At 40.3% G+C, this 144,179-nt stretch overlaps 1 protein-coding gene across 1 annotated transcript; it reads left to right on the top strand.

Moving 5' to 3' along the window:
• The first annotated feature begins 42,966 nt into the window (after positions 1-42,966).
• GADL1 (glutamate decarboxylase like 1) lies at positions 42,967-125,863 on the top strand. The gene is made up of 15 exons (XM_075705002.1): positions 42,967-43,003; positions 53,445-53,620; positions 54,427-54,553; positions 56,281-56,371; positions 57,078-57,184; positions 58,636-58,751; positions 64,504-64,583; positions 64,699-64,753; positions 68,193-68,309; positions 75,012-75,076; positions 75,339-75,420; positions 82,548-82,747; positions 87,135-87,186; positions 90,286-90,375; positions 125,690-125,863. Exons 1-15 carry the CDS (start codon positions 42,967-42,969, stop codon positions 125,861-125,863), a joined length of 1,569 nt encoding a protein of 522 aa, XP_075561117.1.
• Positions 125,864-144,179: the final 18,316 nt, after the last annotated feature.

Below are 144,179 nucleotides of genomic sequence, written 5' to 3'. Positions count from 1 at the left end.
ATGTGACATTAGCAGATGTTGGATGTAGTTTTGCTCTGAATCCATTCACTGACTATGCTAGGTAAAGCTCTCCTTATTCTAAGCGATTAAATACGCTAATGCCCTGGATTTGACTTGCATCTGTGTTTTGTGTCTTTGAATTATTCTCCAAGTGCTGTTGCTGTAGTGATAGCCAGTTCTGTGATGAAATGAAGCACATTCCACGTTCAGCTGTTAAGGTCTGTATGGGGGCCCTTTGGCAGGATCAGGCAGGGCGCTTATTAAAAAGCACCTGATCCTTCTGTTTAATATTCAGTACCATAATTTCTTTCTCCACAAACTCACTGGTCATCACAAGGCATGTCTCTGGGCACTCCACTAGGTGCTGTCAATTGTTCACTGCCACTCTTCTCACCCCAGAACAGAGAAAGTACACTTTGTGCATCATGCTGTCCCCAGCAATTCTCTAAGTCCACATTTTCTGAGATGAAGGGAAGCTGCAAGCCATCTCCTTATTGCCATTGACAATGAACTAGTTAAAAAAATACATTCATTCACTCAAGCTCATAGGTTCTGATCCAGAATTTCATCTGCAGTGTGGATGCCCCTGAAAATTGAACTGTGGAGTAAGGGAGGGGATAGATGAATTATTAAACTGCAGTATTTCAAATACATATAATAAAAACTGACTATGATCAGAGTTCAGTTGGGGGCCGACTTTTTCTGCATGGTATAGTTCTGTTTCTTTTGCTATAAATACAGAAATTATACCTGGATTCCAGCATAGATGCTATGCAAATTTGCCTTAATACTGTAAAGTCCTAAAGTATTAGCAGAGCAGGATCCTATAAAAGCTGTGTCCAAAATGCCTGACTATGTGCAGTTAACACAGATATTAAATTGAATGCTCCTCTTACTATTATAAATGACTGCTTTGCTGTCTTTGTCAGCAGAGTTGTGGCATTCATCCTGTCACTAAGAATAAGAATAAGATGACCATCTGCATTTCTGCAGAGTGATGGCTACCCAGAGTGAGCTCAATAAAAGAAAATTATGGCTTTGTGCTTTGCTACAGCCAACAAATCATGACCAGGTCTTGCATGGAGGCAAAAAATGAAAAATAACGTTTTGTGGAAAGACTCCTTATAGGGTACCAGCTGAGCAGTCATTTGAATTGTAATACCCTCCAAATGAATATCATGCAAAGGTGATAAGTAATGACCTGTTCATGAGGAATTGAGCACAGTGGGTTTTTAGGGACACTGGTGGATGCATGCCATGGGAACACTAAAGGTATGTTGGTGATCTTTGTGTGAAATAATGACAGCACATGAACGCAAGCTATCAGGCCATTTTCTGACTGGCTTCCATTTTCTTCCTTCAAAATAAATCTCTTCAGTGCTAGTTCAGCATATCATTCGTCTCCTTTCTCTCTGACCTGGGGTCTTCTGCAGTAGCCTATTCCTTTAGCCTGAAAGACTATTCTCTATCTCCTGGAAATCAAAGCAGGTTAAAAGGTGGCCTCGGGGACCCCTTGGAGGTGGTATAGGCCTTCTTTTTAGGGTTTGAATATGCCATATTGAAGACTGGGTTCTCTGACCAGACACATCACTGTAAAACCTCCAGTTACCTTATTTGTCAAGTAATAAAAGCCTTTCTCAGTGGTGGGGACTCTAAAATCAGCTGAAACCTAAGCAGGAGTTTGTGGTCTCCTAAATCAGTTCTTCCTAAAGGCAGTTGATTTTCTGGTTTTGTTTCCTCTTTCAGTCTACTTTGAGTTGGAGACTAAAGCTCTAATGCTTTCTTCCCAATTTAGTTATCCTGAGCAGGGGGTGCATTGCATGCAGGACTTTGTAAATGGACAGAAATATGTGCTAAATGAAGATGGAGTAAATGCTGTGGAAAGTGGGTTTCTAAGTAGAGTTTTGACTGCCGTCTCATAAATATTCATTGGGGTCTATAATACAGTCAGATATTTTCAATACAGTAGTAAACTAAATTATTGTTTAAAGTCTGTTTGCAGCCATTTTCTCATGTTAATAGGTAAATAACTGTTTAAGGCCCAATTTTGATCTGAATTTAGTATGAACAACTTAAGGGCTCTCTGATGAAATCAGGTGTAATGCAGATCATAGTGTGGCTCCAGACATTCAGAACTGTACTCCCATCTATTTCTTTTTCAATTTTACAGTCTCTCCTTAAATGCCGTGGTGATTGTCAGTCAAGAAATGCCTCCAGGTGGCTTTTCCCAAAGGACTCAGCATGATGTCAATGAGAACAGTGCTTTAGAAAACCTCAACTTGAACAAATATCGAAAAAGACAATAATCACTAGAATTCGGTTATCTATAAACACTATTAAATGCACTGTGGGGGAAAAAGGGAGAGAAAGGGGCAAATACGTGTTTTGAATCTGAGGTTATTATTTATTGCTAATTAATATTTGGACTGTATTTATTCTCTAAAGGACCACTAGATGTCAGCACATATCCAGGCTACCGCAACGGGAGCAACAACCATCTGGTAGTAAAAAAACCCCTCTAACCTGGAATGATGTAGTTTAGATAGCGTGCAGTCACTGGCTAATATTATTTTGTTTGACTTTATAAAGATTTCAGGTACCCAAACTGTAACAGTGACTGTTTCGGCCATCAAAATAGGGGGACTTTTGTGTATGTTACTTCTTGCACTTGTTCTTGTTTTGCAAACTACATTCCTTGTCATCTGTATTCTGTCCATTGTCTTTCAGGAAGCACTTCTTTGTGTCAAAGTCTACCAAGTGCAGCTTTATAGTGAGGATGGCTATTGGCTTTTAATCTAAAGATTTCATGGCCAAACTTACTTTAAACATGAACATCACAGCTAATTCTGTTGAAAGTGGGGAAAACCAGAAATCTGAATAAACCTTCAAACATAATATTCATAGCATAATGTGATGTGCAACTGTTCTGTGAGATCAGGCAAAAAAACCTAGTGTATTCTGAATGTGCTCAACTCACCTGTATAGCATATAAGAAATAATGAAGAGAAATTACATTATTATGCATTCAGCCTACTTAAAATGCATAGACACACTTCACTGCTTGCATTATTTTTAAGTTAGATCAAAAGCGTTCTTGATCAATTTTGCTACATGGTAGTAAAGATTAGTATTCGGCCATATGTATATTCATATCTTCTGTATTCATTTACACATAGCTAGATCCGCCGTCAAAACAAAGAAGAGTTTGGGTGGTTTTGACAGGTAATCCATGTTTCCTAACCATCCATGTCTTCAGGACAATTGTGTTTTGGAAAACTAGACACATAAACTGGAAACTGTCATTTAAACAGTTTTTCTAATACAGTGGAATCCGGCGTCCTTAGCTATTCTAGCAATTCAGAGAGACACAGCTACAGCTGCTGCTAGCAGGAGTTAGGGGACATCGCGTCACCACTGAATCAGGCTGTAGCGAACTGTAGTGCAACCCCTGCAGTGCTATCAGTCGATTAGTTATGAATAAATGGCTCCATGCTCCCTATTTACCCCACTTCACCAGAGGCACTCAGTTGAAGCATGTGGGCTAGCAGCAGAAGAGCTTACTTCTCTTCAGAGACTATTGGAACTGCCCCCCAAAGGGCAGGTATGGAGGCAGCCTGGGGATTAGATGTTTCAGTGGAGCACCTGAAGTTAGCTGGGCCCATAATAGGAAATTACTATGAAATTACTTGTCTCTTGGTCCATGAGTAATTTACTAGCAGTGACCCCCCCTATTTCCCTGCTTCCACCATATCTCTGCTGTGGCAGTGGCACTGCACGTATTCCTTGCACTGAGTTACAGATTCCTGTGGTCCCATGCACCAGATACAAGGGGCTGAAGAAAAAGCAGAGAGACTTTGCAGGGGTGCTGGGTGGCTTTCTTCAGCCTGCTCTTGGATGTCACCTGGTGTGAGGGGTCAGGCTCTGTGGGGATCTATTTTGTCCTTGTAAAAGTCGCAGCCATCCTATTTGCACTTAGCATTTTGCCTGCCCTGTCCCAGCATCTGCCAAGTGTTTGCACCATATATTTTCAGTACACTGGATGCGGGGGTGGGTGTGTGGGGGGGTGGTGTAGAACATTCAGCAGGTTGCTTAAGTGCATTGCAATAATTAGCCTCTCCCATGATGGCTGTATTGGTCAGAACATCAGCCTGTGTAAAGAGGTGCTTCACCTTTGCAAGGTCTCCTTGTTGAGGATCTGTGAATTTTTACTTGATAGCACTGCCTTGGGACTCAAGTGCTGTGGTCAGCTTTGTCCTATTTTAGTGAATAATTGTTGGTTAAAAATAAAATCGAAACTGATTTTCTTTCAGTCATTCTGTTTTGCTGCTTAGGGCAGAAAAATATCTTCCTTCCTTCTTGAATGAAAAAGATTATAGTCACTGATTTCACATTTGCATCTCTAATATGATGGAAACCTTTACTCACCAGTTCAGCCATTGGGTATAAATAAAAGGTGTAAGCTGTGTGAGGATCAATTTTGTCCAGTTCCTGACATCAGTTGCTTTTCCTGCTATAGCTCTATATTTACACCTGGAAGGTCCCCAAAAAGATAATTTTGTAGCAGTTATCTGTGATGGTGGACACTGGGGATTCAGAGAGATAAGGTACGCCTTTCTAACAAAGAAGATAATTAATAATTGGAAACCATTTGTGTAGAATAGTGGTGGGTCCTTGAAAATTGCTGATTTTTTTTTAAATCAGGATTCAATGTTTTCTTTTGAAAGATTTGTTCTAGTTCAGTTGCACACAGTCACTGGACTTGCTGCAGGGATTAATAAAGGGAAATCTTATGGCTTTAAATATTTTAAAGTTCATTAACCATTAGTCCAAAATCATCAGTTCATTGCTAAGAGGAAATAGTCTAGTAACAGTGTCAATGTACAGTCCTTGCCTCTCCATGCCAAAACTTTACTAAAAGGGGAATTATAAGGTCAGAGATATATTGATTAATTATATATTATTCTTCTGAAATGAGAACATTTCTCCATGTAGATCATATTCTCTTTCTATTTATGGCATTTTAATGTTGTATGCATCTCACAGAAAGGCTTATTTGCTCAAGGTAAGGCTAGTTTCATCAAATACCCATCATGGTCACATCGTTTTGGACAGGTCTGTTTGGGGATGCAGTGTGCTGCCCTGTGTATCTATAAGCCCTGAATCTTTGTATGTCACGACAGTCATAGGCTTAGAGTGCTTTCATGTCCTAAACCAGCATAGGAACTCTGCAAGTTGAACGACTGCACCAGCGAATCCCTAGTTATTAATTCTGGAGCAGTACATGTAGCTTTAAATGATGAATCAGACAGAATGAAGCTGGCCATTAGAGTGCACTTGATGTTAATTGAAGCCATGACTCATTCATTTGCATTTTTCCTTCCACAAAGAATGTTTAAGTAAGACCCTTTGCTCCTTTTAAGGTCTTGAAAACTGTGTCTAGCTATATATCAGAGAAGCTACTGATCACAATGGTTGATCAGAAGGTGCTTTAATCTGGTATCAGGAGCATCTGTTGCAATTTGAGCTCCTTCAACTTGAAAACTGACTGGAATTTTTGGGCAGTCTGCCTTTCTGTGGCACAGCTGTGGGATACTGTGGGCAAGGGTGGGATACAGAGATTGTTCTGGGTCACTGGTTACACTGCATGTGAACAGTGTCTCCTTGCCCAAGATCTACTCGTCAGTCTAGTTACTCATCATGCACACACATTGCTGAAGTAAAAGGCAACCGAAGTAAATTTTCCCTATTTCTCCTATTTTATTTTTCGTGCTGAAGATCAAGTAAAGATCAAGTCGCAATGAGCACACCAGTAGACTGGTTACTGTAGATATGTGCAATAAGTGACAGTCCTGGGCTCAGGAAACTTTTAATTTAAATAGACTAGGTATCTGAAGAATAGGAAGGGAAACCATTGAAGAACAGTGACAGAATTAGTTGCACATTAGTTGCACATTACCCAGCACTAAGGGGCCAAATAGAGATCCTCTCTCCACCAGGCAGAAATGGACTGGCTGGAATTCCCTAAATATGAAAGCCTTGCAACAACAGAATGTCTTATAAAATGTATCCTTTTTTATACCCTACGAAAAAAAATCCTGTAGTATTGTGTAGTAAGGACATAATTTTCAGTCAAGTTCTGCAGCTTGCTCAAATGGTCTTCACAAGATTTTTTTTCAATTTTCTATTAGATTCTAACAGACTATATAAACCAGGGATTAATTTGGCCCATTAAATATTAGGAGATTAACACTTTTCTCATTTTTCTTACAATTCAGAAGTGAATTACATAGTTGCATTACAATCATTCTGCTTAATTTTACTTTTCATGTCATTTTTCTCCCAGCATTAATTTTGTCCATGTTGCAGCATTCAGCTCAGGACGTATCTCACTGCAGTCCATTATCTGACCAGTCGAGCCTGCAGCAACAGGGAATCTTACTTAATTGGAAAGATGCACTGATGCAGAAAAGGTACGTGTAACTTCTTGCACTAGCTATACCTTTTAAAAATGCATTGTTACAAAGACGACAAACTGTCGTCTATTCTTTGATCTGAAAGATTTTCAGAAGCTGCCAGAGTCAGAAAGCAGAAAGGCTGAAGCCTTAAAATTCCTTCCATGTCGTGTTATGGAATAGATGTGTAAAGAATGACTGTACGGGAAGCATCAGGTGAGAATTTTTAGAAGCTTTTCTAAGCAATCAGTGAAATCTGATTTAAGAGTACCACTTCATTTTGCACTTAATAGTGTTCTCCAGATAAACTGTATTCCAATGTGCTTCACAAAGTTAAATAATACAGCTACAGAGATAAATAACAGCAGAAAGAGACAGTCACAGCAAGTTAGAGGCTCAGGGAACAGCTGTTTTCAGCTGAGGTTTAAAATGAAATGGCAAAAAACCAGTGCACTATTCTATACCACAGTGGCCAGAGGTGTTCAGCAAACTCCACCATACCTGAAAGCTGTCAAATAATAAGCGAAATTAATCAGACAAGAGGAGTGGTTGGAAGAGTTCAATGATCTGAGCCCTACTGACACAACTGGATTTGAAACTGAACCTGACTGACACTGGACTGTACTTAGCAGGGAAGACCAAGTGTAATGTGACATTAATTGTCCTCTTTCTGACCTTGCTTGACTGAATGCACTGGAGCACTTAATTCTTTCTGCTCCCATCAGAAGGACCTAATGTGAGAGTCCAGTGGTAGCCAGTCCCTTCTGTGGCCTGTCCAGTAACGCAGTGTGAGCTCAGGCAGTTCATTCCTGGAATATGGTCCAAAATTTGACTGTCCTTGGGAGTTGGCAGTTGTGAACTCTGCCTAGTCTTATTTTCCTTGATCCCGATACCAGAGCAGGTTTCCAAGTCATCAACTGCAAGAGCAGCATTCTTCTGGAGATGGAAAGCAAACCTCAGCCTAAAAAATACAATAGAATTACCTCAATTTACACCTACTGAGAAGTGCACTAAAGCAGCTGTAGCTGATCAGCCTCTATATACTTAGCTCAGATTCAAATCATAATCAGAGTCAGTTTTAAAATTTTGAATAGTATGGGGAGAAAAAGATGGAGATATGTGCCATAATATTTCAGCTGAAAAGGTCTTGTAGGTATAGTCACCAACTGTTTAAAGATTTCACCATTCATATATCTTTTTCAACAGTTTCTTTCAAAACCTATACACTTTAGATCTGACACACTTCAGGCAGAGAGGTGATATTGCAACAATACCATATCCCAAGCCCGCAGAAACACAAATAATACTATAAAAGCTGCACACATTTTACCACTGTCTCAATTTTTTACTGCAGAAATGTTGATTTAGTTAGATCCTTATCTGTCTTTTCCCTGTAGTACCCTCAGCATCCCAGTAACAAAGAGCCAGCTGCTTTTCTGAGCCTCAATTTAACACATGAGCAGGAGGATTATGCTGTACCCAGCATTACTGGGGCTTGCAAGGAAGAAAGGGGAATATCTTCAGCCTACTTTTTAGGGTTTGCCTAGCAGCTTTGGAAATCAATGGCAAGATTCACCCTGATGTTAGGACCTTGTACATATAGGCATTGCTCATCTAAAAGACAGTTTTTGAGGTTTTCCCCATAGCTTTCTCCTTCTACTACAATAAAAACCACAAGATGCACTCCACAGAAATCTGGAGGGGGTGTGTGTGTGGGTGTGTGTGTGGAATTCCACCCCAGGTATGATCTGTGCTCATTTTAGAGCCTGTTAAATGTTGAGCAAGGCAAACTAATCTGCAGTTATTTTGTGGGACTGTGGTATTGTGTTAATACTGCTGACTCTGATGGGTGAAGGGTATAAACATTTGATGAGGATCTGACAAGAACACCTATCTTTGTTAAACTTAGTGAGTTGGTGTTGTTAATGGCATTCTGGGAATCAGAATTTGTGAAAAGGAAAACAATTATCTATATTTTTTGATCTTTTGTAAATGTTCACTCCTAAGCAACACACTCAATATTTGAGATGCTCTGCTTTGTCATTCCTGTAGTAGAGCCTTACTTACTTAGGCCTAATTCATTTTTGGTTTAATCTCCCTGTGGTTGAAAAGATGCATGGACTGAATTTGGCTTGCCATCTCTCCCACTTATGCCACTTACGTCAGGTTTGAATATGAACAAGAAATCAGAGTTGTACAAAAGGGATGCAGTATAATGACAAAAAACCCACTGTGTAGCAGAGGAATATTTTTTATTTTAATGTATTAGGGCTAAAAGGATGACTGTTTTCCAGAAACGTGTTTAAAATAATTATAAAATAAATGCCCTACTCAGGAAAATGATAGAATGCAATTGGAATCAAAAGGATAATTTCAAGGGGATAAAAATCACTGCAATGCTAAATGGAAATGTCAAATGTATTTACAAGGAAAGACATTAGCAGTATGCTCTCTGACATTGTTTCTCATTGCCCAGTATCTCAAAGTCTAACCTTGGAAAGGTATGAAGAAATGGAGAAGATTTGTAACCCATAAATTGTGAGGATCAGGTGTGTTTATCAGAGGAGAGAGAAAAACCTGATGTATTGTAAGTGTTCTGCAGAACCAGTAGATGAAAGTAAGCTTTTAATAAGCATCTGCCAGCAAGCACAATGTTGAAATACACGTGATGGTAAACATTTTGGAATCCGTAAGTCTTTCTGGGCTGCATTCCTATAAACTAATGAAAACAGTTTTGATGCACGTTTGGCTGGTGAGCATTTGGCCACCCACAAAGTCATCTGCTTGAAAGCATTGTCTTTGGCATTGCCAAGTGCCTATTCTCTAAACAAGCGCTTATTACAAGTGAATCCACATGGAAGAGAGATAAAGATTTGGGGTAAAATTTAAACAACATTTTTAAGACAGGCAAGTATAAAGCCTAAAGGATATCTGGCATTCCCCTGAACTGGCAAATTCTTTGACGTGAGTAATGAAATGTAGGTGAGATTGGCTTTTTCAAACTGTGAAGCTTGCAGGAGAGTGACCGTGAGGAGAATAAGACCCTTTTTTGTGTCTACGTTGGTGGCAACAGTGGGAGGATATATCTTCAGAGGGCTGTGATGCTGTAGGTGATGGAGCTGAACACAGTGCTCATTGAAGCCTAGCCAAAAGCCCTGTTTGTCAAAGACACCCTGTTTGCAAATATTAAATGGATACTGAAAGCATGGTTGTGAACAATTTGTATTTTTAGCAACAGGAAAGCAGGATAGAGAACTGTGGTGCAAGACATAATATATGTCATATATACTTCTTCTGGAACTAATTATTATTTTCTGAAACTACTGCAGAGTTGTATGCTACCATGACTGAAAAGAGAGGGCTTTGTATAATGTTAACATCAGGAGATATAGGTTCTAGTCCCAGCTTTCTCAAGAAATCAAAAATATTTTCATTCCAGTAGTGCTTAGCCTCCCCATCAACAGTGGATTGGCTTTTAGACTACTTTGCCCTCTTTTAAAATTGCTAGCCTAGAAAGATCATAGAATCATAGAATCGTTTAGGTTGGAAAAGACCTTTAAGATCATCAAGTCCAACCATTAACCTAACACTACCAAGTCCACCACTAAGCCAATTAAGGGTAGAGTAATAAATAATTACTTGAAGTGCTTTGCAGGAGTTCAGGAAGTAGACACCTACATTTATTTTTACTACTGTGAAAACTGAGGCAGATGAGTATGATAGTCTGATTTTCTAAGGACTCCAGTCACTTTATGTGTCTAGTAAGATGGATGTCAGCATATGAAGGAAACAAGAAGCAAAAGTTTTCTATGACACCAATAGGCTAAATTTCTGGATTCACAGCAGAATATCAAAGCTTGCTTTCCCCAAGTATTTTATTCTCCTCTGTATATTTTCCTCAGCAAGAAGATTGCATCCCTGTGATACATATGTAAACAACTAAAACAAAGATCTACTGTGGGTTGTTAAAAAGTGCCCAGATCTGCTTTCACAATTACAAGGTATGAATAATTTTGTGGCCTTCTGAAGGCCGAATATAGAATGTGCAATCTGGAAAAATGGGTACTGATGTACCGCAAATGTTAATTGGTGAATGTGTTGCCAACACAAGCTTGAGTTTTCATTATGTTGCTAAAAACCAGGCTCAGGGAGGGGAAACACTTGAGAAATCAAACTGACATGGTGTGAGATATCCTACATCATCAAGGAAAGCTGCTGAAGCAAAGTGAGTGCGGGTGATACAATTCCAGTTCCCGGTACTGCTTTCTGGTGTCCACTGGAATGTGTCAAATGACCGAATATGAATGGTCTCCGGTGGGAGGGATGGCCTTTTTCTTGCAAATATTTCTTCAGCTCTTATGTTGCCCCTCAGCAATAATGGTTGGCTTTTTATAGAACACTGTCTGATTCGTCGGCAACCTTTAGGTATTTTATTGATTTAACATTTCTTCAGAGACCCAGCGAAATATATGACCCATGGACAATGTGATTTTTTGAAAGCTGATGCTGATGTCAGGAGTATGTTGCCTGGTTCAAGCTCTGCTGTCTCTGGAGTTCATTAGAAGTTGTTTCAAATATGCTTTCTACTCTGTTTGAGAACTACATTTCTTTTTCCACACTTGGTAAGGGTGCTGTTTTACACTGCCTTCGGTGTATATTTGAAACCCACTTGCTGAATTGAGTCATTTCACGGTGAAGTAAGCTGAATATAAGAGAAATATGCCTTGGTTGGGACACTATGGTTTAGTATATCAAAGCAATAAAGAGCGAGGAATAGATTGGGAGAACTTTCAGAATCCATTTTATTTATTACTTAAAAGTAATGAACCAAAATGTAGTTATTTGTGCCCTCTGAATGTTAATCTGCCCAGCTGCTGAAATCACAGTGAAAGGTGACAGCAGGCTCTGAAAGAATTGTGTATATCTCATCTGAACATAAGGCTAGTCGGCAGGATATTGAATCAGAAGCTAATGAGCAGGCAGGGCTGGGATTTGGCCTGTGATGGCAGTGGGTTCACCACACAAGGGTTTCAGAAATAGGTGCGCAGATCTGAACAGCTACGTTTGTGTCGAGACACAGGTGGGCTAATGGTGAAAGCTTCTGAGCATTCAGCAGCCACCACTGACCATTTGATGCCAGTGTCTAAATGTAGCTCTACCTTTAGGTTTCTATTTCTGAAAACTCTGGCCCAGGTCTTCAGGGGGTTTTAAATTGTGCTGCAAAGGACAAAACTTGTAGCAGAATAGAGATAATGGTATTCGCTGTCCTTTGGCAGATATTTTGTAATGCCGACATGTCAGGCTGAACATCCTTCAGCTCCTGTTCCTGTACACCTGTATGCATCAAAAGAAGATGTGATTGAAGGAGCTCCTACTTTCTTCCTCCCCTTCCTCACACTTCCTTTATCTCTTCAGGCATGCCCACAAGTATTAGCATTGTAGCAGCTACTATTTAGCCAGTATTGCTACACAGTCCCCATTCTTCTTTTCCATTGTAGAGGTGGAGCAAGAAGACATTTGATAAGATTTCAGTGGACTAGGAGCAACATTGAGCTTGAGCCAAGAAGCTAGGAGAGCACGTAGTATGGCAGCATTCTTCCACACCATTCAGGGGATGGCTCAGTCATGGCACTGTATAAGCAGGCCAGAAGACTGGAATTGGTGGTTGCTGGATTTGGTGGTGGAGGCAGTAGCAGTTGTTGCTGGAAATGAACACATGATTAGCAACATGTGGAAATAGCTCCATGTAGAAACAGAGGGATTTCCAAAACTGATGGGGCAGTCTCATGCTAGAGCCAGCACTAGTGTAATACAGGCTGAAAGCAGCTGGCCAGCTGGCCTTTCCAAATTCTGGCATGAGCTGTAAATCACGAGGTCCCCCGCTTACATAAGCGGACCTACTGTAACACACACGGCTCATCTCTGAGGAGCTCTAAATAGCCAAGGCTGGAATAACTCCTGTGTCACTCCAGGTTTCTGCTGATGCATGATAAAGTTACACTGAGATGGAAATGCCATGGTGAATCAGATTGGAGCACAAACAGTAATGACTTTTGTGTGTTTGCTTAAAGCCAGGTGATAGCTGGTTCTACAGAAAAGCCGAGTGTAAGTGAAGTCTTCCTCATCCTTCTCTCTGCAGTGGCCAACTTTTGTAGCCAGTGAGGACTGCGTGCATTGAATAGTTGCTGGTGGTGGTCAGACTAGAATTCCCAAAAGAAAGTCTGATGAAAACAAAACCATGGTCTCTATCCATCCCTCCAGTGCAGGCAGCAAAACTAAGGCATGCGAAAGGCAGTGGATGTTACAGACCCTCTAAAGCGGCTCAGAATTTGTCTGAGGACTTCTGCTGCCACAAGCACCCTCCTCCCCCTTTCTAACAAACTTGGTGTCTTAGAATTGATTCTGATGTTTTAATCGTTAAAGCAGGAAGCAGTGAGAGCAATAAAATTTAATCAACAAAGTACTTCTTTTATCAAGTAAATGGATAATTGTGACATTTGACATTCTTATGAGACTCTGTTTCTTGAACATTTGCTTAATTAGCTCCCCCCTTTAAAAATTCTGTTCAGATTTTAGTTTAGCAGTTCACCACATAATCAGATTCAGCTTTTCTGAAACATTTTATTGCTATTATTATCATTGTTGTTATTGTTAGATAGTGCATTCTCTTAGAAATGTCAAGTATGTTGTCAAATATTTTACTAGTTTCAGTGTCCTTTGTCACAGCCCTGGACTTTATTAGGAAACTACATACTGTGAGTAGGTCATTCCAGTAACCAGCTCCATCCTAAAGGGCAATGGGATCATTTGGATCAGAGGCCAGAGAATCTCTGTGTAGTTAAAGGGGCTCTCTTAAGGTCCCTTTTAACTCTATTTTCTGGGTTTCTTGGATCAGCCATTTAAGGCAACAGTATTTTTGCATCCCAGAGACATGCTTTTGGCAATGAATCTGTGTCACCTAACTATAGCTGTCAGAAGCTAGGCATTCATCAGGCTCCCTCCTAAGTTAATGGAGGAAGAAACAGCATCTCCAGGAGGCAACTTATTCCCCACATCTGTAATACTTAATCTTAGGATGAGTGGAATTTTCCTCTGAAAAGCCTGCTTCTCCCAGCTGGTAGAGGAAATATAGAAAATGGCTTAAACTAGACATCCAGTATCTAGACGGCAGAAGTTAGGTAAAATTAGGCCTGCCTGAGGGAAGTGTCATTCTGTACCTGACAAGTTTGTGCAGGTTCCAAAAGTAACAGGACAAATTCATGGACTAAGGAATAAAAATACATCATCAATGTTTCAGGAAGCTGTAAATTGGTGATGGCTGGCATGGTACTTTGGGACAGCATCTCTACATGTTAACTCTGTTCTTATTCTCTTTCCTAACCCTCCTATTCTGGCCCCTGTCACAGAGAGGATTCTGGCAGGAAGGACATCTGGTCACACCTGCTGTGAGTGCTACTACATTCCTGAATTCCACCTACATCAAGTATTTCTTAGTATTCACTTGGGTGTAGTCACAAGGGATAGATTCTGTGGGTGTTTGGAGGATTAGTACAAGGACTGTGTATCATCTGAGTTTCCTTTCTGCTTCAAGTAGTCCATAGACCATGTGCCATCCCTCTGCATGAAGTTGGCATTGAGTCCACAGAGTGTGAGCTGGTTTTCTGAATGGATGAGAAGGCAGGTGGCAAGCCAAAAAAAGCCAGTTTTCAAAGCCTGTGACTGGAGAATGAGAGACACATATGTGTAAAGAAATATCCATATTATAGATCTAGGCAGACATTAACGAGTGTGTGTCCTAACTATCATACCAAGGTTATAAGCTCCTGCTTACACACAAGACACATCTAGTTTGTCTAGCTCAAACACTGGCAGTTCAAACTCCCTCTTAATTACAAGATTTATGCCTTTGCCTTTATCAAAAGGGCTGATCTAAAGGAATGAAAGAGTAGTTCAGCCTCTTAAGTCCCCTTGCTTCTTGTTCTCATTATCATAAAGGTAAAGGTGCCCGTTAGAGTTGGTCAGACATTTTTATAATTAAAGCTTTAAAATTTAATAATGAAGCACATGTCTTACCCTTTGGCAGCTTTGGTTGCTCCATCAAATATTGTTTGTGATCTTCATAATGAAGTTAATGTGGTGGGGTGCTGAAATACTTCAAATAATTTGTCCTCAGGGTTACTTCCTCTTGATCTCCATTTTTGTTTCAAAAAAGTTGCTTTCCCATGGTGCAATGTTTTATGAAGTTCTGGCAGTGTCAGCCAGTAGTTCAGAGATTAGTCCTGAGTCATCCAAAGGATAAGGAGTTGCAGGTGTATGTTATGCATCTCTGGAACTCCTCTGAATCTGCTAGCATCTCTGCCACTTGTCCCAGAGCCAGTGGAGAGTAAGGATGGCTCATTTAGTGTATTGGTGGCAGGGCACCTGGAGTTTTTCGTTCATTCAGAATCTGATTTTCCTCCTTTTAGAGTTTACTAGTCTATCAGAGTGATTTCATGTTGAGGCTTGTCTCACAGCTTCCAATTTATTCCAATTTATCTTTAAAAAGACCAGGAAACATTTTGGTTCCTACCACTGAATTCGGTAGGAAGAATCTCAAAGGAACTCCAAGTGGAGCTACAAACGTCTCTTCTCTTGCACCTCTGACCTCATAGATGATCTTGTCCTTTCCTCTCTTCCTCCTCCTGCCTCCTTTTCAAATGCACTCACATTTTCTTGCAGGTATTTTGCCGCCTCAGCAGTCCCACAAATGCTTTATGTGCTCTGCACTCTGCCAGTAAGTGCCCACTTGGTGGTGGTTTCTGCTGGAGTAGTTTGCTTGCCACCCAGCGTGTCCTGGCACGTGGGGTGTCCTTCTTCAGAGAGAGGTGAAGAAGCACGGCTGTCCTTGCACACAGAGATCAGTAATTTCCTTACCAGTGGAGCAGTGGCTTTAGTGCTCCCTCATTGCTTGCCTACTGAGACTAACAGTTCAGATTATTGTGTACATTCAGAGAGATCTAGGAAAAACGTAAGTTCCCTGTACCTCGGAAGTTACTCCTTTCACAACACTGATTCTGCTAGATAGGCATATACTGTTTATATGAAGAAAATGAATCAGTATATGTTTGTTTTGAGAATACAAAATCGTAGAATAGATTTAATTTCATTGCAACATTATCAACATTGATAGCAAATATCTTTAAGGCAGAACAGAAGGGTAATGTATTTCTTCTTTTTCTCTTATCATCTTCATTTTGTTTTCCTTTCTATTTGGTCCTGCTGCTATAGACTGAGAATCTTTGTGCAAAGCACAGAGACAACTTCAGCTCTCATCAGATTACTCATTGCCTAACAAAACTGCATTTTAGTGGGCGCTTTATGTCATGCTGGAAAAATATTATTTTCTGCTGCTCCATGGCAACATTATTTTCACATTCAAATCCTTGAAAAAAATGTGCTTGCATGCTGATTGGATCAAACACTGGATGTTACTTTTAGAAGATCTATGGATCTTTTAATAATGCCCTACTGAAAGCATTGATTATAGTTATATGTCCAGCAAAGTTAGCATGACTTTTTGAATTAAAACAAATTATGAATCTTGCTTGAACCACACTTGTTTGAAGTAGCACAGGTAACCCTGTGCACATGATACTTTTTGGATAGTATGTTCCTGCTCTGTTCCACCTAAGCAGTCAAATGGAATCAAAAGAAGAATCCTCTGGAGTAAATACAAAAAAATCCACATAGCTTTTATGGCTGTGCCTACCAAGCAGTGAAGAGGCACAGCATGAATACACTTACCAGAAAGCATCCTGTACACTAAGGGCACTTCTGCAAATGGGCAGGCTTCAGAGGAATGCATGATACCCCTCTGTTTCAAATTCTTCATTAAAACAAATATTTTTCTGCTTACCTGTGGCATTTCTGCAGTTTTTTCAGAAGAGTATTCATATTTATCCTAACCTCTTGGGAGGAAATTCAGCTCCATTGAAGAGCCAGGAAAAGGTATAGGCAACCATTTATGTCTCATTTAAAGCCTTGTTTTGAAGGTTTAACTGCAATTTTCTACACGGGGATGAATTTCATTCTCCAGCAGTTCTAAGTATGCTGTTAAAATTGGCTATATGTCACACTGAAGGGACAGCTCATCTCATGGTCCCTGTGATGTTCCTTAACCTTTTTTACGCATACAGTACCTATAAAATTCCTTTACCCAGAGCACAATTGCATCTTGCTTGCTTCCTATGATAAATAGGCCATATTTGGTTGGTCAGAACAATTCCCAAATTTGAAATTAATTCAGCGAATTATGTTGGCTGAAACGAACAAACAAAAAAACTAAAAAGAAGAGGTAGCAATATTGACAAGAATAGTTCTGATATTTTCCAAACATGCGTATTTCAGCATTAGAGATTTATTTCAGAAAGTAACTTAGATACCACTTGCAACAACAAAGGAGCGGGTGATGCCTTCCTTTTCTCCATTAATAGCCCATATTCCAGCAGTCCTTGCTTGGGATTTTGATGAGGAAGGTTTAAATCTAAAATGAACCTAAATCATGACAGTGATTCTCACATCTTGTAACAGCCCTTGTTGCTCATCTTTAGGACACTATGTGCTGACTTCTCCTGATGTAACATTTTCACTGCACAGTAACACAGAAGCATTTATTGCAGCAGAGAAAAGAGGCCAGATAGCTTCCTTTACAAGTAAGACTTGAAACCATCCCAAATGATTCTTTTTGTCCCTCTCTTGTCAAACAAATATTCGAATATGCTCTATATTAAAGATCATATTCAAATTGAAAAAGAAAAAATTAGTGTTGAGTCAAAATACTTTTTTCCATTTCTTGGTTTGGTGGCTGAACCAGAAAAATTGGCCATTTTTGCTTTTTATTCATGACTAGGAAGAGCTTCAGAAGAATATGCTTTTAGTAATGTACATATTAAGTATTATGCACCCTATTAAGTGCTAGAGCAGGAAGCTTTAAGCAGGTTAAACATTAGTTTAAATAGAGTATATTATGCAGACATAGCTATTTCAGCTGCAAACTCCCACCAAAGGTAAAATTGATGTAAAATCTTATAGACTTTTAATTAACAAGATATAGCTGAATCATCTTAATGGATTGTGGGGGTAATAGACCTGGCCTGTAAAAATCTTTTGTGAATCATTTTCCAGGAACCTGGACATAGTAAACAAAACAAGAAATGGGCCTGTTAAAATAATTAAGATAAACCAAGTACTGAATAGCCCTCAGCTCCAGGTTCAGTGAAAATTCTGTCATTAAACAACAGGCTGGAGGGAGAACCATTAATATGTAAATGGCTGGTCATCGTCTGCTGCAGCTGTAGCCCCTTTTGTGCCTGTGGCAAGAACAAGGTAGAATTCAGTGCCTGAGAAAGGGATCTGGTGATGATAATTATTGAAAACCAGCTCTGCTATTTCCTTTGTTAAAATCCTGCTACGTGGTAACTTTTTGCAGGTTCCCAGGAAGTATTCCTTTTCATACAGAACTTTATCTTTGGTGCAGAATCAATACATTTCATATTATGGCCATGGAATTTTGCTGAAACAGGAAAAATTGCATGGCTTTTGCAAATTTTTTTGTTGGGGAAAGCATCCTGGAAGATTCCCAAAATTATGTCCCTTAATATAGGCTAATTTTCCCCCTGTCCAGCCTCTAGCCCCAGCATTTACAGCTCCCCTCTGCCTAGCAAGTCCATTGTGTTTAAAATTAAACTTCTACTAGCATTTTGGGTAGCACATCACAGCTGTCTTACAAGACCTCGCTACATACAAGATATCCTCTTTTTAACAGTTGTATTGGCTATCTTAGATGAAGTTTGCTATATACCAGCTTCTCCTTCCCTGCCTGTCACCCTCAGGAAGCAACATTAAGGGCTTTTCCTTGAATTGTTACAATTTCCATTGGGTTGCTAAGCACATTTTAAATATAGGCTGTCATTTCTTTCTTCACTTTCTTTGTCCCTCCTCTCTTTTCCTCTCTTCGTCTCCAAGTCCATTTGTGATATGTTTGTGGAGTTGTTCTTCGGCTTCATTAGAGCATTGATTTTTTTTTGGTTAATTTATCTAATTCCCAGTCAAATGAGGACATGGTACTTGTAAATCATTTAGTTTCTCATCAATCTCTTCTAGTGCTGGCTCTATTTTTCATCTGTCTTCCTATTTACTATCTCTAGCGAAAAATACCCAGTGTTCCCATCACTTGTCACAAGTAATGTCACGGTTGCTGTGGATCCATTGGCCTGAATAATCAACATGATTTTTTTTTATTAGAAATCAAAATATTTGCTGCTGCTGTAGAAAGCTGCATCTTAAATCCCACGCAAGGAAGTTCACTAAATGAAATGCAATAAACAGAAGATCTAAAGCCTGCCCTGTTACTTTGTGCCAAATCTTATTCATTAGTTTTTCTTTAACAATAGCTGTAGAATTTTAAGATGCTGTTTAGAAGAGCGGAAATCCTGAGAGCTGCATCCTTATGCCTTGATACCTCTCTGGCAGAGATCCCATTGAGATGAGAGGAATAAGAACTTCAGCATTCACTTGAGAGATGCAAGTATGAGCTTAGTCAAAGCCACAGATAAAGAATTCTCTCCTGCTATCCTCTACTATAAAACACTGGTATCATGTCAGACTTACCAGCTGCTTACAGGTAGATTGGCAGGCCAGGCAGCGTGCCTGCTCATATAGCAAATTAGCAAGAAAATAATTTTCTCCTGAAATGCAGAAGTACTTTTCAGGAAAATAGGTGGTGCTCTCCCTTCCGGATCAGCAGCAAACAGTGCCCTAGCAGGGTAGGAAAGAGAATTAGGCTAAATTCCCTGTTGAAGGGAAGGGTTTCATTGCCCATAGCCATTACATTAGTTTTTCGTTGAGGTAGAATGGGCCTCACCTTTAATGTTCCTTGGCCAAATCTATCCTTCAGCTGCATGAGAAGAGGAGGCTGTTGTGTGCCCTAACATTGCTCTGTACTATATGACAGCGTTTCAAAGTGGCTTTCATTGCATTTCAGAGATGTTTGCAGCTTATTTCTGTAAAAGCATATATATGCTTTGTGATCTTTAGATCATTAATCTCAGCCACTGTTATTACCTTATTTTGAAAAGAGACAGATTTTGCCAATAGAGTCTTTCTTAGTGTCACTCATCCTGAGTTTTTCCATAGGCTTTGTCCAATAGTCACTGAAAAAAACCTCAATGCCATGGTTATTTTAGTTGCCACTCAGTGACTCATCTTCCTCTGACTGTAATGGGATTTAAGGAGCATTTAATGTTCTCTGCCATGTAAGGGGCAGTTACTTAGCCAATAGAATGATAAGCATCTTAGACTTACTATAGATAGAGACATTACGCTGATGGGAAGGATTAAAACATGTACACATTTTGTATTTGAGACAGCAAATAATAAATACTGCCTCTTCAAGAACAGAAGTCCTATGCAGGGAAGATCAGGCCACAGTGTTTCTTCATGTGGCAAAAATATCGGAGGACATGGAAGAAATTGGAGAAGCTTTGTTTGTAAAGTATGCATTGGTTAAATTGCTGCCCCTTGCTGATCAGTCTAATCCTTTTAATGAGGCTAGGTAAGCAAAAAGGAGGCAGTAATGATGCTGATGACTCAGAGATTTCTCTCTGTGAAAGAAAACAAGCAGAAGATGGTTGTCTAAACAGTACAGTACAGTGACTCTCCAGGTGTCCTTTTCACCTGTAAAATGGTTGCTGAATAGCAAGCTAACCAAACTCAGAGGCTCCCAGCATCCCTGGGTACAAGTGCTAGGATACAAATCAGCATATTGTAAGAGTGTGAGATTTGTTATGTTCCAGCCACCCTTCAGCTTGCAGTATGCATTTTTCCTAAGCTTGGATTTGTGTTGGTCCTTTTTGTTTAAAGAATGATGCAGCAGCATGACAGCTCAGAGGCTAGGACCAGCACACAGAGATGCTGGGGCACTTTGTTCTGCTCTGACGGATGGGATTTAACCCACCTTTCTTGAAGAAACTGCTCTGATGTGAGGATAAAGGACAGTACTTCTTTTACACCCCTTCATTCAGTTTTTTGTAAAATAATTTGGGGGGCTATGCTTTGTATTCAGTGATTCCTTCATGGGAAGTTCTGGGACACCATCCCTTCACCAATGCTGATTTCATGGTTTATTGTAATGTTTCATTGCAAAATTTGTAGTCACTTCTATTGACCTGGGACTGTAAACTCCCTGGGGAGAATCCTGACCACTAGGTGACAGAGTCAGGTTACTTTCCTTCACCCAATGAGCTTTTAATTTTTTATGCAAAGTGAAGCAGACTCAGCCAGAGAGATGATAAGGACTCCTGCCCATAAAATAGGCAGACACTTGTGGTAAGAGCAGGTTTTTTTGAGAGGTCAGTTGAAATCATCAGGCAGAAGGTGGCTTTGAATATGTGTTTTCTGCTGCTTCATTTGCTGAATTTACCGCTAGATCATGGTACAAAAGGTAGGAGCAGTAGTTCATCCATTAGCTGTGCTTCAAAAGGCAGGAGTAACACCCTTCCTTTAGACATGTTGATAGACCACCACCTGGATCACCGGCCAACTGGAACACCAACTGGTGGGACCCAACAGGGCTTGGCACTAGATTGCCAAGTGATGTTGAGTATCTGTGTGCGTGGCTAGAAGTACTTTAGATACTTGGGGAACACTCACATTTACACTTGAGTCCCTTGAGGGACTTGAGGATTTACATGCCAACTGGGGAAGGAGACAGCCAGCAGTTTTATGTATCTTAGCTTCAAGGTTGGGTGGTAAATACAGAGACAAGTGAAATGTAGATGCCCTAGCCTTTTTGTGCATCTGGTACTTAGTAGCTTTATCACTTGAACAGCGTGGCCTTCTGCCATTGCAATCTCATGCCAAGAAAACCACAGTAATGTATGTTTGGTGCCAGTTTTACAAGTTACGCAAAGAAAACTAGTTAGAGGAAAGTTTAGAAAATCTGAATGATTTCTGCAGGGGATTGGTTTTTTTCACCTGCAAGGCTTAATTAGTAGGACTCCAGCTTGTAACAGTGTAGTGCTTGAAAACATGTTGGTTTGCATTGAGACGTGCTTTTTATGGGATGCTTTCATATGCAAGTTTTGATGATATAGTGAAGTTGTTGAAAAATCCAGCAGCGCTTCCTCTAACAGCTCCAGCTCATGCACACTCCTTTGGATATCAGAACCCATTTTGTTGCAGGCCAGAAAGTTTCACATTTGACTTCTTTTTCTTCATACAGTTCTTACAACAGTTTTATTTTTTGATTTGTCACTATAGAAATCTACATGACCTTTACTATAATCTTGGATAGTTGTAGCAGGCTCAGTACAATGTATGTTCAAATGTACAAGGTAGGCGAGAATGTCACATGCAGTACAGAACAGAGATCTGTGCTTTGCCTGGGGAGCTGTTAGCCTACTATGCACAAGAAAGCAGAACAGAGCACAGTGCGTTTCACAGTGCATCAGGCTAGCTGAGCACTTGGTAATATTTTTCACTTTCTATCAATACACTGTAAAGCAAAAATGTTAGTATACATATTTCTAGGCAACAGTGCATTTTTGCACATTGGTAAATATCATAATTCTCTTCTGCTTGTCAAGATGTGCTACCTACGAGCATGGGGCTTCAAAGGAGGCCATTTAAAAACATAATTTTCCAATCTGGATTGGCACTTACATGCCCTTCTAAAAGCAAGTCATTGAGACTGCAATTTTGAAATCCTGCTAAAAAAGGCAGTATCTCTCTCTTGACGTGTCTGTGCACTTACTGCTGGAAACCAGTTAAACCAAGGGAATATTTATAGCACCAGTGAGAGAATAAAGTCGGTCCCTTAACTGTGACAGAGCCCATTTCAGTCCTGTCAGCTGGCTCCTTTCTTAGCTGAACATCAGAAAGCAAGTTCCATTCAATCGTGGCTTCATGCTGCTCTCCGCTGCTAGCTGAAGCTTCAGTCAATGTCAGTGTGAGTCAGTTATTAGACCCTTCTCTCTGTACTGGCTGCAGCTCCTCCTCTTGATCCCTGATCTCTTGCATCTAACATCCACTTGCCCTCCTGATTGTGTAAGGCTTCATGGAAGTTTTCTAGTCCATCTGTGTGTAGAGGATTTTAAGTATATGCTAATTTTATTGTAAATTATTGACAAGATGAATACGGAAAGATCTGTTTGTATAATGCTTTTGATACTGGAGAAATCTGATCAGATGTTTTCCATCAAGGAAGCCTCTTGTCCTGTTTTTCCCTCTTTGTATGCTTCATTGTGAGTGCCTCCTGCTTGGCAAGTGGTCTGAGAAACTGAGAACTAGCCCCCACAGTGTTCATAGCTGCAAATACTTGAGGTGTATAATCAAGTTTAGGCAGCTCACGCTAAGTCATCATGTTGGTGTCTGCCCGTTTGGCTCTATGGTGACTATTACTGATTCCTTCATTGCAAGTTAGGGTGGGGAGGCCCAGTGAACACCTTCTGAGACATGCTCAAGAGAGCCCAAAGAACAGTGTTTAAGGCAGATAGATATCCTTAATTAAAACCATAAGTGAATTTCCTCAGCTAAACCAAGTAGCAATCCTTCTTTGACCTTTCAGTTACTGTGGGTTGTTATTAGGATTATTTCTAGGATGTTATTAGGAAGATTGTCATTAGGATTAAGGGCCCCAAGCTCTTTTCCTCCTAAAATGATAACATGTTCTTTTTATTTTGGATTAAGGAAATCACAGAGCTGTCAAATGGCATGATTGCTCAAAGTGTCCTGCCATGACGTCACATCTCATTTTCCTCACCTGCCTGTCCTTTGTCTTAGCCATCCACTGTATAACACCCTGCCCTTTCTCCTGCTTCGTGGAAACTGATGATGGAGCATGTGTATGACCAATGTGATCTGTAATTTGCCTGTAGTGGCACCTGGTGCATGGCTTGGTGGAGAGGCAAAGCCACGGTGCTACCATGAAGCACAGATATGCCCTCTCTTGAGACCCAGTATTTGAAAGATATTTCAGAACTTCTTCACCAGGAGCCTTTTGCCAAGATCCCTCCCTGTCACAGGCTTACCAGATCCACTCCTCTATCACACAATGAAGGCACTGGGACTTGAACATTGGGAAAGAAGCGGCTTGCAAAGACTACAAAAAACCTAAACCAAAACAAACCAAGCTCATTCAGTGAAGGCTATGTGAATACCTTCCTTAACAGCTAGAAGTGACTCTGACATAAAATGGTTGCTAGGAATCTGAGGGCACAATGCACAGAAAACAGATACTTTGGCTGTATAAATCACATAATTTGAGAATATTAGCAGTGCTCCCTGTGCAGATCCCTGTCGATTATCTGTGTTGCAGAGAATGTAGTTTTTATTTCCCTCCTGCAAACTGATCTTGTACACACTCTTCTGACATACGAACTTTGAAAAAAAAATTTGATTTATTTTTTTCAGGTCCAGAGGCTGTCGCGCTGAGACCCTGAGTTCCTCCAGATAGCTGCCAGAAGTTAAATCCAGGCTCTTTGATTCATGACCATGTCTGTTTCCCATTATGCCTGAGCACTGATACCCTAAATACTGAATTCTGGGAATTTGATTCTGAACTTCAGAGTCTTGGCCTCTCCATCTGTGTGCACATACCCAATGGGTACTATGTCCTTATATGCTCTGAACTGATATCTCTGTTTAGGGATTCCTGTCTGATATTTCTGGGACTTGGAATTTGCTCTTTTGGATTCTCTTGGCAGAGAGACCTGAACTTGGTCCTCTGCCTGCTTCCTTTGGCCTTTAACCTTTGCAGTGCTATGTTCCTCTTTCCTGAGACCTGTCTTCATCTCAGCTGTTTGGGAGAACTCTGTGACTTTTCCCATCCTTTACCCTCTGGTTTTGCAGGGACTTTGACCTGATTGTGATCTGCGCAGGTCACTGATATTGCGGGGAATAGGATTTCTGAGAAGTCTTGCTCTTGATGTTCTTTTTTTTTTTTCCCATTTCCTTTCCCAAATACCCATCTTGGCACCTTTGCCTTTCATGTGGCCTCAATTTAATATCTCATGCAACTTCACACTTTTCCAACTTCACAGCATTTCATCTACTTGATGATGTTAAACCAATTCAAAATGTCTTCCAGGTCCTCCATTCGGTTGTAACATTATGAAAATATCAATATGGAGAACATTTCCTGAAGAAGAATCAAGACAAAAGATAGATACTCTCTTATTATTGTTTTAAAAAACACTAAATATTCACATCCATTGCACTTGGGCACAGATTGCTGGAGCTGAAAATGTCCTTTTTAGATTATACATTGTGGAAAAAGTTCACATGAGATCATTAATGACTCCAAAATACAACAGTTAATTTTCATTTCCCTTCCTCTTGAACAAAACGTAATTTGGTGATCTAGACTGTGACTATCTGAACTCTTTCAGTAAAAGCTTTACAGATTTCCTGAGCAGTGTCAAATGACTTTCATTGTGGGAAAATGTTCTAGTTTTATCACACCTAAATATATACCTATTCTCTTTCAGATAACTTTCTTAAAAATAACTTCTCTTGACCACATGTCAATTATTAAAATTGCTTCAGTCTCAGTGGGGAGACTCACCGAGCTCAGAGTGAGATCAGAGCCCTTCATCTGGTATATAAGTACACCTGTAAGTGTACTGTGAAGCCTAAGATGCACCCAAGGTCAGCTTCCCTCTCTGACTACCAATGGGTTCGACACAAAGCCATCTAAAGGGCTTTCCAGGTGGCAATTAGTGTGGCAATTCGGCCTTAAGATGGGCCTCTGCTGCACAGTACTGTAAAGGCTGTGTAGGGGCAGTGTCTCTAATGCTAGATAAAACAGGCCAGGGAGCATTCTCTGCCTTTAGGCCAGGTGGTGTAGCCTAGCTCATGTTCACATGGCTAAATTTTCTTTCCCTCTTCAAACATGATGACTGAGCCCAAATGGCTTAATAAGGACATGCCATTACTTTTCCACCCCAAAACTGAGCCCAGGTAGGATGTGGGAGAGTGGGAGTTAGCACAGGTGAGAACTGGGCTGGTAGCATGCTAACACCTATATGGCATTGATGATCACGGTCCAGAACTCAGGTCAGTACCCAGCCCTGCTTAGTTTACAGTATATAGTTGCTAAGATTGAACTTGAGTATTTTAAGTTCCATTGTAACGATGGTCACTGTGATGGCAGGGTCATAATGATGACAATTAGCAACAAGGCTGACCAGCAAGAAAAAGAACCTTTGCTATTAATGGCTAACAATTTCCAGCAATAGTAAAGAAACTTCGTGAAGAAAAGGTTTGAATACTTACTCCCCTTACTCCATTGGCTTTGAATTGGTTTCATATTCTGTGACTACGAATGTGTAAGTGGGGTAAGACTGGAAAACCTTTACTCCCTCAAGGGAAAAAACATGATGACCACATGGTGTCTTTGCCTTAGAAATGTTGCCCCAGTTTGAATTCCAAGTAGCTTCTTTTTGGACCAAAATGTTTTATTCCCATGGAAACTCTGCATTTGCACGTTGCTGCTCTGAGCCAAATCCTTTCAGGCTTTTGCCTTGAGGTACTCTGTCCTGTATAATTCTGGGCATGTAGCCATAATCCTGTGCTTCAGTACAAGCCTTCCTTTTCATTCTTAAAAATCCATGTTTTCTAGCTCAGTTATAAAATGACCTAACAAATATATCTCCTGTAACCTCATCTATTTGTTTAATGGTCAGTGCAGACCAGCAACAAATGTCAGAAATGTCACTCTTTCACTTTCAGTTGCAGAGGAAAGAAGCAGAAGTTCAACACATGGCATGTCAGGGATGGACAGAGAAGTATAGGCCTAATTAGCATTCCCTAGGTGATTTTCATCCAGTTCGGTTTTTTATATCTTGACAGAACAGTACTGTTTTCATAGGTCTCTGATCTGAAAGTCATAAGTGTCAAAATGGATCACTGTTCTCTTCCTCTGTGTCACGACTGTTATCTTAATTTATTTTTCTGCTTTTAGAAGCATAATGATCATCCACTCACTTGGGTTAAAATATAAAGACATCTGGGAATTTCAGCTTATATTTTTTGCTGGAAAATTCCAGTTAAAATGTTTTCTGATCAACAATGAAGTTGATAATAGCTTTGAAATATGTGGGGGTTTTTTTTAGTAATGTTCGATCATTTGGAGGTAAGTTTTATTTATCCAGGGAGAGCTATGAGGAAAGAGCTTATTATGGTACAGCTTTGTGTGTGATTGTCTTTGGCCCCAATCCTGCGACTTGATCTTTGTAGAGGGACTTCTCTGAATGCTGTATAGAGGCACTTGAGGTCATGGAGGATGTTTCTGTATCATGCAATCAAACTCAACACATAGACCTCTGGGGTACTATTGGCCTGCACTCACACATGCAGATCATGCAGAGATGCTAGCCTCGACCAAGCAATACTGCCAAAGAGCCACTGGCTATGATCAACTGCAAAAGGGTTCACTGAAGTGAGTCAGTGGTCTACAATGTGCCATACTGAAGACTTTTGTAACACTTCCGATTCCCAGCTGACTTGTTCACACGAATGGCCAAAGTGTTGTCAAATGCATGGGGATAATCCTGTGAAAGAGTTTGGCTTTGAAATGGACCTCCTCAGTCAGAAGACAAAGGTCCCTCCTCCGCTCTCCATCCATACACAGAGCCTGTAGTGTTTAGTAAGGGGTAATAAATAGTAATAAGTAGTAAGCAGCAAATAGTAAGTAATAATTCCTTCTGTCAAGGGGAAGGAAGGCTCCTGACAGGCTTGTTCAGAGACTGAAGAATTGGTCTATGCAGCCTGCCGCTGAAGGGAGAAGAGGACAGGAGGGCACCCCACTGGGAAACTGCAGAGCACTGTCCTGGTGGTGAACCTGAGCTGGATGCAGTGAGCAGTATAGTTGAAGGAGAAGAGAGAGGCAACCTTGCCCACAAGCTTTCTTCGTCTGGAGCTAGACTGCTAATTTCCTTTCATCACAGGTAGCTCTACTCTGACTATGGCCAAGCAAGGGAATGTGACAAGTGCTAACTTATCACCCATTTGGTGAAGCTGCTGGAAATGTATGTTTGCAGTTAAGGCTAAGTCAGTTGCTAAGAAAACAGCTGCACTGGTTTATGCTCTTATAGTCTCTTTGCTGTTTGCTACCCTCTCTCTGCCAGCAGTCACTATTCCTGTAGGACACCTGGCAGAAAGAAATGTGTACTTGTGCCTCCACCATTCCTATTCACAGTCTGTCACCTTAGTGAAAACCTGTGTTCTTTGGTATTGCAAGCTATCAGGTGCATTGGTAGATAATGTGATTTTGTTTTAAACCTGGTGAGCAGGGTTTAAACTAACACACTTCATGTTTAAATTAACTTAAATTTTAAATGACTTTAATTGAAAATCATGCTTTTGGTTAAACTAACGTTACTTCACTGTGAAGTTAAATCCTCAGATTCATATCTGAATACTCAGAAATGTGAGTTATTGTGGAGATTTTTTTTCTTTATCGTGGAATTAAGAATTTGTTGCAGACAGAAGTAACACGTTTTGGTACTGCGCCATCATAAAGGTATGTTACTTGAATCTTTATTGCACCAGATCAAATGCTTCTATGCAAACCGCGAAAATTAAATCCAAGAAAATTGCCTTCATTAAGGTATAAATAAAACCATTTATGGTACTTACGAAGACATTTCCAACCTGCTTTTGGCATAAAATGTGTCTTTTACAGCCTATCTTGGCGCACACATCTCCTGCCTCCCAATTACGAATGCCTTGGGGTGACCAAGTAAGCAATAATTCCAGCTGCTCCTGACAGAAGAAGACACTGCTGCACTGCATTATTTTTCTGATGAATGTATCTTCCCAATGAGCTGAAACAGTCTTTGCATCAGCAACATCTGCAACAACAGGGATTTAGAAAGTGGGTCAGGTATATTGATGGGTTGGAGAAGGAGACTGGATGAAGGAAGGTGTGTGTAAGCATGTATATAAATGTGGATCTACTTTTGTCTTCATATTTTCCTCCATATACCTAGCTAATTGATTCAGGTCCTCTGGTGGTAGTCACAGAGGGAGCTTTCAGTATAAAGTGTTTTACTTGGAGCTTTAGTCACCATGCCTGAAAAATCTGACTTTGTTACAGTTAATAGTAGTTCTTTTTCTTGACTTGTATGGGGACAGCATTTCTCCTTGTAATTCCTAAACTAGTTAAGGGCAGGATCTAGGTAACACATTGGTTATGCTATTTGTCCTCAGCACTGCTCTTTACTATTGGCTCTGGAATTGTGTATGTGGCAATGACAGTAGCTTGCTTGAGGTTAAAAAATGTCTAAAACAAGATGACAAATTTCAGGAGGGAAAGGACTAAAATCTGCAGACTGAGGATTAGAATCAGCTAGAGAAAGAGGTAGATGGAAAACCTGTGTTGTTTTGAGTCTGGTGTTAATATATCAGGCAGCCGGGTGGGAGGACGTATTGTGAAAACATCTGCAGTGCGAAGTTTGATTCCCCGGGGTGAGAAAGGAGATGGTGGAAGCAGCAGCAGCTGCAGTAAGACTGAGAAATCTCTGCTTTTGTTGTTTATTTTAACAGCAATATTGAGCTTATGTTGTGTTGGTGGCTCTGGAGACTGTCTAGTTTTCTTCTTGCTGGCCGGGCAGGGCAGATTGGAGCACGCTTCCAGGGAGCTGCCCATTAAGTTGGCTAATGCATAAATGGAAGGGCCACCTAGAGGGAGCAGGGATCTTGAAAGAAACACTTCAGCCATCAAATTTAGTCCTTCGCAGTAGCAAGAAGCCCTGTGATAAATGTTTAGTACAGATAAGTCAACAGAAATGCTACTCTGTGTATATCCCAGGAGCCACAGAACACTTCCCCTAAACTTGTAATAACATAAAAGTCCATAATACAAAAGGCAGAACCACAAAAGTACACCACACCACAGGAAAAAAGAATAGATTGGGGCATTACCAGTGTGTTCAGACTCTAAAGTATCAGGAGAATTTGTCCCCTAAAGAAGTCTAGAAGATCCTACAAGGTAAACAATCCTTCATGCTATTGATAGAGACAAACACCTTCCAAGCTTTCCCTGCCAATCTGCTCTGAAAGACTTTTTTTGGCCCCAAACCTGGCGACGAGCTTAACCCTCAATGCCTGAGCAAGATGCATCATGATTTGGACAGCTGTTTATCTTCCATGTCCATTCAGTTTTCTCACTGGCCTCTATCTTCTGAGACCGCTAACGAGGTTCTCTCCTAGTATCAGTTACGGATATAGTGATAGTGAGACACACGAGAAACTGACTGGACAGAGACTTTCAGACCCATCTTGTGTTGACCGTTCACCCACCATTACAGAGATCTTGTCAAATCTTGTAAAAAAAAAATTCTGAAAATAAGCTAACTTTCTTTTTACATTTGTTTGTTTGTTTTCCTGTTGGACCTTGCTGCAGGGTGAAGGAGAAGGGGCTCATTAGAGACTAGCACAGCAGTCTTGTTGGTTTGCTTTCCTATGTTGCCACCATATGTGTCTATCTTCTTTTTCACTGTTGTCTATAGCGGCAAGGATCAGACAGAAAATCTGCCCTTTTCTATGCATTTTTATAAATTAAACCCCTCCAGGTGGGACTGCTGTCAAACTAGATTAACTTTTAGACTCTTTATCATAGACAATGTCTCTTAAAATTACCCTATGGGGTTTCAAGGCCAGTAAGGGCCATATGCTTCTAGCCTTTAAACAAATCAGAAGAAAGCAGATGTGTAAACATTGTAAATGAGAAATCAAGTCAAAGCTTCAACCCATTCTTTACACCAAGAGGTTGTATGTAACATTCTGGAGGAGGGCACAGCAAAGAGAGGGCAGTGAAAGAGTCCTTTAGTAGTTATGTTGTCCTGGGGCAGAAACTAGCATTTCAGCACACAAATCACCAGGTACTTTCTAAACAGATGAACTGAACTCTGAGTTGCAAACCTTTGAAAGTCTCATGCATAGTTCGCAATAGGTGGGAAAGATTTGGTTTATAATGCCTTAATATACCAAAAGTTCCATATTCTTTTTAGTGCTGAGTAGATTCTGGAAAACCCCTGAATGCAGTCCTGCTATTTACCATTTTACTGTAACCTTTTTATTGAATTGAGTTTTTTGGACTGGTAAGGGAGAAATACTAATTAGCTCTCTCCATTTTTGATAGCTTGCTTTATTATAAAACTAATTAGTGTCTGGCTTTTATTGTTGTGAGAATTAGAACACTGAAAAAAGCCTCAGAGTAACAAAATTAAAAATATGAGATTTTCCTAATGATTTGTGCAGGGTCAGACACTTCTGTATTTCTTCCAACAAACTTTAATTTTCTTTGGAAAGGAAAAAGAAAAGAGAGTACTCTTTGGGATACTTGAAGTTCTGTTACTACACCGGTTCTTAAAACTAGCCTCCGAGAAAATGAGAGCAGTAAAGTGTAAAAGATACTCAGGGCTAGAATTGTTAAGCAGAAAATCCTGTTTGCTATCACCAGAGGTTTCTGCTTCAAAACTAATGGCATGATTATTACCGTCATTCTAGTACTGAGAATACTCATGAATTTGTTTGACATCTGAAAAGAAACCAAAGCATCCAGAATGAAACAAAAGCCCTTGTTGTCACTCTGCCACTGCAAATAAACTGAGTAACAAGGGACTAGGATTACAGAATATATTCATGGATTTACAGAGGAGGGTCAAAAATAGTAGCAGTGTTGTCTTTTGATGGCCAAATACTGTCATAAAAAGCAAATGGCCTTAAAGGGTCGTCTTTAAAAACTGGAAGTAATCTGAGATACCTAATTTTGTTACAGGGGGTCAATTTATATTAGGGGACTATATTATTGAAATTTTATTGAAAAGTTCTAAACTATAGGGATTGACCTTTGAAGAGGAATCAAATAGCTACACGATTAAGAAGAATTATCTATATCAATATAAGTAGCCCTATTTTAAAAGGCAATATGCTGATTTGAGCTACTGATTTAGCACTTCTAAATACTGGAGGTAAGAGAATCTGTTCAAGTGATTGTGTTAGTTTTTCTATGTCTGAACTGACACACTGACACTAAAACTGAGTCTAGACAAACCTTTAGAAATGGGTTGCTTATATGCAGGATGCAAGACAGATGATGCAAAATTACATATTTTGGTTTTATGTTGCTGTTGACATTAAATGTTTGAAGACGGCTATGATTCAGGAGGGAATGTAACTGGTTTTAATGGACCACAGTTGGTTGTGAAGTATAAAATTTAATGGCCTCTTTATCCCTAAATGTGTTATATACCACTCTGTATTGCTTTACATAAGTAGGCACTGAAGGAATATGTTAAAATATGCATTTTCTCTTTCTTTAATTTTTAACAGTATGTTTATACCTTTTAGGTTTATATACTTGTCAGATATTCCCTATAGTTTGGTTTAATTGTAAAATGGTACTGGCATGTTTCCTTAAACAAGGTGGAAGTTCATTTTGATTTCTTTCCATTGCACTGCTGGCCAGCCTTGCATTTTGTGACTCACTCGGCTCCATTCTTTCTGATATGCCTGTAGAGTAAGTCTTTGTATCTGTATTCTTCTGTGTTGTCAAGTACAGAAGACTATGCAGTCTTGTCATCTCTACTATTTTGAATACAACTGGTTGAGTGAGCAATCACAGTCTGCATTTCTTTACCTGTTAAATCCAAAGAGATCCCAAGAGAAAAGATGTCTTGGTAAAGAATGCCTTACAAATTTGAATGGAGGGTGTCTCACGAGAAAATCAGTTCTGAATGATTAAATTAAAAAATGTTCTTGGAAATCTATGATTCTATAATGAATCTTTCTTCCTGCCTGGGCAGCATGATGCCAGCACACCTCATGGAAGAGTCTACATAACTGAAAGATCCAGGACTTTGAACCATTTTCCTCAAGTTGCAACTTTTGTTTTGCAGCTGACCAAGTTTTTCTCTAATTTTCTTCCTTAAAAAATTCTCAAAAATCCCGTGTGAAGTGCTGTTTTCAAGAGACCAGTTCACGTAGTCCCAAGATCTAATAGTGCTCCCAAAATGTTTGATGGCAAAAGAAATAGCAGCGCACAGGCTCCAGTTCAGCTATTCAGTTGTGAATGTCTTTGCCAAAGTGAAAATGTGGCTGAAAATGGTCAAAAGGGTCTCTTGTTCAAAGCTCTCCTATTCTGTCATTCATTTACACACTGCCATTTCTACACTGGAAACTCTAGTTTCTTTTTTTTATTTATATACTGATCATATTGCAAAAGGTCTGTAGGTATCTGTGTCAAAACTCTACTCCAGAATAAAGGTTGTGCTATACTCATTAAGTACCACATCTTATGTTATCAGCACCTTCCTCGGGTAGATCTGTCCTAGCTTTGCCTCAGCTCTATCAGCAGAAATGGCTGGTGCTTTTCACGGGTGCCTTCTTTGGAGGAAGTGGTCTTTCTAGTCCTTACGGGGTTTCAGTGTTTCAGCAATAAGGATAGGCTTTTCTCCTACTTAGGGGCTGGGACTTCCATTTCTTTTTGCTGTGTAACAATTTAAAATCACTGGCTCATTCTCAGTCTCAAAACGTGTGCAGGGCACTATGCTGAATGCAGGAGATGGGAGTTCAGATCCTCGCTCTCTCAGGAGTGTAGTAGGTAACTTTCAGCAAGGCAATGACATTGACTTGACCTTTCTGTACACTATATTGTCTGTGTCCAAGCTGTTTTCTGTGACAATAGGGACTTTTGAAAAGTTATGTAAGAGCTGAGGATGCTAAGAGGAGTGAGCTGCTTAGCATAATTCTTGTCCTGAGAGGTGCTTATATTTCTTGTTTATCTCCTTTGATCTCAGAAAAGATGCTTTGTCACAAACTAACCTTTTTCCTCACTAGAAAATTTTTGCTGGAGAAATAACTGGAAAGAAAAAAAAGTTGCAGACATTACTGATACATGTTGTACTGTCCCCAACTTCTAATCATCTCTGCTTCTTGGTCTTATGTTTGAATTTGCAAGGCCAGCTTGTTGCATACGTTGCCTATTTGTGGCCAATGATGTAGTTCTGTGTTCTGAAAGCTGCATGAAAACCAGATGAATCGGGACAGCCTTGACTTGCAATTGAATGTGTGTCTGTTGGAAGTAACTGGTCTCTTTACTTTCTGGGGGGGGGGGGGGGGGGGGAGGGCGGGCTAAATATTAAAACCACTTCCAGTTACCAAAATAACAAGGTTTGGCATAGCTGTGCTTTTTCACCAACAGTGTACAGACAGACTGAACTACTTAATTTCTGCCTCTGCTCTCATGAGAGTGCTGATATAGGCCAGAAGTGCTTTCTGGTTTCATACAGCTAATACTGTCCTGAAAAAGTTAGTCCTCTCCCTATTGCTGCTTCATTTCTCCTGAAAGACAGAGGAGTAGTAAGCCACCTAACTGAAACTGGTTCTCTAATCTACATGCAGTATTTACATTACTTAAAACATGTTACCATTAAAAAAGTACTTTCTTCTGGGTGTGGGCTGGTGACACCTGTTTGCTTCTTGCCTGCGCGTAGTCTCTCTATCCCAGCCATGACATCAACTATTACAGTCCCTGCTTACAGCAATTTCATTTTACCTCAGACTTCTTTAGCCATAACAGGTCTTTGCACAAATACAAGAAACAGTGCTCATTGCAGTGAAATTGTATAAGGTCACATCAGATATGAAGGTGGCTCAAAGAAGCTTTTTTTTTTTTTCCTGAATGCAGTTTCATGCTTCTTGGTGTACAATGTACACAGAATTTTTCATTTGCCATGCAAGTCAGTGTTGGAGTCATTTCATTTGCAGAACCCACAGGCTCCTGTTTTGCTAAATAACATTGCTCAGTATGGTTCTGGAATTGCCTGCTGCTTTGCATCCTTCTGAATGTTATGTGGTCCATGACTCTTGTTTTGCAACAGGAAAGAATTCAGATAAAATCTGTCTTGAATTGATATAAACTTCAATCTTTTCCTGAAGTTTACAGAGACAGGAAGCTCATGCATTAGCCCTCCTTACCTAATATGGTTACACACTCTGGAAGACAATGTAGACATGTTCCACCTAACACTCTGCAGTACCTCTATCTGCCTCCAAATATTACCACACAATGCCCTGCACTGGTTGGAGTGTTAGACCTGTTCAAGTGCATTTCTTGGGCTCATGTTACCTTCTGCTGGCTGCAAGTTACAAAGAACAAAAATCCTGATTCTAGAAACAGTATTCATGCTTTTTATTTTACGGATTGCTACTGTGACAATTACAGCTTTTGCCACAAAGGTATTTCAGGATGGCATACACTTAGCCTGCTCAAAATTTCCTAGTTTTTAATCTTTTGGAAAATCACAAGAGATTTTTTTTTTTTTCCAGGTGGGGAACAAACATGCAAGCTACTTTATATGGAAAACCAGGTATATAGGGTTTTCTTGAGATTCCTGACACTACAAAATGTGAAAGTGGAGAGTATGCCCCTTCCCTGCTTCATTACCTCTGCTGTTGTGCTCTTCAGAGTTTATTGTCTCAAGAATATCTAGTGAAGACTGATTCAAAAGTATCTATAAAAGATTTTGGAAAAGAGACGTTGTGGGAGCGTCTAACTGATGCAGCTGACTGATGAACGAAACTCTGTCTTTTTACTAATTGCATCTTCAACTTTTGTAATCTTCATATATGGATTTTATCTCCTAACTTCCAAGATAAACCAAGGACTGATCTTTGATCTGTTCTGCCAGCGCATATGATCATCTGTTACAGCCCTGTGCATGATAGCACTCTGGCTGCAGCAGTGTATAGCTCTGTGTGGGCCACGTGCCAAATGCCCAGCCTTGAGGAAGAGTCTGCAGCTTGCCTTGAGCATTGTGTTACTTTTGCTACTTCTTTAGCAATATCCAAGCTTGCTAGTTTAAAGATAGCTCATACATGTCCACACTATCTGCAGTGACTGCAGTAGGGCAGTATCTGGTGTTTCTCTAATTTTTCTCTGTCCCTCCTCTGTGATACCCTTTCTCTCCTATGCTTAAAATAGAATGTTAAGATTCTTGCATTAAAAAAAAAAAGAAAATTAAAAAAATCTATGTGCACTTCTAGTATCTTTTTGTTTATTAAAAACATCAAGTACAGACACATAATAAGGATGAAAACACCTTGCTTTTATTAGCCATTTTTCCCTAGGCTTCTCTGTCTAGAACCCAATGAAACAGGCAACAGTGAATTATATAAAAAGATTTTGGTAATGTTATAAACCATAAGAATGAAGCTTGTATAATCTTTTTATTTGTAATCAATGAAATCTTGAGATAAAATAAGAGCCTGAGATTTGAAATATCCTCACTTGTTACAATTCTTGAACATGATTTCCTTATTGCTTCTGCTCCCTCTTTTGTCTGCCCGATTCAATAGCAAACAGAACTCCTGCTCTAATCAGTTGATCGTCCTATTTTTAATTTGCAGGAGTGATTTAATCCCTCTGAATTACAGAAGGGGTAAGTGACTTCATAAACCTGAATAATGAGATTTGTTAAGCATTGTGTTATCATGAGGATCTTTCTTAGAGCACATATCTACCCCAGGAAAATATTTGATTAAAACATAATGGGTGAAACAGTATGCTGATTCCCAAATCCTGCAAGGTTCCTCCTCATATGAGGTTTTAAATTCTTTCGCCTCCAACCAAAATCAGCATTAGAGAAGGGATATGACATGACTTTGTTTGCCAATATTGATTAAAGGAGAATGTACAAGATGTATCAGTTATTCAAAAATAGTATTACAATTTTGAGATCAGGCACCTCAGGTAGTCTGCCCTTCAATAATGTATGTTGCAAGGCTTCTTTTATTAAACACAGGAATAACAACAGTGAGATTTGTAATTATCATTATTGACTTGAATCAACAAAAGTCAGTCTTGAAAGGTTGCATATTCAAGGGTTGCAAATAGGCCTAATTGGATTCCCCTACCTATTTTTCAAGAAAATATAAATGTGATTTAATAGATTTAAATACACAACATGGGTATCTAAACTGGGTCTATGAAACCACAAAAGACGTGCCAGCAATTTGAGTGAGCTTCTGTTTGAGCAGCAAGTGGGGATAAAGCTAGTGACATGAGGTTGCCACAGGCCTGAGCGGGATGCCCAGCCCACTGCAGTGGAGTGGTGGATCATCTTTTCAGTCCCTCTGACTCTTTTAGGCTGCTGTTTTTCTCTCCTGCTCGTCCTGCCCCTGGCACCACCAGCAGGGACAGCAGTGGGTTCTGGTATTTGACAGCTCCTTGCCCTGCCTCCTAAGGGTGCAGAGGATTTTGCTGCTCTTTAACTGCTCCCCCTGCTTTCCTCCACCTAGACTCCTCATAGCGTGTGTGACCTTTGGACACCTGAATATGTGACATCCAAAAGAAGATATGGCCTATGTGTGTCTCAAGGGAATGATATTTGACCACTCTGATATGCAGAATGTAATCTCTGGAAGGTGTCCTGTAGCCATATTTTGCTGCTTAAATCCAGTATTCCTTCTGCCAGCTTTGTTGTCTTTGCTGATGCCTTTAGGGTCTGAGCCTCACCTACTGATGTTTTGTTGTTTTTAGCCTTGATGTTCTGAACAATGTGTTTTGCCAGCCACCTAATGTAATATTGTTCCTTTGAAGGCATCAGGTGCTGCAACTTGAGAGCCTAACTACTTCTTCACTTTACTGTATACAATGATCAGTCTTCAGCTTTGGTTGGCCTCCGGTAGCAACATTATTCCTCTAGGCATCAAAAAGGTAATGAATGCCTTTCACCCTCTTAATGCTTTTTCTTCCCTGTCTCAGTTACCTGCACCAGACTACTAATGTTTGAGTTCCATAGGTGATGTTGATACCAATAGAGGTAACCATGACACTTCAATTATTAATGCCCCAGGATGTGATTTGCACGAGTGCGGGGATCCTACACCTTTTGTTTACTCCATTTGGAGTTGGGAATTCTTTGTAATTCTAAAAATGAAGCCCACAGCTCCTGTGCAAAAGACAGAGAAAGAGCTAAGACCCTACTTTATGCACCTTCCAGGTTAGATTTGCAAAACTATCTGGTAATTTTGAAAGTTTCCATCTTTAAGACTAACTAAAGGGCCTGGCATTTTTAGAAATAATTTCTAGAAGTTAGAACCATTCACACGGTGTTAAGGTTTGCATACGAAAATTAGGCAGTTCAAAATGTTTGAGTCTATTTCAGATAAAATTGTTTTCTTGTTTGGAAAGCACCCTTGTTTTGAATGTTGGGGTAACAGAACTGAAAAATGTTTACATGCTAACTCCAGAATGAACTCTCCCTCTCTCACTTTATTCTTTCTTCCTTCAGTTAAGCAATGTATTATTATTCTACTGTTCTGTTTCAACTGTTTGTTAACGGCCATTGGTTTTCTGCAGAGTTTAGAGGAGGTTCCTTACTTGATGAAAAGGTTGTGTCTTCATAAAACAACCTTCAGGGAGGGGGACAGGTGATGAGAACAGAAAGGGTGCTGAGGTGAACATTGCCATACCAACTTTGTGAGCAGAAGAGAGAAGATGCAGGTTCACATCCTGGCAAATACAACAATTTAAGAAGAATGTTAGCTCATTAATGTTTAAATGTAGTTCTCAATAGTTTATGTGCAACACAATTCAGTTGTGTCATCCTGGCTGCTTTCAGAGAGGTAGGTATTACTTGTCAGTGTCAAACCTTTTAGTCTTCATTGCATACCACAGCTCATTATAGGGGATCATAGCTTCAGGTGAGGTAACTTGATTCATTTATACACAAGCTGGGCAAGAAATCCATAAATATTTAAAACTGATGTATATTTACTAGTGTAATATTGCATATAGAATTAGTTGTCTGGTTTGTCTGCCAGTGTTTCAAAGCTTGCAGTTTAATTATCATGTTACCTAACTCGGATGGCCAGTGTTTTTAATGGATTCATGCTTCTGCCCTTTCCTTCAGCTTCTCCTTAAGCTCTTCTGATCTCCTTTGTGACCCAGGTGAATTGAAATCTTGTCAACTTAGTGCACTGACAAATGAAAATAGGTGACTATTGTTGATTTTTGATATTTCATACTCCACTTGCCAAGAATGTCTCGTGTACTGTGATGATTTAAAATCCTACACACTCGGGATAGTCATGTTTTTCATAGAGACTGATTGCAGTCAGTTGACAAAGAATATCATCCTGAGCAGATGCTCATCAGTAGCCACCCCTTCTTATATTTACTTAGTACAACAAGAAATAATGAAGTAAGACCACAAAGGACCATTTAGTCATATCATCTGATCTCCTCTGTATCCTATGTCATTGAATTTCATGCATGTACAAGCACTGAGGGCAGTAAATTGGCTAAAACCCGCATTTGGCTAAAACCTGTCTTCCAGAAAGACATCTTGTCCTGGTTGGGGAACACAAAACCATTAAGAATTTCTTGGTGCCCTTGTTAGCTTGTTCCAGTGATGTATTGTCACCTTAAGAAGAAAAATTGTGTGCTTCATTTGAATTCATCTGACTTCAGTTTCTACCACAGCTTCTTGTTATGCCATTCTCCACTAGGTTAAAAAGCTCTTCAGAATTCAGTATTTTTTCTTCACAGAGCTACTTACATGCTGTAATCAAGTCAATCTTTTTGATACGATAAACAGATTGAGCTCTTTAAGTCTCGCTTAGCAGCATTTTTCTTCAATTCTCAAATCACATTTTCAGCTCTTAATCTGCCCCCTCTCCAATTTGTCAACATTTTTTTCAAAACATGGGCAGGAACACAGTGTAGAAGATTGGTCTCATCAGTGATATATCCAGAGATAAAACTATCTCCCCTACTTCCTACTCCCCTGATGCAGATTAATCCTTCCTGTTACCAGTGTCAGAGAGAGTGTTTATGATGAGGTGGTGACTACAACCCATAAATCTTTTTCAGCAAGTGCCATCTCCCTCTCAGTACACAGCACCTACAATCCTTCACACTTGTTACAGGGATTTGGTTATAGTAAATGTATTTTGTTTGACAAGGTCCAGTTTGCCACTGAATTCAGACTACTTCATGTGGTTGCTTGGTCCTTATTAACTTTACCATTTCTCTCTTCTTTGTGTCATTTTCAGATGTGCCCCCCTTTTCACAGAAACATACCCGTTTGATGAAGGTTCCTTACTGTCAGCTACTTTTTGCCATCAGCCATTTAGGCAAGTCTTAGTTTAGCATGTGCTTCAATGACATTATGGGGTACGGCATTTTCTTTCAGACTGTCTAAAGGTCTAAATCATCAATATGCACTTAACCAAATGAGCAATCTCATCAAAGAATTAATTTAGAGAAGTTGGATTAGTACTGGTCTTCATAAAAAAAAAGGCTGGAATTATTTCTATTCCTTTCTTTGAAATATTTTAAAATCACATCTGTTATTCCCATTATTATTTGGGGTTCTGATGTTGGCCCATATTTTCCTATCATTGCAATTGTCCTTTTTTGACTACTGGTATAACAACAGCATCCCTTTGGAATTTCACAAGTATTCCAAAGTTGACTAAAACAGCTGAAAGAGCCCAAGTATCTGTTCTGGAACTGGGAGTAAAAGTTATCTAAGTTTGCTTATAGGAGAACGGTCATGATTCTTATCTTTCTTAACTACTAGCAGGCTGGAGCAGTTCTTCATAGTCCCCTTGAGATCCATCTACTTGTTTATTTTGTAGCACAGAAGTACTTATTGAACATATTTACATTTTCCACATTGGGACAAGTCCACTTATGAACTGCATTTACTGATGGGCCAGAATCACCACTGGGTTTTCTTTTATTCCTAACACACTTAAAATGTCTAATTTGTCTAGCTCTTTCAAACACAGTTTTTTTCCTACCTATTAACTTTCCTTATCAATTTTTGATATTGTAACTTGTAATTTATGTCAGCTGTAATTTATATAGTTTCTGTTTGTTTCCTAGTTTATTTCTAACTGCCACCTTTGAGCTCTTATGGGAAAGTTACTGCCTTCTGTGATTGCAAAATCATAGTGGTTTGGCCATTTAATAGAGTCTTTAAGAGAGCCCCTTTTTTCAGTGTTCTCACCTTTTTGCCTTGTCAGTTCCCCTTACTGTTTTTCTCAGTTTGTGGAAATTGCCTCTATTGATGCAGCAGAAGTACATAGTTTTGATTGGGGCTGTCCTTTGTTTACCCATGATGAATGCAATCAGGCCACGATCGCTTGTTCCCAGGCACCTACAAACTTTTAATTTAGTGATATCTACCATTTTTATCTATGACAATGAGTTCAAATACTTATCTCTTGCAGTGTAGGATACCTATTGGGCTACAAAATTACCTTCTGCAAGGTATAGAAGTTATTAATGACTTAGTAGAGGCTGCAGTTGAAGCTAGAAAAGGGCTACATTTGTTTCCTCACAAACAAGGAAAATTAGGATACCACGTGTGAAGAAACGTTTGATTCTCGCCTGAATATTTCACCAGCTTCCAAAAATCTTTGCCAAACTTTAATCAGGCCTGAACTTTAATGGAAGACATGTGGTTTGGGGGGCTTTGGTAGTTAATTTTTGGACACTTTCAGACCTTCCTGTGACAACAGCGCTAATGCCTTTTGTCAGAAAGAAAGCTTGTTTTCGTGGGTTCGTTGGTTGGTTGGTTGGTTTTTAAAGGTAGCAATTACGAGGAAATCCGGGGGATGGGAATTAAGGCGGCCTGTGTTACTGCAGGGGGGTTGGGCTCGATGATCTCTCAAGGTCCCTTCCAACCCAAAAGCATTCTATGAATAAGTGTTGGATGGGGCTGGTGTCCTGGAATAAACTGGGATAAGGAGGTCAGCCACGAGTCATCCGGAGGCTTTAAAATAGCCTTGAGCGGCCGGCGGTGCCAGGGCGGGCTTTGCTGAGCGGCAGGGCGCAGGCAGGGCTGCGGGGGTCTGGCAGCCAGGCAGCTGCCTGCAGGGACCACCTGACGGCGCCTGCTGCCGCCCCCCACCACCACCCCGGGAAGGCTTTTAAGGCACCGGGTCAGGCTTTTTGAGGCACCGAAACAAAACCCTTCTCGCAAAGCAGCGACGGCCACGAACCCCTGACCTCGGGAAGGAGGGCTGCTCCCGGGCATTAAAAACCCTTCCTTCTTTCTTTATCGCAGGCTCCCCGCCGCTGGTCCCCGCACACGTAGGGGCAAGGAAAACCCGGCGGGCGGCTGCCCGCCCCCCCGGCCGTGCCCCAGCCCCCGTGCCCCCGGAGGAGGCGGCTGGCGGCGGGCCAGCGGCGCCCAGGGTATTAATAGGCGGCCCGGAGGCAGCGGCCGGGCAGCTGCGGGTGTGTGCGGGGCGAAGGCTGCGGGCTGGGCTGGGCTGGGCTGGGCTGGGCTGGGCTCGGCTCGGCTCGGCCCCGGCGCGGCACCGGACAGCTCGGCGCGGGAGCGGCCAGGGCCACGCCGGGGAGGTGCCTCTTCCCCTCCTCTCCGCTCCGCACCCGGCTCCCGGCGAGATGGAGGGTAAACGCTGCCGGGGCTTAGAGCCGCCTTCTCCCTCCTCTCCCCCCTCCAGCTTCAGCGGGGCTGCGGCCCCCGCCCGCCGCGCCTCAGGCTGCGGCTGCCGGGGCGGCGCGGTCTGGGGCGGGCGGAGGGGCTCGGCGGGGGCAGGGAGGAGGGGAGCGCCCCGCTCTTCTGCCCCGCTCGGGGCTTTTAACCCCGTCCCTGGCCGGCCGCCGGCGTGCGGGGGCTCCCGGAGCCTCCCCGCCGTGGCTATCACCGGGCCCGGGGAGGAGAGGGACCCCGGGGCTGAGGCGGGAGGCCGGGTCGGTTCGCAGCCAAGGTGCGGGAGGGGTTGGGCTGCCTTCGTGGAGGGCTCCCGCCGGTTCAGGAACTGCCCCGGTAACCTGTGGAGATGGGCAGAAGGGCTGCCCGCTGAGTATCTGTAACCTCCTTTTGCTAAAGTGCAGCAGTAACGTAGCCAGAACGGTTCAATAAGGTATGGAGTTTGCAACAATTATTATAAAAGCATTGCAGCACAGTATTTTTGTTGAAATAAATGATCTTTAAAGAGTGGTGCCTTTTTTTTTTTTTTTTTTTTTTTTTTTTTTTCCCCAGGCACCGGAACAAAACAGGCATGGCAATACAGTGATTTGCTTGGAGCAAAAGGTCTCAGGAAGGGAGAAGTTAATCCTGTTTTATAAATGTATTATCAAATTAACTTGTTTACCTGCATTAACAGGAAGGCCTTGCATCATTATGTAATGAAAAATAAAAGTTGACCGTATGTTTATGAAAGTTGGGTGCCTGGAAGACCTGTGGCTAATACAATAATGATACTTCTGTAGAAGCTTGGAAAATGGGAAGAGACTAAATTGTGGTATGCTTAGGCTTTAGATATGCCATTATTTGCAAGGTTAAGAAATGAGAAATTCCTTGATCTTGTGAGTAGAAATTGGTTGCTAAGTAAGAAAATAGTAAAAGTGTTTGCAGATGGCAGTCCTTCCTCCCACAAGATCAATATTCTTGTTAAGAGTTTCTCCACTTATCCCAAACTGGGAATGTCGTACAAAAACAGTCAGAAAGACTGGGAATCTGGTAGGTTTCTTTTAGTTTTACCCTAAGCATGGATGAGATGCTAGAAAAGTTTTTTCCTTCCAGGTTGAGAAAGTCTCCTAGCTTGTCTCCAAAAGTTCAGTGTCTTGCATTCATGGGTGACATAAGTCAATAGCACTCTATTGGTGGAAAATCTCCAAACAAAAATAATATGTTTGAAATTGAGAGAATGTAAGAAATCCAGGACTTAAATGTTAAGGACTTAATAAATAAGGCCTTAACCTGCTGTAAATTGAATGAGCTTTGTAAAGTTACATGACAGCTCTAGTATGCAGTAGATCTGTTCTAGAGTGCACAGTAGCTTAAGGCTGTACTGTGCGAGTAGCAGCAGAGGTACTGGATGAGTGGCAGCAGCTCTGAAAAGTGATACCCTTCAGATGCAGCTTATCTTAATATCCTCTGCCAAGACAACACCAAAGATAAACTTCCAGTGGTCACTAAGACTGAGACCCTGGTGTTCCCTTCAGCTGAGTGATAGTTTTCTTCTTCAAATACTGCCCAAAGTATGCTACCAAAAGTCTAATTTCCTTCCAAAACAGACAGAAGGAGTCTAGGGATAATACGATCCCCACCCTTGTTGCTGCAGGTTTTTCAGTCCTTCTGCCTTCCTCAGGAGTAGCATCTATAACTTCTGCCTGCTTTCCTCTCATTAGAAATTCTTTAGTCTCCCTGTCCCCTCTTCTTCCCTTTTCCTTTGGTGATTTGCTGTATTTTCTGTCTGGTGAATGAACTTCAGTGGGGTGGTGAAGCAAGTTGGGCTGCACTGTAGCCTTTGCTGGGAATGTTGATTGTAGCCTGATTATTTGTGGATTTAGGATCTGGGGAAAGATTTTGCTTGTTATTCGGAGCCATTGGAGAAATGAGGCTCATGTTCTTGAGGTGCTAAGGTCTTTGCTGCCTCCAGAAAGCTTTTTTTCCAGCAAGTGTGCATCCACACTTAAAACCAGATCTTTCTGGGCTGGTATATGCAGTCTTTGTCCTTTCGGTACTGATTTTATGTGCTCTTAGCTGGATCTTGTTAAAGTTGTATGGGAAAACATCTGGGAGACAAGGACCAAAGGGCATTTGCCTGTTGCCGCAGTAGTATTGTGTTTGCTTTGTGCAATGGGAGCAGCTGGCAAAGTGGACACAGTTGCAGTGGAGACTGGGATGCATTTCCTAGTGCATAGAGTTGCCCTTGCAGTGGCTGCTGTAGCTGTGAATGCAGTGGGAGCACTCTTGGGCAGTGACATTGATTTTTAACACCCTTAGTGTATCTGAAAGTGAGCGTCTGTGAGGTTCATCTTGCTTGTTGCTAATTGAGCCTAATTTCTCTCAGACATTATCACCACTGTCCACAAGGGCAGCCTTACTGACTGTGCAAGGATGGATAAGAGGATTCTTTAGGCTATGCCTCCACTAACACAAAAGATGGCAAAATCCCATGTGTGAGTGGGGACCAGGTTGTAGATTCCTACTCCTAGCTGCAGAAATGTGTCTGAACTGCATATATCCTTCAGTCATTTAGCATCAGAGTAGCTTTTCATGGTTGTTTTGGCAGGGAGAAAGCCTGCAGAGTTTTGTATTTGGAGAAGAAAAAATAGGTGAGATGTTCCCTTGTGGGGCATAAAGGCTGAGTCTATTAAGCAGAGTCTCAAGCAAGTTGTTACTAGCTCATCAAGTACAACAAATAGAGTTGGAGCTGGAAACCACAAGAGGAAGGGAGCAGCCAGCATTTATGCAATATGCTGCTTTTTAACTTTTGAATTGCTGGCTGCTCAATGTGTATGTGTTAAGTTTGGGGCGTTACGTGGTTTGTATTTGCCAGCAGACTGGGGAGATGAGTTAGCAAACATTTATTTCATGTAAGATGTTGCTGTGTTGCCATCTCAAACAGGTGTAATGTGAAGCATGGTAAAACATACTGGAAGTTAGAGTGACTTTAAGGCTCTGGTAATGTGACACTCGGGTTAGTATTTTGGTCAGAGCAGAGGGATAGGATCTCTCCTGTGTCTTAAAATCTGATAAAAAAGATACTAGGATCTTTGCTACTACTACTTCATCAGGGGAAGGGAAACATAGGTTTGCAAGAAATGAAGTTTGCATCAAATAAAGCCATTCTGTGTGAGTGCATTCATTGTGCTTTAAAATTAATAAGAATTTTCTTGGCAGTTAATGAACGCTTAGTGAAGAAGCTTAATTTGACATTTGAGAAGTTCAATAAATAATTTTCTTTCTTGATTAAGGCATCTTTTAAGCTGTCACTTATACAACCAAGAATTGTCACTTTTTAATGCATTGGGAGATCTTGTTGCATACTGATTCAGCTATCATTGCCTATTAAACAGTTTAGATTTCATGTGCCTTCATTTCCCTGCCCTCAATTATTTTAAGCAGCCTGCTTCTGTGAAACCATTTGTATTTCCATAAGCATTTATTACATGTTCAAGACACAAACAACGGACACATTGAAATACATGTCTTTGTATTTCTCTGACTTCGCCCCCCTACCATGGTCAGATCTGACATAGTCAGTCCTAATGCTCATCCCAAATATTTACAGAAACTACCTCTTCAGGCTTTGCAAAAATCAAAAGTTAAATTTCTTATGGCCTTTTTTGCTTTGTTTCGTGTCACAAACTGTAGAGGTTATTGGAGGTAGTTTTTTGTAAAGCAGTGATAGCTCAAGGATACTCAGCAGGACATGGCTAAATTTGGGCCATTTCCCCCCCCCTTTTTTTTTATTCTCCCATCTGTGCACATGAGTTATTTTAACATTAATGGGGTTTATACATGTGCAATGAGGGAATAATAAATTTAAAAGGCAAATGCTTGTTGTTTTGTGGCATGTCAGTGGAGGTTGTTTCTGTTGATTATTGTCAGGGCTAGTCTAAGGGTAATAAATGGTGACTTTGACCTGGTTCAAATGTATGTATGTCCATCTCTATTAACGGTTTCTTGAGTATATGTGATCTTGGGTTTGTTTTTTTTTTTTTAATGAAAAACTTGTCAAGTGTCAGCAAATGAGGTGTCTCTAAAGAAAAAGTCACTGGACCAGAGGTTTTTCAGTGCCATAAATATGGTGAGGAAAGTTGTTCTTAGTGACCAAGGTCTTTTGTCAGCAAAGTAGCAATAACTCTACAAAGTAGCCGGTTAAATCTAGATAATTTGGAAGAGCTTTTGGCTCTAAAGCTTGGATGTCCCTGCCCTTTGTCACATCTCACCTTATGTAAGCTGAAAAGCCTCATAAATATGATCTTATCCACCGGCAAATGTCAGGGTTTCAACAGGAAATGTTGTCTTGTAAGCAGCTTGATGTCCCTCTGCTAGTTACACTACAAGACAGCTTGTGTCTCACTGAATTTCTTAAACTCATTTTTCTCAAGCAGATCTACTCCATTGTTCAGGCATTATTGAGCCCCCTTTGGGGCCAATATATCATGTTGAAAAGCTGTTACACCTGCCTGAGGGGGAAAGAGCAAGCAACAAATGTGGTACGTACCTGGTATTTGTTTGCAGTGGTAATGCTGATCTCAAATGACTGATTAAAGTTTTGGCATGGTCAAAAAAAAAAAAAAACCCAAACCCAAAATAAGTTATCCGTGTTCTGTCTGCCTTAGAAGAAAAATGGAAGACTGGGATCAGGGGTGAAGTCAGACTGTAGGTGGTGTGGGGACTTGGTTTGGGCCTCTTTCAGGTGCCTTGCTGGGGCACACAGTCTCATTGGTGAGCCGTAGCATGTATAACACGGTCAGCTCTGTGCTTCTACCAGGCATCATCCAGGCTGTTGCCCTTAAAAAGAACTGCCAGTGTCTTCTGCTAGGACTTGCCATGGTGTATTGTCACCCAGCAGCTTGGCCTCTTGCAGTTCAGGAGTGATTTCCCAAACCACATAGGAAAATCAAGGCAGGCATGATCTGAAGTGATGGGTCCAGAGCGCTGCTGGGTCCCTCATCTGTGTGACAGGTCTCTGCTGATTTGACCAGCAGCGTTATAATAGTCTGCTTAATAGTTATAATGCAAGGCAGCTTGCTCCATTTTGAAAGTGGATTGAACTACTTTGCTATATATAATATGCTAATAAATTATGAATGTCTACATAGGAACTAGTTCAGAGGACCTAGTGGGCTGGAAAGTTACATCCTGATTTACCATGCACTAGCTTTCCTATGTTAATAACTAAGGGCATATCTCAGAGCAATGTTGTAGACATGAATTAGTGAGCAGTAATTGGAAATCCTTTGTAGGAAACAGAAAATACGGAAGTGTTTATTGTGTTAAGAAAAAGTGAGAGGAAAAAAGTTGTTTTGACTGTAACTTGAATGTAGAGGTAAAACTTCCTAAAATGAAATTTAGACTTTTCATCAATTTTTACATTTCAGCTTGTATTGAATCCCAGAAAACTCAGGTTTAGTGAATTACTGTTTCCTTAGTTGATTCTTGAAAGACTGGAGTTAAAAATTGTTTTTATGTTATGACTAAAAATATAGCTCTTGCATGAAATTACAGGCTGTCGTGGACTCTTTTAAATCAAGTTGCAGGACTTCCATTTGGAAAAGCGACCCAATTGTTTTTTCACTTCAATTTTTTTCCAGTGGGAAGCAGTGAAATCTCAGGGTTTCTTTATATTCTATGTGGGTCACACATATATTCGCCACTTCTGTCTGAACTCAGACTCCTGAAGTTGTTAACTGTGCTGTCCCATGCATAGTACCTGTCCCATGCACGGTGCCTGTGATTGACTTGGATGTTGCAAATATACTCACTTTTCCCCAGAAAAAGGAATGTTCATTAAATGTGTGTTATCAATGTGCAACTTCTAATTAAAATAAAAGCCATGTTGTTTCTCAGATGCTCCCTATGCTGTTTGCAGATGTTAAAAATTAGAACATGGGAACTGAGAGAGTGTCATTGGAGTCAGGGAGTTGGGATTTCCATTTCATAGTTGACATCTGACGTTCCTCAGTTTCTCATCAAGGTGAATTCCAATTCTCCACAACCTTTCTTCCTAATTGGAAATGTTACAGCATGAATCATTCCTGCAGTTAATTGGTTAGGGCATTGAGAAGTCATCATTAAATATTAACATCAATTCCTGAGGTTTGGCTGCATAAAAATTCCTGATTCTTGTTTCTTTATTTTTGTCTGCTTTTTTTTTTTTTAAGCATATCCTGCCTAGTACTGTTGTGTATAGCAAGCACTTGGCATGCAGTGAATGAGCACATGTCATGAGCATTCAACTAATAAGGGTGCCCCCTTGGGACTCTGGAAACATCTCTGAAAGCAAAACCACTCTCCTAGTGCAGATCTTGCATTCCCTGTCAGAAACTCATTGCTGAGGCTCCTCTCCAGGTTTCTCTCTCTCCTCCCAACCTTTCTGTTCAGAATGGGAAATTCAGGTGTGGGATGGAGAATAGGACCCATTAATTGTAGTGTTGCCATTTAGTGCTAGCAGTGTGCTCAAAGAGTCTATTGAGGGGCCTTTGAGCCTGGACACAAGCACTTCTGTTTTCGTCGAGTCCTGCTCTATAAAGGTCACGTTTGCATTTTCACAGTCAGAAGATTCCTGTGTGCGGGGGGCCTGTTGCAGACATTCTGAAGGGAAGCATCCAACTTGTTCCCTGTGTGCAGGCCTGGTCCCTAAGCCTGCAAAACAGGAACATGTAGTACAGGGGCAATTGCATGAGCCCTACTATACCTGTGCCTACTTTTTTTTTTTTATGTGGATGGCTTTGCCAGTACACCAAGTCAACTTAAATACTGGATTATAAGAAACCTGCGCCTCCTTTACTTGGCAAGAGGCCTGGGAAATCACTTTACTAAGAAACAATGTATTTTGCCTTAGAACTGGAGTGGCTTTACTTCAGTCATAGATATGCAGCAAGCAGTGATTAAAGAAACAGAAGTGGCTTTAACCATTATGTATGCCAAGGGACTCAAATAGCTGCATAGTACAGGACAGGCTTGTGTTTTAATTCTTTGATACATGATATGGCACCACAGTAATCCATTAAACATGGTGGTGTGGAGTCTTGACACTGAAGTTCACTTGTTTTCTTTTGCTGGACACACAGAAAGAAAATACTGAGGTCTTCTTAAAGAAGAACCACGACTAGATCATACAGAATGAGAAATTTAAATCCGTTTCTGATTAATGCTGGCAATTATTATCGCATTTATTACAAAGCAGAAATCAGCCTTTGGTCAAGGCCAGCCTTTTTCATTCACTTAAATAGCCAGTGGTGCTAGTACAGTGTAAACCGAACAGGATTTGGCTCTGGCATTCAAGCACAAGCTACTCTTTCACAACCACCCCCTTCTTTTTCTGCCTTTTCCTTGTGAGCAGTAAATCTTTCTGGGCATTTTATTCTATGCTCCCAAATGTTGTCAGAATCTGCCAAGTACAAGGCTCCAGTTTCTTTTTGTAGTGCAAGAATTTAGCAGTGGAAGTTTCTATATGTTTATGAAACACAGATGCAGGTTTTAAAATACTTGGTAGTGCTTACATAAAGTTGTAGAAAAATCTGAAAAAAAAAGTTTATTTTTCTGTACATTATTTCAGCTCCAATTAATTTATGTTTTCTGCTGGGAAAATAATATTGATCATAAAAATGAAATGCTGGTTGGAAATCCTTAGGCTTCTGTAATAGAATATTTCATTCAGGATGAAATGTGAGAATTACAGGCTTGATTCTGCCACTGCTGAAGCTAGTGGCTAAATGCCCAATTGCCTTCAATTGGAGCAGGATCGAGTCTTCTTTTTTGCAGAATGGTATCTTGAACAGTGAATAATCCTTAATCTCTGAAGCACTTCCATTTGGTAAAGTTTTAGTGCTGTTTCAAGCCTGGAGCCATTTGGCTGAAATTGCACTTGATCTACTTTCTGGAAGTCTGCTTTCTATGTCTGCTTAGGAGTCTGTTTCTGTATTCTTAAATAGAAAAGAATATATTTATTGCAGCCACATCTCTAGATTGTTTGCCTATCATGTTTGAAAACAAGAAAGGTATATGTGACAAGATGCTGTTTCTATGAAGTGGGCTCCATGTGGAACACATTCCCTTAGTGCAGTCAGGTGTGTTTGAGACAGATAGGTGAAAGGCCCCACATTCTTGAAAATAGTATTTTGAGCATTTGAGGTGTGATTCGTATTTATTTATTTATTTTAAAGAGACAACACAAATTATCAGCTCATAAAGATAGTGTGTATGTTTCTTAGCTTGGATGCTGAGCTCTGAGGTGTTAAAGGCATGCTATTTAACTTGGGTACTGTGACATAAAAAGTGAACCTTGAATCTTTCTGGAGGTTCACCCACCTAAAACATAATAAATGGGACATAGGATCTTTTAAAAATGTGATTTAAAAAGAAAAAAAATGTAATGGAAATTCAGACTTAGTTTCCTCTTCAAGGTTTTTACTGCAACCAAGAGAAAACAGACTTATTTTTCAGCAAAGAGGAGTTTGGGATTCTCATAAGAACTCCAGAAGTCAGACACTTATAAGTAGAAGATTAAGTGTCACAGGATTTGCAGTAAAATCATGAGGGATGAGAGTAGTGTATATATCCAACAGTGGTTTGCAAAAACTGAAGACCTTTACTTCAGAAACTGTGTATGTTTGGGGCTTGATTTAGCTGCTGATTATGAAGTAGTTGTTCCTATTAATTTCCAGTAATAGTCTTATGGTATGTTCCAGGAGAATTTAGCTCAGAAAGTTCAGATTGAAATAGTAAGTGATAACAAAAAAATTATTGAGAAAGTGGTAAATAATTGCAAGTTGTATTATTTGATGAAATATAATGTGGGCTAAGTTCTGAACTCTTTGCTGGACCCTTACACAGGTAAACTGCTGTTGAAATGAAGGCTCTTTTCCCTCCCTTCCTTCTGACCCCTCTGCTTTGCTTTTCTCTTTCATAGACGCTGCCTGAGGCCCAACACAGATGTATTGGGACTAGGGGTAGACTATCACCCATTTTTCAGAGGAAGTCTTCTTCCTCAGGCTCCACAAAATGTCCTGTGGAGACTGTAAAACCGCGTGTAGGGGTGAACAGACCAGCTTCAAATAGGGATCTGTTGTTAGACCCATGACCCAGCCCCCTAAAAACCTGATAGAAAAAGTGATGTAAAGTTCTGCTTTTCCTTTTCACAGAATCCCTAGAAGAGATTCTTGTAAAGTCATGGAAGTACTAGTATCACATTTCTGTGCAAAAGTGTCAGAAATAGGGCTGATGGAGATATAAACAGAAAGCTTTTGCACAGCTCTGGATCTAGCTAGTGAGTTCTTTTGCTCCACCGTCTATTCTTCCTGTAACCAAAGGAAGTATCAACATCTGTGCTCTGCGATAGATATTAATCTCCCATATAGTTTTTTTTAGATCCTGTCCTCTCTTCCATAGAAACAAACCACTTTTGACATACATGGAGATGGTAGCATCTCCAGGTGATGTCGAGGCTGAGATTCTCTTTTGTGTTTATGTTAAACTCTAGTTAGTGCTTAAGGCAGCTGTTTATGCATCAAATAACTAACTCTCAATCCAAAAATAGTCCCTGTTCTGTCTGCCCAAAGATCTGATGCCTTCCAATTCCTTTTTAATACCTGGTGCTTTAAGTCTTGTAAAGTTGACCTACTAGCTTGTGTTTTCAGAGAGAAACCTCTAAGACTTTTTCAAAGCTGCAGTTTCTGTACAGTGCCTCTGCTGTGGTGTGCTGGGAAGCGTGATGAGAGTTGTCATTTTTGAAGTCTGTGATTTTCCCTCTTTCCCTTTTGAAGATGTAATACTGTTTACCTGCTTGTTCTGTGTCTGTCCCACAAGAACGTTTATGCCTCTCCTATAACGATGTGTAGAAGGCTACTCTGTTCAGCAAAATTTAGTATATTGCCCCTTTGGATTGAAAATAGAAGTAATTTCAGAAACACAGAGGGTGGGGTCTCAGTTTTGTCATCAGTGTTATGGGAAGCCTGAAGTTCCATCTCATGTTAGAATTTTGTCTTGTTTGGCATATCTCTCCTGATAAATGAAAGTGAACTGAATAGCTTCTCTGAGTCATCAGTAAATAAAAGCTCATGGGATTGACAGGGTTTCTTTCAGTCAATGGACCTGGAAGGTAGCAATCCTTTCTAGGCAGCATTGTTGTTCTTCTATATCCTCCTGCGCATGAGGAACAGTAATTATGATAAGCATGATGAATGTGTCAGACTGCAGGGTCTGGCAGTCTTCTGGAAATCCGGTTGTTTGTTTAGACCTGTGAAAGAGCTACCCTTCTTCTGTACTTTGTAACCGGAGCAAAAAGTAAATCAGAAGATAAAGTTGTTTTGGGCGTAGATCTTTCTCCTTCATACATCTTTACCCTTCCACCATCCTCACTGTAGATGAAGAAGGCCCTTCAAGGCAGTGCTGCCTGGCTTCATAGATCTTAGCTATTCTAAGGCGAGATCAGTGGACAGATGCTGCCTGTGACCCAGATAATTTGGATATGGTAGTTACCATTTCTCCTTTCAGCGCTATACTGTTTCAAATGTCTGTTCCTTGATATCTCCAAATGTCTCACTTTCATCTTTATCCTCACGTTGATTAAAACTGGAGTCCTGATCTTGCCATATGAAATCAATACATGGAATAGATACATGGCTGCCGTTATTGGCCAGTGTCTTATAAGCATCTTGGATGTGCTTTCAGAAGTAATGTAAAGGAGGAAGTAGCAATGTGTTTATGGAACACATCAGGAGAATATGTCTCGTGGATAAAGGTGAGGGAGAGGAAAGAGATCATTGTTGGAGAAGTGAATAAACAAGATAATCTGCACAGCAAATTACTCTAATTAGTGACTGAGGGCACTTAATAGGATAAGGGCAGAAAGGAGAGAAGTACAGGTATGTGATATTGGCATCAATCTTGAAAGGTTTTACCTTCATGGAGTGTGGGTCAGTGAAACACTTTGCAAAGGATGCAGAAGACTCGGAGCAATAGGACTGGCAGGTGGGAAGGAGCAGCATAAAGATATGGGAAATGAAGTTGAAAATTATTTCATGAAAAAAGGGGAGTAGGAGGGATGATGTGGAGGGAAACATTTTCAGCTAAGAAAAATGCCTATTATCTTGCATACTTTGTTTCTGTTTATGCAGCTGTATCATGCTCTAGGCCAGAACTGTATTTTCCTCTGTGTTTGGAAGGTACCTTGCATGCTTTTGTATGCTACAGAAAGCAGTAGATGCCATACAGTAGGCTATTATTATCTACCTAATAACAATCTAGGTTTGAAGTAACATATCAGAGTTTTTTGTCTATGAAGATTCTTCCACCAAAATCTAGGGTTTTTGTACATGTGAAAAGTCCATGTGAATTTTTTCCTTAAGTTGACTGAATCTTCAGCAATGAAAGAATATTTGTTTAGTCTATAATTTTGTTGTCCAGACCTTGCTCTAATGGTGAGTTATTTATTTTACAGTTGGTATTTGCAAACGGGAGATGCTCCAGAAGAAGAAGAATAACGCTGTTTTGGTGGATGGGGTCATCCTAAATGGTCCAATAATGGACTCAAAAGCAGGAGAGAAGTTTGTGGAAGAGGCCTGTAAGATTATAATGGAAGAAGTCATCCAGAAAGCTGATGATGTAACAGGAAAGGTAAAGCCATAGCGTCTTGCTGAGAATTTGTAACAGAGATAATGAATAGTAAATCAATTTTTTTTTCTAAGCTGTATTTTATTGCACTTTAAGTAGCCTCAAAATTGCTTCTAGTCTGTGCCTGGCTCTGAAATAAAGAGACAGCCTTACAAATTAAGAAAGATCATATTATAAAACCTTTCAATAACATAATTAGCATACATATTTGCCAGAAAATAATGAGTTTTTTTATCTTGGAGTACAATGGTCACTTTCTTTGAGATGACAAATGGGTGTAGTGTTTTTCTTGTTTGAGGTGGGGGGAGTTATTTGTTTGCTCCTCAGGGGGACTGGTTTTGGAGAAGGAGGAACAGTGGATACAGTACCGGTGTGAAAGAGCAACATTATGAGATGGCTAAGGGTTTTGCAGAACCCCTGCTTAAGAGGCTGTATGGGAAGAGGAGTTGCAAATGAATCATGTTTGCCTTTGGGCGTGCACTGGTTGCTCCCACCCCTTGGCAGAACAGCATCTAAAAATGCTGTTATTACAAATCCTTAGTGAACGGCAGAATTTGACCTGCAGGCCTCTTGCTTTTCTGCCTTCCAGCATTCCCTACTCTAATTTTTATGGTCAAGCAATGCCCAAGACACAATAAAACCAAGATCCCGAGACCACTTTACCCGAAATACTTTCTGGTGGCATGCTGCCCTGCAGTGGGCAGTTTTGTGAAACCAGTGCTGAATGTGGTGCTTACCTTGTAACTTTATAACCTCTTCCTCTTGGCTAACCTGTTCATTGCTGGTGTCTTCCTCCTCCCCATCACTAGGTTTGTGAATGGCGAGCCCCCGAAACACTGAAACAGATTCTTGACCTGGAAATGAGGGACACTGGAGAATCTCATCAGAAACTCTTGCAGATCTGCCGGGATGTTATACAATACAGCGTCAAAACCAGTAGGAATGTGATTTCTAGTGAAGTTATTTTGTATGCTAACTTAGGAAGACAGGATAGTGTTTACAAAGTTCTGTCACCTTTCAGGAAATGGGGGGTGTGAATGTTTGTTTTCTGCCTGCCTATACAAGTATGCAAACGTTTGGCTGTGCTTCTGTTCTTTGACTGAATGCCGGTCACCATAGGTTTGACTAAGATGTGTAATCATGGCAAACTAATTGAAAACTAATTCCTGTAATGCCATTGACATTAATGGTAGATTCTGTCATTTTGAAGTCTTGTGAAAGTCACCTGTATGGTATAACAGTCTAGGAAAACAGGCAGGAGAAGGGCCTGCGTGTGTGATTTCCTGCTGTCTGAGTGGTGAGGAGTGGAGTTGCCATCATTGCCCTCATACATTCTTAGTGATGATTACCCTACATTTACTATTTATACTATAAGACTATTTCGGAGCAATAGTCTTATAGGGTGTTAATTTGCCAATAGGCAGTAACTCCTGTTCCAGACACTAAGAGAGTCTGCAGTGTTTCAGAGACAGTACACCACATCTCTGCAGGATTAGTTCTCTACAGCTAACCTTTCTGCAGCATGTATAGTATAATTCAATCTTAGCGAAAAGGGATGAACAACATCTGCTCAGGAAATAGCGCTGTGGATCAGTAGCTCAGAATTTCAGATGTGGCGTGGCTTAGGCTGTGTTTTGTAAAGTGCAAAGGACATTTGATATAGTTAGTTGTGCATTTCCAGGGCATGTTCCTTGCTACAGTCACTGTTGCTACAAAGTAAAACAGTAAAATAATTTTGAGAGTGAATGCATGCCTTTGAAAAACATAGAAAAGTAGCAGTACTGATCTACAGGGGGAGTGCACTAATAATATGCAGATATAATTACTGAGTTACTGGAAGCTGTTCTGTTTGTCTTTTGCAAATTGCCTTTAGATTTTCATTTGTTACACTATGTCACCTTAAAAAGGGTATTGTATATAAAAATATGCTGTACAAATGCTGTCTTTAATCTAAGTATAAACACTTATTGAAGCCCCAGATATAATATAAATGGAGCCATACACTTTACCTGGTTTTGCATGTAAAAGTACTATGCTGTGGATTAAAATTTAGGTGGTGATCCCACTGCTGAACTAACTTGTTTTTATGGTCAGCAATAGTATAGTATTTTCTCATAATTAGTTATATCTCAGTGTTTGAAGGCAGGTTAACAGATTCTCTTAAATTACCATTCTAAGTCTCCAGCAAGTTTTTCCAGGCTGTTATACTGCCTCTCCCTCTCTTTCTCTCTCAATACTGAGACTTTGGTGGGAGCACAGGCACAGCTGCCTGGGACCAGCAGGTTCCTGTATTCACACTGCTTAGCAAAATTTGGCTGAGCATCTGTTGTGGCCTCTCAAGACCACTGTTAAAAGCCACTGTGTCTACTCAATTGTCAGTATCTTTTCTTTTTTTTCTGATTTGTAAGCCTTGTGAACAACCCACATTCATTCTGTGCACTACTTACATTTCTCAAACCTTGTTTTGGGACCTGAAAGTGCTTATTAAATTTACTTTCAAAGGATTGTCTAACCTATGAAAAGGACAGTAAGTCCAGAAAATATGGAGAGAATGATGGAGTTAATTGGGGTTTGCAGTGATCAACGTTCAACTGAGAGGGCCTGTGATATATTCTCTTTTCATGTATATCCTGTCACTGCTTGCTTTTCATCTGTATTTTCAGGTCATCCAAGATTTTTCAATCAGCTGTATGCTGGAATAGATCATTACTCGTTAGTGGCTCGTTTCATTACAGAAGCACTGAACCCAAGTGTGTAAGTGTAGTTCCTTGTCTTCTTGATGATGAATTAGCATGCTTTTTGGAATAACAGCTTTTTTTGCTTCCCCCCACCCCCTTGAGATTTCTGTTTTCAGTGTTACAGAGGAGGTAGGAATTGTGCAGGAACTTGGGAGAGAAGACAGTCTGGATTGGCTGAATAGCTCACCAGAAGGTTGGCTAATATGATGTGGCCTTTTTTTCTAGTTTGTGAGGTGGGGCTTAAGAGGAGAGATCTTTGTTTTTTAATGCTTTTAAACATAGACTTTTATCTTACTTAGTGCATAAGAATGAATCAATCAGACTTACTCAGTTGTTCATTTCCTTTGAAGAATTCTGCACAGAGCTGAATACAAATGGTTACCTGTCTACTGTTTACTTGCAAATGTAAAGCCTAAACAAAAAGTAGTTGTTGCTTGCAATGGATCATTATAACTGAAACTTAAGTGTATGACCTACATTAAAAGCAAACTCTGATGTATGACTTCGAGAGTGGAAGTGTCAATGTGATGCTGTTGGGAACTAAGCAATTGCTCTACTGTGTCAGATCTGTAGTGTTTTTAGTTTAGAGTTTTACTGCTGGTGGTGATCAGCTTCTGATAGATGAGAGAAAGGTGCAAGAAACCTCTATCTAGTTTTAGCAATGTTCTGTGGCATGAGTTCTGTAGTCTTAATATCAATCATCATGCTTCTATTTTGTTCAGATATACATATGAAGTGTCCCCTGTGTTTCTGTTAGTGGAAGAAGCAGTCATCAAGAAAATGATTGAGTTCATAGGCTGGGAAGAAGGTGATGGTATATTTAATCCAGGTAAGAACAGTTCAGATTTCAAGCTGAGTCATTATAAACCAACTAATACCAGTAATTCCATGAACATTGGATTCATGTAGAATATTTGAAAATGCATGCAAAAATCCAGTGATGCATGCACACAACTATTTAATCCAGGCTTATCTTATGTGTTTCTAGTAATAATTCTATGAATCTGATCAGCAAATCAATGAAAACAGTTCTACATTAAATATAATTATATGGAAATTAATTATTTGTAACTGGTGCTCTTCCTGACCTTATTAACAACAATACCAACAGCCTCATTGGACTGAGTCAAACTGGTTGACAGATAGGGAGCTGTTTTACATGCTATACACCAACCAGTGGCGCCTGAGGGCACCGATCTGTGTATCCTGCCTATCAACTATGGGAGCTGGAGTTTATCTTAGTAGGAGTGTCATGAGCTTAACTCCTTTGGGTTTTGATAGGAGTATTTAAATGTTACAATAAGGCCAACCAAACAAGTATTTCTTAAGCTTCTTGATAAGCCATCGTTTTCAAATGTTCTGGAAAGCAGCGTTCCAGCTCACTGTATTGAAATAATGAAGCATAATGATATTATTCCACAGATTATTCGGATAACAAATTATTAGGCTAGATGTGAAGCTTTTCTATCTAATTTGGGGGTGAGAAGAGAAATTAAATGAGTAGATGGGTTTAAACCACCCCTCCAAAACCAAAACAAAGTCAGTAATTCTAGCCTACATGTGAGTAGTAAAAAAATAAACAAACTAAAATCCCCTAATTTTTTTTTTAATATATTAATGGTATGGATTTTTTTTTTCGTATCAGATTTGATGTGTATTTTCAGTAGAATCCTTGCTTTTACAGCAGAATTGCTTAATTAAAACTTACTGAGATACTGTCAAAAGATAAACGAATTGTACTTTTTTGTGCTAGTTTTATGTAAGGGTTTTTCTTATTATTTTGGTTTTGTTCTTTTACGTGAATAGAACCTGTCCAGATCTTACCTTGCAGATCTTCCAGTTCCCACTCACTGTGGTTTTTTTCTAATGGCTTTTTTTCTCCCCATAATACTCTGAGGCCTGGTTGCCCAAGAGATCTCCTGGGCTCTGTACGGTGCAGCCACAGCTGAGCTCAGTGCGGGCAGCTGAGCTGGCACTGCTTCCGTGTAAATGGGAAGGAGCTGTTGCAGGGTATTCTCTGTCAGGGAGGAGTGTTTGGGCACAGTTCTTATTCTTCAGGAAATATCCCCAAAGAGCATACAAACACGCTCTGTTTCCATGCATGCTGTGGAGGCCAAAGTTCGCTTTATGTCTGTAGGCTTTTTGGGGAGTAAATAAGCTATGATGCATCTATAGGCTATAACTGTATGGTTTAATTTTTCCCTAATAGGTCAAGCACTCAGACGCAGGAGAGGTGCTAGGACTGTGGCTAATATGATATTTGTATGTCTCTTTCTGCAGGTGGCTCTGTTTCTAATATGTATGCTATGAACTTAGCAAGATACAAATTCTGCCCTGAAATAAAGGAGAAAGGGCTTTCAGGTTTGCCAAGACTAGTCCTGTTCACTTCGGAAGAGGTAAAAACAAAACAAAAAAAGCTTTCTGAACTCTATTTTTCAATGGCTGCAGAATTATATCATTTGCATATCTGATGGGGCCTGGTACAATAAATTTGTCATCAGTGTATGAGGTGGAATATTGGAGCTAAGGGGAGAAGTCTGATGGTAAATTTCCCTGCAGAAGCTTCCTTGCTTGCAGAAAACAAACACAGATGTTCCTGCTCTTGGAAACTGCTGATACAAGAATAGGCTGTACGTGGGGCAAACCTGAAGCAGAATGCATGTGGTGTGTTGTGGAGGTCTGCAGCATTTCATTTCCCATAGTGTAAAGCCTAGCAGGAACTGTAGGTAGGTTTTGGATGTCAAAGGTTTTTTCTGCAGGTTTAATTTGTACTAAGCTGAGCACTTGCGGACCTGTGAGATGGCTCTCTGCAGCTCCCACTCTGCCCTGTGTCTGAATACAGATTGGTTGTGGTGCAGAACCAAACCCACCATAAAGCATTTTGGAAAAAACTGCTGGATCTTTAGACAGTTCTTCTTTAATAATTAAAAATATGTGGCAAGTTTTAAAGTTTTTGAATAATATCTGTCCAAACTGCCTGTGGGAAATTGCGTTGTATTCATACATTTATTCTGAAGCTAGTTTTTTTTAAGGCTTTTTTCTCTCACCTGTCCCTCCAATTTTAAGAGCTTATCATTTGATTAGTACAGTGTTGTTATTAATTCTGACTCTACTCTATAAAGGCCCCAGTGGAAGTGAGAACCTTGTTGTACTAGGAAGTATATAGTTACTAAAATAATCTTAGCTCTTAAGTTTATGCTCCAAACAGTTTGAAGTGTAAATAGACGAGAGGCTTATTTTGAAGAGGCTCGAGGGATGAAGGCATTGCATAAGTTGTCCAAGACAGCATGTATATTTTGGAACTGAATCCAAATGTCCTAAATAAAGGGATTTTTTCTTTTTTCCCCCCAGGCAAAATATATTTAAGTTTTTTTCTTTCTGAAAAGTGTGTATATGAAATGACATGCCAGTTCATACTTAATCCATCACATTACATCTTAAAAATTCCTAAAGAGGAAAAAATGAGGTTGAAACATGTTCCATTAACACTTTTGAAGTGAAGCACATAGAATTTTTATCATGAAGTAACATTTTATTTCATTGCAAGATTTAACTAAAATGTATACTCTCGTACTCTAAAACAAACAAGCATTAAATTTCATGACAAAAGAAATTTTAGAACATAGAACTGAGCAGGAAAAATAAATTGGTAAATTATTTGCAAGGCAATGCTCTTGATCTCTGATATCTTGATTCACAAAACCATGTTGTGTTTAGTACTCAATAATCACTTGCTGTAAAACTGCCACTTTTAGTAGTTAGATATTGTGGCTATTGTCTGAGATCTCTAGTGTTTATTCATGGTTATGAGGGAGGAGATGTGCATATTCATATGTACTTACTTTAGATCCACCTGTACCGAGTCCAAGTTACGTTACCTTTTGGAATTTTGTTTAGTTCAGACATGTCATACTGAGAATATATGTAATAAATGGCCTACACTGAACATAAGTATGTAAGTGCTCGTGTCTCTCAATCTTAATTTTTTATTATTTGTTTTTATTTTGACCCTTCTTCTATTTAGTATTTTGCACTTCTTTTTTTTTTTTAACTGAAGAGGTACCTGGAGAAGCAAATGATTAAAAAAAATGATCCTGGAGAAGTTAACAACCTGTGTTTATCTTTGATGTGAAGCAGGCAAACAGTGTTGGCATGAAGAAGCCATGAGGCTATAATGAACGGAGAGGATTGATAAGGAGTCTAAACACATGGCTGCTCAAGGCACTTGTGTCATTTTAGGGCTTGGCTTCAATACTGTGTTCAAATGAAATGATTTTTGCCTTGAGTTGCCAAATCCCAAAGTTTCAGTCTGGCACTTGGCAGACTGAAAGAGTTGCCTTGCTGTAGAGCAGGGGAATGCATGGACTTGTTAGTGACTTAATCTTAACGTGATCTGGGGCTATGTATCCTTTGTATGTTCTTGGATAACAGGAAGGTGTATGTTTAATGCATGGCTGACCCAAGATCCTCACATACTCTGGCCTTCAGGAATAAAAAGACTCCTTGTTCCTGCAAGCAAGATGTTTAGCTGCTTAAAATTATGGTGATACACAATGAACACTGTTTATGCTACTACTCCATAGTTCTCTTGCTGGACCATTACAGAGTGATTCCTCTTGAGATAGTAGCAGTAGTAGAGAAATTGTTATATCCCACTTTCTTGAGGCATGATTTGTGGCTCTGTAGGAGCTGAGTGCAGTTGTAGTTATAGATGTCAGCCCACCTTTTTATCACTTTTTGCTGTTTGAGTCCCATCTGAACTTTATTCTGACCCAAGAATGTATTGCATTGCTCTGAAGGTAGAAATCTGCTAAATTTGAGGTAACTGAGGGTAGAAGAGGATATGTAAACAGTTGAAATGTGCATGCTGATATGAGCAGTTTTTTAGATGCAATGAAACTAAATTCCTCCCCAGTGCAACTTGATCATGAAAGTAATAAAGTGAGAGAACACAACATTAACTCACCATGTTGTCCCCTGTTGAAATTACAACAGACAAAAATGAGTAATAAAACAATCTCATAATAATGTAATTGCTTTATGCAATCATGTTTCTAGGAAACTTTTCAAAATCAAGAAAATACAAATTTATCTTCTGTTTTAATGAGCACAGGGGAAAGTACCTTGTCTTTGCAAATGTTATTAGGAAACAAAAACTGTCTAGCTATAGCTAAAATAGTACAGCAGCACATCTTAAATGCATTGTTCCAATTTGGTCTTGTGCTCAGAGGCATTCATTTCTTACTACAAATGGCTACAGATTTAATAATGTGTCCAAACAAACAGAACTGCAAAAGACATGGCAAGAGTAATCTGAACTCACAGTATTTAAAATTATTATTTAAAATTACATATATAATCTAGATACAAGTAATACCTTTTATCTGGATTTTTTTTCCCTTTTTTTGGAAAGGGAACTATGAACAAGTGAAATAGTTGACACTGTTGTGACTGGAGCTGCTAAATGTTCTCTGGTATATTTTTTCTTAAAATGATTTGGTGTAATTTAGCATAATGGCTTCTAGAAATGATAGTGGGGGAAAAAAAAGAAATTCTTGTATGTTTTCAATATCACTGAAAGACTACTTTTTTCATCAGAGAAAGCATATTCCAAGTCTATGTAGTAGTATAAGTCTTGTCCCTTTTCTGTCCTGCTGAAGACCAGACAAAATTTTCCAAGAGGTGCAAAAGTACTTGTGGAGGCAAGAAATAATGTATCTTGCAGCCTATTCTTTTTGGTATTCCCTTTGTTCTTCTCTTTCCCTCTGCTTTTTGGTATAATCTCTCTGGTGCTCAAGCCTCTTTTATCTTTCTCCCAGTCTCCCATACCTTTTTTTATAATAAAATACATGATTTAGTGATTGCCTCTTTACTAGTATACTGAATTTGCAGGTCTACTGCTTTCTCAATTTGGAGCAATCTGATTATTCCTGGTGATTCATACCTTTCATTTGAACCTAATGGATAGAAATCAGTGATGGAGGCAAGGTGTATTTTAAGTGATTCACTAATCAGCTGAAAACATCTCCAAACTTCTACTGAACAACACATAGCCGCTCTACAATCATTATTACCATTATTGATGTAATTTGATGTAATGTAAGACTAATTATCCACCTATGTATGTTGTTATTCTTGTAACAGTCTAAATGAATGAGCCCTAAAGGCTTTGTGGATGTGTCATGTTACAAAATTAAGCTTTCTTAAAACTACCTGATAGTATCAGGTACTGTCTTTGTATGCCTTTATTTAAAAAGTGGATGATGGTGGGGGAAACCTTTTTGTCAAAAAGAAAAAGGGCCCTTTGAGATGATCTGTCTCATCAAAATAAACGTGACAGGCTTTAATACCCTTAATATATTCATGCCCACACATTAAAATGTTGTACATTTTTCATAATTATGTTCCACAGTAACTGCATTTGTGTGAACTCTCTGGAAGAAAATGGAATTAATTAACCACCTGGCTTCACCTCCTGTATGAAAAGTAACAATTCTAGACATCTTCATGGTTGCTGGAGTATGCGTTATTTTAACTCTTCAAGTAATAATGTGAAAAAGAGCCAATTTTATTTTTTGAGAAGAGCAGTGATGATCCAAGGCTTGGGTGATCTTGATTTTGAGCAGAACTGTGTAGTCCTATGAGATGCTGCATACTCTCAAAACTGACTCCATTGCTATGAGTGGGTAGGCATTTGGCATGCTGCAGGTTATTCAGAGTGGTTTTGATGTCTAAAAATATCTTCAGATTAAGAAGGTTACTGTATCTTGAGTTCCCAGGCTAGTCTTGAAGATGGATTAAACTGAGATCAGCATATGCTTATTCTGGAATAAGACAAAATGTTCTTATACTCAAATAACAGTATCCAGAGAAGAGCAGGTCCTTATAGAGGTGAATGTTGGAAATATGGTAAGATACACCTTGAATATTTGTTTAACAGAAGAAAAGCTTGTAAAAAGTACAGAGTGGACTGTGAGCTTGCGTATCCTCACCAGAGCCATTTTACCACATTCTGATTGAATAAACACCCATTTCTAACATTCTTTGAGCAGGTGACGGGGTCTCTTCTTTTACACTCACTTCACAGGCTTCATACACTAATGCCCTTTATTCAGTACAAAGTAAGAAGTGGGCTGCACGTATCTGTACTCATTCAAAGACATCTCTGTGATGAGACTTAGCTAAAATTCTTTGCTGAAATATTAACTTCATTTTCTGAAAAATGCGGACTGGTCCAGACTGGAGCCTTTTGCAAAGTCCATATTAACTTTTGAAGATGTGCTGAGTCCTGTCTAAAGTCTGCTTGCTTTCATAATGGCTTCTAAGATTCACGTTCATGTAAACAACCTTCACAGGACCATGATTTTCAGATCCTTTTGCAGAGAGAGGGCTTTGAAAGCCTTAGAAATCCCAATTGTACCACATGTAAAGGCTTTGGTAAGTCCTGGGACTTGAGCTCCTTGATCCTATGAACAGAATTGCTGGATCAGACCAAGGGTCAGTTTAGCATAGTATCCTGTCTCTGGCAGTGGCCAAAAGCTGATGTTTAGAGAAAGCATATAGAAAAATTACAAAAATTACAAGTAGAGGCTTTAGATATATCATAAGATACATCCTAATTAAGGGGTCAGTTTCCAAGGAGTGGTGCTTTTGGACTTTCAGACTTATCAGTTGCTTCTAGGCTGTTGAGTTAAATAGCCTTTGGACCTTTCTTCTCATGCATTTCCTAACTCTTGCACTCATTGATACCTTTGACTCAGTTCTATTAAAACATTTTGAAACAATTAATAATTCTTCCCTGATGATACTTCAAAATTTCTACTTTTCATTCAAATGCAGAACCAGCTTTAAAAAAAATTGTATGGAATAGAGCTTTTTTTTTTTTTTTAAGCCCACATTTTAAACATGGTGCACATCTTTCTTTGTCTTATTTTCCCCAGTCTTCAGTGTGTGTCATTGTTCAATACAAGATGGTCTTGGTGCTGTGTAGCTTTGTCAGTTTGCTTTTTGTGTTAGGATATACTGTTGTCATGACTCTTGGCTGCTATTAAATTAATCTCAGTGTCACTGTTCCCTATGCTAAGGAATTTCTTTCTTTCATTTTAATTGCATACTTACTTTTTTTTTCTATGGCTCTTTCATTTACAGTGTCATTACTCCATGAAGAAGGCAGCCTCCTTCCTGGGTATTGGTACAGAGAATGTTTACTTCATCAAAACAGATGAAAGGTAAGCAAGCAAAAACCATGGCTGTGGTCTCTGAGCCTTTTTAAAATGCAGTAGTGCTGTACATAACCAACCTATTTGAATGTAACTGAAAAAGTTTTAAATCTGTGTCCCTTAGAGGTAAGATGATACCTGAGGAACTGGAGAAACAAGTCCAACGGGCCAGGAAAGAGGTGAGAGGGGGAGAGAGAGCGTGAAGGAGAGGAGGAGTGTATGCAGACTGTGTGCTTGTGTCTGAGTGAAAGGAAGGAAAACTAGGAGTGAGTGAAATCTTAAAAATAGGGCAATTAATGTAACAGCGTCTTTCTTACAGGTGCAGTCTGTTTGCCACAACCTTGTGTTACAAGCCAAGACTTCTAGACGTTATGCTATTACGAGGGAGAAAAATTCCACAGGGTGTTTACTACTAATGAAAGTCCAGAGTACAACACTGCTCTGAAGTTTTTAGCACTTTTTTTCTAGGATTTCTTTTGCCCTTGATCCTTTTTTAAATGGATGCAGTATTCGTTTTCCTTAAATGGTAAATTAAAACTGAGGTTTTTCTGTTAATTACAGCAGCTATTGCTCTATCTTCTGCAGTGAGCAAGAGCTGTAACATGTGGCTTAGTCTTTAAAACTATCATACAAGCTACAAATGCTGAATTTGGTCCTTTTTAATATTGTAGCAAGAGTGCAGAGATTCTGTCCTGTGCCTCTTTTCCCCCAGGGACTTTGCCAAGTAGAAAGTCAAAGGCCAGCATTTGGAAATGTACTGATGTGTGTATTTGAACAACATTAGCATACATTCCCACAATCTGTAAGACCTCAGTTACTATAGTCAATGTAATTTATTTTAGAGAGCTTGGAGGACTGAATGTGAATTTTAAGGCACACAGCATCTTCTTTTGGCTTGGTTAGCTCACCTTATTTCTCACTTGCAGTTTGTGCATCAGCGCAGTAGGATTCAGAGCTCCGCCCTTAGTCCATGATCTGTGAAAACCAAGCAACTAGTGCAATGTCCATGGTGTGGACGATGCCTACCATGGAATCCTTCCTTGGGAAACCTACTTTTGTGGCTGATAGAAAAGCCAAGGCAGTGCTGTCCTGTCATGCACTGGCATGGCCACAGCAGCTTTCACTAAGATCTGATTTAGATACATCTGCCAAACAACCATTTCTTCTTTGAGTTTCATGCTAGATAGCATAACTGTTGATACATGGTGGCCCTAATGACCTAGCAAACTCTCTTGCTTGCCTCTTTATGTACTTTGCATTATCTGTGGAAGACAACCTGTACTTTACTCATTTGAGCAAGCTGGGGGAAAAAAGACTGAAATAAAATGGAGCAAGAGGAAGCAGGCTGACAGGAGAATGAGCTCCCTGCTCTTGAAAAACCAGAATTCTTGTTTGTTGATGTAATAATAAATTTAATGGTTATTTGAAAGAAATTTGCTTGCATTTATGATTTAAAAAAAAAAAAATGGTCAACCTCAGTATGGTGCTCTGCAATTTAAAAACAAATGTTCTGTATTAAAAAGCTCGGCTTACAGACGACTATTTCACTTGCATTTTAATAGAAGTTCCAGGTATATTGGAAGGTTTTCATTTCATCAGTGCTTCAGTGTCTGTCCTTGATAAAGTGCTACTTTACAACTTTTACAGAAGGACACTTCAGTGAATTACAGTAAATATTCTAATGACTCTAGGCAGCAGAGGATGTATTTGCTAGTGATAGGAGCACAAAGTGATCACTGACTATGAATAGCAAGAGTCTGAGGCCTCTTTTTAGATAATTTTTTCAGGAATATTTATTTAATGATATTGTGAAGAAGAATAAAAATTTAACTTCCTTCTTTGTGGGAAAAATTTAACAGTAACAATCTTTGGAATTTGTAGAGATCCTAGACTTGTTCCCATGTTCAGTCATGTTACCTACTGGCTGCTGGGGGACCTTTGACTTTGAAGTAGCTGTGGGAGAAAATTGGTGAGAACGCTTACAGAAACAAGTAGATACATCTTTGCCTCACTTGCAAGTGTTTTGTACTTGAGCTTCAGGCTGGTTTGTAAGTTTGATTGACTTTTGTGTTAGGTTGTAGTGGGAATGAATAACCAAGAAGTGAATTGTAGGCTGGTAATTCTTTGTGAATGTATGGGATTAATTTAAATTCATTCCAAGGTTACTTTTCACTGCTTTAGCAACTTGTAAAGAAATTTTAAAATACAAATACTTCATAATTATGTACCATTCTAACAGCCCTCTACACTGTTAAAGAAGTATAAAACTGTCAGAGTGTAAATGTGAATCAAGCCTGTCTACCTCTGTAGTGGATTTTTAAAAGGGGCAACCTCTTCTTTTTTTTTTTTTTTTAAAGAAAGATCAGATTTCAGCTGAATTGAAGATACATGAAAGACTCATGTGTAGAGTTTAATTTTTTTCAGCTGATGTCTGATTTCAGTAATGCTACATTGAGTCACGTCAGCAGAGAGACTTACATCATCTGAGAGATTTAATTCACTGCAGATGAACTCCAGGGATCACAGATTATACGACTTAATAACAACTTTAGTCCATCTTCAGTAGCTACACTGTCATGCTGTGGGCCAGGTGCTGAAACGTGCAGAGGAGTTCCTTTAGCATGTATTTACCAGCAAGTGAGACCACACAGTCATTGCTAGGGCTGATACCCTCAGTTTCATGCAGTTGTTTCAAACTCCACCAATTCTTTTAATTGTTTCAGTTTCTGCTCCTAAGTAGGCACTGGCACATACATCTGCAAGGGTAGGTGCCAGCTGGTATACATGGCCTAGTCTGCTATTGTAATTGCACCCCTGGTATTAGTTGCATGGGAAAGCAATGAGCAAAGCCACTGAAACCAAAATGGGTGGCTTGTGATGGTTGTCTGAGACTGCAGCCTGACAATAGTTTCCCTTATCCCACCTGTCTAACCTTAAAACTGTCTGAGGCATCTTTTTCCTAATGTTCAGTTACTATCTACAGCCCTTCCTGTTTTCTAGACAGGAGTAGGAGCAAGAGAAGAGGGCTTTGCTGTAAACCAGGCATTGGGGTCAGGTAGTGATGACTGTCCCAGTCACCGTATGTGCCGTGCCAGTGCTGCCTAAGGCAAATCATGTTCCCTAACTGGAGGTTCCTCTTCACCAGGCAGAGAATAGGGGCATTGTAGATACAATGCAGGTGAAACCCTAAGGGGGATGAGTTCTTTTTCTTGCATGGGTAGCCTGCTGGCTGAGCTAGTAGCTTTATTTTATTCAGCAGAATGGCAGCAAATATGGTAGTAAAATGTGGAAGACTGAAAAATTAAAATCAGTGTATAAAGAGAGATGTCAAATGTCTGGTATGTTTTGATCTTGACAAAACTAGCATCTGTCAAAACAGTCTGAAGCTGGTGAAGTCTGCCCTGGGATGGTGTTAACTGGAAATGGAAAATGCCTTTTTTTTTGTTTGTTTGTTTAAAAAAAAAAAAAAAGAGTCAGCACTTTTAAATGCAGTACCTTCTGCTGGGAAACTAAAATGTAGACTGTCGCATCTTTGTCCTACATTCCTAGACCTTTTTATACTTGAGGAAATGAGCAGTGCAAATTACGTTTGTTTGTTTGTTTTGAATCCTATTGCAGGGGTCAGCACCATTTCTTGTCTGTGCTACAGCAGGCACAACAGTGCTGGGAGCATTTGATCCTCTGGATAAAATTGCCGATATCTGTGAAAAGCATGGCCTCTGGCTTCATGTTGACGTGAGTTTGTATACTGTGTAGTTTTGTTCTGCATTGCTTTTTTATAATTGCTGTTTTTCTTTGACTGTTGATGTTTCTTTGTAGAAGCAAGTTGGGCTCTAATAACAACTTTTTTTTTTTTTTTTTGCATAGAGAACAGAAATACATTCTGATTTATCTCTGTTACATGTGCTGAAAACCAGCAAATAATCTGGTTGTGACAAGCAGTCAAAGCTACTTTGTCATTGTCAGGTTTTATTTCAAAATGATTTAAAAATCAATTTCTTCTTCTTTTACCTCCTAAAAACGCTTCAAGGGTGATTATATACAAATATAACTTCAGATTCTTTCCATGTTCTATTGGAGAATGGACGCATTAGAATTGTGGTGTATGGTTCATACAGGTTAAAAAAAAGGTATATTTCTGACTCAACCAGTTGTAAATTATTCTGTTTCATATTTACAGGTTTGAGTTTCCTGTAGATCTCCTTATGTTTTCCCAAATTGTTAGAAATTTTTCTTTTCTCATTTCTTTATAATTTTAGGTTTGGATACTAACTTTTTGGAATAATCATTGAGCCTTTTTATTACCTGAAAGAGTTAGTTGTAAATGTGTTTTTCTAAAACTAGGTCTCTTCATATTTTCTAAAATTGCATTCTCTTTATAATTGCAATGCCACAAATCCAGAATGGCTAGATTAAAAGCCATGGAGCAGTGAAAGCATCTGGAGCAACATTAATGGAGATTTTTTTAGACCTGCTTTAAATTTTTTAAGTGTTTGTTTCATGTTGAGTATCTAATGAAAAATCACGTAGGCAGCGGTGTGTGTTTCAAATAAATGCCTCACAGACATTAATAAATAAAGTTGCTGTATGTGTGAGTTAAAAGAATTTTCTTATTGACTTGGAGGCAAAGGTGAAGAATTTAGCCCTGGTATTTAAAGCATCTGCAACACCTCCTCATGGCTGTGTGCTGGCGAGAATGACCCAGATGATTTTCAGCAGAAGCGCAGCATTCACTTTAGGTGCTAGTCTCTTGTGTGTATGTGTATAGTCAGTGGAAAGAGCGATGTATTCAGAATCTGTGTTGGATCTGAGGTGAGTTGAATAGACATGGCTGGAGCCATCTCCAATGGCTGTAGGAGGACAACAAGTAGTCTCCTAACATACTCCCTGTAGCTGCATAACTAAAATTAGGTGGGATGAGCCTGGGCCATATTCTGAACTATATACTTCATAGGCAGTTGGTATTTTTTTTTTGTAAAGAATTAACTTTCTTCTTCCAATTTTGCCTCATGTTAAACTAAGGTAAAAATGCCAGTGAATATCTTAATTCTCTGTTTGAACAGTGACTGTAGTTGTCAGATGTTAATTGATTCCCAGTAGAAGGACAAATGTCCAGTAATAAATTGGGTTTATGGTCTGGAAGACCAATCATTCTGTTAAGAAGTGATTCATGTTATGAACCTCTCAGTGGTGCTCAGGAGTTATTTCTATCAGTATTTTTTCCATCTTTCCTTTTGCCTTCTATGAAGAGTCAAATAGTTGTCTGTTTCTTTATTTTTTTGTTTAAAGTTTCTAGCTGTATTTATATGAGAACAGGGTATGGGGAAAAGACTGAAAGCTTTCCACCTAAGTGACATCAGGCATACATGTATATACAAATGTGCTATGAGAAAATGAGCAGATTGTAATTCACAATGTGACCTTTTTCACTCACAGCACCGTTAGAAATAGGTTTACTAGAAAAATATGTGAAAAGGTACAGTGAGACCAGGCATCTGTCATTCAGAAATAGTGTCCAAGAAACATAGTGAAGAGTTGGATTCTTTCTTTGTTTTTAAGCAAGCCTACCTCCTTCTACCCTTATAGGCAAGAATACCATATTTTTGAAAGCTTTGAGGATCTACATTCCTCTGAAAGGCCTGGTTTCTTGTTGAATGATTTACACATTATGCAGTCTGAGTTATAGCAAGTGAGTACTACTGTTTGGGCCTGCTGTAACTTCGGAGGAAAAAAGGATACAGTACAATTAAAAGAAAGATTAAATCCAGCGGAAGTTCTGTCTAATTTAGGACTTTTTGTGTATTATTGATGGGAATCAGGATTACCTACTGCAAATGGTCTCAAGAGCTGTTTATAAGAATATCTTATATGAATGTCAGTGGTGTTATTTCCAGATTTACACTGATGTATCTCATTTTAGAATATTTTCTGATCCCAAAGATTGATATGTTTGCCTTGGGGAGACGCTTTTCATTATATATGAAATGATAAAGCTCACGATTCTTAGGAAAGGCAAAAGGGAGAACATCAACATAAAATCAGTTGGCTTCAGGAAGATAAATTTCAATAAAGTCAGAAATAGTAGATAAGCTCTCCCATGGAGACAAACCTGAAGAAGAAAAGGGAGTTAAGGAAAAAGTTGTTTTAAGGAGATGATACCAATAAGCCCAGACAGTCTCAGCAGTCAAGCCATTCAACAGCTTAAGTGCAGAGACTTTAACCAGGCTTATTTTGTGCACATTACTGTATTCACACACATATTCAAGTTGCTTAGTGCATTCTATCATACATCTATGATGCCTTTCTTAATGACTTGGTTTGCATCATCAATATGCACTCAAGTTCCAGTACATGTATGTCATGTATTGTGTTCATGTAGCTTTAAATACTGTGTATGAGTATTTCTTCACTGCTGGTCCTTACTTTGACCTTTTTCCTGCGGCTAGACCAGTACGGAAAATCAGGTTTGACCTATTAGCCTGTGCTGAGGTAGTTATTTTCATCACTCTGTGAACACTGTGATTCCCATCGTTCAGCTGTAAGTAGTTTGTTGCATATGAAACACAGTCATTTTCTCATACCTAGTTACCAATTATATTGCATGGGACACAGGTGATAATCTTTGTGTTTTGAGCTACCCTGCATTGCTCTCAGCTGGATTTGTTTTAAACAAAATGTATCAGTCTAGTTTGATCAATCTACCTTCCTTCTGTAGTCTCATGGATGGAGGGGAAGCAGTTAGCTTTATTGTGTCTTTGCAGTATCTCATCAGAAAGCCAGAGAAACGTGCCAAGCTGCAGCTGTGGTAGTGAGTGAAAACCTGGCTGGAAAATCATACCCAGAGAGCAGTTACCAGTGGTTCACTGCTGAAAGGGGAGAAAATTTTGAGCAGGATTCCACAAAGGTCCATCCTAGGTTAGAAGTTATCTGGTGTTTTCATTAATAACTTGGATGAAAAAGAATACGCTGACTAAATTTGAAAATGACATAAAACTGCTGCAAGAGGCAGTGGGAGGACAGGATTAGAAATCAAAGATCGACAGTTTGGAGAAAAAAGTGGAAAAACTAGGCTACAGTTCAATAGAGATAGAGCTCTAAGTTTAAGCTGTAATAATCAACTGCACAAACACAGGCTGGGGATTGTTGGCTAGACAGCAGATCTTTGGAAAAAGATCCGGGGTTTGCAGTACACCACAAATCGGTGACTGTAAGCATTTTCAAACAGGGTTAAATGTCTTTCAGAATCAAATAAAAAAGATACATAAAATAATTCTCTCTTTCTGCTTGGTGCTCCATCTGCTTTATCTAGATTTGTCCAAATAAAGAGCTGTGTTTCAAGAAGGTTAAGGACCTACAGGAGAAAGATTAGAAAATAGTAAAGCAGTGAGGATAAACAGAACCATATCTAGAAACTATGACCAATGAGGAAAGATTGAAAACACTGATGTTATTTAAACTAGAGAAGACAAAGAGACAATACATAATAGTCTACAGATGCTTCAAAAGCTGCTGCAAAAAGAAAAGGAATGATCTGTTCTCCTGATCACTGCAGGTATGACAAGAGGTAACACTGTTTAGGACTGACACTTAAAATCAGTAGGGTTCTTGCCGTTAAAAACAAATGGTTAACTTGTGCAGTGTCCATCATTATAGGTCTTTAAAACCAGACAAAGCCAGTGATTCTCAGTCTTAGGTGCCATCGCATTTGTTTTGGGTTTTTTTGACAGCTCTGGATCCCTAAGTGCTTGGTCTTTGAATTGGGTAAAGAAGCATGGAGCACAAATGCATCTTGTAATTCTGAGTCTCAAGGAGAGACTGAAAGGTGGTGGAGCGGCCTGGATCTCCAGTATTACCGTTCCTCTCTTTCAGATCAACAGCAGTGATTCTTAAAACAAAGGCAGAAAGCAGTGCCAATAGTGCTGTGGAGGCAGCAATTGCTGATGTCTCTCTGCACCTTATTTTTCACTTTGATGCTAATCACAAGCTAGGTGTGTTCATTAGTAATAGCTAGAAAAGACAAGTGTTTGACAGAAATGAGATGGATATGGCTCATCCTGCCTTTGGGGGTGGCACACTGTTGAGATGACCTCTTGAGGGCCTTTCGAGTCCTGTTTTTCAGAGACGGTGTGAAAATGTCAACATTTTCAAATACAGACACCTTTGGATACAAGTTTTTTAAAGACTTATTATATTTCAATGGGTTGCTTATGAATTATGAAAATCAGGGAATAACTTAGTGACTGTTTTGGCTTTATTGAATAACAGTGACTGTTTTGGCTTTATTGAATCATAGAATGAGAAGAGTAAAATCTGTCTATGAATAGGAAGATCAGTTTGATCGTCCTCCTGTAACATGGCTAATTTGCGCTAGCTGGAGAAACCTAGTTTCAAGTCATGGTTCTGTCACAGGATTACTGTGAAGTTTGAGGCAAGTAATTTCCTGCTTTAAGTCCCACCTGTAGATTCAGCAGCGGCCCTTTCCTCAGCAAGGGTGGTGCATTAATGTACTGCATTAATGAGAAAGACATGTGTTAAGACAAGTTATTAACCTTTCATTTCCCTTGTGAGCCTTTACCATTCCCGTATCCAGAGATAGCAGATCTGATTCCTAATGTATGGCCTATGAAGCAAATACTGATGCTAAATTCATAGATGAGCTATCACATCTGTTTCTTTCAAGGAAAAAAAGAACAAAAACCAAACAAGCACGTGTTCTCCATGCTTAGATTGGGAATCTTCACATCAGTGATTTCTTCTTCATTAGCCCCAAATTTATGACTTTTTTTTTTTTTAAATAAACTGAGTCCAGTTGTGTTCGGTGGACTGATGCCTCCTGTGTGTTTCTGAGGAGACTTGCTTTTATCACAGGGAATTTAAGTGGATTCTGCCTGCCTTAAAATTTTCATATTTAATAATAATTTCTCAAATGCACTGTATGACTTGTCTTCTGTTTGTTGCATGTTCTCCCCATCCCACCCCCATGGACAAATGTTGTTTGAGAACTGAAGATTCATAGCAGCTGGTGTGTGTAATCTGATCATTGCAGAATTCATGGATGAGAGTCACCTTCCCCGACTCCAGTTGCCCTGAAGTTAAACTTGGGTGATATAAGCTTGTTGCCTGGGTTCCTTCTATAGTCCATGGAGAGAGACATCTGCAAAAGGTGTCACCCAAAGACAGGTATCTAGAAGAGATAAGATGACACTCAATAAGGAGTTTCAGTGGAGAGCTCCTCACTACAGAGAAGGTCTAAATGAGTCTTAGACCACTGTCGTGGTTTAGCCCCAGCCAGCAACTAAGCACCACGCAGCTGCTCGCTCACTCCCCCTACCCCGATGGGATGGGGGAGAGAATTGGAGGAGAAGAGTGAGAAACACTCCTGGGTTGAGATAAGAACAGTTTAATAATTGAAATAAAATAAAGTAAAATAATAATAATAACAATCTAATAATAATAGTAGTAATAATATACAAAGCAAGTGATGCACAATGCAATTGCTCACCACCTGCTGACCGATACCCAGACAGTTCCCGAGCAGCAATCGCTGCTCCCCGGCCAACCCCCCCCAGTTTATATACTGAGCATGATGTCATATGGTATGCAATAGCCCTTTGGTCAGTTTGGATCAACTATTCTGGCTGTGCCCCCTCCCAGTTTCTTGTGTACCTGGCAGAGCATGGGAAGCTGAAAAGTCCTTGACTAGCATAAGCAGTACTCAGCAACAACTCAAAACATCAGCGTGTTACCAACATTCTTCTCCTGCTAAATCCAAAACACAGCACTATGCCTGCTACTAGGAAGAAAATTAACTCTATCCCAGCTGAAACCAGGACAACCACACACCTAGTTCTTAGATGACCTGAGGGAGATGTGGTGAGTCTTACTCCATTTTAATGTCAGTTGGATTGCTGGTAACAGAAATGCTGCTTTTGCCTACTCACTGACTTCGCTTTTCATATCCAAACTCTGTGGAAAATCTGAGCCTGGACTTTGCAATTGGCAGAGATTGTCATTCTGTCCTCAATTTGGTTTGTGAATGTCTTGCAAAGGAAACAGCTGTCAGGAGGAAGATATGCAAAATGGGGCTTTCTGCTCCCACTGCTTAGGTTTAGGCTGGGGGAAAGGAAGAACCTCTGACTCAGTATCAGGAATAGGTCTGGTTATGCAGGGACACTTCAGTTCATGCTCTTGCTTATGCAGAAGGGACAGTGTAGTTTGTGGCTCACATAGTGGCACAAACCATCAGCTCCTCTATTTTAGGCCCCAGGCTGCCATCTTTATTTCAGTGCATGCTACTAAGGCAACATTTAGCCCACTGACCATGTAGTAAACTAAATTTTAAGTGAGAAAAAACACCTGCAGAAATTATTAGTTGAAGTATTATCAAAAGAACTTTATACAAATAATATTGTCTTGGCTCTATAAATGTTCCAACAGGCTTCTTGGGGTGGCTCAGCTTTGATATCAAAGAAGCATTGCAGACTTCTTCATGGCATCCACAGGTAAGTCAGTTTAGTTCATGGGCACATTTACTAGGGACTGATATGACAGTTGTGTGGCCTATTGGTATCCATGAGAGTTGCATTTTCCAAAATACGTATTACTATTAATTGGAGAGATTTCTAAACCTATGGGTGTGTGGAGAAAAAAAAATGGGAAATCTGATTTGTCTGCTTAGATTGTGTTTGGCCATTTTTGATTCTCTAGTACCTACGATTATAGGTGCAATTTCCACCTCCCTTTCTCTGTTTATAAATTTTGCAGGGCTGATTCTGTCGCCTGGAATCCCCATAAAATGCTGTTGGCAGGAATCCAGTGCTGTGCTCTTCTAGTAAAAGACAACTCTGTAAGTCCTCGTGTCTTTTTCTTTTTTTTTAAATGCAGTAGGCTGTCATTGCTGTAATATGGAAATGGAAGTAATTAGAAAAGAACTACAAGTCAGTTTTACTACACTGCAGTGCAAAGGCTGAATGATATTATTTTGAATTTCACCACAAAATTAATAAAGGGTGAATAAGAGAGCAGGGTCAAACCGATCCGAGTCACTGTACTCACCAGTGGTCAAACTTTGCAGCTGGTGCCCTTGCTAGTTAACTTCTGTACATGACTGGCATTCAGAATTGAGTCTTTTGTCACCTGGGTCTGCAGCACTTAAACACTGAGCTCATCAAAGTCCTCAGAATAGCTGTCATCCATTGGGACTGCAGCAGTACTGCGTCTCTGTTTAAAGTAGGCAGAGCTCCTCTTCACATCCCCTTGCATGGGTGCACCAGAGTGGGAGAGGGAAGGAGTCGGAGCACATGCAGGTAAAGGTGCTGAGCCTTCTTTCCTCGCTCGACTAGTTCTTCCTCATCACCAGTGTGATTCAGGCTTTCCAAAAGCCATGACTAATTAAAAGGTCTAGCAAGCAAACAACAGAGCTCTGATCTCAAGCGGCACAAAACTGAGATAAATCTGCAATGTGGAAAAAGTCCCTGCTTATATCTTTGTGGAATTCTTCTATCGTAATAAAGAAACCAGTAAGAAGTTAATCAAGACCCATACCAAACTCAGCCCTGCTAAAACTTACGTCTGTTCTCCACCATCAGGGTTGAATTTTAGCTTGTAGTTCATAGGTTATGGATGACTGAACATGAGGATGATATGGAGCCCCTGAGGTTTATATCACTATTTTGTGGCCATGGTTTGTAAATCACTTTTATAGATCTCTGTCAAAACAGCTGATAGTTTCTATTCAGCTGCTAGTGGTTAGCTGTCCTTGTAATTGGTTACTAACTCCTAGTAGTAAGAACTGATGAAGACCAAAGAGCATAGATGCTAATCAGCACTCTCTTGGAGCTGATTGCCTCAAGTCAGGGGTGAGACATGGCAGGACAGCAAGGAGAAGTGTGCCTCCTCATTTCCTTAGAGTAGAGTCTGTGGGATTATAGAGCATTAGACTCCAGGACTACCTGTCCATCACTTTATCTTTATTCCAGGATGAAAAACAAGCAGAATGAAGTTATTGACTAAGATTAATGTGGTGTCTTAATTGCAGGCTTGGGAAGAATTCAGTGCTGTATTTTTACCTAATTAGGCCCAGCACATAGATATAGCCTCAGGTAATGATGAGACTACTTGGGCTGCATAGTGGAAATTTCTCAGGAAGAAAGAGGAAAGAAATGAAGAGGAATGAAATATTCTAGCCTCCCTGGCATTTAGAGTCACTTTACAAACACTGTTCCAACTTCAGGGCTCTGACAGCCTTTCTGTATTCTCCTTCCATGGAGTGTAACATCTGATAGAGCAATCCTATTCCACTTCTGAATCACAGCTAGGCAATGTTGTGCTGGAAATACTTGTAGAGCTGAACCCTAGGCCATTGAGGGGTGAAAAGTATTACTGATCATACAATCAGATCCTGTTGTACAGTGAGACATGTTCTGGAAAGTAGAAGACTTCTCTGCATGGGGAGGAGTGTTTTACTTTGTGTTTAATTCCTGGAAAATTGGCACTTGCATGTTTTGTGTATGCGCCAGTGCAGTCTTTATATGCAAAGAGATGTTTGCACATACAAATTTGAGTACTTTCTTATCAGGTTTTTTAAAGTGTTGGAATATAAATCTTTAAGAAAAAAAGATCAAATGCATATTTAAGATACTTTGGCAGAAAGGCCTCGCTTCACTTTGGTCCTTTCCATACCAGATCTGGAGCAGGCAGCTGGACCCAGTTTCCCATTAAAAATGCTATTTTCACACCAGTTAGAGTATGGAAGAGTACGTGTATCTGTTCCTCACTTTGGAACTTTTTCCACTGCTCTGAAATTACATAAATACCTATGGCAGCAGATGAAGCACACATTTATATGTGAACAGAATTCCTTCTCACTGTGGTTAGGATGCTTCAGTGGGAGCTGGATGCTGAGATGGGAGCTGGAAGTTCGGCACACATTGCTCTGCTAGTGAATGTTCAAGGAACCTCAGGTAGTTTCTGAAGTGGTGAATTCTGCAAAAAACCAGAGCAGCATAGATGTTAAGGCCTATTTATTTATAGGCATAGATGGTAAGTTCCATTTATGAATCAAGCCCTAGCTCCCTTTGAAGGTCTGATTAAGGAAGTTTTGTTAGCCTGTCTTCCCATTTGCTCTGAGGCCCATTTGGAAACTGTGGACTACCTCAGGATCAGGGTTAGGTGATTATAAGTGGACAAATAATCCCCTTCAGTCTCTCTCTCTCATATAGATTGTTTAACAAGCCCAAGCTTTGTATTTTACTTTATGTATGAGAAGATAATCTTTAGAAGGAATCATCACATTTCTGATGTAGCGGTAACACCCTGATTTCCCATTAGCAAAAGTAATAGTATGACTGGTTTTGGTTGGGTTTTTTTGCCACATAGCATCAGCAAAGCTGTGTGGTTTAGCAGTGTTAATAGGCTTAAGACATTGCAGCTAGGTTATTAGAATGAAACATGTATTTAAATATTTTCCTATACAGATTAAAAAAAGAGGAAAAACTGCAATGAAATGCTGATAAAATAGTATTTCCAGCCTTAGTGAAGCAAAATTGGAATGATTTCCAAAGAAGGTAGAGATAGAAAAGAGAAATACGTGTTTGACTTGATTAGAAGGGAGAAGCGTTTTCACCAAAGGGAAAGAGAGATTGGTTAATCCGCTGTAAAAGTGCAGATCAATGACAATAGTTCTTCAGTGCTTAAAGCACTCCAGAAATGCACAGCTATCCCTTTTTCACTGCTATACCCTGAGTAACTTTCATCACTTCTGTAAGAAGATAGACTTACTCAGAAAACACATAGAATTGCAATGACTATTTAAACACAAAGCTAAATGGACCGATATTCTCAAAACATTAATGAGTCAACTTTGTTCTTGTCTCTGGGTTATACATGCTCCCTTAAGACCACAGAGCTACTCCAATTTGTCCTTGCTATAATCCATATAAACGTGAATATTATCACCATGTAAACAGAGAACTAATGTTTGTCACCAGTGCCAAAGTTCTGTGACTCATTAGAGTGTAGCACTAGGTTAGGTAATTAGCAATCAATTCTAGGTAATGAGCAGTATTTTCACTTATTAGTTAAAAACAAAGTCTCAAAGAATGTAGCTAATAAAATCCCAGTTCAGCACAGAATATAATTGAGGTGATCACGGTAGCCATCTACAGAGTAATCTTTTCCTCATCATTAGCAGTATCACGAAGAAATCTACTTCTCTGATTCCTTTCTGGGGCAGCTGCAGGAAATACTCTATTCCCATTGCTTTCAGCTTGGGGTTAGTACAACTGAGAGCACCTTCTCACCTCTTGAAGTGAATTACAGGCCTTTTGCACTGCACTGCTTTTGAGAATTTAAGTATGCTATTCAAAGGATTGTTCTTATTGCTTCAGATGAGGCAAACCAGGAAGATGTTTGTCTTGGGGAAAAAGGTGTTTTGTTAATGAAATTGAAATTTGCTTTTAACTAGCAATGGAAATGGAAAAATACCAGAAGGTTTGCTCTGTTCAATGAGAAAAATATGTTGAAATATGAAACTGGAGCTCTTATATATTGATTTCAGTATCAATAATTATTCATTTATTTGCTACTAATTAGAACACACAGCAACTATCCATAGACTTTGTCAAAACCAAAGGCTGTTTGAAACTTCATAGTGGACTGGGGCCTCCATGAAAATGGTATTTCCGTTTTCTAAACTTTAACAGCCCCAGTATAAGGCAGAGAACTACCATTAGTCTCTGTACAAAGGGTAGAAAGATAAAAGATGCTGAAGAAAGAATCTCAAACTTGTCAAATGGGGAAGTTCTAAAGAAATTTTTGCAATTCTTCTGAACAGATAGAGCAGCTCAATTACTGTGTGGAAAACTGTTGGGGTCTTCTTGGGACTGAGAATGTTGAGTTAGAAAGCATACTTTTTTCCTTTTTTTTTTCCTTCTAGTTTTCCATCATTTTACAAGGAAAACTGAGATGACTTTTTATGTCTTCAGTATGTTCAAGCCTATTACTTTTGAGACAGCAGCGATCAAAGAGTAACTGCTTTCTTGAGCATAAAATTTATCTTGGATTTTTTTCATCTTCTGTTGTCCTCCCTGCCCAAACTCTGTTCTGCAACATTCCCTTTCTCTTCTCTTCTCTTTCTCCTCCATCTTGCTTCTTGCATATTTTTTTCTTTCTCACAAAGCATGATTTTTGTTTCTTCTCCTGTCTGTTCTAGTGACGTACTGGAGGTTGTCACTATAGTTGCCTCTGGAGATTGACAGTAGGCAATATCTTCAGCAGGATTTCTTGAGTGTGTTGCGTTATTAGTAAGATGAGCAGATAAAAAAGAATCATCAAGCCAGCATATCTTGTCAGCTTCAGATGCACCAGGAGAGTAGGACAGTAACTTTTTTTTTTTTAAAAAAAATGAAATATGTTCCCAGGAATTTGACTTCACTCTGAGATATTGAACTATTTGTTCTTGTTGCGTTTTCACTCTAGAGCATTTGTTTTTAAACTATGAAACTCTGCAGCTGTACTGTGATCTTAAGTGAACTTCTCAGTCTTTCTGTAATATTACCGAGTTTAGGTTTCTTGTGACAAACAAAAGTTATTACTTCTCAGATGGCAGGCATGAGGGGAACTAATATCCTGTGATGTCCTCTACTGTGCCGCTGTATTACTTTCTGATAAGGCAGAAGATAGTCTCACATTGATCAGTCCTGCTATACGCTCACTGCAGAAACACTGTGCAAAATTTTAAAGTCAGTAAGAGGCAAAGCAATTAACTGAAATTTGTGGATGTTGCTGCCTTTTTAACTTTTTTTTTTTTAAATACCATGTCTAGTAAACTTGTATTTCCCCTGAAAATCAAGGTATGGAGATCTAAATGAATAGCACACAATGGCTTGACAAACAGACTCCTGTACCTGTTGTGCAGCTGCTAGCCAGAGAACACAAACCTGTAGAAAAACTGTAAAGGATGGATGCTTCAGTGCTTGACTTTTCTTTGGTTTCTGATGTCACCTTCTTGCCTTTCTTTTTCTGAGAAAGTTGGAAAGTAGGTGTGAGTATCTTAGATACTGCTGTGTGCCACAGCAGCACATTATCACTGATGACTGCAGAGGGAGAGCAGCCGCTGCCCCTTTTTTTCCCAAGCTGCCACATAAACTGTCTTTTCACAAAGCTGAATGTGCTGGTCCTGTGGCTAAAGAGTTCAGACTGAATTTGCTGTCCTTTTTGCAAACCAGTGATATTATAATGTGATTGACAAACCCCTACAGAAGTTGTGGAGAAACCTTTGGTGTTCTCCTTTTGTGCTCTACAAATAGGTGCGCAGGTTGGTTTTTTGGTTTGTTTTTAGTATTGATGGAGGGAATTGAACAGGCTAGGAGAGAGGGACACTTATTCTGTGTATGCTAGTGGATTATTTCTCCTTTGGATTTTTTTTTGTCTTGACCTTTTTTCCTCTATTTTATTGCCAGTTCCAAAGTTACCGTGTGTGTGTGTGTATATATATATGTATATATATAGTGTATTGTAATGTAGATCAAGAATTGTACCTCTGGTATGGGAATATGACACTTTAAGAGTGATGTCAGACACCGTCTGCCATTTTAAAATCAGGCTTGCAGCAGATGTAGAGAAAAGGATGAAATGTGAAATGCTTTTTCAGTTGGTTCAAATTGAAGAGTGATGTTGAATTGGAAAATGAATTGTGCTCTTCAAGATACTGTTTAGCAACTTCTGTCATGCTGTCCGCTGCTGTTCCTTGGTCTGTTCTGCATGGAAGACTTCTGGTTCAACTGTGACTTAAATACATGTTTGCAGATCTGAATCAGATGCTGTAGCCATGTTTTTAACTTCATCTGAATTTCTATTCTAGTGTTATCTTATAGATTGTGGTTTATTTTTCTTACCCACTTTTCATATCACTGACAAATCTACAAACTTTTCTGTCTCCTGGGCTCCTTGTAGGGCCACCCTCATCTCTGCTTTTGTAACCTGCTTTCTGCCAGCACTTGTCTCTACTTTATTGTATTACAGAGTATACTTCAATATTTCATTCTGCAGCCAACAGCCTGTCCTATGCCTCTTCTCTTCCCCTGCACCTTTAAACCTGTAACAGCCTCTGTGCTTTCTGTTTCCCAGCTTTGTTCTTTGCTGGAACTTGCCACGTTACTCATTTATCTTTGTCTGTTTTCTGCTGCTCATCTCTGCCCAGGCAGCCTCTCTGAAGGTGGAGGCTGGAGATTGCTAAATAAAAATAATTTCATTAACAAACCATAATTAGGGTATGGTAAAGTACCTTTTCTGAGGTTTATTTTCAAATATTAAAATTGTCTGAACTATGAAAAGAGACAAAAATTGGGGTTGTACTAACCTCCTCGTAGTGTTTCCATTCAAACAGTCAGATAGTCTATGCTAAATCCTCAGTGACTTTATTTTCTGGTAAGGGCTAAACATTTATTTCTTGAGGCTAAAATCTTCCCTACCTGCAACTAACTGTGCTGTATATAAAGTTCTTTGTTTGACAAAGAAGAAATAGATTGAGCCATTTGTGAACATGTAGGAAGCTCCTCAGGGGCTGTTCGTCCAATCTCTAGACTGGAGCAGTCAACACAGGCTTCATCTTCTCCTCCCTCTTTCCCACCCATTTATGTCTTTGGGCAACTGTTTCTGTGGTAGCCACTCCCATGGTTTCTTGAGATTTGAGTCAGAATTCCTCTTCAACCTGCAACTCTTCAGTGACATAATAATAAAAAAATGTGAAAATAATAATAAAAAAAGTTACCTTGTTGTCAGTGCTGACTTCACCAGATTCAGGTTCATCCAGGGTTCTTAAACTGCACCATAAGCTTTGGATAATTTCCTGCACATGCAGTTCTGTTTTACTAAGCAGTTGGTACAGACAGGAAAAAAAGGCTTTGGCTTGTGAAGATAAAAACATTTGAAAATGCTTATCAGCAATCTGAGTCTCTGTTGTGTTTCTAATAGGGCCTCCTGAAGAAGTGTTACTCTGCCAAGGCTGCATACCTATTCCAGCAGGACAAGTTCTACGATGTCAGCTATGACACTGGTGACAAGTCCATTCAGTGCAGCAGGCGTCCAGATGCGTTCAAATTCTGGCTGATGTGGAAAGCATTGGGAACCACAGGCCTCGAGGAGAGAGTAAACAGGGCACTGGCTTTGGCTAGGTACTGCCTCACAATTTTGAATATGTCTAGTCTGTTTAATTGACTGAAATGTTGACACTGCTGATACTCCATATCCTGGAACAGACAACATTGTTACTTTTTTTTCCCCCTCTCCTTTTGTTTGTGTATAATAGCAATAATAATTAGTGTTAGTACATTTGCTACAATATTTAATAGTAATTATTACTTTTAGCGATAAGCTTGGTTGTTGGTAAAATAGAAGTACAAATCAGACTATCCATCTACATTAACATTTATGTTATCTGAACCAGACATAGGACGGGTTTACTAATGCACCCTCTTCTAACTCATAACTGTGTGTTCTGGTGTTAACGTAAAAGCAGCCCTATGTGCCAGGCTCTGAGCTGTGTCTAGCAAGAAGTGAATTAGCCATTCTTCTGTTCACTTCATTCCTCACGACTGACAAAACGCAGAAAGCTGATGATGTGAGGAAATTTGTATGAGGACACTGTTAATGTTAGGATGTAGTAGAGGTATATGAAGGCATATTGTTCTGAGATACTGCTTGTTTTTTCTCCACAAGTTTGCTGAAGTTCTCAATGCTTACATTGTGTTCTGTTAGGGACTGAAGCACCTTTTTCCTGCAATCTTCCCCTCGCTCACCCTGTTCAATTTTACTAAGTTTTTGGTCTTGCAGAACTGAGTTTCACAAGTGAATTCTGCAAAATTCTTGCTAGAACATGTTTCTAAAGTGATGGTGATGTCTCAGTTTCAGGGAAGAAACTTCCATACACAGGTTGTTTTGTCTTCTGATAAAAGATATACTATTGAAATAAGATAATGGCCCATTAAAAACAATTAATTTGAACTATCATATTTGTTCAGAATTTATGCAAGATAAACCACAATGAAATCTTCACCAATTTGTGGGCTAGCTACACACTACTATCAGTCAAATCATTAATACTGAAAAACAGTCATCCATATCATATTGGCATTTTATTTGTGATATGAACTACCAAGTTGAAAAGAATGGAATGTTTACTCCAGTGCAAATTAAAGGAATAGTCTCACTTTAACGAAGTCACTTAAAGAAGAGGTAAAAACACCCATGACCTAAACACAGAGTGGGTTAGAAAGGAATAAAAAGAAAGAAGCAAAACCAAAAAAAGCCCAAATGAGCTGTGGCTTTTTTCTCTATCTTATTTCTTCAAAGCCATTCATTGTTTGGCTGGTTATGTGTTCCTTAATATCGTCTGGTTAAATTGCACCTTGTTTTTGTTCCAAAGCATTGTGCTGTTCTGTGTCTGCACAGAGTAAGTAATTCATTCCACTATCAGCAGGAGAACTCAGCCTTATCAAGGTCACTGGCCAAGGTCGTTTGACTGAGAGTGTAGTGATTAATGACCTTTCTGGGATCGATATTTTCTTTGAATGTTAGGATTCAGCTGGTAGTGCTTCTAAGGAGTGACTGGCGTGTCTCTTTTTTTTTTTTTTTTTTCCTCCTTTAACAAGAAATTTAATTCTTAGTTTTTATCTGATGAAGTATATTCTTTATAGTAGCTGCATTGCTGTCTTGAGTTTGCATGGACATGGGCACTTTGCAGCTGAGGCATCAGGTTTTCTGGGCGCTATGCCAGGTTTCCTAACTACCCAACAGCTGTGCAGCCTTGCTCCTGATTTGTTACAGTAGGTTTTACTTTGATGTTGCAAAGATAGTATTTCAGTGTTCCTGAACACAGACCTGGATTAATTTTGGAACTAGTCTACTAGTCCATCACTATAGGACTTAAGAGCAAGATTATTGTTTTTTCCCCCCATGGCCAGACAGAGATGGAAAGGTTTTAGGGTAGTTGCAGGCATGTATTCCTGTTGCATCAAACTTTGTTTATTGGCTATTCCATTAAATTTTTCTTGGTCTGGAGATGAATTATGTTTTCAGTGTATTAGATATCCCAGGAATATTGTGATGCTACCTATTTGTAAAGGCTTATTTTAAAAATACCTTCAGTAGAGTATCCTGCTGATCACTTCAGAAATTTTTTTGCCCTTTCCCCGCCTCCCCACCCCCCTGCCCCAGTTATTTTTGAATGCAGGGATGTAGCTTTATGAAGTACACTAAAAAGAAAACAGAAGTAAACTGCTTTTAGAATACAACTGTAACCACCTCTGCATTTTATGCTTCAGCGTCTTTGCAGTTTTTCTGCCCAATTGTTCTTCTGACACCCACTCTTAGCAGGCATATGTCTACTTTCACTGCAGATCTCCACCCCTCATTTTCTTCAAGGCTTAATCATAGCAAATACCACTTCTCTGTGCACTCCAGTCCTCGCTTAGAGTCAAGCCCTTCTGAAGTTCTACAACTGTGACACGATAATAAAACTCCACTGTCAACTGTGGAAAGATGCACAGAGTAAATTGCTCCTCTGCCATCAAATGGTCCTGGCAAGATAAATCATCAGTGATGGATTTTCTAATGGCTGCCTTCTTAGGCTATTGGCAATGTAGTTAAAAACATGATTAACGGCATTGTGAGCTTGACCGACATCAGATATCCTATGTCAGATGGTGGTATAAAAAAAAAAAGGCACTTGTGGTAAGAGGGAGGGGTATTAAGCATCGTAAAATAGCTCTAACAATTGAAGACCTCAAAAAAAAATCATATATATATATTTCTTTTTCATGATTTATTTAAAAAAATAAATTGAGGGCCACTGTCTTGTGAATAGCCTGCTGATTTTGCTGATTGTTGGTTTTATGGCACAGACAAGTATCTTCTAATCAACAGGACAAAAGCACTGAGCTTGTTTAACTTACAATTCCCCTACAGAAACAGGTTCCCCCCAACACACTCACATGGTATCTAGCCTCCTGCTTACCTTTCAGCATGCCTCTCTTTCAACCTAAACAGTAGTGTGGGCATTGACAGCCAGGTAACAAACAAATGCACACAGTAGGATCTAAATGGTCATGGCAGAAAAGACCCAGAACCTTGACTTGTAGTGGGAGGACACATCTCAGCACTGCACAATGTGGCACAACTCATAGAGCTGCGTGTCGTGGGAACTGGCCCTCTACCACAGCAATCATTTTGCAGGGATGTGTGCTAAGAGGTAATCAGTCACACGCACAATACTTGTTAATGATAAACAGCGTGACAACTCCCCATGTGCTCTTCTGAAAAATGTATACCACCTAGGGTATTGTTTACTGCCTCCCTAGCCAACCTGTTTCTGCAGCACATAGCAGGCGTTGCGGAATACCACTGTGCTAGAGATGTCCCTGTGGGGCAGGTTTCAGGCATATGGATAGGGCCAAGGGAGGTTATTTTGACAATACTTTTCTTCCTCAAGTAGTAGATAAAAAAATTATTTGTGTGATGACCAGTAACGCAGCTGCAGGCAGGAAAATGCCAAATAAATGCAACAAAATAACAGATTTGTACAGAATCAGTAGTTTAACTGTCTCAGTTTTATTACTGTTAGACAGCAAAATCTTCATGTAGAAGACTAAAATTCTGTTGAAATAGAAAAGCTGTGTGAATTTGAGGTGATTTCTCTGGAGTTTTCCTTGGGAAGGCTTTGGCAGGGGGGGTGCGCAGATAAAGAGAGAAGTCTCAGCTATGTCAAAGCGTCCTCCTTGCTTCAGAATTCGTGTGTGATGTGTGCCATGGCAAAGTTGAGGTCATGTTTTAAAAAATTGCTATAAATTGAAGCTGTTTGGACCCGAAGTTTTGATTTAAACCCATCTTCCTATTGAAGGCTTCAGTGTTTTTCATACTGACAGGTGAAAGAGAAAAGAAGTACTGATTCCAATGCATTGTTAGCATAGGGTGCCCAGGGATTATTGTGTGTCAGCAGTGGCTCACTGAATGGAAACGTGCACTGTTGTGTACAGTGGGGAACAAGGACAGTACTGGGAAAATTGCAGGGCTTGAAGTATGTGGAAACTTTTAAATTCTGGGCTAAACTAAGAGGTCCTGGTGACAATAGTAGTGCAAGAGATGTCAGGGTGACCATGAAATAACATGGCAGCACAGCATCAGCACTTGAGAAAAAGAGATGGGGGAATTAATTTGTAGAGAGTAACATCAATGGAAATTTGCATTGGGAAAGTTCACAGCCTGATACAAATAGGATCAATTTGTGCCATGTGGCTCCACTGAATATCTGTGCCTGAGGACAGAATTTGGCCTCTCCTCAGTGCTCCTTGGCTGGCTGTAGCCTTCATTTGTTTCCAGGAACTGATAGCTACTGCATTTTCACAGCAGGTAGAAATGAGATTTAACTCTGTGGTTTCTTTAGGGGAAAAAAAAAAGAAAAAGAAAGAAGGAAAAAAAAGTGTATACATGTTCAAGACCTTTTTTGTTATTGTCTGTAGGTATTGTTTTGTTCTATGCTTTAAGACCATGCATTTTTTATTACAGATATCTAGTGGAAGAAATTAAGAAAAGAGAGGGGTTCCAACTTCTTTTGGAGGTAAGTGAAAATGGAACTGAACTATTGCTGTTGGGGAGGTGTCTGTTGTCTGATTTTGTTCTTTTTAGCCAATTGCCAATTTGTACTTGAAGTATATAATTTAATAAGTTTATGTGTTGGAGATACACAGAAATGATTGAACACACATAACGTGCTCTGAGAGATGGTAATCACTCTACCTATTTTCCTAGCTTCTGGGCCTGTATTACTTCAGGGGGTATAAATGGAGCACTTTTCTGTGAAAGTGAGGAGTCTGGCTGCAAAAAAGCAGTGCTTGCCAGACTTACGGATAAGACTGTGTGTTGGATGGAAGAATATTTTGATCCTAAAAATGGACTTTTTATCATTAAAGTCCATGTTCCTTTCCTTAATTCTGTTTCTACCACCATCTTCCTAAAAACTTCCCAAAAGTTTTGTTTTTCATCCATCTTTGCTAAACCTGTCAGCTTATTAGCTGTTGATGCTTAGAGGAGAGTGAGTAAAGGGGGCAAAGCCAAAGCACTGTTTTTCCACCAATCCTAAGCTCTTTGGTTAATAAGGTTAATATATCTGGGGATGTCACAAAGATCTGTTATTTTTAGAAAAACCTTCTGCGTTGTTGGAAGTGTATGTGTGTGAATGACAGCTGGGTATGTAGTGTGGTGAGGAAGAGAGCACATGGAGGAGGAAGGAAAACGGAGTAAGTGCCACACATGGAGACCGACAGACCATAACGATGCAGATTTGGTTTACCATTGCTGATGCCATGAGCATTCCGGATTAGGCTAGAAGAAATACGAAATACCAAAAATATTTTATACTATTCATACAACATGAACTTTTCCCTTTGACTTTGAAAGTGCATACTGGGAAATTTTACATGGAGTGAAGAATTCTGGGCCAGCAACACCTGATGGGGTTACTGAAGTGGCAAGTCTGTTAAAAAGCTCTCCATTATTGTACAGCTTAGCAGGGGCCCAGATCCACCGAAGATGTGAAAGCTGTTGGTGAGAGCAGAGACTGCTGTTTATTTCCTGCAGGAACAGGACACCTGGATTAAAAGTGGGATTGGAGGGAGTGCTATAGTATGAGCAATGAGAAGGAGGTTGAGCAAGGGTTAAGAACAGGTTTTCAGGAGTGCAGGAAGACAAGCAGGGAGAATTCAAAGAAAGACTGCTGGGAGGCAGGTAGCCCCGGTTATGCAGCCCTTTCTGAAAGGAAGTTGGACTTTGGACAAGAAGCTCAGGAAGATGATCCTCTGACACATGCAGTGAGGAAAGCCCTGCAATGAGAACCGCTCTGTGGCCTGGAAATGCCACTCGCGCTTCAGTCATCTTGAACTCTTCTGTGGTATAATCGCTTGCCTGCTTGGATAAGAGCTGTGACAAGATAACCAGAAATAGTGACGCATGGCTGGGGGTAGTTAAGTTTTTCTAGGATGAATGGTATTTTCAGAGGGGGATGATGTATTTCATGTGTGAAAGGAAACTGAGATAATAAAGAAGGCAATATAGGCAATGGCAATATGGTAATATATGCCATCTGTCTACTCCTGCCATCTGATTTTAAACAGTTTTAAATAAACCTTGTAACAGCAAGCCAGTGCTTGCGCTCATGAGGAAGTCGCTGCCTTTTCAGGGTCTGTGTTTATGTGTGTACTCAATGCATGCTCTTTGGGGAAAGAAATGGGACTTTAAGAGCTGAGCTTTATTTCATTCAGTGGCAGCAGGTGGCAGGTTTGCAGCTCTGTTCCTGCTGACAACGATATTCTTCTTGATGATTAAATTGTATTTAATGCATTCTTTGAAGCGAGGCAGAAAATGATATGAGCAGTTCCCAGTGCCCTTTCATGAAAGAACAGGTCTCAGCTGGTGGGCTCTCCTTGTTCAGGAGACTGCCTGGGATTGTAATAGCCGCATTCACAGTGGGGCAAAGAGATGGTGTGACCCAGCTACCAAGCTTCCTATTAACTTCTTTTTTTTCCTTTCAATCAGTACTAATGAGGATGGCGTGTGGGAGGGGAGAGGGGTGTGTGAGTTTATAATCCATGTTATAATCTATACTCCAGTTAAATACTGTGTTGCAAATAATGTAGGTCAAGATTGACTGAGTGGTTTTATGGGTAGTATTAGATGGGATTAGAAGGCACATCTATTCCTTGTGCTACTGCTACCTGTACAGGTGAAAAAAAACCAAACCCAAAAACCAAACCAACAACTAACCTAACTTCTGTCCCAAATTTGCAGGAAGTGTAGAGAGACCCTGGACTGGTCTGCTGGGAACATTTTCTCAATCATGTATGAAACAGAAACCTCATAAGCACAAAATGCCTTATTTTATAATGTGTGGTGAATGCATTCTTGGTGGGAGTCTTGCAGCTAACTCTCTGCTGAGTTTAAAGGCAAAATTTCTCTGGAGGGAAGCAGAGAGGCAGAGTCTCAGTCTTTGCTCGAAAGGCCTGCTTAGATATTGGATAAGATATATCCAGGATATGGCACATACCCTGCAAGGGGTCCTGAGATTCCTGTAAAATGTGGAAATTGAGAAAGCCAGCATTAAGTCCAGGACTGTGTAGTGTGCCGTATGATATATGATATAAAAGGAGATTGGCATTGTTCAGTAGAAAAATGTACAGGTGTGCAAGTGTTAAAATGGTGACAAAAATTGAGTTTGTGTGTTTTGTGTAAAATGCATCATAGGAAATTTCCATTTTAAAAAAAACCACTAAAAAGAAAAACTATTCTTCTCTTTAAAGTTGCTTCAATTTTGAAAACTGTAAGTTACCTCTCTATGCCTCTCTTATACTTTTTTCCTTACCAAAGTTTTTAGTGAGCAAAGCAGAGTTTAATGTGTATATAGGAAGAAGAAAGGAAAAAGGAACTCCAACAGGTTTCTTTTTTCTGGCAGCAGGAAGAGAAGTGGATGATACAAAAACTATTTTTAGTCTCAAAAAAGGGAAACAAAAGGTGAGTTGGAGAAGGAAGTTTTAATGAAAATGGTATAAACGCAAAGGCTTTTTTTTCCCCCAAAAAAATAAACCAGAACTTTTTGACAAGCTATAATATGTATTTCTGTCCCATTTGTTACATCTTGTAAGCAATCACTTGTTCTCTTGTTTAGCCAGAGTATGCAAACGTTTGCTTTTGGTACATTCCACCAAGCTTAAGAAAAATGGAGGACGGACCTGAATTTTGGCAGAAGCTACACCAGGTGAGTATCACATGAACAGTGTTATCTGTAGCTTACTGTTTTTTCTGTGTGCTAGATAAGAATGTGAAATAGCCACTGGCTTTGCTCACTATTAACCTATCAGTAGAATGGGGATTTAATCCTTAAATAGACGTTGGTAGGATTTAAGTTTGTCCTCTGTTTAGACAAGGCTAATTAAATTTTTTCTTAATGTAAGAGATGCAGGCATTTACAAATATTCAGCTTACTATCAAAGCTGTTAGCAGCTGGCAGAACTGAGAGAAGAGGAACAGTGTTGTTTTCATCTCCTGTCTAGACAGAGTATTCATTACCTGTTTCAGACACTTAATGCTGTCCTTGGAACTTGTCTTGCATTATCTATGATAATCTATGATAATGCAAGTGAGGAAGTGCTTAAGAATAAATTTCTGATGTTGAACGAACCATAAATGACAACAGGAATACAATGGGAAAAACTTCATTGGTGAGCATTTTGGTAACTCTTCTACCATCGTGGTAGAAAATCATGAACATCTCGAAAAAACCAGAAGTAAAATTTTGAAGTTACTAGTGGGCAATTGGTAGTTAAGACTTAATTAAGAAGCCAACAGACACTGTGGTATTATGTTTTACAGAATAAACTATTCTGTGAGGAATTGAATTTAATTCATTGTTTGCTCCTCTCTGTAGCAGCTTTGGTGTTCTGCATTTATTTTTTCCTAAAATTTGCTACTAGAAATTTAAACTAGAATGTAGATGGGTATACCATACACACGGTTGCACGTGGTTGCACATGGTATACATAGTATATATACATGCATACTTCCTGTAATGTCTGCTCTCCTTTCAGCAGCTTTCCTTTCACAGGAATTTCTTTCAATCTATGCTGAATTCTGGTGTCTTTAGGGGTGAGGTCTTCCTTAATCCTGTCTGTATTTTTTTGGAAAGTATATTTAACTTTTGCAGTACAAAGGCACACATAGCCACAGTGTGGATACAAGGGCTTTGCATTTACCGTGCTTTCACAAGGCATGGGTGGGTTATGATCCTTTCATATGGGGCTTCCCTTCCTCTTGTTAGCGGAAGGCCTATGTATACATATATACATACACACACTGATATAGATGGACTGACCCTGGAAATGCAGATTTCCTAGCAAGTGTTTTGTGGGAGAGGACTTGGAGGGAAAGGAGCTTGTGTGCAGTTTCTCCCAAGAACTGAGCTCCACTGCAGATATCGACCACTTTCTTCATGGTCAAGGTGACACTTTCTTGATGTGCTTTCTTGATTCTTCTTCTGCCTCCTCTGCTGAAGCACTAAGAAAACCAAAATCCTAAAACATAACCTATTTCTCTCTTCCCCACACAAGCGCGAAAGAAAATCTACCACAAAACAGACCAAAACTCCTTAGCAAAGCAAGGCACTGAATGGCACAAATTTCTCTCCTGAGGGATGGGGAGAGGAAACAACAAATGATGGTTGTTAGTTGCATTGCTTTAGGCACTGCAGAGTTCTTTGACATTACAGAAATGAGCCTGTTACACAGCTAAAACATGTTATTTCACCTCCCTGATCCTCTACGGGGACAGGTCTGGGGTCACTTTCCCTTTTGAGTGCTGAGGGCCAGTTTGGGGCACAACATGTATCAGTGAGCAGATGAGATGACAGCACTGGGTCACAAAAAATAAGGCTGACTTGACTTTTCCAGCTAATGTCAATTTGTTCTAACATTGCTGATGCAAACAGCATAGTCATTACATTAGCATAACATTAATCAGTACAAATATACGGCTGGGCAAGAAGGAATGCATCCTGATCGGTAAGGTGTAAGTGATAAGAAGATGAAGACTGGAGAGGTTGTTGCATTATGCCATCGACGGGCAGATGGGGATGTGTACAGTTTCTTGACAGCAAGTGCTTCCTGAATGTTCCCATCATTTCACTAAAATGAGCATTAAAATGTTTTAATTCACAATTTGTCTTTCCACAAAACATTTTAACATCACAGTTATTCTGTTTATCGAGAAATCAATCTTCCTTTTTGTTGACCTGCATATCTGACAATAATTAAGGAAATGTATGTATTAAAAATCCCTTGGGCAAGTAATTGATTTTATTCAACTGCTTGTTCAGCAATATTGTTCAGAATAACTTGCTGTCTTCTAAGGTTAGTTATGTGAGTTTTAGTGCTGGTGAAAGTTGATAAGCAAATAGCTCTGATCTCAAGCCCTCGGCTGCGTGCAGAATTTGCATAGTCCTATGCAAAATAACCCTGAAGGTCTTCTGCTGTACTGGCTCTTCTCCAGCTTCCATGGCCCACTTTATGTGGAAATGTGTCAGGGCTGACTGGATTGCAGCGTGATACCTGATTCTGATGTCAGTCTTCTAGCCCTCCTACATAAACTGTGTCTCTCAGAAGCTTTTTTTTTTTTTTTTTTTTTCCCCTTGGAATGCTATTTGTTTGTTTTAAATTATGGAGTCTTGGACTTTAGGTATAAAATTTGCACTCTTGAGAGTTGCCAACATGCAAAACAGAAAGGTGATAGGAATAGGAAAGAGTGGCCTGAAGGATTTGGGTCAGCCACTAATTGGTCATTGAGTCATCACCAGAACACTTTAGGGAACAAACAACACAGTGCTGGGGAAGTAATAACAGCATAAATGGTACATTACTCTGTTACCCAGTGAAACGGGGAATTCTGTGCACATCCAGGCTTACAACGATTTCATCTTTTGGATTACAGCAGGATTTGGCTGTGTAGTGAAACAGGTTCTATATACAGTACAGGAAGGCTTTGGATGCAATTGGGTGGTCCAAGATAGTCCATGCCCTGAACATTTTGCAGTACACTGAGTGCATAACAGATGGCGTAACCTGTAAAGGAACCTGCGATGTAAGGTATTCTTCAGTGACATTCTTCACAAGTAAGAGAAGAGGGATTTCTTCTTGTAGAAACCATACGAATGGGCACTCTGTAGTAATTGGGGAGCTGCTGTTACATTCAACTAGAAATATTTGTAAGTGGTGTTATTTTGTCGTCGCAAACTGGGGGCAGTTGTCTCTGACCTGGAACTGACATAGTTGAGGGGATGAAGGAACAATTGCTTTGCTAGTACTGTATGTGCCCCCTAGTGGTATTTTTGCTCCTCTTCCTCTTACGACACAGCGTAAGATTTACTTTGTTTACTGCTGACGATAGTCAGTGTGTCACAGAGTCACAGTGAGAAACATGTAACTGGAGATTACAAGCCAGAAATGGACATTAAAGGGAGAAGTAAAAGATTTAAATATTCCAACTTTAATATTTTTTCCATGACTACAAATATCCATGCATATTCTTGTAACAATCATCTTCTCTTTAGAAATTCAAAGGTCAGCTTTCTCAGCTCATGCTGGAGTGTCCCCAGATGATGCAGAATTAGCTGATTATCAGTAATACTGTCTCTGAAAAGCCTCCTGGCAGCACAGAGGGTGCTAGGGCACAAGGAAGGGTTTGAGGGGATGCATTTGGAACTGTTGCCATCCTGTTGCTAACCCAGTCAGTCAGCCATGCCTTGTGCATTCTGGATCCGCCTGTAGTCTGCTCAAACTCAGTGTGGTTTAGAGGACTAAGAAGGACACACAGAAGTAACCATCTTTAACTGAGCCCTCCTCCTGCGGGAGCCTGGCTTTGCCAAAGGATCCTGGAGCATAACTGTAGGCAGACTACTGAATATTGAATACTGCTCAGTAAAGAAGGCTAGTGGTATATTGCTAAGTACCACTTTAGACCTCAAAATTGGGGTTAAAAGAGTGTCAGTAGGTTCCTGGTAGGTCTTTTATGCTTTACTACGCTTTGCCTGTCTGTAGTTCTAAACAACATATGCCAAAGTATCAGATTTCCAATGGTTCAGTAAAGCTTTTATACACAGTTGATAGTTTCAATTACTTAAAATTCTAGCATCTCAGTCTCAGACTCTGCTTGTGTGGTGTGTTTGGGGTGTTTTGTTTTGTTTGCTTCCTGCCCTTTTGTGGATTTTTGGCCAAATAATACAAAATTTATTGGCTGTATTAGAAGGCTCAGGATACAATTTCATAATAAAGCCTATATAGCTTGGAATGTCATTTTTGCCCCTCCCCTCTCCCCCTTAGTAAAAGGTAACCTTATTCCTGCCTCTCCCCCACCCCCCCTTAAAAGAAGAATATAGCTGTCTGCTATCTGAAGTCATATTTGTAAAATAGCCTGTCATGCTGACTGGTGTTGTGATACATTTATATAATGAGAGGTTTCATATCAAAGCCGAAATGTAAGGAGGGTGAAGTGGTGTTGCCTTGGCAACCTCTGAATCTTGTGGTCTTTGTGGTATAAATCAAACGCTAATCAAGGACCCGATTCGGTATTCTTTATGTATTCAAAATACCTATTGACTACAGTATGAGGTTTGAATGGGAAGGGAAAACAAGAACACCAATTGGTTATATTAATAATGTTTGCCCTGTATGTTTTGGAAGAACAAGAGAAAAATGACATAGATTATAACCACAGTGCTAAATTCAGTGAGTCCAGGTTTATGCACAAGAAGGGTCCCCAACATGTCACTGCAAGTGCGTTTTCACTTGGGATTTGTGTGCAAAATGCTGTTACTTGAATGCCTGGCATCTTTGTGTACTATACTTTGAGGTTTTTCTTACACTTGATCAAGAAAACGGTTAAACAATAACGCATGTGTTTGAAGAGTAATGGTAGAGACCCATTTCTGTGAACTTTGCTTACATGAATAATTTTTATGGTAACAAGTAGCCTACTGACTGTACCTAGCTAGCTCTGTTTGACATGAGTTTCTGTGGAGGGCCACATCAAACGACAGGAAAATCAATGGTAAGATTTACACAGAAGTATATGAGAGTTAGATTGACTAAATCATTGTGACTGACAGATTTGGAGCTGTTCATCGGTCATTTGTGAATACTGTGTGTTGATCTAATTGTTTCTGATCCCATGTGCTTTCTTCTTGCATTGAAATAATGTAATTGTGTAGAAATGCGTTTGGAAAAGAACAGAAAGAAAAAGAGTGGTTCATGTTCTGGGGTTTTCTCCCAAATTGTGAGGATTGTTAAGAGATGGTGCCATCCCTTAACCTTTTTGCTTTCTCTTAAAGCAACCTACAAATCTGTTGTGGACTTCAAGAAACAAAAATCTACAAGTGGAAGAGATTGCTTTGTCAGGTCTAAAAGCAAGACCTTCCAGGAGGATGGATTGTCTTTTCAGTGAATCAGATGGGGACCTCCAGAGGGGTTGTCTGAAGAAATTTGGTTTGTCAGGGAAATCCTCAGGGTCAACAGAAGCTCCAGATTCATCCTATATAACTTAAGGCAGTTACCCAAGGAAGCTACTTGAGGAGCTGGCACAGTTTCTTTCCATCTTTAACATGGAGAAGGGGAATTCCCAGATCATGACTTATGCAACCTAAAGCCAGAAACACTCTTGGGAAAGACTTGTCAGTCTTTGTTATTTAGAAGGGGGCCTTTAGGGATGCCAGGATCCTACTTTGTCTGCTTTAGTTCATAAACACAAGTAAGAAGAACCCAACGCTAAATCCTCAGCATGCTGTGTTCTGTTTTGGGCCTCTATTTTACAGGCTCCTGGAGGGAAGAACTGCAAAATCTCCTCCTAATTCAATGGGCCCAGCTAAATTCTCAGTATTGTGTTCAAGAGGGGCAGAAATGCAGCATTCTTGGAGAGGTGATAGCAGGAGGCCTGGTGGAGGCAGGGCTCCAGGCAAGGACCTTAGGGGAGAGAGGCACAATAAGCCCTGAAACCACAAAATGAGTAATACAGTAATAACCAGGACTCACACTGTAGTGTGACCATTCTTCAGCAGAGGATGGTGCTCAGAAATTTAATAATAAAATAAGCAGTCACTTGTTAAAGTAACAACGTCTCTTATTTTGCAACTAATAAGCAGCAGATGAATAAAATCTTTGTAGTTTAGCTGCATATAAATGTCTGTTATTGTTAAGAAGCGAGATCTGAGCTCTGATAAATGAGAAGGAACAGTACAGTGGAATATAATAGCAGAGGAAAATTATAGCAGTGTTTTCAATACCTTGTTAATGAGGGATTTGCACACTTTCCCTTTTAATATATTTTTTCCTGCAGTTTTATATAACTCATCTGTACAAAACTGTCTGTAGCTGTTAATTAAAAAAGATATTTAGCATGACTTTGTTTTAAATGTCTCGCCTATAGATTTGAATTGTAAGAACACAAAAATAACATGCCTTTTTTAAAAAATTGTTAATTTAAAATAGAATACTTTGGGTTTTCACTACATATCTGCACATAACTGGAATTTATGGCTTTCTTCTCTGTTATATTTATTCTTGCATGAGTATTGAAGTAGTAGTGCTAGTCTAAGGGGCCAAATTCACTGTTAAAGTCTCCATCAGGAGAAGTAGGGATCAACGCATTTTTCATTGACAGTGTCCATCTCACCTTAGCATTAGATCCAGGTGCTAGCAACACTTCAGTATATATTTTACATTGGTGGGGTTGTACACCTGCTTAACTTTCAGACACATATAATGGTTTGTAAGACTGACCTGATCTCATGCTTGCTTTTTCATGGGATGACTGGCATATCAGACGTGTGTATGGGAATAGAAAGGATGTATATTTGTATGACTGTATTGTAGCCTACAGTAGATGTAATAAGACAAGGCAAAGATATGAACTGCTTCCAACCCATGCTTTCTGTAATAGTCCTAAGTCTTATTTTAGTAATTCATGACATGGTAATTGTAGAGATTTCTGTTCTAGCTCTCTGCTTTGCCCCTCTCTCGGACTGGCTTTTCAGGAGTGGGTAGTACCAGTTGGGCTCCAGTTAAAAGCAGTCCTATTCATGCAGACATCTTTACTTTTTTTTTTAAGTCGTTGGTACTGTTTCAATTGAGGCAAATAGGCAAGAATCAACATCACTAAACTACCTTCCACTTCATTTTAACCATCTAAGTTCTGTCCTTCAGATAGTTGGCTACTTCTATTCTACCCCTCAGTCCCTTCCCAGACTTGTAATATCAGGTGATATCTTGAACTGACGATTTTTACATCCCATCCAGCAATAACAACGCATCTGGCAGCAAAACATCTCTATTGTAAGAGCACTGTTAAACAGCTGCTAAAACTACTCCTCAATTCTCGGAACGAAGAGAAGAAACCCAAATTGCTTTGCTGCTGTATGGTTTACTAGATGAGAGTGCAGGGCAACTTTTGTGAGAGACTTAACATTGAGCTGTGCATGTTCAAGGCCCACTGGGGACTGAGGTCTATTGATCCCTAGTGCTCAGCCTACAGAAATGATCGAAGCTGTGGGGAGGGAGTCTGTTGCAGTGCCATATGTTGCGTTCAGACTGAACAAGGATTTCATCTTTCCCGAGCCACCTGCAGAGCAAGATTGCTCAGATCTCCAGAGGTGAAGTAGGTTTCACACTAGTTGTTTCTTGCTTGAAATCCTTTTAAGGATAATGGAGGGTCCAATCATTTCTCTGTGTGGTAATACGCATAATGGCATGAAATGAAGCTGGGGGGGGATAGACAAAGTGGAGAAAAATATTGTGAGGAAATAAAATCATGAGAGACTGACAGCTTCAAAGTAAAGGACCCAAACCTTCCAGGGAGGTCAATGCAAGAGGTATTTTCATCAGAGTATGTAATGCTCTGTGAAGGTACCTTAGCTAGCTCAGATACTAGGAGTGGTATGGCCACACATAAGTATGGTACTTAATTCAGGTTAAAAGCTATCTCACTAGGACTGGTTAGTTAACATGACTGTTCTTTCAGGACCCAAGTGAATCACCTACAATAGTGGGGTATTTTTGTGTAGATGTACTTCCTTCTTACAGGGGAAGCGTATGTTCCACTTGTCCAATGTCTTAAAAATTTTGTATGCTGCCTCACTAGAACCTGAGGGTCATTCTAGCTTTCAGTTCAGATACAGAAGACAAAAAAGCCAATTTTGAACCTTTGCATTGCTAAAAGCTTCACACATAATAAATCTTTCTGTTTACATATAGGAAGCATCTAAAAAGCCTTATTTTCCAACTGAAAGATCACAGAAACAAAGGCCGGGGCAGGGGGGGATTCAGTGAGACTGTATTCTCCACTTTATCGCCACAGATTCAATTGACTAAAGGGTGCTTAAGTACTGCGTAAGTGCTTCTTGCTATTTCTGTGTGAACAAAGACAGTACTATTTAATTTGTGTGGCTTTCAAATAGATACAGCATGTTACTCAGAGCAGTGGACATTTTGCATCCATTGTTACGAGTCTCACAGGTTGTAGAAGGACCAAGAGGGTAAAACTAAACCCCATTTCTTTTCCAGAAAAGTGAATTATTGGGGCGATTAAGTGGAAGTGGCACAGTTCATATAGATTAAGTAGGCAGTTGGTGACATACCTCAGAAAATAGTTCTCTCTGTGAAGACTTGAAAAGGTAAGATGTCTAAGTGCTCCTAATTTGGAGATAATGATCATCTTGATTAAAGGGTTATACTAGGGTAAAACTGAAGCATTGGAATGGTGTATCCTACTATAAATGACCTAGGTAGAAAAGAAAATAATGATCATTGCTATGAACACAGGAACAAAGAATAATTTAACATCTTGTGTTATTAGTAGCCTGTCCCTATGCTAATAGGCAAAACCAGCTAATCTGAAAACTAAGTCAACTCTATGACATTTCTTAAAAGCAAGCATTAAACTATTTTCAGAGTATAGGAAGCCAAAGGGAATTTACATTGAATCTGTCCCACTAGTTAACCCTTGTTACGTATTTGAAAGGCAGGTAAATTAATGATGAATTATCAATATTTTACAGATAAAGAAAATAAGGAAGAAAAGGCACGGATGTAAGAGCTTCTATCATCTGTTTTTTTGTATTAGGAGTACTTAAACATGTCATACATATTTGTACCTCATAATTTCCAAATAGCATAATAAAAATAAGCACTTTTTACTGGAGTCATGTTGCCACACAGAACAGTATTGCATTTTTGTTCATTGCTGCTATAGAAATGAAAAAATATGTATTTTGTAATGCAATACTGTGAGACTTTTCAGAATTGTTCATATGCACTTTTTGAGTATAAATGTGTGTGTGTGCTCATGCGTATACTTGTATATGATTATGTATTTACCTATTGGGATCATGGAAAAGAAAACTATTCTTGAAAAGGGGTAGGATGGAATAAGGCATAGTATTACTGAAGTAACTAGATTCTTAGACAAACTTGTTAACAGAATCACAGAGCAGTTGGGGCTGGAAGGGACCTCTGGAGGTCATCTTGTCCAAGCCCCCTGCTCAAGCAGGGACACCTAGAGTTCATTGCTCAGGACCATGTCCAGGTAGCTTTTGAATATCTCCAAGGATGGAGACTCCATAACCTCCCTGGGCAACCTGTGCCAGTGCTCAGTCACCCTCACAGTGAGAAAGTGTTTCCTGATGTTCAGAGGGAACCTCCTGTGTTTCAATTTGTGCCCATTGCCTCTTGTCCTGTCTCTGGGCACCACTGAAAATAGTCTGTCTTCTTTGCACCCTCCCTTCAGGTGTTTATATGCATTGATAAGATCAGCCTTCCCTTTTCTAGGCTGAACAGTCCCAGCTCTCTCAGCCTTTCCTCATAGGGAAGATGTTCCAGTCCCTTAATAGTTTTCATGGCCCTTCATTGGACTCTCTCCAGTAGCTCCATGTCTCTCTTGTACTGGGGAGCCCAGGACTGGACACAGTAGTCCAGGGGTGGCCTCCCCAGTGCCAAGTAGAGGGGAAGGATCACTTCCCTCGACCTGCTGGCAGTGCTTTGCCTAATGCAGCACAGGCTACACTAGCCTTCTTTGTGGCAAGGACACATTGCTGGCTCATGTTCAATTTGGTGTCCACCAGGCCCTCTATGTCCTTTTCTGCCAAGCTACTTTCCAGCTGGGTGGCCCCCAACATTTATTGGTGCAGGGGGTTGTTCCTCCCCAGCTGCAGGATTTGGCATTTCCCTTTGAACTTCATGAGGTTCTTGTCAGGCCATTTCTCTAGCCTCTATTGTGTGCATGTTCCAGTTTCTCTTAAACATGGTCAACATTTTTGCTATTTTAATAGTCTTTGGCTTCTTTTAGGGAAAAAAAACCCAAACCACCCTACAAAAGCAAACACAACCCTATCCCTTGCAAATATACACTTTCTAATATATGGTAACCTCTAAATCTGTGGTTTATTCTTTGACAAAAATACAGCATGCGATCTTAACTGATTTACAGTCAAATATTTTCCATTCTGAGCGATGGCAAATTGCTATACTCTTGATGTATTTTGTTGGTTTCAGCTAGTGCATCCAGATTCCTGGCTACATAGTACTTGTTTGCCCAAACAGCATATATTTCCCTCTGCTTAAATAGGACTAATTATTCTTCCTTTCCTTTGCTTCATTTTGGAGTTAGAACATATTGACTAATATTTTAAATGGCCTTTTGTGGCTGCCTGTGAAGAGAACTGCTTTTAATAAGAAAGCAGAGTTTGAAGACACTCAACACAGTTAATTTAGTTCTGGCTGACCCTATTGACTGTGTTCTTATAAAGCAGCACTGTGCTCCTGCATATCTGTGTACCTCTTCATTATGCTCTCTCAGTGCCATATGCACATTAATAACCAATGATGGAAGAAAAAAAAGTTTGAGTTACAGGCTGAACTCCAAACTACAGCTTTTCTGAAAGTGTCATAGATCATGTTTAATAGCCTGTGGATCAAAATGAAACCCAATATACATCACAGGGGAACTCAATAATTGAAGCATCCCGGGAATGTCTAAGTACTGGAGTCTTGAGGTCACTGGAAGCTTCATTCTGTGCTCAGTTTTTACCTGAATAAAAGCTGTCTCCTCCCCTCCATCATCTTTTCTTTTTGTAACAAATGGTAATCATATTTTAATGCACCAACTTAAATGATTTTATCTGGCATTTGGGGTTATAATGAACTCCCTTTTCTTCCCCTTGCACCTCGTAATTTTCTGTGAAATGAGAAAAACAGTCGTTCAGAGGTATTAGCATTTCAGAGTGTCTCCAGTACACATGGCTATCTCCTCTCTGTGCTGGGTGTCTGCAGAATGGTCCCAGAGGGGCACTGAGCATGCTCTCTGGGTCTGTGAAGCTGGTCTGCACACCAGCTCTGAATGTACTCCTTTCATATGAGAAGCCCCAGGGGCTCTCTGAAGGATCATAACTGGCCCCTTGGTGGTGAGTACGCAATAATTTGCAACCCTGGGGCTGCACAGGTGGTATTGTGTGGGTATGGGGAGGTTGTATAGTCTTTTCTCAGGAAAACAGCAGTCACTGAAGGGTTTTGTGGACTCAGTACTCTGTGGTTTGCATAGGGGACAAATTCTATTCCTATGTGAAGGAGGTGGAAAGAAGGTTGACTTTTGCAGCATCCTGCTGACAGAAAAAAAACTTGGAATGAAACTGTAGGAAGCCTGGCCAAATTGGGGCCCTTGGGCCTTTCTTGAGTGGTTATCATGGGGCTCCTGTGCCAGGGCTGCATCGTGTGATTGTAGCAGAACTGGGCTGGTGCCGGGCATGCTGGCTGATCCAGAGCCCTTGGGGTTAGAGACAGTGAGGCAGCCGTGCAGCCCGGGTCAGTCCCACCCACGGTGGGCGATGGTGCTCCTTGAGGACCATCATTGTTTCACCCCACTGTTTCACCTTGTGCCTGTAAGCTGCTCCTAGAGCTTTCCTTCCTGCAGCTGTCCACGCTGTGGCTCCCCATCCCTGTGAGGATTTTGGTATGCAGTTCAGAGGATCAGGAGTTTTGTCTCTTCTGATATACAGTGGGTGTTCGAACTGAACGAGGTTGATGACTGAGGAATGCAAATGAGGGAATAACAGATGATTTTTAGGTGAACACTTGCAGTGAATGTTTTAGGGTGCACTAGGGATTGATGAGGTGATTGCCCAGCAGAGCCTCTGGCTTGATATGTGGTGGTTATGTATGTTCCTTCACCTTGCTAATACTTGGTATTTCAGTGCTGAAGGATATATGTAGGATAAAAGTAATGTCTGCCTCTCCCGTTGGTCCTTTGCATAGGATGAATCTCATTGAGAGTGAAAACAAAGAATGTGGCTATACAAAAATTATTTTCAGCAGTTGTTTAATTACTAGTGCATGATTTTTCTTGCTTTTGCACACAGCAAAACTGCGGTGTGGAATGGAAACCACTGCTTCTTGGTTGGCACGTCTTTAATTGCAGCCTCTCCCTCTGCAAGGGTGTGGTAACAGGAGCTTCTCTGAATCCTTTAAATATTGTATGAAGGTACTTGAGTATAAGAAATTGCAGGTGGGCTAAATGACAACCTCATGAATGAATAATGAGTGCGAGTGTGGTCTGCTGGTAGTGAGTGGCCTTTTAAATGAACCTTTTCTATGCTACACAATAAAGTTTCCTTCTAGTTACAAATCCTTCTGGTGGCATCATGACCATTCTGCCCTGCCAGCTGGTACCTGCTGTGGTTTCTGAATGAACCAAGTGCTTTCTAGCTTTCTGTTGGTTTTGGCATGTTTAATAAATAACAGCAATGAATTGGCTGTAGTGCAATAGTAGTGATTACAAGATAAATAGCACAGTGATTTTTTTGGTCATTTTATAGGGAATTGGACAGAAGGAAAATAAAATCTTTGAATTTCACCCTTAATTAATGGACCCCTACAGCATGAGTTACTATGTATTTGATGAAAAACAAGATAAGATATCTTTCTGCCTTATCAGCCAGCAAACAGAAGCTGTTAACAGTATAAGCCTTTATTTTACCTCAGAGGAAAGGTAAACTTCTGCTGTAGTCTGAAACATGGGTGACAATTTCAACACTGGTTCAGCCTGTCTGAGGAAATATTTCACGGTATTTGTTGTATCAGGTATAAGTGGGGAACTCCCATGTCATGCGGAGTTGCAAAGGATATGGGCATTAGGGCACACGCAACATTTTTAGAAAAGAATAACAAACATACCTGGGTTACAAATATTTGATGAAAGAATTGTTTAGCATCTCTTTTAGGGTATGAATGAAACATTTATAGCTTTATTCTTCTGCTTATGCTGGACAGCTTATGTAGATTTTTGTGGAAGAGCGGTAGTGCATGGAAGTGTCCTTACTTTGTTCCTGGTAGTCTAAAAGATGCATTTTTTGGGGCACTGGAATAGCAGTGAAAGTACTACACAGGAAAGCACGCTCTCTGCCAAAGAGCAGCAATGAAGCTGTTGTACTTTCCCTGCCATTCCCCTCTTTCTCTGCCCTTCCCTGCTGCTTTCTGCAGCAGCAGCTCTTTACCAGTACAGTGTTTGTGCTCTCACTCTCTGAACAGACCGTGTGTGCTGGGAGAGATGTGTCCGGACAGGGGATACAATTCCTCTGCCCTTTCCCTCTTCTGGGCAGACCAGATGAGCCAGTTGCAGTCAGTCCAGAGATCTGTGGGAAGGCATCAGGTGGCTTTACCTTTTTCCCTTGAAAATACGCTTCAACTGAATTGTGCCTGCCAGACAGGAATGTATTAGCCATTGTTTAACAAGCTTTAGGTTGCTGCATTTGACTTATAAAAATAAATTAATAAACTAATTTACATGTTGGCAGCTGATTTGCATCTAGCCATAAAACTGAAGCCTATGATCAAAAAAAACTTAAGGACAGAAGGAATTACCTGGCCACCTCTGTATTTTGGGGACTTTTCTCTGTGTAGCCCGGTGACTTTTGTATAAACACATCTTCTAGAAAGGTATCTATTCTTGACTAGAAAATATCAAGGAATGGTAAAACTGCCATTTTCCTTGGCACCTTCTTTCAATGGCTAATTAGCCTTCCTGTATGAAAGGAGATTGATTGAGAAGGGAGAAAAAAAGGTGGTGAAAAAATACATTTCCACACTAAAATAGCCTTCTCTATTTTCCCCTTTTCACATGTCGTAAGCTATCATCAAGTCACCTCTCATTCTTTTATTTATAAACTAAATAGATGCACATCTTTAAGTCTTCATTAGCCTTTGAATCATTTCTGTGGCTGTCATCAGCATCCTTCCAGATTTTTGTTATTGTTTTAAAAAAAAAAAAGTGAACATCTGAACTATGCGTTGTTTCCAGCACCTGAGTTTCCACTACTGCATGTGGAGATAAAATTGCCTCCTTAATGTCTGGGCGCTTGTCTATAAAATCATGGATCATATTAACTTTTTTCTTCTACTGTATTTCTTTGGGAGTTCAAGCTGATGAGGCTTTGTAAAATATATGTATTGCAATGATGAATGCTGAAATGAAAACTTCTCTTGTGTGTATAAATGACTATTTCAAGAACAAAAGAAATTGTCAAGAAGTCTTGGGTTTTATTTTTTTTTTCCATTGGCCCATGGAAAACAGACTGACATCCCAGAGTAACCAGTGGGCCTAGGATCTGGGGATCTGTGTTTAAGAGCAGCCGTGACTGTTTTAAAGCATCCACATAAATGACCTAATTACAAAACTCTGTAGTCTGTCTCTTGATGGAACTTTTTAAAGCTGATTTTGGCTCTGATGTAGAGTGAAAAGAATTGCAGAGAACTCAGTTTCTTGCCAGGATGGGTTCTTGGTTTCTGACATGTGACCTGGAAGCTCATACGAATTTTGTTTTATTGTTGACTGCTACAGTCTTTTCAGAGTCACTGTTTTTAGGGTAGTCATCCATTCTGAGCTGTCTGTGTTTTTTTCCTACATGCACAACTTACATTTTGGCTGTATTAAAAAGCCATTGCTGGAGTGGATTTGAGCACACCAGATCTATCTTCCTCCATTTTCTCCCTTTGTGAGTCTCTCACTCGCAAATGGTATCAGCTGTCCTTTATTGAATTCCAGAAAACCAACAATGGGGATTAGCAGCAAGGCTAATTCTGATCTCTGTGGAGCCTCAGTAGCCGCAACATTTGATTGACGCACTATTTACTACATGTGGAGATATGCTAGTTATTCAAATATTGCTTAGTTTTACTTTATTGCTATTGCATGGTCCTAATTTTTTGTGCTGTTGCTGTGTGAATTGTTCCTGCTGTTTTTCTTCTAAATGGCTTGTGTAAGGCTTTCTTATTAATGCTCTAAGTGCAAATAAATCATCAAGAAAATTTGTAATATCAGCAAAATAACGAAGGCAGGCTGACCCAAAAAAAGGGTGTTTGGCAAAGATACAAATGTAACCAAACACGAAAGACTAAATTTTAGATCTGTTGCTATCAATTTTAAAATGGCTATATATTCTTACCCTTTAATTCATTATAAATTAAATCCAGAACAAGTGTTTCTTTTTTTTTAACTTTATGTTCATATTGCCTTAAGCATCCTTATTTCACTATGCCCATCTCCTTACCACTTCTAATACTGGTGCTCGTTTTCTGAAATTTCTATGGTATCCCCCAAATTATCCAAAGATTCAGTGAGCCTTTTTAAATCTTGGGTGTAAGCCATCCAGGCCTGTAGATATAAAAATTTGCCCTCAGTAGATCTTTAACATCCCAGTAGCTTCTGATGGCTCGGAAGGTTCATCAGGTTTGTGGCAGGAATCCCTCCATGCAGAAACCGAAGGCTTAGTGAACACTTCTCCCTTGCCTGCATTTTTAATGATTAATCATAGGTAGGGCTTCATTCTTCTGTAATGTACATACTAAAGTGTTTCTTCTTTCCTTAGTCCTGTCAATCAAGGATTTCTTTTCCTTCTGATAAATTTTCTCCATGTCACATTTGTATTGATTGCTATCTGATCCGTTTCCCCCTTTCAACTTGCTAAATACTGCTTTGCTATCTTCGTTTTGCCAATAAACCAGGATGGGCTTTTAGATAAAGCTTTCTTCTTTCTCGATTGAAAGATTGCAGCTTTTGGCCATCTAATCTCTTCTTAAAGAGCTTTAAGCCTTCATCTATATTTTCTACCTGAAGTTTTTTTGGAAATTAAGTCTTTTGAAACACCCTTTGTGAATGGGACCATCCCTTGGCTGCAGTGAGTATAGTCAGGTTGTGATCAGTTCGCAGGGGGAAGTGCTGATTTATAGACCAATGATTAATTTCTCTGTGCCACGATATGGTTGGAAATGAAGAAGTATCATACTGGGTTCGTGCCAGCCCTGCTGGTGAGTTGGGACAGGCTCCACTGCTGTGCAAAACCGATTGTTGTATGAGATGGGGACTGTCTGCACATGCTAGGTCAGCATGTGTGACAACGGGATGCGGCAACTGCGGAAGGGAGGGAAGGCATAGCCAGTGCTGGGTATCCGTGTGTCTTAGCTGCTTGAATGATGTCTCAGTTCAACTAATATAATGTAGTTTTCTATGGAGACCCTGGATGTAGCATCTGCGCTTGTGAATCAGCTTAATTTTCACAATCAACAGTAGCTATGAGGTAGTTGTGTTGACCCGGAGGGCTCACTGCTCAAGCTGCCGAAGCACTCTGGCTGGCAGTGGTTAGGGATGGTGGTTAGTACCTGGCTGTAGGACCTGCCCTGCGTGCCCAACTCTGGAAACCACGAATGGGAAATCTGCAGTGCCGGTAGCTGTGTCAGAGCTCAGAGCTGTGGTCCAGCTGGATGAAGAGCTACTCGTGCATTTGGGGATTACACCTGGAACATAGGTTTTTTTCCAAGAGGTTTTTAAGCCATAGCTAGTAGTAAAGGCAGGTGACCATTGGGGGGCACCAGAACAACGGTAATATGCTGGAACTGCTAATTGGTGCGCACGCCGTTAACGTCTATTTGGTGCAGTCAGGGAAAAAAACTATGTTTGAGGAGGGGAGGAAATTTCTTCCAGTTCTTAAACCAACATGATTTCCTCAGTAATAGTGCCAGCTCTGTTTTGAAGGCATGAGCTGTTAAAGAATAAACTATAGCAAGCATGAATGATCTCCTACTTTCCAGACAGCACTAGCTTTCCCTTTCTTTCCTTCCCTTTCTTTCCTTCCCTTTCTTTCCTTCCCTTTCTTTCCTTCCCTTTCTTTCCTTCCCTTTCTTTCCTTCCCTTTCTTTCCTTCCCTTTCTTTCCTTCCCTTTCTTTCCTTCCCTTTCTTTCCTTCCCTTTCTTTCCTTCCCTTTCTTTCCTTCCCTTTCTTTCCTTCCCTTTCTTCCCTTTCTTTCCTTCAATCCTTTGTATAAAATTATGTATTGCTTACAAGGTTTAGACTAGAAAGTTATTTTGAATAGGCAATTTTGAATAATTATCACTGAGAGGTGAGAATAATAAAATATGAAACTGCTTGTGAAGATTTTACAGTTCTCCTTCCTAGGTATTTGAATGTTCTGTATGGGATCTGAATCCAGTAATGTTTGAGGAGTTAGTATACAGTTTTAACAGCAGCTAAGTGTTGGGGGTTTTCTGTTTGTTTGTTTGTTTTCCCTGAGTGACAATTCAGCTGATGGTCTGAACTTCAGATGTGAAGGGATACCTAAAGACATCCCTTCTGGCTAGTTGCTCTATGTGGATTTTAGCATGTGTAGATATTGTATAAGAGTGGCTATAGGCTACTGGTAAGTCATGGTGTCAAAGTGTCTTTGCTTGCTCCTTGACCTGGCCTCACAAGGATTAGCAGGAGCATGCCTGCCTTTATTGTGGGGAAAAGTAGTGTTTTTCCATTTAAAAAGAAGACTCTTCTGCTGTCTACAGGAAAAAGCTTCTTCCAAGTGTGTCTTCTGCACTCTCCTGAAATTCCTGCTGCTAATCTTTTATGAAATTGTACACTGTTATTATTTAACACTGAAGGTATGTCCCTGTTTCAGTAAAGATGTGTTTTGTTTTGTTTTAGCCATTTTAAGTTCCTCAGTGTGAAGACATTGAGTTCCTGTGTGTTAAGTCATAACATGCTTTCTGAAGGGCAAGGCTACTTGCTTGGCCAGTGCTGTTGGAAAGCATTGTGCAAGTTACCTTGAGTCACCTGCAATGATCAAAACCTAAAGCTGCTAGGGAGTTTCATCCCCAATGGTATTGGTGGTCTTCCTTTGTCCAGTCATCTTACTGATTCACCAGCCTTGAAGTCCCCGTTGCATGTATCAATGTTGAAGCACAATCAGAATGTGAGTTTTTGTTATAAAAAAACACACAATCCATTTTTGTAAGTGAAAATTTTTGCAAATGGGATTTCTTACAATCATGACTAAAAATCAGACAGCAATGAAATTAGTGCAACATTTGGGCACCTGGAAAAGACACAGAGACTTGATGAAAGGACTCCTTGCCTGAAACCATGTTGCTTTTTCTCACTATGTAATTTGGCCTGAAAAAGATACTACTTCCCTATGCAGGTCTTGCCTTCCTTATATCCCTAGACCGTCACAGACACAGCACTAGCAGAAAACGGTGTCATTATGAAACATCTGGCTTTCATCAGGCAGCTAGGGACATCTGGAAACTCCCACTTTTTCAAGTTCACTAAGCCTATCTGAAGTCTTCTAAAAATGATGAAAAGAACTGTTAATCCTGCTGCTGCTTAACTCTAAATCCGGAAGTCACTCCCTAAATTTGTGTAGTTCCTAAATTCATGCACTAGATGGTGATCAAAAGCAGCCCAAGGTGTATGCTTTCTTCTGCTTGCCAAAGTCACCGTTGACAGTAGAAAATGAAAGCACGTGAGACTGACCATTTTTCCTGCCAAGCTTTTAAACTTTTTTCTCTGTCCCTGAATGATTAATCTATTTAGCAGAATCCTCTTAAAGATTAAGGTAGAAACGAACGTGTTTAGCAGTGCTGCTAAATTCATATGCCTGTTGGAATTGGTTGTTTGATAAACACATAGTTAGTACCTTTGTCTGTGTGATCACCAAATACTCATAAAGTATCCCGTAACTTCAAGATGGGATTAGAAATTCAAATATACCAGTTCTTGAAGTAGTTGTTATAGACTGAAACCCAGTCTCTGAATGTAGAAATTGATTACGGGTGGTTAGTACAAGGTAGTAATGGAGAAGGGGGAGCACTACTCTGAAAACATGACCACAGATTTTTATAAGATTTAAAAACAATCCAAGGAGAAATCATTTCCCTACAGCCCACCCTGAAATTATAAAAGCTGCTCTAATCCTGTACTTTAGGAATACTACTGGCTTCAAAGGGAAAGATTGCAACATGTATTTTGGATTCTATAACTGGAAAAAATGAATTCCACTGAAAAGAATCAGTCAAAAATATTCCTTTTATTAAAAAATCAAAGTATAATTTTCAGGAATGGAGGCTGATAGATGGATTTAGGCAGATTAGGGACATGGGGAAATCTAGTAGAATACTGTGGAGAGCAGTGGTAGGTAGAAAATATTAAAGGTGCAGTGTTTAGATAGTAGAAGGGGAATGTACAACACATGGGACAATAGCCATTATGGGCTAATAGCATAGTTCAAATGAACAGTTGAAAGGAGGGTGTCACGTAAATAGTAAATCTTGAAAGCTAGGAGCCTTTTTTTGTCCTCTGTGTATGTCTGTTAAGTAAGGCAGAAGAAGCCTGTCTTGGCACTACTGCTCTGAGCCAACTCTCGTGCACACATCCTTCCTCTGGCAGGGTTAAAAGCTGCTGGAACCAGCCCTTTGCTGCTCCAGTGGTCCCACAGAAGATGGCTATGGCAAAAGATACCATGCTGTGGAGCCACCTTCACATGTGGAAAGATGGAGGAGATCGGATGGTGCATGGAGCAATGGTATGGCTTAAATTAGTCTTAAACTGAGAGTCCTCTTTTTTTTCTTCCTGAGCAGAACATAGACAGTCAGTTCTGAGGCCTTATCCCAGAAGCTGGATAAAGAGAACCCCCTTGGGCAGTAACCTCAAGTTCAATATTTGTAACTCTTTGCGACTTCTGTGAGGCAGGCAGTGGAGGCATAGATCATCAGTGTTTAGGAAGCTGGATAACAGTAAATAAGTATCTTCTCACAGGCAATTGTAGGGTTAAAAATAGCAAAAGGAAATTTGATGCAGCCGCAACATGTTTTACACTGGTGATCCATGTAGCAATGAGGAAATGCATGGAAAAGCAAGATTCCAGACAACTGAGTTGATGATATGATTCATACACTGACTTTTTAACTCAGCACTCAGCCCGGTTATAATGAGAATCATCTGAGGGAAGTAAAATAACAACAGTTTGAAGCTTGTAGGAGGGCAGCAGCCTGTAGCCATGCTAGATGTGGAGAGTCAATTGCTCTGTAGCAGTTGGAGAGATGGAGGTTGTGCCACGTACTAGATGGAGTTTTTCCTTTGGCTTGTTTTTTGTGTTTGTGTTTTTTGGAGGAGTCTGCTGCAAGTCTGACTTTTGTTCTAAATTGGTCCTACACAGCTGCATGTATATACTTTCTTGCATGTAATATATGCATGCAAATAATCTGTGCATACATGAAAAATGGATCTGTGCATGAACACATAGCCAGCTTGGCAGCAGTTCACCAAAGGGATTTGTATGCACTAAATTTATAAAAACTGGCTCTGAATGTATGAAAGGAAGTAGCATCAAGAAAGCAAAGGCACGCCCTTATTATGGTGTTAGCACGTATTCTCACAAATGTTCTTACTTAAAGACGGCTCTTCCTCAAACAGAATCAGAACTGCAAACCTCACAGTCTCATTCTGTGCATTTTAAGTTTTTGAGCTCAGAGAACTTAACATACAATAGGATAATGAGGTAAAAGCATCTGTGGATTTAATCCTAGTCTGAAGTTCCATTTCAAGTTCATGCCAGATGAATCTCCACCCTGAAGGCAGAGTTTTCTAATGATCAGTTTGCATGTGTGCTACCAATGGGATGCTCCTGGGATCAAATGCAAATGAGTTCTTATGTATAGAAAATTATTCAAAGCACATCTCCCCACAATTTCAGTGAAAATTATCAACCACAGAAAAGACTTCAAAGCAGTGGCAATTCAATACGATGTCAGAAGGTGGCTGAATTCAGGTGTCCTCGGGACCTGGGGGGCTTTCCCCTTTTCCAGCCCAATAGATATGAGGCCACTGGGGTTTCCTGTCCCGAGGTCCAGTGACTACACACAATAGGTGCACACGTGCGTGCACACATGCACACAAAAGACACAATATACACACAGCTGGCCGCACAGATCAACACAGAGAGCAGTGTCTTTACTGGCACCCCCATAAACACATACAATGGTCATACAGAAGTGAACGGTATGAACCACCTAATTCTCTTCAGCTAAAAAGGACTGAAATCTTGTGGGGTAAATATACGCACGTTATGGTCTCTCTGGTAGCTAGTCTTAGATGTTGAGTCTATCCAGCCACTGGCACCATGGTCTGCAAACCTCTCAGGTTGCAGGTACTCAGACTTCTTATCCTGACTCATCTGCCTTGAAGTTCACTAGTGTTCACACATCCATGAAGAAGAAAGAAATAGGATTTAATAAGAATATAGGATAATTTGCTTGATCAAGTGCAGGGTTCAGCTAGGTGAGTGTACTGACCAGCAGTCTGTTTGTATCTGACTGCCCTGTTTATCTTCTTTTCCCTCTATTTTCCCCATACTTGTTCGTCCCCAATCCACCTTGACCTCTCTCTGTCCATAATTTTCGTCCTTCACCTAAGCAACCCATAATATATTTTCTACAGTCCCAGAATTTTCTTCCTTCTGTATCCCATAGTAAGTAGTTTACCCATCGCCTGGCATTCCTGTGAGAGTTTTTTGTTTATTTCTCTTTGTGGGTTTCACAATAGGGGCAAGTGTCCTCCTTTGATAGTCAGAGGAGTAGTCCATGTGATGTGCTCCATTTTCACTGATCAGGTTACTAGGGTTCCTCTGCCTGTTGTTGTTTATCTGATCCTTGCTGGGTCCTTGTGTTCTCTGTGGTTAGCCTTTAATCACGTCACCTAATGCACAGCTACCATGTTAGTCACTGGAGGAACGCTTGGTTTCCCTTGATTGTGGTTGTACTCTGGATATCCTCCCTCTGCACTGTGACCAGTGCTGCTCTTGGGCCTATTGAGCAGTTCCATAGCCTAGAAACAGCAGAGGAATGTGGATTTCAGATATCTTTGATTTGAGATAAACTGTCTGCATAGACTTCATCTTACCTTGATTTAGCCATCTAAAACTTAGGCAGAGGTCTTCCACTGAAGCCCATGGAGGAGGAGAGAAGCTTTTCCAAATTGAGCCCATCTATCTTAGATGCCTACTCTAGGATGAGGTGAATCACTGCCTGGAGGTGCCTCATTTTCTCTGTTAATTAAAGGCAAAGCCTAGATGACTAGCTTAGGCTAGATGTCCAACTCTTAGACTGCCAGAATGATGGCAGTTGAATCCTACTTTCCACATTTTACCTTCAGTGCTGGAGGCCATGTCTCTGGGTAATACATGATGTACAGTTCAATGCACTTAACACTTCCTCTCAAGCTATTAGTCCCCTTATGTGTGAGACTCTTACTACCATCTGTAAACAGTGCAGGTCCTGATGGAAAAATACTGTCAAAGATCAATATAAGTCAATATATGGAGCTGAAACTTGGGAACTGTAGTCTATATTACTGATGTGTGTGGCATAACAAAGATGGAATGACCAGGATTTGATTTTCTTTGATCCCTCATGTCCTCACTAAGTCTTCACCTACAGTAAAGTTCACACCAGTCACCAGCCCTAGGTGTGTGCTGTGAGTGCACGGAGTGCTAACCACTGGAGGACCTGTCATCTGCACTGCAAGTGGGGCACTCTGCATTGCACCCTGATGCCTGAGTTCAACTGTGGTTCCTTCAGGAAGGAAATCACTTTGACCCAAGTGGTGGCGAGTTTGTGTGTATTCTGCAAGAGTATTTGCAAGACAAATTTTCACTAAAAATACCCTGTCCTGCTCACTAATGCACCTGAGTGATGTCTAGCTTTTGCATAGAGTTGTGGTTAAGATCTTGGTCATTATTTCCTTTCTGTGTGCCTTGGTTCCTTCCAGAGATTAAGATGGAGATGATAGTATTTCCTCTTGTCTATGAAGTACATTGAAATGTGGGGATGGAAAGCACTGTAAAACTCAAAAATAGAAGGAATTTTTCACTTATACTTAGGAGTATGACTCCTTTTTCTTTTCCCTTTATTTTTTTTCCTGCCAGCAGCTACTTATTGATTTGTGTCCCTGCTCCTTACCCGCCTGGTGCATGAATAGTAGATGGGTGTGGCTTTAGGAGTGTCAGGTTTTTAAGACAAATGAGAAAGTTTAAAAAATGGTGTAGCTCAAACAGAGCTTTTGATTCCTTAGCTGAGCTGGTCCTGGCAGAAGAATGGAAGGAAGGTCTACAGCAGCATGAAGGAAGAACCCAATGAAATGTACAATAATATAGTCGTGGTAGAGAAAAATAAGTATTTCAATCCCTAGATATTTAATTCTATTGGAAATGATATGATTTCATTATCAAAGCACAGTAATTATGACCCATGCAATACTAATGACTATTGGCAACAAGGCTCACGAGGACACACAATCTAATTAGCTTTAATGGGATGGATTTAATAATACATTGGATTAACATCTGTTAGAACCAAGTATCAAGATTTATTGTTCTCTGAATAAATATTGACCTTGTGCTCTTAGGTCAATAAATCTTAAGGTTGCCTCCACTTAAATGAGTATCTACTTATTACGTTAGCACTCCTCTGTTTCCTATCATCAACTTCAGTAGGAGGAGAGGGGAGCTGCATTTCCCTCCTGCTGCACCAAATGCTTCTTTAAGAAACTGCAAGAAAGTATTGAATTTGCAAATAGAGGAAAAAGGGTTGGGGCCTAAACTCTTTGTCCTTTCTTCACATAAAACTGCCCTTTCTTACTGTTGCTTGAGAAGTAGAAATTTCAGAAATGTTCAGAAAAAATCGATTAATAGTAATGCCACAGAAAAAGTGTGTAGCTTGCATCATCTGCTCAATTAAGCAGTCTTTATATTTTGTGTAATGTTGTGAGTGGTGTCAGAAATATTTGTGGGGGTGAGTGGGAGGAAATCCTGCTCCTTCATGAGTACTGAGATACAGAGTTTTCTCTAGGACTTCAGATTTCATTTTGTGCTGCACATATTTAAGCACAGATTCCTTTCTAACTGTAGGCGTCTCAAGAGGATTGAGATGGAATATGTTTCTTTTTCATGTCTACAAGGGAGGAATTTCTTCTCTCCAAAGGGGTCAGTATGGTCAGAAATATCTACAAGTCTTGCAAAATTTCTTATAACCGAGAAGAGTTCCTCTAAAAGCAGTAGAAAATGCTTGAGATTGATACCATTCAGCAGATATTTAGACCTTCTTTTCAAATTTAATAGAGTTATAAGGAAACATGTGTTAGTCTACCTCTACTGGAGGTGAATTCAGCTATAAAATTCCTAGTGACTTCCATGGCATATTTCTGTAGGTGAACGTTGATTAATGTAGAGAATTTTTTCCTGTGCCACTGATCAATCGGAGACTTTATAAAGTTTGTAGGAAGATTATTTGTATTTATTGAATTCTGCGGAACCTTTTTAATAAAGGAAATAAAATCTAGCAGACTTTAATGGATGAGTTTTATATAGTAGATCATAACTGCTTTCAAAGATCAAAAGATTGTTTTTTGTGTGCGCTCTCATAAAAATATATATACTGGTGCGGAAGCTTGACAAAAATGTGCAAGTTTTTCACTCTGCTATTCTTTTGCTTCTAATTGTACAATTTTTACCTTTTTGATGTGATTTATAGGTAGCTGTGGTACTAAGGGAAATTGTGGCATTTGCTGTAGTCCAGAGTGAATACCTGGTCAGACTGGTGAAAGAATAAGCTTCTCAAAGCAGTTTAGTGTACAGGATTAGAGGATTTAATCTGTGCCTCTGAATGCTAAGCCATATCTATAGGGGTGTAGGGTAGGCCCGAAGTTAGCAATTTTTTTATTCTATGTATTCCTTCTGAAGTAAGTATATTGTTACAATTCTCTGCAAGAGGGATGCTAAATTTTGAGCCCTGTGTGCCTTTCCCCCTCCAGATGCCCCTAAATTGTCTAGGGATTGACTGCAGTCTAGTTCCATTTAGCAAAGACTTTTATGAGTCATAATTACCTATATTTTGGTTCTTTAGTTTGCAAATACTTGTAGGTGCAAATCATTATTTTTCTTTCACTTTCCACCCTTTCAGACTGCAAGAAAATTTATGAATTTTGAAACCCTAGGGTTCCTGCTTTGTTCTTTCAGTTTCCTGATTGTCCATGCATTTAAACACAGAGGTTTGTAATCTGTGTTGCATTTCAGTTGTGGATTAAAAAAAAACAGAAGGAAAACATGCTCACTGGGGATGAGGAGAGGAGGGAGGCTGAGCTGGAATGAACGTTGTCCTGGGACAAGATGTACATGAGGAAAGTGGTGTTGATTTTGGTAGGGCTCCATGTGGAAGGGTTTGGTGGCCTTTATTTCATGTCCAGATTGGGCTTTAAATAAATGAGTCTCAGGTGAGCAAAACAATTTTAATAACTGACAGTTATTGGTCATATAATTCACTGGGTGGAGGGGGAAAGGGGATAATTTTCTTTGTTAAATTGGGTGATCAGATCAGACAGCAGCCTTACTTCAGTGGTAACAGTGTGGGCCATGGTAGACACCATCCTCTCATCCACCCTAAGAGATTTTAAGCAGCCTCTGAGAAGGTCATTATGATGGTTTAAAAAAAAAAAAGACACAAAAGATATCTAGTTTTGTTGTAATACTAATTTTTATTTAGATCTGGTTAAAGAATATGAACAAAGGCGCGTTACTGTTCTTTAATCCTTACTGTAATGCAAATACAGAAGGTGCTGCTACCTTAGACCAGAAGCTGACTTGTGCAAGTAGTAAATAAGATCTTAACAGCTGGGAATCATTCCAAGTTTCTGAAGTGACATTCTTTTTTCTACACCAGCAGTGTGTTGAGTTTTTGAACTTGTGTCACAGTATAATGTAATATTCCTATTGTAAAGTGCTCCTCCCAGCCCCAGACATTCACATTGCACTGTGATTTCTTTTTTCCCCCCAATGGAGTAGAACAGAAGCTCATCCCTATGCATACAAACTAAAAAGGATATTTTTTTTTGTTAGTTACTCTTGCTTTCAAGATGACAAGCTATCCTTTCATCTTGGAAGGAGAAGGGGAGCTTGTCTTTGGCAGGGTTGAAAGGCTGGAAAACCTAGTCACTAAAATGGGAACTTAACAAAATGTTGCACAGAAGAACCTCGTGTATGCTAAGAAAGCTTTGAAAATAATTATTTTTATAAAACTAGTAGTGCTCAGCTCTCAGCTCTTGTTTAAACAGATCAGAGTGATGAATTCATAGCATTGTGTGCTAGCCTTTGGAGTTTTCTTAATGCCTACGCTTTCCATGTGGTTTGTTGATAAGACCTTGGTAAAGCAACACAGAAATGACAGAAAAATAATAAGAAATCCAGATGAATTGTCTTGAAAAGCCACATGTGCTCAGACAGAAGACAACATGGGACTGTGCACCTGGAAAACCATGTTGCTCACCAATCTACATTTTAGCTGTAAGTAAAAACATACACAAACATCTTTAAGTGCTGATTCTGTTCCGGGTGCTGTCTGTTCTGGCTCCTCCTTTTCAGAGGCAAATGCCATTAGTGTAAAAGCCTTTGTGTGAAGGCTATTTTTTGTTGCGTAGATGACTGGCTAAAGAAGTCATTTAAGGCAATCAAAATCTGAAGCCAGCCCACCATCTCCTATTAGTCAGGTCATTTTCAGTGATTTGTGGGGTTCATTAATGTGTCTTCTGGCAAAAAGCAATGGGTGAGAAGATGACGTGCAAAATACGAGAGCACAGACACACTGCACAGCCCTGAGTTGAAGGTGCACAGAGAATGTCGGTATCAGGACAAAAATACAGCAGCATCTGTTCTCCTTTGATATGTTAGTTGCTCCAAAGAATGTGGAAGTGGTTACTGCTATTTTGACAAATGCACTTATTTCTTCTTTTGTTGCCTGGTGTGGCACAAGGGGAACACTGGCGCAATAGTGTACGGCAATAATTTATTAGTGGTTTAGGGATGTGGGCCCAGAACAAATTCTAGACAAAAGAAAAATATGTTTGGGTTTTACAGAGCGCCTTGGCTACAGGAACAAAGCTGTGATTGGGTGTGCAAATATTTGGTATTTCGATTGTCCCGGTTGGGGTGACAGCTGACAAATGATCTGAGTTTGTTTTTAATTATCACCAAAAGGGAAAAAGCCTGTTGTTTTAAAGCCAGCAACTGATGTTGCAGCACAAGGCAAGAAAAGATATTTAACAGTGGAGGATATACTTTCTCAGTGTTATATGTTGAAAGCACTATTACTTCCAAATATTCATAGTATTTAGCTAGTTTTGTGATTACAACCAACCAAGGAAAGTGTTTTGTTCACTTATATTGCATCCAATGATAGATATTAAAATGCCAGATACTGTTCTTACTTAATACTGACTGGTATCATTGATATCAAAGTTAACTTCTGCAGTCATACTGGGAAATGCAGCAGATATGCTGTGAAAGATGTTTGAGAGACCTATTTGGCACAGAAATTATTTAATATATATCACACTAGTGTACAAAGCACCCACGAGGCATCAGGGCTGATTACAATAGATGTATGAACACATAGAGGCTTCACTGCCCTGAAGGGTTATATGCCTCCTGGGAAGGGAAAAAGAAACCTGTTACCCAAAAGAGATGGAGTGATTTGTCCGAACAGCCTCTGGCAGGGTTGGGGACCTGTCCTATTTGTTGAGTCTGTATCCAGTACTTCAACCACTGTGCTATCATTTAAGCAAGATTTGAAACAATATTGTGAGGAGCCGCTGGAATTAATAGCCCGTATGTAAATTTTAAAATTGTGTCCAAATACTTCACTGAATTGCTGTTGTGTTTTTTTTTTTTTTTTTAAAAATTTGGTGGCAATTGCTTTACAATAGTTGTTTTCTTACGAATATACATTAATCCAAACTGATCATTTCTTGCAGGAAGCATAACTTCTCAGACTTTGAACAGACAATAAGTTGCCTTTTAAGTAACAATCATGAACTTCCAAATGAAAATTTGCCTCTTCTGAGTAGCCAAAATAGATTTTTGTGGTCAGATGAGAGAGACTGTTCTGTATAAACTTGTCTTCCATTGCAAGGAATAATTGAAGCAAGAACACAAAATGTGTTTTCCATTTTTGTGAAATCATGAGAATGTGATCTTTCCATTTTGTCAAAAGGGTGACTTTTTGCTACAAATCTTCAGGCAATTTCTAGTGCAGTATTTGGTACCTCGGAAAGTTTCATCAAGGCTGTGTTTGAGGAAGAGAAATAGTTTGAGCTGCTAATATGCTCCTGTCCTTCCAACACTGTCTAGCCTGCTTTTGTGGATCCCTAGAAAGGTTATTGATTTACTGCAAGTGTGGCTTTCTCTAGTAAAAGCTGAAGGCTGTTTGCAGACTGCCACCTGACGCAGACACATAAGGAGGAAATTTAGATAATTGCATTCTGCTTCCATTGCAGTCCCTGGCAATTTTGAAACGAATTTCAGGAGAGCAGAATGGGGTCCAGAGACTGGGAGTTGCTGCTGTCAGCAGCTGGAACACCTCTTCAGCTTCATGTTGCATAGATGCTCAGTGACCTGGGAACTGTCCAAAAGATTTGGAAAAAATGTTTCTGATAGCAGTTGCCAGTATTAACACCAGTTTTTATAGGCATTCTGATTTTGTAGCACTTGCTGGGCTAGCACGTTTAGTCATCCACAGTACTCGAAGCTGTTCACAGGAGATTTCCAGCCAAATTTTGCTGACAGAACAGGCAGTCCCATGAATTTTCTCATACTTTCTGTCTTTTCTGGGGGCCAAAAATTCTACAGATGTTTCAGTTAAGCAGTGTCAGCACTTTTGATCCCATGTATTTATGGTTGTACAAATAATTGATTTTTTTGTTTGGCCATTGAATTAAGAAACTGGAAGCAGTTCTTGGTTTTAGTTGACTAGAAAGAATTTTTGGTTTCAGACAAGCTGAAATGTAGCAATTTTCTTAGTTTTGGTTTCCTCAGTCCTTTTCTACTTGCTGCAATAAAAATGGGTCAATTTCCAATTGAATTTAAGTTTTAATAGAAACCAGTCTAATTTGAAACAAATACTAAAAATATTTTTCTTTTAAAAATTTAGAAAAACTTTAGGCTTTTCTGGTTTCTTTATTTTTCTGGCTAATGCTATCTTTTCACTTGGGCTGTTTGGCAAATTCACAGTTTTTTTTTCCCGAAGCAAAATATTTTTGTAAATTCATTGCTTAGCAGAATATTTTTACCCAGCACTGTTGTCAATTTACAACTCATTCCTGTTGCCTTAGTGTTTAAATACAAAATTTACAGAATGTTGCTATTAAAGAGTATAGCCTCTAGCCTACAGTTTGTAAAAGCTGTTGTAATATGTCAACATCTGGTATGACTAGACTAATATGACCAGAGTCTGTGAGAATGGCAGCAGTACAAATGGCATTCACATAACAGAGGTACAGTCTTGGAGGCATAGAAAATAATTTGTGATGGGACAGTTTGAAAATACTGGGTTAGGTCTAAAATGAGATCCCTTACAGATTATGGGACGGCATGGAGAAAGAAATTCATAACCAAGGTTGGACATAGTCTTCCATTATGAGCAAGGTATTCTGCAGTTGTTCAACCTGAGCTTACTTGCACTTTCAGCATATCTGTTAATTGCAAATGTTAGAGGCAACATTAGAATAGAAAAATAAGGGGCTAATTAAAACCAGTAGGTGCTTATTTCTTTATTTAAGCAAGAAGACCAAGGTAGCATATTTGTTGGGAAATTCTGCTTCTTCTTAGGACAACTTATTTGGCTATCCATACCCAGCAGCATTAGTGCAGTTGGGGTTGAGGGCTCAGTGGATTTACCTCATATGAACAAAAGAGCTACGTTACTCTTTTCTGTCCCTTGTCATCAGAAAGCACCAGCTATTTTGGACTAAGTATAGGACTTGAACTATAAGTAATAGTGGGGTGAGTATTTTAGAAGTTAATGGGATTGTGTGATTTGAAAAAGCTAGGCACCCAGTTATCTTATTGTGATTTTTTTTTTTTTGTAGTTAGAATAAGCTTTAACGAACCAATTCTCATTACAAATGTCCATACTGTTGAACAGGAGGCAGCTTATAGTGAATGAATTCCAAAGCATAATACTGTGCCATGACTAATGGGGTGGGAACATCACCTATTTAACAAAGCTGCTCTGGAGATTTCACTTTATACAACAAACCCATGTGCTAGGAAATTGTTCTTAGCTTAAGAACCAGGCTTATGTAGCTTGACTACTGTGAGAATGGTTTTGGAGGCCTTGCTAGCTGAGAGTAGAAGAAATTATCTCAAACAGGTGTTTCATCAAGTCCTCTGAAAGGATAAGTGTCCAATCTTGCGAACTAGCTCTTGGAGACACTGGGTACATGCTTCTCCTGCTGAGAATGTGATCAACTCTACTGATAAGTCAGTCTTTAATGGTGGTTACTGAAATGTGTTATGCGGTCACGGCCCGAGCTTGGTGGAAATTCTTGAAGTGTTGGAGAAACTTGCATTGAATGCCATTGACAAGTCAATTAGGGGGAACACAGTGGTTTTTAAGGTATTGCCCTGTGGTATGATTGTGCAGAACCACTCTTCTCAAGGATACTTGAGATATGGAGAGGGAGACATATTGCTTTCCTGATCCTCCTGGTGCACTAGATACTTCAGCTGTGGTGTCCAAGCTGGTCCTGGCTACTTATCACACTGCTCTGTGTGTGTGTACATGCTGGGAAAGAATATTGGCATCTTCCATGTGAATATTATGAGGGTCAGCTGTGGTCCGGGCTCTTGATTGGAACAGCATAAACTTTAGGGATAAAACTTTCTGTTGTTTGTGGTATAGAATAGAATCATAGAATCATAGAATTGTTTAGGTTGGAAAAGACCTTTAAGATCATCCAGTCCAACCATTAACCTACACTACCAAGTCTACTCTAAGCCAATCAAGGGTAGACTAGACTAAACCATGTCCCCAAGTGCCACATCTACCCGTTTTTTGAACACTTCCAGGGATGGTGACTCCACCACTTCTCTGGGCAGCCTGTTCCAATGCTTGACCACCCTTTCCGTAAAGAAATTTTTCCTAATTTCCAACCTAAATCTCCCCTGGCGCAGCTTAAGCCCATTTCCTCTCGTCCTATCACTAACTACTTGGGAGAAGAGACCAACACCCACCTCACTACAACCTCTTTCCGGCCCTTCTTGTAGATGGGCGTCACGTTGGCAAGCCTCCAGTCATCAGGGACCTCCCCTGTTAACCAGGACTGCTGATAGAGGATGGAAAGTGGCTTGGCAAGCTCCTCTGCCAGCTCCCTCAGTATGGCTGAGTGCTGGCTGAGAGTTGGAGAAGAGATTATCCTGTCAGTCAGGTAGATGGAGAAGGAGCCAATCTACTATGTCATTTTTGCTCTAGTTTAAAAAACTCTGCTATTAATAGTAAGGGAAGCATGAGATGTTACAGCCTCTGTGTAGGTCTGCATGGGGAGACTGTGATGCACCGACAGTCCTCAGGAAAAACAGTTTCCTGGGCCTCTGGTTGCACAGTGCAGTGTGAGCAGCTATGCTGCAGCATGGCCTTCCATGCACAGCACCTCCTCCCCACCTTCCTAGGTGGAAGAAGGGCATGTCTGATAGCTAATACGCTGCTGTAGTGAGTGTTTGAAATAATAATCTCCAGGATGGATTGGCAGGGGAGGCTGGCAGTGGAAGGAAGAGGTGAAGGGAGCAAAGGAGAGGACTTCGGTTTTAGGATACATTACACTTAAAATTCTGAGACTGCTCCACTGACGGGCCACATAAAGAATTAGATTTACAATTTGAAGTAAGTTCCGTAGTAAAATAATTGGAGTGGTGAAGCAATCTCACTCTCACTAAATTGCTTTCCGAGGACCCTATCCTGAATGGGGCTGTGCAGCTCTTTCTGATATATGAACATCCTCAGGTCTCATTGACTTTGGTGGCATTTAAACTCATTGAACTCCTCACTAGGCAATTAGTTCCTTATAGGTCTAATTTTTCTCCTGCAAAGTGGTAACTGCCTTTACTTTCAGTTAGCAGTCATACCCTGTGCTCCTCAAGTCCAAGCCTTAGCATGCATATATCATTTAACAGTTCTTTTGTGAGGCATGTACTTAAGCATTTGTGCATATGTTCTGTTCCTTACTGCTTTCTGTGGGTAGGATCCATGATAGTTTTGTTGCGCTGACTGCATCACATTAGCAAACAGCACGTGCAAAATACTTGATGGAAAATCTTTCCAAAAATAATCCTCTCAAATGCCCATAAGACAGTTTTATGTTTTGTTTTGTTTCTTTTAAGTAGGAAGTGTTTATTTTGCCTTCAAAAAGGGACGGATGCACTTCAAATTAAGAGGACAATTTTATTAGCATGGAGGATGAATGAGACAATAAATGAGATAATGAAAGTGAGATTTTTCTACCTTTCCTTTCCACGAGAGAAGACCTGCTGAAATGCAGTATGTTTACAGTCCTCAAATTACTGAAGCTCTAAATGTTTTTGCTTTCATGGTCTCCATTTGTGCTACTGCACATTTTGGGATGATGGATTGTGGAGCACTGAGTGTTGAGATGAAGAGAATCAATAGTGTGATACAAAAGATGAAATAACTCTGATGGAACATCAATAAAGGCTAAAAGTTGCCATAGGGATTTGAATCTTAAAAAAGAGCTTGAGAAAGTATATTAAGAAGAATTCGCTTCTCCCCTTGCACTTGTAGTGTCTTTATTCCATGAGCAGAGGTCGCTTGGGGGTTCTTGTCAAGTACAGGGGTGGAGGAATTTTTTTCTTTTCTGTATGTATATGATGACCAGCACAGTGCCTCCTGGGCGCGATGTCTTCCAAGCATTGTCACAGTGTCGTTGCTATCTCAGCCTATAGCTGGCATGAATAAAAATGGAAAAGTAGAGCTCTAAATAGCCTCGTGTGCTGTTAAAGGGTTCAACACATGCAAAGTGTAGGAGAAGTAGGAGAGTTTTTATCATGCCAAAGTTATTCACTGTTTAAGGGAACGTGTGTTACAGGTCTATCCACTAGTGTGCATAACCAGGAGTGTTCCCAACCAAGTGTCTTCCCACTTGACTCCACCACTGGCAAATTGTGCAAGAACAATTATGAGGCCCAGATTTTGCCCTAGTGTTAGCACTGCACAGTACTGCATTCAGCGATTTGTTAGGATGCAGTTTGGAATATTTGGTCTGAAGCAGAGAGGATTGTTTGCCGGGTAACATAGTTTTCAGGGTGAAGAAGGCTGTGTCATGCAAAATAGCTACCATCTCTATCCAAGCAGAACTCCAGTGTTTTTTGGGTTTTTTGGGTTTTTTTTTGTTTTTTTTTTTTTTTTTTTCCCCTTGAGTATGGGCTAAATGAGGTTAGTCGGATATAATTCTGAGCTATAAAACAAGAAAACTGAGGAATCCTTGAATCATTTGGTAGGCAGACAGAAACCCAGGTGGATGAGGGTATAGGGATAGATTTGATTACTTCTGTTTCTAAATGATGTACGCATTGCAGATACACAGCAGAATTGTGTTTTCATTGGTAGCTTTCATTAAGAATCTTTACACAGGAGGCACACCTGGAGCTCCACATTAGATTTTATGGATTTTATGGGAAAAGGTGCTATTGAATGTGACTGAAGGTATCACAGTATGCCTCTTAACATTTCTGTTGTAATTCTGAGTGTTCCTGTCCTCATCGTTATCTTCTTGTTTCCCAAATGTTTACCAGACCTACTTTCATGACTTATTTCTCATTTTTTGCTTGCAGCAATACGCAAAACCCCACAATTCTGATTGCACATTGCATTCTGAAAGGATATTCATTGCTTTTATGTACATAATTCATACTGATGTTGCATTCTGGACTTTAATTAGAATTCTGACTCTATCGCTCTCGTAGTTTAAAAAACAAACACTAAATAAAACACATAGCTTTGTCACAAAGATAAACCAGCATCAGAGAGGCAAATTAAGTTTGAACCATAAACACTCCTCCTCTGAATTCAATATACATCTTGAAACAATGGTAATTTACACATGTACCACTAAACAAATAAGGGAAGGCTAGGCTGTTAGTGTTGAAAACCTTAGCTGTTTCTATCTAAGCAAACTGTATGGGACTTGCCTACTAAAATGTGCCATGCAAAAATAAAGCTATTAAGGCAAGGTTGGCATCATCATTTTTCTTTTGCAGATCAGGTGGTAGTTTCTGGCAGTAACTTTTAGAGCTGAAATAAATTAATGCAGAAACCAAGGTTAGGTCATACACCTATTTGCTTAGTTCAAAGTCAAACCATCACAAAAGAAAGAAAAGGAATGCACTGTTCTAAAATACATTAGTGTTATTAGTAATATATTAAAATGCAACACATTTTTAAAAATACTGCTTCTGTCAAAATACTTATTTATGTTGAATTCTGTCTTCAAAGGAATAGAGTACTTAATCCAGCAATGCATTTGGGCTTATGACTGATTTCAAACATGAGAACACAGAACTACTCACATGCTTAAAGTTAAGCACAAGATTAACTGGACAAGGTTAATAGCTCTTCTGGGATGAGATCAAGTGTTCAGCTATAAGGACCTGACTCTGCCAGTCTTACTTGTGTTTTTTTTTCCCTGCAGTGAGACACCTATGAGATTCCGTCCCATTCAACACGAGTGGTGTAGCCAAATGCTACTTACGACTTAAATCTAAGAGATGAAATCTTAAGCTCCAGGATGAGGCCTTCTCCCTTAATATTGCATCACAATGAATTCTTTGTCAGCTTAAGTTTCACAAGGATTCAACAGAGAGTGTCCTCTAGGGAGAGCTACTTTGCAGATGTGGAGAAGATGTGGAGAAGGGCCACCAAGGGCAAGTAGTCAGGTTTAGCCTAGTTAGCACAAGGAGAGAAACGCTGCCTTTTACCAGCTGCAGCTGATGTTCTTCCTGAGTTCAAACCTTTGATCTAAATCAGGAAGACTAGGGACCTTAACCCAAGCTTTTCCATGTCACAGATGAATGCCCCAAGCAGCAGGCTTTTGAGGGTTTTAGATCTTGCTCTGGTTCTGCCAGGAGTCCCAGAACCTGAGGGTCTTAGTGCACAGTCTGCCTCTAAACCTGCAGGTCTGAGCTTTAATGTTTCTTGGGGCGGGCAGTGGGAAGGCAGGCAAGGGGTGCAAAACTCAGACACTTCAAAAAAGCTTCACAGGTCACAAAATACAGTTCCTGCCCTAAACTGCTGTATTTCTGAGTGTGACATCAACCCTTTTTTGTCTCTGCTTTCAGGTTGCTCCTATCATTAAAGAAAGGATGATGAAGAAGGGCAGCATGATGCTTGGGTACCAGCCTCACCAGGGCAAGGTCAACTTCTTCCGCCAGGTGGTGATCAGCCCGCAAGTTCATCGAGAGGACATGGACTTCTTGTTGGATGAAATTGAACTGCTTGCTAAAGACTTGTAGCTGTAGCTCCACAGCACCAGGTGCTGCTTGCATGTGATACTTATGGAGAGAGAATGGCAGCAGCATTCTGGTGCTATTTTATGAAAGGTAGTAAAAAGCTTGACATATAGTTTGGAAACTGTCATTTACACGGTGATGTTGAGAGCTTTGCAGGTAGAACACCCCTTCACAGGAAAGTATTTGCTGATGGGGGCTGAGAGTGGCCGGGAGCAGGCCAATGCTTGCCGCCATTCTGGGAAGGGTTTCCTTGAGAAGGGAGCACTTCTGAAAATGGTGTCTAGGTCCCAGGGAGGGCAGCTATTTATGGGGTGCCTGTGCACAGTGTAGCTCAAACTGGTCACTTACGTATGCAGGCAATACTCCTCTGAAGTTACTGTTAGGAGTGAATTTAGCTCAGTGAGCTTTAAAATGCTAGTTAATACTCTGTCTACTCTGTCAATATTTTAGTTTGGTATGTGTTTAAGGGTAGAGGCCTGGTTGGTAATTACACTGATAAGACTGAACATTGTGGACTTGTATGAAGCGTTCCTCAAGGCCCCCAACTGGGTGGACTGCCCAAGTTTTCTGCCATGAGCACAGTCAACATGGGGTTGTGCAGTCATCATCCTGGGAAGTTTGCAGGACCCCAGGCAACTGATATTGACCCTGCTTTAAGCAGGTGGAAGTAGATGACCTACTAAGGTCCCCTTAGTAGGGGAGACACCCTTCCAACCTAACTGATTTTGTGATTCTATGAAACACAATGATTGGGTCCAGTCAGTGTTTGCCAATGTTGCCCACCCAAAATATCACCACAACTTTAGCAGAGCTGAGAATATTGGAATAGCACTTAAAACTTCTTACCTCTTTCTTAAATGGAGTTACCTGTAATTTCTGAACTGCTGTTCACCTTCCTCTGTTTTTAAAGCATAAAGAATTATTTAGCAGCTTTTAGATGCACTTTATAATTTTAACAGAGAAAAAATAAATGTATTTACCTGGAAGATACATATTTTTTATGCATGGTGACTATATATTAAGAGTATAGCAAAATGACATATTTGTCATTGTATTTTCCTACAGATTTGAGATGACTCAATCTTATGTTATCAGTATATAATTTATATTTTGGCACTTAGATCAAGGTGGTGGTGATCAGTGAAAGCCTGCCTGTGATTTTAGGATATGAACAGTCTGAGTATTTTTGGTCACGCTTAAATTACAAAATTAAATTCTAAACTTTATGTTTGTGTTAAGAATTACAGTTTACTTTTGATCTGTTTTTATTCTATAAAATGATCCATTTTATAAAGATAGAAATTCATTTCTTGGGGTAAAGTTCTTGCAGCAAACTAATGCAAATAACCATGTCTTTCACCTTGTAATCAACACCTACTTAACTTTAATGTTTTCATGTTTGTTCCTTATTCTGTATTTGAGGTGGCACTGACCAATATGAGCATTTCTGCTATAATGTTTTCTGTCCTGCTGAAAGCTGTCTTTGAACACAATGCTTTCTTGTTTTCATTTCCTACATTGTACTAGGATCCAACATTGCATGACATTCCTAATTCCAATCTCCAGGATTATGGTATGGAAAATTTAACAAGTCATGATACCCAAGGAGGTCACACTATCAGAGAGTAGATAGGAGCAATAGTTACCCTGCAGCACTTGACAGATGCCCTTAACAGTGTCCTGGAAGTGGATATTCTTGTGCTATTATAGTGAGCCACTGGACTTTAAGCCAAAACCCACATTGATATTAACATAAAAATAACTATAATGATGTGGTCCTTGGATTCTGCCCTGTAATACCTGCAGTTTACTTTATCATTTATTATCTTGTGCTTCTGGCTATACCAGCTTGGAAAGCGCTTAACTAAATTCAGGGCCCATAAGGCTTATTTAGCCTCCCAGCCGCTCCGGGAGGAGCATAGAGTACACAAGGGGTGCTGGATGGATGGGATGACTTTGGTGTTGCTTCTTCAGTTAGATAAGACTGTTACCCCTTCTCCTCTTTTTTGACCTTGAAGGGAAAGAGAATGCAGCGTCAGGATGTTTTGATTATGGTCCAGATTCTTGGTGAGTACTTGATTTTTTGATGCAGAGGTCACCTTCTGTCGGCTAAGAATTTGGTCCATGGTGTTCCGTGACATCGCTACTATCAAACAAGTGTTACTGTCTTGTTTCTCATTGCATTGTTAGTGCAGTTCTGTTTCCAGCTACTGTGACGCTTACGGCACATGTCAGACTGAAGTAACCAGTTCCTTTCTGTAGCAGTAGTGGTTTGAGCAAAATGGAACTTTTTTAATATTAGCAGAAAATAGGTCTCTGATCAACATGTGCGCTGATTTCTTCAAAGGTATAGGTTAACCTTCCAGTGTGATGCAAGTACCTTATCTCATCTCCATATCTTTTCTATTATTGCTGACCCCTTATCACGTCCCAGGTGCGCAATATGATGGTCTCATTTCAGGACTAATGTCATTTTCTCATAGTTGTCTATTTAGGACTAGTATGTACAAAATGTCTGTTTTGTAGCTGGTGATTTTAATAAAAAGTGAAGTAAATGACACCCTTATAAATACAGGTTGTGTTTGTCATTTGTCAATCTAAAACTGCAGAGATATATATAAAGAAGGTATGCATGAGCTCTCCAGATAGAGAAGCAACAAACTGCCAGCACAGCTTTAAAATGTGAAACCTAGTCTAACCCTGCTTCAGGATGTGGTTTATCTGCGTGCTGTGCCCATATCATCTTTAATAAACATCTTGGATGAAAATGTGTCACAATCTATCTTACTCCTCCTTTCAAATGCAGAAGTTAAATTGTTTTTGAAGAAATGGCCATTTTATGTATTTATTTACTATTCTAGCTAGATGGGATTGGCCCATGAGCTCCCTCTCCTAGTTACTGAGAAGTGCCATCTCTCAGGATGCTAAGCCAGGTTCTGGAAGTAATGAGGTACAGCTATAAATCAGTGTAGAAGCTGATTAATGGCCGTTTCAATCTTTGTAAGTTCTGTTGTCTACTTTTAGTAATCTTTTTTTCAATATGAAGCATTAGGAAAGGAAGGAAATATTTAGACAGAAGGGATGCTGAGGCAGTTTTTGCTCTAAGTTGTGTGGATGCATCTTGTGAGAACTTTGGGCATTTTGTGCTGGGTCCATGTGCAAAATCACTCACAGAAATCATTGTGCCTGGAACAAGCAGTCCTGGTCTCAGGACTTCGAATATGATTTTCTGTGATAGATTAGTAAAAATCAATAGAGTCTGGTTATGTATGATTTTAGTGATTCTAAGTCTCACTGAGTTAAGTGGAAGCTCTTGCTGGATTGGGCCCTGAGTTTTATCGCTGGGATCTTTCATTTCAGCACCAGCAGTCTGGCACTCAGAACATCTCAGTTATCTATTCAAGGTTCATGCCTAGAGATTTAGATTTATCTTTATATCTGTGAGACTGAATAGAAATGTATTTTCATTTGTACCCTTCAATGATGCATTAAGATGCTTTTCAATTATCATTTGACTCTTAAAGGACAGGTAATGTCCTTTAAGAGAAGCCTGGTAGAACTGGTAGAGTTGCATTCCTAGAATGCCAGGTAAGAGCGTGTAAAAATCTGTTATATGCATGAGGTTTCCTCATACACATAGATCACAGCATTAGTTCATGCTCAAATAATTTTTATTTTTAAATCCTTGGGTAGCATGACTGGGCTTACAAACTGATACGAAATGTTGAAGGCAGAGAAGAATAATTCAGAAATACTAAATGCTAAGTCTGCTTTCTCCTATTATGTCACAGATGAGCTCTATGACAAGCTAATGGTAAGCTGAAAGTATTTGAGTCCCCTGTTTTCAACAGCGCCAAATCTGTGCAGCCTGTCTTCCCTGCTGCCTGCTTTCAATGGGAGAGTGAAGTGTGTTCATCCTGGAAATCACTTGTAGGTAAGGCCCACTCACACGCCTGCCCTCCTTCCTGTGGCATAATTGGTAAATGCTGATAAATTGTTTGAGCTTATAGGCACTGTGTGTAGTACAGTAACTGCTAAATATTGCTACTGTTACATCCTGAAATAATGCAATTGCACACATTCATTATGTCTTAATTGCACATGCTAATTGCAGGTTAGATGCAATCAAAGCAGCACTGCCTGGCAAATGCACTGTGCAAACCATGAGAAAACCTGGTGGAGGGGTTTTCTTTCTTTAAATTGAATCTACTCTCCCACAATTACATGTTTTTGCTTCAGATGTACAATTAGATGTTATTACTCTAATTCTGTAACTACACAATAATCAACCAAAAATTACTTCGAGAAGCAAAACAAAACAAGGAAATTTGCACAGCAAGAGGTACAATAAAAAGAACGTCAAAGGTTTCAAGGCAAACCCACATAAGGAAACAATGGTTGTGTGAACAATTAACCTCTGCTAAATCTAATGTACGTGAATGTGCTGCGCAGCTGTGCTACAGGAGTGGAGCAGTGAAGCAGCACCCATCCTGGAGTCATCAAAGAACTTGCATATACCCTGACACTGCAGCAATCTGCCCCAACATAGCATGGTCTATCCACCGATCCTAGACAAGCCCTTTCAGAAGGCAGGACAATTTGTAGTACGGTAACAATTTTTGTATATATCAGGGTAAAGTTTGCTTTAAAGCATTCTCAATAGTAAAAGTGATACTGAAAAGGTAATCTTGAAAAAGTCCAACAGAGATGACAATTTTTAAGAAGCCCATGTACAATTGAAGTACAATGGATTACGTTTTTAAAATTCATCTTTAAAAAATCAGTAAAATCTTTATTTTATGAAAGATAAAGGCAAATAATAGAAAGTGAAGGACATGGATCCTTAATAGTTCTGTCAAACACAGATGTTCTGTTTTGATGAAATAATTTCTTTCTTGTAAGTAGTTTGGAGAGCATTAATTTCTACAGAGCTATTTAAAAATGGAAAATATGATGAAAGCGCTTGCCATGAAATAGCAGAGGCCCATGGAAAATAACATCTGCCTTTGAGACTGTGCGGTCTACATTGTCCTCTGCACAACACTGTTCTTCCAAGAAACTTTCACCCAGCTTGTCATTCTGGGAAGTGACTCCTTAAATCTGGCAGGCGCTGGCACAAGCAGCTGCAGCTTTATACATCCTGCCCCTGTTGTGCCAGGTGATATGGATTTTTACTCTTGCTCTGTTTCTGGACATTTTTTTCAGAGGGAGATTTTCAGTATTTGGCACCATAGGAAAAATGTTAGAGTAGCAGAAGGGGGAAGATTGAAAGCTGAAGCAAAAGCAGTGCTCAGGTTGGTATCTTGAAGTGACATTTTGCCTTCTCTTTCTCAGCAATGGATTTGTCTAGATGCTCAGATGATGATCACTTACTGCCTCTGTCAGAACTATGGTAACACCAAGATCAGAACTTCACAGTACAATGTGGGACATCAATTTGGCCTTGCGAAACTAAATAAGACAAAAGGTGGGAGAAAGAAAAGTTAGTTGTCCTGTTTTACAGAAGAATGATGCACAAGGAACTTAAAACTTCTATTTTTGTGAAAACTTGTGCTGTGGCTTTAGAAAAATTGTTGAAGGAGTCACTACCAGGAGACAGCAGTGAGTGAAAAATGGGACATAGTGTGATATGGGCTTAGCAGAGGGAGATGGTGCTAGGCTAACCAGAGAGCTTTCTGGGAGAAAAAATTGATTTTCTAGACTGGACTCTTACAGTATTTGATGTGGTATCATTTGGGAAAACCTACATAAGATGGGAAGCAGGATAGAAAATGTAAGGTGGGTAGGACTATCTAGTGAAAGATGACAATGAGTGATGGAGAAAGGAAGATACTACTCAAGTACTGGTATTGATCCTGGGCTAATCTAGCTTCATACTGTCATCACTAATCATTTCAGAAAGATCAGACATAAGTTCATGAAATTTGATGATGAAGCTATGTTGGAAGTTTTAGGGTTTGACATGCATGAAGAACTAGGTGATTTTAAGAGTTGTGGCAGGGGAGACTCAGTCAAACAAAGTGCAAAATTTTTTGGGACTTGCAAAAAGCTGCAAGAACTTTTTGGTTAGAGGTAGGATGTACTAAACACTTGGGAAACAGAAAATTGTGAGGATAAGTATAATGATGGCATAAATAGCAGTGTATGAGCTAAGCCTAAATGCCATATACATGAAGTCAACCAGCCAAAGAAATTCAGTGGTAAACATCAAAGCAGATCTAGCCTCTCATCTGGACCATGGCAGCTAGGAAACCCTGGCTGGGCAGCAGACTTGGTGCCTGGTCCAGGCCTCTATCCCCCAGCTTTGTTGTCTCAAGGTGCAAGCAGCAAACAGTGAGAATATTAATTGGTTTTACAGAGCCAAAGGGCAGCGCTGCCTGGTTGTGTGCTCCATCTACTGGTGTGCTCCATCTACTGGTGTGTCCTCTGGTAACCAACTTGTGCCACACACTGGATGTCTCTTCCAAAGAGCGCTCTTGGACATCTCTTATGTGACAGAGGAGTGAATTGGAACTAAAACTTCTTGGGATTTTTCAGACAAAAATTATTTGTCAGAAAATGTTGCTTTGTTTTAGACGGTCCGCTGTGAAAACACTGGATTTCAATGGGCTTTAGGGAAATACATGCAGACCTATGATCAGTTCTTGTCATCCTTTCTAAAAAGCAATGGGAATGTGTTTCCATTCTGTGTAACCCATGATGACACTGGTGTGTGCAAGCCACTTTTAAGCTTTATGGCCTCAGCACTGGCCTCAGAGTGCTGAGTTTCCAGGCTTGATTTTATTCTGAAGCAATCCAAATGTCTGGGGATTTTTTATATTTTCCTTTCCACGAGAAATATCAGTGTTCTGTGGTGAGTTACAAAAGAGGATGTCCTGCTCCCGTGCCCCAGCACATTTTGGAATTTCCCATAAAACAAAATTTCCAGCTTCTTGACCACCCTGAACTCAGACCTTTGGAGACACAGACCTAGCACAGAACTGCAACCCCTGTGGCAGCAAATGATCTCAAGATGTCATCCAGACAATATGACCTCCATCCTGAGATAGGATCAGTGATACCACTGTCTAACCTTTGCCCAGTCTATAATTCATGACCAAAATTGCTGAACATCCTGCAGCCTTCCCATGAGGTTTTCTTAATGGATGGTCTAGATTTTCCCTGCTTTGCTTGATCCATCCACCATAATTAGGGCCAACACATACTTTTCCTCTTTGCTTCTACATGTTCAAAGATTATTACTTTATTGCCCCTTAATAACCTTCTTTTTTAGTTCTGAATTAAATCTCTCCCCTGTTTCCTCAGAGGCCATGTTTCTAAGTCTTCTGATTATTCTGCTGTCCAAAACAAGACAGAGCAGTCCTCTGAAACCTTGCCAGGGTTTAAAAAGGGGACTTATGAGGACTGGCTGAGGTCAGTTGGTTTGTTCAGCTTGGAGAAAGCTGAGGGGTGACCTCATTGCAGTCTACAACTTCCTCAAGGGGGGTGGGTGAGGGGGAGGTGCTGATCTCCTCTCTCTGGTGACCAGCGATAGGACATGAAGAAATGGGATGAAGCTGCACCGGGAGAAGTTCAGATTGGACATTAGGAAAAGGTTCTTCACTGAGAGGGTGCTTGGTCACTGGAACAGGCTCCCCAGGGAAGTGGTCATGGCACCAAGCCTGTCAGAGTTCAAGGAGCATCTTGACATCTGGACAATGCTCTTAGTCACATGGTTTAGTTTTAGGTAGTCTTGCAAGGAGCAGGGATTTAGACTCGATGATCCTTATGGGTCCTTCCCAATGTGAGATACTCTGTGATTCTATGATTTATTCAACCTGTCAAGAACAATTTGAATTGTCAGTCCATCCTGCAACACATGTGCAGCTTCTTACAGCGCAATACAGTTTGCAGATTTAATAAGCATATATTTTAATCCATCACCTAGGCTATTATTTGAAATACTGAATAGGTGCTAGACCGGGGTCACTGTGGAGCTGTACTCAACACCTCCTAGGGACCTAGGGATCTACATAGTAACTATTAATATGTTTCAAGCCAGCTTTGCACCCACACTGTACTTGAATGTAGACAACATTTCTCTAGTTTGCTAATAATAATATCACTTGAGCCGATATCAAAAGCCTTTCTAAGTTCAAACCATATGATATTTATTGTAACTCCTCCATTTTACAAGAGCTACTGCCCTGTAGGACAAAAAAAAACCCTGCATAATGAATCCGTGTTGACTGCTACCCTCTTCTCATTGTTTTTCCAGTTACCTTCAAATAAGTTGGTTCCTCCCACCCTCTGTAATTTCCTGAGACGCAGGGACCTGAATGGGTCCACAGCTCCTCTCACCACCTTTCAAATGGTAAGTACCACCTCTGTCCCTTTGGCAACACAGAGGCAACCTGTGCAACTGCAGGAGTCCTTTCTGGGGCACGTTGCAGCTCGGAGAAATTGGTTCTCAAGTAGTTGCACCTCAGGTGGGCTGTGGATGGAGCTGAGGCTGGAGGGTGCTGAAAGGCCTGTCAGGGCCATGTGCCTGGGTGCTGACACTGCAGGAAAGCAGGGGTCTGGGAAGGGGAAGATGGGTGAGCATCGAAGTCTTGCCTCAGTACAGAGCGATGACATGGCTGAGACATGCATTTGGATTTGGACAAGTACTCCGATTTTATGCAGGAGAGTCAGAGTAGTCAAAGACAAGCATGAATGGATCTGAGACTGCGAGGATGAATTTCATCCAGATCAGTCAGGTTGAAGCAATACAATATACGAAGCATTTTCCACCCTTTTCTTATCCCGTGCTAGTTTGAAAATTAATCTTTTATTGTCTGATTGTAGCTACAGAGAAGACTGATAAAACCAAACAAGTACTAAACTTTTTGGCCTTTCCAGCCACCCTTCTTTTCAGTTGTGCAGTTCTTCCTTAAGGGATTTCTTTTCTGGTTTTTAAATATTCTTCTTATAAAAAATACCCTCACTATTTAGTTTGCTGGATTTCTTTAGAACTGGAAGACAAAGACTTTGCTTTGATTCTGGGGTACTGAGCCTGATGAGGCAATCATGTAGGAGATATTTGCATAACACATTAAAAAAAAAAAGAGCTCCTCCCCCCCTGCCCGATTAAGAGCTCTTCCCCCATAATTACTGTCTTAATGAAAGCACTACATGCAGCTCACGATACCTATAATTTCATTTTAATTACTCCTGGAAGACAATTAAAGCAGTTATTTAAAAACGAAATTCTTGCCATAAAGTATAGCAAAATGGAGTCACAAGCATACACAAAGTATTCATCATAGCATTTAATATTCTCAAGTTAATAATTTTATTATTGCCAAGGTATGTGGCTCAAGCAAGAAATGTGTTGCTATGTTGGCAAGGAGTCATTTGCGCTATAGCATTCATATATTCCAATTGCTAATGCATTGGCCACATGTCTAGAAAAGGAGATGAAAAAAGATGAACATCATCATTTGACCTGTCTGACCCGGTATCCAAAGCTTATTTCAGGCATTTGTCCGCGAAATAAATTTCCATCTTTTCTAGAAGCTAATATGATTGATTTTGCACATCAGGGTAAGCAGTGCAAAAATACAGTGCTCTAGCCTAGCCAACTCACATGGCAATCAAGCCTCTCCAAGGACTGTCAAAATTCTCATTGGAAAATTGAAAGGCAAAAATTTCTTCATAAAAATCCATTGTATTTCTCGCTGGGATTTTTGAACCTGATACCCAATTTCATTAGCAGCAATGTGAAGACACGTAAAGAAAAGAACAACCACTCTTTAAGCTAGTCTGTGACCACTCTCTGTATATTGGTATGAAAAGCACATTGTCCATACTAAAAATCTGCCTATAATCCATAGGTGTAATAGGTCAAAGCACTGAAGTCAAAACTATTGACCTCAGCGGTGTTACAGTGGGGCAGAGGGATGGTCTTAGTAAATGTGTCTTCATGCAAGCACATGAAGGCACATATGGAGTAGGCTTCATCTCTCCAAGCTTCAGCTCTCTGACCATTCGCCGCCCATGCTCAGGCTCCCTCGTGGCTCCCTGCACAGCTCTGCTCCCGCCGGGGAAGGGCCTGCCCTGCCTCAGGAGCCAATTTTAGGCCAAGCTGATGATGTGGTGAAGGTGGCGAGGCTCTGCTGCATCGCTCACTCAGTCTCGGGAGAGCTTTTCTGAGACTGTTTTACATTGAAAAGTGAACCTTCTTCTGCCAAAATGTTTCTCTCCAGGGCTAATAAAACTGAATTAGACTGTTCCCCAGATCAGGAATGAGTTTTGTCTGGTTGTGTGTCATGGATATAATAAACAGTTTATACTTGGGCAAAGGCTGTGTTTAAGTATGGCTGAATCCTGTTTGGTTTACTGTGATTAACCTAAACAATTTATAAATGGATGAAGCAAGTTCATTTAAATTCTTTCTTCCATTTCCTATGGCTTTGTTAAGATCAGGTTCTTAAAAGCAACCATTCCAGAAATTATTGCAAGACAAGCAAATTAATGTTAACATTCCTACATTAAAATGAAATTGCCTTAATTTTTTTTTTTTTTCCTTATTTAATAAGGCTTACATGTCCTTTCCGGAAGTACTCAGGCTATACAACCTGCTGCTTTATGGGAGATGCCATTAATGTCTTAAAACACAGGAGCATTTTGCTATGCCATTCAAAGCATTACAAGAAAAATTTCAGTCTAATCCCCTGCAAGTTGCTTTTGCAAACTCCTCCTCAGTGTGAGGCTGAAGTGTTGGTGACACTGACATGGTACAGAAATACTGCTTCTGCTTCTCACATGGGGATTAGATGAGCAAAAGGGGTTGGTAGCCACAGCACCTGAGCAAGTCTGTGTAAAAGTGTACGAGGCTTAACAACTGGAAAATTAAAAGACTTGGCATGAGATTTATGTCCTGTTCAAAACCTTTTAGCTAATTAAAGGTATGGCCTACTTTCTTCTGCCTCCAGGAGCACCGGATGGCTGATGGAAAATGAGTATCTCAGTTGAAGAGAATCAATACTCTGGCTTTAATTTCACCAAAGGAGGAAACTTCACCTTTCCAGAAATGAGGCTGGATTCAAGTATCAGCAGTTATCATCTTTCGTTTGCTAAGTGCCTCTCTTACGGATGGGCTGCTCCTGAATACAATGTCTGTTAACCCATGTGCTGCAAGTTATAATTCTCCTTGGTGGCAGCACCGCGTAGCTGTTTTTCTTGGTGGTGTGAGCTGATGGGCTTTGTGTTTTCTTTTACCAGATGCTTTCTCTGGCAGCCTTTAGTTCAGTTTTGTTGGAGCAAAGCTGAAATACTGTTTTTGTCATTCCAGGCATTCATATGCCCTGTATAAAAGGCTTTGCTCTTTCAAGAAACAGTATTTTATTTTAAAAGATTCTCAAACAATTGTTGCAATGGTGCACTGAAACAGCCCAGAGTAGGCCTTGTATTTTCATCTCGATCTCTGACGCAACGACCCTTGCCACTTCTGAGTCTGGGGAGGCATTTCTTATACATTGCCAAATGATGTAGTCCCAATTTAAGATCGATATTTTAATCATCTTATTTTCCTGGGTAGTCATAGCATAGACAGCCTCGCTAGATTAGTGCAGAGATCCTCTCAGTGTTCACATACATGTATAAGGAAGTCAGTCGATAAAGACCAGCATTTAAGTGCCAAACATTTGCAGCCACAGACAGACAGATGTTTATCTCAGGAGAAGTTTATACTGTCTTCTGTTTGAGGACTAGAAAGACAGTTTTTCACCTTCAAGCAAAAGCAGGAATTAGATGCAATCAATATCTTCTGTAAAACATTTTCTAACCTTAAATGGTCTCCTGCAAGGTTGAAGCGTGAAGACCCTGGCATATTTCTAACAGAAGGAAGTCTATTTCTGGAACTCTTTGTGTGAGACAGAAAGCGCCGGATTTGGGCTTTGTCGGGGGGTGAGGAGCTCCACTTCTGTAGCTCACCATACAGCTCTGATAACACATCCTGCATCCCACGTTGGTTTAGCTCATCCTAAATAAAGCACTCCCCTAAACCCTGCACATAACCAGGCTGTGGCTGAGGCATGCTGCAGAAACCGGGACGTTTCAAAGGGCCTTACATTATGCTGGCAGGCAACTGAGCTGTACACTACAGAAAACCCTGCTGCAGCAAAGCTGTAAATGTTGTAGGGGTATTTTCATTCCTGGCTCAGGGGGTGGGATTTCGGGTGGTGGGGGTGAGAGTCAAGGGTGAAAAGGGGCTAATGTGACTCACTCATGCAGATGACAAACCTGTGGAAGCTTCACCCCAGGGGTGCCAGGAGGGGATGATGTGGTCGTCCTCTCCTTCTGGGAACTAAGGAGACAGCCCTGGTCCGGAGAGCCTCACACAGACACTCACACTGGAGCAGAAAGCTGGTGAGCCTGGCCTGTGACCTGACCGCCATCTCTGTGCAAGTTGGTTAGAAACACGTATGATGTGTATTTCTTTTGGGCTTTGCTTCCTCTGCATTGCTTCTGCCCTAAAGCAGCAAAGCGGAGGTGTATTAAACAGGCGTATGCAATGGGTTTACTCAGGTGCTGTTTCTGGAGGAGGACAGACCCTGGAGGTCAGGATGGTCCCTGTTGAGGAAAGGAGCAGAACACGGGGAAAGGGCCACGGGAGGAAGGGCATGGCTCCAGCCTGAGCAGGAGTGACAATGGGGTGCCCTTCGGGAGGTCGTGCAGGGCTGAGCCCTATGTTTAAACCCCAATAGCTGACACAGGTCTTGGTCTGAAACACAAATACCATTAATTGCTTTCATGAGAGCAAACCGGATCCAAAACCAGAGGCTGGAGGGAGTGCACTGTGCAGTTCCATTCAGGCACCTAAAGGTGCCTGGGAGGAGGAGAGGAGCAGCAGGGAGGGGAAGGCAGCGTCCTGGGCTTGAAGCCATAGATGGGTGAAAAAAAGAGAGCAAGGTGAATTGCTTTTTGTTTCATTTTCAGCTGTGCGTGGTCCCTCCTGTGACACACACACGAGATGGCTAACCTGGGAAGAAATTCCAGGGATCTTTGCTCTACCTGCTTTCACATGACAGCACATTTGCAAAACAGACGTTTCAGCAGTGAGAGTTTAATCATGCTGACTTGATCAGGTGGCCATTTTATTTTTTTTAAGAATTTAGCTATGTAAATGCAAGTGTCTGAAGAGATTGGTTTATCACCATTATAAATCAGCAAATAATTTGCAGCAGATAATTTATGAGCTGGCGTTTGCCTTCGCCTCTTCATGAGGTGATTAGATGGTACTCGAAGCATTCAGTAGTCAAGAGTTTTAAATCTATTTCCTGGACTCGGTCCTCCCAGGAGCCTCACAGTTTGGCCGTATTTCAACAAACCACTGACTTTGTCCTCAGCTTTCTGCCCATGAGCAAAGCCTTTCAGCTGCCAGAGGTCAAAAGTAGGTGAGAGCTGCCAATAGGTCAAGGCACTGTGAGGAAACAGGGTCTAGACAGCTGGGCTGGGACACCGTGGGCTCAGGCCAACTGGGTCTTGTGGGTCATGCTGGGATATAGTAACCCAGCAGGACACAGATGCCTGAAAAAAACCTACCAAAATCCTGCAGTGAGGTGCATCACTTATACCAACCAGGATGACTGGAATTTTTGGCACTACCCCCAGCAAGAGCCTTCTGAACACACACATGGTATGCACCCACTTGCAAGAATGTTTGCCAAATAATAAGCAGCATGAACTCAGCCAAACTGCATTCAGGAACAACAAGCAGACAGTCTGGAACAGAATTTGCTCCATCTTCTTTGTGGCCAGAGGGAAAAATTGCCATAGGCAGTGTTTTATTGAAAACATAATGCCAAAAAAAAAAAAAAAAAAAAAAAAAGCAAGCAAGAGAGAGAAACAGAGCTAAGGATCAGGAAATAAATTAATCAGTGTTCCTCTGGAAGCGAAGGAAGCCCTTGGGTCCCAGCACAGCTGGCTTGACAAGAGGACAATATTGCAGGTGCTCTACATGTGGCTCAGTTTGTTTCCAGGAGCATTCAGAATAACAATGTCTTAATGCCTTTCTTTTTCTTTTTTCCCCCCTCAGGAGCTGGGTCATGATTTTTTTCTTCTTTTATCATTCATGTCTATTCCAGTAGCAGCTGGGAATATCCTAGAAGGGGTGAAATCCCAGTTGTGCTGGCAATTGTGTGAACTGGTAACATGGAGGCACTCTGCACTGGGAAACTTTGCCATCCAGTTTAGACTATCACTTGGTTCAGAAGTAAAGAATTGCTTTCTGCATTTCACAGCTGGAGCCTCCTTGCTGTCTATCCTGGTGATAAAATGGTGATTGACATGCTAATTAAGAGCTGCTCACAGAAGGATATTGAATACCATATTTAGGATAAGAAAGGTGGGCAAAAGCCTTAATTGAAAAAAAATATGAAAAGGATATAGTGTACTTCATTTCAAGACTGAAAGGTCTCCGGAGTTTGCCTGCTCCAGTTTGTTACTAGGCTTTAGATTTCTTTTTGCAACACTTTTTTGCCTTGTTATGCCAAAAGGCCCTCACCTTTGAGCCAGTGTAAACAGGATGTCAGGGCTTGATCATCTTTGCCAATAGGTGGCCAGTGGTGGGACCTGGTGAGGGGTGGCCACTGCCACCAGCGCACCAGGAAACACTGGGACCGACCGCAGTGATGGTAGGCTTGCCTAGGGCTTGGCAGGGTGCTGCTGGAAACCACAGAGGTGTGGGCAGTGAGGCTTTGCATGCCCGTACGGCAGCTGAGAGCTGTTTTGTATCTGGCCTTCACTGAAGGAGCAGCCAAGAAGTGAAGGCTGCACCGTTAACGCTTGCTGGGGAGGAGGAGGAGGCTGTAGAGCATCCCACCGTTCCTCAACGTCAAAGCAACCACAGCAAGGCTGGTGCTGGCAGCGCTGCCTTGCAGCTGGCGGGGGTCCTGTCCTGACCCATCCCCACCGCACCCTCGGCAGCAGCCCTGCAGCAAGGCTCCCCGCAGGCCCCTCCATGTTGTCCCCAGGCAGCTGGTTGCAGCTGGCCATGGAGCATCCTCACTCTGCAGCTTGATTTATAGTCTGGTAATATGAGGGCAGAGGGTAGCTGGCTTAAAGGAAGAGCTGGTCACCTGCAGCTGTTTGCCTGGGGGGACACCTAGGCAAGGCCTGCTTCACGGCCTGCCCCAGTTTGCCAATTTTAAACTAGACGTGGCTGCTGTGCTTGGCACCACACCTGACATGGGCTATGTGTGTTGCTCTGTTCGGAGCACCAGGTGCCCAGAGAGACTCTGAAATCATTAGTGTTGAACATAGTCAAAATTCAACAAGGTCTTGAGCAACCTGTTCTAAGCTGCCTGTTTTGAACAGGAGCCTGGACCAGATGACCAGCGAGTGCAGCGCCTGGACTGGTGGTCACTGCCAGCCTCAGTTATTCTGCTCGACTCATGAAGGAAGACACCTGGGTACCTCTTTGGGGAATCCCCACTTGGAGGTTCAAAAGAAGATATTCAGTGCAGCCAAGCATGAGCTCTGGTAGAGGTTTTGGCACCAAAATACATTCCCTGAAAAAAATAGTGATGGCTAGAGAGTCTCAGAAGCCTAAATCAGGCACTGGCGGATGCATTAGAGTCAACCTAAGTCGCACTCAAGGCAATGTTTTTGGTGGGGAGGGAGGTATCGCGCTCTTTGTTGATGTGGTGCTTGTGTTCTACATGTCTTCCATGGGAGGGCTATCAGCTTGCAAAGGGGAAAGGGCTGAGTGGAGAGCAGAAGCTGTAAGGCACAAGCACATCAATCATGCACTTCTCAGTGACACAGCTTTAGTGGGCCGTCTTCTGGCTCACTTTAATACCAGCACCAAAACGACTGAGGTTTAACTAAGGTCTTGAATCATAGAATCATTTAGGTTGGAAAAGACCTTTAAGATCATCGAGTCCAAACATTAACCTAACACTGCCAAGTCCACCACTAAACCATGTCCCTAAGCACCACATCTACACTGAGAATTGAGTGACCTAAAAGTAGGAGAGTGTCCACTGTGAACCCTGTTCTTCCTCCCCTCCCCTGAGACTAGTGAAGATTTTACACTGCAGGGGCTAACAGGCCAGCAGGTTTGGGTATCTGCTAGTGCTGTTCTGCTGAATGGCAGGATGGAGACCAGGGGAAGGACACACGCAAAGGCCATTGGACACACTGAGTATGACATTCAGGCCTCTGGTGGGAAGGAACGGGCCTGAATCATTTTAGGATAGGGTTCATTTTAAGAAGAGCCCTCTCCCGATTCTGGATGCTCCAGAGATGAAAGACAAACTTGAGTCGGTGTTATTTTATTTGCTCCAATAAACGTTTGATTTATACAAAACAAAACAAAACAAACCAGACCAAAATAAACCCCAAAACTGTTTACAAAGCAAGTTAAGTGCTTGAAACATTTGATATACAAGAGTATATATTGTTCACATTCCTATTTCATACATGATGTACAGGTGAATTATTCCTTAAAAGAATAAAAATTTTTCCTTTACATGTAGTAGTAAAAAAAAAAAAAAAAAACAACCAAAAACCCAACCAACCAAAAAAAAAAAAAAAAACAAACCCCAAACCATAAAAATGTCAGTATTGTCAGGAACCACCGGACGCCATTCCTTGACCTTCAGCGGGGATGGAGGATGAGAAACGAGTCGCGACATTCCCCCTCCCCACGCCGCCTCCGGGCAGCCGGGGCGGCGGCGCGGCAGCAGCGCGTCGCTAGGGGGCAGTAGACAGCAGCGGGCCCCGCCGCCAGCAGCTCCGCAGCCCCGCGCCGCTGCCCGCTCCCCCACTTTTTTCGTTTTGTTTTTTTTTTTTTTTTACAAAAAACCAAATCCCACCCTCCCCCCTTATAAAAATTGACATAGTGTCCTCTGAATTCCACTGCTGTTGTTGAGGTTTTGGCCTGCTCTGTTTAAATATTTCTGAGTAGTTTGGTTAAAATGAAAAAAAAAAAAAAAACCCCAAAAAAAGGCAGATACAAAATCGTTTCAAATAAAATATTTGTCATCATAAATCTTAACTCCTATTTGAATAAGCACGATTCCTATTGACTTACATGGCAATGTCTTCTAGAGAAATATTGATGTTTATCTGTCAAAGATGTTTAATAAATGGCACCAGATACATCTGTACAGGACTGTTTTGTGCTGGCTGAATTTCTAATTCCCAAGGCCTGCTTGCATGCTGTGGGGAGGAAAAAAGTGGAAAAAATCACTGCAAAACTCCTGAAGACAAAACTGTTAGCACTTATTAAACACATTGCCATCATTTATATTGGCCCAATGTGATGTCAACTGTCTTAAAGATTTTGGAGAACTGAAAGAATGTAAGCAATGTCTGAGGGATCCTTTTGGAATAAATCATCTTCCCTGGGTTTTGGGTTTTTTCTGTTAACTGCTGGCTTGCTGAGGGCAGCCTTATATGCAAGCAGTGCTGAGGGCAGGATATGCCGTTAACCTAATGTTACGGCGCTTTCTCTCACCTCCAAGGTCCTTTTGCAAAAACAAAGGCACTGGCCGTTGTCTCTTACTTTTCTCTAGAAAGCGTGGAACAGAGTCAGACTGTGCAGTGTCAAGCAATTAGACATGCTGTATAGGGAAAAAAAAAAATGTTTGTTCTTACAGCAACACAACCAAGGTAAAAGGAAGGAAAAGAATAATAGTACTGCCTGCACTCAGAATGCATAGCAAATATAAAACATCTGCTTGGATTATTCCTGGCCCTCTCTTGTTTTGTATGGTTTGGGGGGTGGGGATGGGAGGAGGGGAAAACTCAGCCTGCTGATATTTTGCAACCTGCTTGCAAGCAGCATGAATTCAAAGCAATAAACATATAACATTAATGACCTCTGTATGGAAACACATGTGTGGGAGAGACCAAGCCTCCTTCCACTCCCATTCTGGGACACTATGAAGACACTGGGGTTAAGCTGAGAGGGCAAAGGCATTGCTGAACCTTCCAAAATGCGCTGCAGACAGGAATGCATAGGTACAACTGCAAAGCCAAATTGGCCTGTCTGCTGTGACACTGCTCCTGCAACTGTGAACTGCAGGGCCGCACCCGGGTGTTCACAGCACACACTTTGAAAGCCATCTTCTTATCGCATATTATTCCTATCTTTTTTGGCAGAGCGCTTAGTGCACAATTGCTGGTGTCGTGCTATGCCAGTCTCCCCGGGTTCCTTCCCTAAGGCGGAGGGAACTCTAATGTACTGGAAATTTCCTGGAAGCACTTCTTTTTTTTTCTTCTAACTCTTTTTTTCAGAGCACGGCTGTTTATAGATATATAGATAGAGATATATATATACATACACACA

This window comes from Pelecanus crispus, chromosome 2 (assembly GCF_030463565.1).
Source record: "Pelecanus crispus isolate bPelCri1 chromosome 2, bPelCri1.pri, whole genome shotgun sequence".
Lineage (NCBI taxonomy): Eukaryota > Metazoa > Chordata > Aves > Pelecaniformes > Pelecanidae > Pelecanus > Pelecanus crispus.
This window is presented reverse-complemented; position numbering and strand designations above follow the sequence as displayed.

Excerpts from the sequence above, each read along its gene's own strand:
- GADL1 (XM_075705002.1), top strand. The coding sequence starts at position 42,967 with ATGTCGTACAAAAACAGTCAGAAAGACTGGGAATCTG. Across the intron at positions 64,754-68,192 it reads TCCAACGGGCCAGGAAAGAG|GGGTCAGCACCATTTCTTGT; the intron begins GTGAGAGGGGGA and ends ATCCTATTGCAG. Across the intron at positions 75,421-82,547 it reads TTCTAGTAAAAGACAACTCT|GGCCTCCTGAAGAAGTGTTA; the intron begins GTAAGTCCTCGT and ends TGTTTCTAATAG.